The sequence below is a fragment of the Chenopodium album genome, chromosome 9, assembly GCF_948465745.1.
Source record: "Chenopodium album chromosome 9, dcCheAlbu1.1, whole genome shotgun sequence".
Taxonomy (NCBI): domain Eukaryota; kingdom Viridiplantae; phylum Streptophyta; class Magnoliopsida; order Caryophyllales; family Amaranthaceae; genus Chenopodium; species Chenopodium album.
This window is the reverse complement of record NC_137842.1, coordinates 17,341,304-17,485,482: the sequence shown is the minus strand read 5'-3', so window position 1 is coordinate 17,485,482 and position 144,179 is coordinate 17,341,304. Positions and strand designations below refer to the sequence as shown.

The 144,179-nt window shown below is 35.8% G+C and overlaps 5 protein-coding genes and 2 long non-coding RNA genes across 9 annotated transcripts; 5 read left to right on the top strand and 2 right to left on the bottom strand.

The window, feature by feature from the left end:
* Positions 1–75,313: 75,313 nt before the first annotated feature.
* Positions 75,314–82,646, top strand: LOC145558451 (glutamate receptor 3.4-like). Of its 2 annotated transcripts, XM_081619699.1 has the most exons (8): positions 75,314–75,509; positions 75,671–75,713; positions 76,197–76,585; positions 78,101–79,425; positions 79,786–80,063; positions 80,506–80,537; positions 81,195–81,604; positions 81,781–82,646. In XM_081619699.1, the coding sequence occupies exons 3-8, from the start codon at positions 76,261–76,263 to the stop codon at positions 82,237–82,239; spliced, it is 2,829 nt and encodes a 942-aa protein (XP_081475825.1). In that variant the 5' UTR covers positions 75,314–75,509; positions 75,671–75,713; positions 76,197–76,260; the 3' UTR covers positions 82,240–82,646. The 2 variants fall into 2 exon arrangements, with proteins under 2 accessions (XP_081475825.1, XP_081475824.1); XM_081619698.1 differs by lacking the exon at positions 75,314–75,509 and having other exon boundaries at positions 75,554–75,713.
* Positions 82,647–90,739: 8,093 nt separating this feature from the next.
* On the top strand, positions 90,740–92,938 carry LOC145559616 (uncharacterized). Its single transcript, XR_014092802.1, has 4 exons — positions 90,740–90,943; positions 91,307–91,389; positions 92,265–92,391; positions 92,877–92,938. It is a non-coding gene; the product is annotated as an uncharacterized LOC145559616 (long non-coding RNA).
* Positions 92,939–93,129: 191 nt separating this feature from the next.
* On the top strand, positions 93,130–96,488 carry LOC145559615 (uncharacterized). Its single transcript, XR_014092801.1, has 4 exons — positions 93,130–93,301; positions 94,387–94,585; positions 95,565–95,640; positions 96,107–96,488. It is a non-coding gene; the product is annotated as an uncharacterized LOC145559615 (long non-coding RNA).
* Positions 96,489–101,839: 5,351 nt separating this feature from the next.
* On the top strand, positions 101,840–106,394 carry LOC145559614 (uncharacterized). Its single transcript, XM_081621014.1, has 2 exons — positions 101,840–102,389; positions 106,026–106,394. Exons 1-2 carry the CDS (start codon positions 102,066–102,068, stop codon positions 106,200–106,202), a joined length of 501 nt encoding a protein of 166 aa, XP_081477140.1. The 5' UTR covers positions 101,840–102,065; the 3' UTR covers positions 106,203–106,394.
* A 7,597-nt stretch (positions 106,395–113,991) lies between these two features.
* Positions 113,992–116,560, bottom strand: LOC145559613 (vascular-related unknown protein 4-like). The gene is made up of 3 exons (XM_081621012.1): positions 116,032–116,560; positions 115,398–115,466; positions 113,992–114,419 (listed from the first exon to the last, which is right to left on the bottom strand). The coding sequence occupies exons 1-3, from the start codon at positions 116,392–116,394 to the stop codon at positions 114,276–114,278; spliced, it is 576 nt and encodes a 191-aa protein (XP_081477138.1). The 5' UTR covers positions 116,395–116,560; the 3' UTR covers positions 113,992–114,275.
* A 2,945-nt stretch (positions 116,561–119,505) lies between these two features.
* On the top strand, positions 119,506–120,453 carry LOC145557487 (uncharacterized). The gene has a single exon (XM_081618666.1). It carries the CDS (start codon positions 119,506–119,508, stop codon positions 120,451–120,453), a length of 948 nt encoding a protein of 315 aa, XP_081474792.1.
* A 751-nt stretch (positions 120,454–121,204) lies between these two features.
* Positions 121,205–131,592, bottom strand: LOC145558450 (exocyst complex component EXO84C-like). Of its 2 annotated transcripts, XR_014092475.1 has the most exons (8): positions 130,849–131,592; positions 129,583–129,677; positions 127,363–128,398; positions 124,662–125,186; positions 122,545–122,733; positions 121,974–122,110; positions 121,525–121,898; positions 121,205–121,433 (listed from the first exon to the last, which is right to left on the bottom strand). XR_014092475.1 is itself a non-coding variant. In XM_081619697.1 (7 exons), the coding sequence occupies exons 1-7, from the start codon at positions 130,942–130,944 to the stop codon at positions 121,640–121,642; spliced, it is 2,337 nt and encodes a 778-aa protein (XP_081475823.1). In that variant the 5' UTR covers positions 130,945–131,592; the 3' UTR covers positions 121,205–121,639. The 2 variants fall into 2 exon arrangements, 1 of the variants encoding a protein (XP_081475823.1); XM_081619697.1 differs by having other exon boundaries at positions 121,205–121,898.
* Between the last annotated feature and the right edge of the window lie 12,587 nt (positions 131,593–144,179).

Sequence of the window (144,179 nt, the reverse complement as noted above, 5' to 3'; positions counted from 1 at the left end):
AGTTTAGCATATGATTGTGCTTTAACCCACTTTGTGAAGTAATCAATTGCTACTAAGATGTATTCGTGACCTCCTGTCCCAGGAGGGGTAATTTTACCGATAATATCAATTCCCCATATAGAAAATTGCCATGGTGAAGTGTAGGTGTAAAGTAGAGACGGAGGAGCATGTTGTAAATTGGCATAAATTTGGCATTTAGGGCTTCTTTTTACATAATGATGACAATCCCTATTCATGGTACTCCAATAATACCCTTCTCGCATTATCTTTTGGACTAGCATTTTGCCATTAACATGGGTTCCACAAATGCCTTCGTGGACTATCCTCATAGCTTTCTGGGCATCCTTTTTTCCTACACATAAGAGAGCTCGACCCTTAGGTACCCTTTTATGTAACTCGTTGTCTATGAGTACGTATTGGGAAGCCAAGAGTCTTAATGCTCGTTTTGTTCTTTTGTCAGCATGAAGAGGATATTCTCCTTTGGTGATATACCACGGTTCTTCTTCTTCTTCTTCTTCTTCTTCTTCTTCTTCTTCTTCTTCTTCTTCTTCTATGGCCTGAATATAAGCCGATTTATGCCTTTTCTGATTTCCATAGGAATCCTAACCATTGAGGCTAGTCTTGACAAGGCATCAGCAAATTGGTTTTCCTCTCTAGGTAGATAGGTGTATTCTACCTTTTCCAGCTGGTTGGTGAGAGTTTCCAGATAAGTTTGGTAAGGGGCTAGACTTTCACTCCTTACTTTCCATATTTGGGAAATTTGGTTGGTGATCAACGAAGAGTCTCCGGACATTCGCAATTTCTTCACTCCCAATGCCAAAGCTGTTGCAAGGCCTACCATGTAACACCCCGTCTAAAATAGAAGGTGAGACGTTAGCGGAAATAACGTCGAGACGGTAATGTCACTCTAAAGGTTACCAAAAAAATAAAGGAAACAACTGAAAAGGTGATATAAAATTATTTAAGTGAAAGAAAACTCAATAAACATAGAAAGCTTCAAACGAGGCAGAACAACCTCAAATCCAATTGTCCCAAAAAAAAGATGGTCTAAAGATAACATAGGGAAGTTTATAAAATTGTTAAGAAACAAACTAAACACTCTGCTCTCATCCCAGACTCAACAGAAGCTACTCTTCACCTGCAAATAACATTAGGTTCCACAATCAGAGGGGAGTAACTAGCAGTTCTCCCTAAGGCAAGGAGATCACATAGCAAGAATCAAGACAAGGTAAGAACAAAGAAAAAGGAATATGAAAATAAAGTCACAAGACATGAACTAAAAGAAAATAAAGATATTAGAAAGAAACTATTCAATGGAAAATAGGGTTACTTAGAAAATTAAAACTTGAAACAGAAAAAAATAAGTGTTAAAGTTCATATAATACTTCAAACAAGCAAGACAGGTTAAACAGTGTAGTAGTAATATTTATATCATAGAAAAACAATTTGACTAAAGTAGGATCGAACGCTAGTGGAAGCCCGCAGTCCACTTCCTAAGGTTTGTCAGGCGAACCTCCAGTCATACACTAGAGTTAACCCCTAGCTTGAACCCCACTGTGATCATACACTAGAGTACGGTGGCGTCCAAAAGGGAAGAAGATAGAGCAAAAGAGTCGCCAACAAGTTTTAGGAACTTGTAAACCGTTCACAGGGTGAAGGTTACACCCCTTAACGATCCAAGAGATCGTCAACTCCATAAGGTCTAGAACCAAATAAGGGTTCGGGGATGAAGGTACAAATCCAACCTAAAAGAGATTGAACCTGCCCTAATAATAGGCCTTTACTTTATTCTGATCGTATTCATGTGCGCTTTCTGACTAACATGCAATCAATAGGATTAACCCTAAACCTGTTTATCTATGTTTTGGTTGAATATTAATGCACAAATAAATCTATTATTAGCGATCACTTGAAATATAATCATAATTAACCCTAAACAAGATTATTAATTATCTTATTAAGCATGATTACAAGTACAAATTCCCTTTAAACATGCATAAAAAGGTGTGATCAAGCAATAAAATTGAGTATCAAGCAACATAATTAATAATAATAAAATCAACCATTATAATAGTCATAATAATAATCATAAATAAAATAATCATCATCAAAATAATAATAATAATAAAATTCATAATCATCATAAATTATAACAATTATAATCATAATCATGTTCATGTTAATATTAAAGCGTAATAATAATAGCAAGATCCTAGGCATGATACTAACAAGATTAATAACAAACCCTAGCATGTCACTAAGCAATAAAAATCAAATCTTTAACCCTAACATGACACTAACAATCATAAATATTAGAAAGAACATAGAAAGCATCGTAACAATCATATTAAGCATATTTGATATTATAACCTTTTCCCTAAACATGATTTTAGGAATATCATAATAACAACATAAACATGATTTCTACATCATAATATCAATTAAAACCTTTAAAGCACTTACTTTGATGCCTCGTACCTCTTTCTAATAACAAAATACACACGTTAGTAACTTTAAGGAAAATAATAAACAAACAATTAAATTAAATAATTGAAATAGAGATTTGAGACCAACCCCTCAGAAATTAAACCTTTCACGTCTAGGGCAAAGGCAACTTCGAATATGGCTAGGTGTTTCTAGGTCTTGCGAATGCGGAATTTTGTATGTAAAAGCAAGGTTTAGAAAAGAGAAAGAAAGAAAGATGGTGAATGATTAAAGAAGAGAATGAGAGAATTAATTGAATGAAAACTGATTGTAGGTGAATATTAATTAAAACTGATTGTTGATGAATGAAAACGGAGTTTTTACGAAATTATTTATAGAGCAAATCAGCCAAAAAGATAAAATTAACAAAACAGAGTATTGACGCACTAAAAACAGAGTTGGCGCCAACCCTGGCTTACTAGCGTCTGGCACCAACACTAGCACCAGGGGCCAATGGCTGGCGCCGGACGCCAGGCCTAGCTCTAGGCGCCAATGCCTGGAGTCAGGCGCCAGGCCTGTTTTTGACGCGCTTTCTCAAATCAGATAAGTTTTGTCGTACAGTAGGATAAAATCGTATATTTTCCTTAAAAATGCTATTTGATTTTAATTAAAACTCTGAAAAGTCAACAAAAGTCAATTTATCAATGCTAATTGAATTAGGAATGAAAAGAACCTTCTAGAAGAATCTAGAAGACTAAAACCATTCCTAATTGCATTAGGAATGATAAATCATATTAGGCCCTCCCCTAGATCATTGGGCCGCACATAAGGCTCAAACCGGGCCCAGTTTGGTAAATTGGCCATAACTTCCTCAATATTCATCGGAATTGGGCTTATAATATATCGTTGGAAAGCTCTTGTCAAGCCCCATTTAACTACACTAATATTGGACCCATATCATGGACCAACAAAACTGGATTGGCTGTTTTCTTAAAATAAGTTTTCAAAAACAGAAAGAAAAGAAAAGAAATTAAAACTATCCGCTACACTAGACTTTCCACACTTTCACTTCATTCGATTATGATTCGACGTGAAAGGTACTCATCACTGGGTTTGGTTTTGGGGAGACACAAATGGGTGTCTACAGTGTCTAAGAATGGCCAAACTCCCGGTTCCGAATAGAAGCCAGATATGGACTTACACCTCTGAACCTCCCGGACGACAACATTTAACCCAGGTTATACTACTTGAATCCCGCGGCCAAGTAGTTGGCATGTTCTAACCATTGGAATCCCGCAGTCCAATGGCTCCTAACTAACAGTCAATATAAAAATCGATAAAATAATATAATTTTAAATAAAAAATTATCAATGATCAGCAGAGATGCCACATATGGTCTTATACTCACGAATTATCAAATCAAACACCGCAATATGCATACGTTAAATAGTGGGTTACCAACCCCATGAGAAGTCTTTTAATCAAAAATATGCACACTATACACATACATATACATGCTGTCCAATTTTTACAAATTTCAAATACATACTTCTAAAAAAATCAGAATAATTAGATTATTGCTCTAAAAATTTTCAAACTTGCACACATTGACCCTCACATTGACACAAGTATTATAAAGTATAATAAGAGACATAACAAGGTTTAATCATGATTATATACCCTAAACTAATCCCAACCAAAAGCTTACATAAAAGTTCAGACACCCCAATATTATCAAGCCAAAGTTCACGTACTTAGATTACTAGTCATTGTACCAATTAATAACTTGAAGATACATTACATAATATGATTACATGAACTCCTAGCATGATTTATAAAGTGATAATCAGAGTACTATACTCACACTATTTTATAAGAAGAGCATACAATAGTTCGCTCCACCTCACTCCACGAAACCGAAGATACAACCTCTCAGAACAACAATTATATTAGCTACAATTATCACCCAACAAAACTAGAAATTCAAGCAATTAATTTGGTCACCATTAACCATGAAAGTCAACTCCACACTAAACATATCCCAATGAAACTTGAAGGTCCAAAAAGCTCATGACACCAAAGAGAATTCCGCAGCAGCAAGTGAATAGAAAAACTTGGTAATTAACTAACATGATCATGAGTTATTACATAAGTTTTAATCCTTGATATTTCGACATACATATACAAAGGTGGGAATATAGCAGTCCCATTAAACACGCATGTCACACAAAAATCAATTGGAAAATAGTTCACAATTCATCTAATTAAAAATCAGTTTCTATAACGATCGTACTAGTTTTTGTCATACGACTTTCTCAATTGTTCTAGGCCTAAATCATGAATTCTAAAATAGGTGAAATCTAGTCTAAGGGATAGTACTAGTTACCTTGAAAGTAGAGTGCAAGAACGAGTACAAACGAGCCCAACGAACAAGGATCAAAGCTCCACAAAGCCCTCCAATGGAAACCCGTTAATTAGTAGATTTTTGTCAGATTTTTGTGTGTTAAGATATTAAAAACATATATATACAGTAGCAGCAAATTGAGAGAAGAAGGTTGAGAACGCGAGAGTAAATAGAGGGGAAAGAGAGGAGTTTAAGAGTTAGGCAATATTCAAGGGTTGGGAATTATAATCATCATTATGGCTGATTTAAGTGGGAGTTACTAGGATTAATGAGTAGGAAAAACCATTCACTCCCCCACTTACGAGACTTAATAGAATTGGTCAGCATATAGAGCATTAGCATCTGGTCGGTCCTGTTAAACTATTTCGCGCGCACAACTTAAAACTGCTATAGCGATTAATATTGAAAATAATATATAACTTTTACCATTTAAATACAAAAATAAGATTAAGACTAATTTAGAGAAATATATATATAAATTTTTTAAATTAAAGAAAACATTTTATCGAAAAATAATCAGCAAGGAGAATTACCCATGAAAAATATCAGCTAAAAAATATGGGGTGTTACATACCACACATGCTTTGTATTCGGCAGCGTTGTTGGTAACGTCGAAATCTAGCTTTATAGAGATTGGAACGTATTCTTCTTTAGGTGATACTAATAGTACTCCAACGCCACATCCCTTTTGGTTTGAGGCTCCATCAAAGTATAAAGTCCAGGTATCATCTTCTGTGACCATCAAGTCTTCGTCTGGAAATTCATTGTCATGTATTGGCGTCGAATCTTCTATTGGGAAATCCGCTAGGAAGTCCGAGACCACAGATCCTTTGATAGCCTTTTGAGGCATGAATCTTACATCAAACTGGGCTAAATTAACTATCCATCTTGATATGTGCACATTGAGTGTAGACTTTTCGAATAGATACTTAAGTTGATCCATTCGAGAAACTACAAAGACTGTGTGCACGAGCATGTAATTTCTTATTGAAAGGGTAAAGTCGTATCCCCTAATCAAAAGTAATTCCTAAAACCACTAACTAATAATAGATAGGGAAGAAGGGTCGAATCCACAGGGAAACTGGTCTTTCTATTCCTAATTAATTAAAGTAATCTAAATTATCAAGTAACCAATATGTAAATTTGGATATAAAACTAAACTCCGGAGATTAAGAATAAGGAGAAAACAATGAATAAAAGGTCTAGGGAATAGGTTCACCAATAAATAATATTCCAGGGTAAAACATAATAATCAATCATCAATGCATAAATTAATCAGATCATAAAGGGCTTTCGCTACGTATTACATTCACACAATTAATTTACCGGTATTAAATCTCATCTCTCGAATCTCGACTTAACCATTTATAAATTAACCTGCCTATTGAAACTAGACCTAAACATCAATTCTGATCTCTTGAATCTCGAATCAATATTGTCAAACTCATGCATAAAATATCTGCGCAAATATAGTCACAAAGCATTAAATCAATCAATAGGAAATTAATCTAGCATTGACAATTAACAACAATAAATTACCCCTTCATATTATTTATGGATCCCCATAAACCCTAGAAATAGAACTACTCACAAATAATTAAATCTAAACAAATCAAAGTAATAAAACAAGACATGATCAAAGGAATAAAACAAATAACTAAGATTAAGGGAAGCGAAATTGTTACCAAAGAAATCTGGAATTAAGAATAGAGTCAAGAACAAAGTATATGAGAATTTTAGATAGAGAAAATATTCTAAGTAGAGAGAGAAAATCTAAAAGAGAAGGTCCTCAAAATTACGTACAAAAATCATGCTTAAACATCCCTAAAACAAATCCTTATTGAAAACAAACAATCTCGACAATCAGGTCTTCCAAAAACACGCGCTCGATCGGGCCCGCTTTTTTTCCTTCGCCCTTCCTGATGCGCCGCGCCCGATCGAGCTTACGCTCACCCGATCGGGCGCGCCTTCTTGGTGCTGCTTCTTTGTGCGCGCCCGCCTGATCGAGCGCAAGCTTGCCCGATCGGGCTCGGCTTCTTCTTCAAGGCTTGGACTTCGATTGGGCTCGATTCTTCGGCCCAACACGGATTTCCTGTTCGGGTCTTAAATACTCGATCCATACGCCCTGGTATCACATACCGAGCCCTTAATCACCGGCTCTAACCGGTCCTGGGCTTCAAAAACGGTCGTGTCCTCCTAATGCTCGTAGTTGCTTCATGAAAAACCCGGAAAACGCTCCAAATGTGCAATTTCCTACAAAACTCAAGCAAAGCTACAAAAACACTAGAAAACACAAGTTAGTAATAAAAGTGGCTCTAAAGAGCCAAAAACACTACTAATTATGACCATGGGACGGGGGTTAAACATTATATAAAATAGACATATCAAACTCCCCCAAGACAAACCTTTGCTTATCCTTAAGCAAAGATCTCATCAATGAATAAATAAATATGCTTCACCCCAAAAAGTTAAAATCAAACACAAACAATTCAAGGTAAATCCAATAAACATGCTTCAAAGTCAACCAATCAAATCCATTCAATTACCCTTCCTCCCTAACAATTGTCAAATAGAGCAAACCACAAGAGCATACAGAATTCAAGACTAGTGCTCGCACACTCAACTCTCATTTATGTGGCGAGTAAAAGATGTACTAGATCGCTCTCCAACCAACCCCTTTATTGTGAACAATGCCCTCCCAACTCACACTCTCGTGCGTATAAAAAGATGTACGCTCAACCTACTAGTTGACTCGAAATATGTCAAATCATAACTTGCATTGATAAACAACACTTTCACATTCATACAACTCTTATGCACAAAGGTCGGAAGGTCTTTAAAGCTTGTAATGTAAGGCTAGGGTAAAGGGTAGGATAAATTTAGGAAAATGTGAGAGTAAAGCCATGCTTAAGGGAGCCATATCCTAATAAAACCCAAGGTAAAAACAAGTGATGACCAAAACATCTCCAATCACAACTTAACTCCACAAAAATTCACCAAACAACCATATACACAACACAATCCCAACACTTACATATTCACTCACAAAGTATGATAATATGAAATAGAGTGAATTAAAACAAACTTTGAACTACTTATCTTTTTTTTCTTTCTTTTGAATTTTTTTCTTTTTTTTTTCTTGAGCAACCTTCAAATCGAACATTTGAACATTTGAAACAACTTTTTTTTTCTTTGCTCTTTTTTTTCTTTTTACCTCATATTGGAAATTTTCAACTTTGAAACACAAAACATCAATATTTTCCAATCAAAATATCAAAGAACAACCACTCTTCTTTTATTCCCACATTGTGCAAATAATATGCACACCACAACTCCCTCACCTCACCAACTAATAGCTCCCCCAAGCTAAGCTTGGGACTAGTAACCAATGGGGCTCATATAGGATTGTAATGTAGCTAAATAAACAATAAAGAGGGAACAAGCAACAACATGGGTAACAAGAAGGGAACAAATGTATCTAATATCGTCTGAAGGCTACCTAAGAGAACAAATGCCTTCGTCCTCCTCAATGTGCATAATATTGAGCCATATAAGCATTACTAATAGTTGCAAACCAATACTCAAATTCCATGACATACTAGGAACTATCACACATTCCTAACCAAATCAACTAGTCAAGCACTATATTCACAAATAGTTGGCAAAATTGACTCATGTTAAGGTTTCAAGGCAATCAAATATCAAATCATGATCAACTAATCCACAATGCTTATCATCATATACTAAGAATCAAAACACATTTTCTCAAGTAAGGGGCACAGGGAAGCATGATTTATAATTCATTGGAAAGTATTTTTGTATTTTTTATTTTTCAATTTTTTTGTATTTTTAAATATAGGAAAGCAATAAAAAAACTACACTAGAAAGAAAATAAAAAAAAAACTACACTAGAAAGCAAATAAAACTATACTAGAAAGAAAATAAATAGAGAAAAGGAAGAGAATTACCAAAGACCAGACCACCCCCCCAAGCCAAATCAAGCAATGCCCTCATTGACTTGGGATTGTAGCTAGAGTAACTACTCCTCATCTTCATCCATCCTCGAATAGCCTCCCCCATGGCTAGTATCGGCTCCTCCATGGCTCGAACCACCACCTCCGTAGCCTGAACCACCTGCAAAATAGTTAGGGTCTACATTCCCCCAAGCCCACCAAAAGGAGCATCGATCCCATAACCGTGGACCGAAGAGTAGTCCACATAGGTACCAAAGGCACTTGGGTCCGAATATCCTCCTTGAGGATATTAAAACCAATCGGGAACAAGTGATTCAGGGGGAATAGCCCCCCGACGTTCATAGTCATCATACATGGGGTATAAACCCCTCCCAAGGTTTCTCTCCACATGCCCCACCCTCATATCTAGAGACCCTACTCTAGTATCTAGGTTTTGCACCATACTCTCCACTCTCCCTTGCCCCATCTCAATCCTATCAAGTTGGCTCCTAAAAGCCGAGAAGTCATAAGGGGCGTTTAGGTCGATGTTATAGTTCGTGGAAGAAGTGGGGATGTCATAAGTGTAGGGTTGGGGTGGTGACTAAGGGTGAAATTGAGGTTGTGGTGAAGGTGGTGCTTGGTGAGCCGCTTGAGCCTCACCTTGGTTACCTAAATCAAAGGTGTAAGAAGGTTGACCCTTCTAAAACTTAGTCAAAACGGAGTTAGGCAATGTAAAGGCATTGTCCCTTCTACCCGACTCCCTTTGGATTACCCACCAGGTTTCACCCCCTATGACGTTGATCTAGTTGAGGCTACCTAAGTAGGGTAAGTCCATAAGAGTTGGGCCTACTACCTTCCTAAAGTCGTTAGGAACAAAGTTAAGGTGCTTGACCGCTATGTGGGTGACTAAACCGCCAAAATAAATAGGGGCCCTAGACCTACCAGCCTCGGCCGCCTTGGCCGCCCGTTGGAAGTGTTGGGCTATCCTATGAGGTATGTTTAGTTTGTCACTCCTAGGGATCATGTAAGACCCTAACAACTCTAGTTCATCCCTCCTTACATTGGCGGGTTCATGTCTCCCAAAGATAGTGAGGCCAACGAACCGTTGCCAAAATTTTGGCACGGGATGTTGTATCCAAGTGCCCTTGGCATGTTGGAGGTTTATATTAGCAACCCCCGTGAGGGATTGATAGACAACTTCAATGTTGTCTTGGGTCGGTTCAATAGGTCTATCCGATTTCAACGCAAATAATTTACCAAATTCTTTCAAAGTCAATCTCACATCATTATTAAGCAAACGGAATTAAACATGAGTAATCAAAGCATTAGATTTTATCACATTAAAACTAGAAATAAATTCCAAAGTTAAATAGTCATAAGTATCATAATGCAATTGAAATAAACCACTTATTCCAATACCCTTAAATAATTTTTCTACCGGTTTATCAATTCCTAATCTAGAAAGCGTAGAATGATGAACAAAGTGTGTAGGAATTACCTGCCTCGAGATGAGGTTGAGCATCCTTTGTCGTTGTTCTTGTGAGGTTATCACCACCTCGCTCCATCCCGGAATTTGCAGCTCCGGGTCAACCAATGGTGGTTGTTGTTGCCTTGAGCTTTCACCCCTTACGGTCCTAGATCTTTTGGAGGCCATTTTTGTGAAATGGTGGAATTTGAATCTTTCTCTCTCTTAGGGTTTTGAAAAAAAATTGAGAGAAAGTGGTAGAAATTTAGTGTAGATCGAAGCAAAAGATGAGAGGATTAAGAATATGTTTAAATTTTTGAGTTTGGATGGAAGAATTAGAGAAGATCTTGAAAAGAAGTAGAGTTTGAAGGTATGAAAATGGGGGTTTTAGAGAGATAAAGTGATGAAGAAGAAGATGAAATAAGGAGAAAGTGTGAAAAGAAGAGGAAAGAAAGGAAGTAATAGGTCGGCCAAAAGTAGCGCGCCCGATCGGGCGAAAATAGCTTATTCCGAAATCTTAATTGCGCGCCCGATCAGGCAAGCTTCGCCCGATCGGGCGCGAATGCATTAGGAATTTTCGACCTTTGCTCGCCCGATCGGGCAAGCTTCGCCCGACATATCTTTTCTCCTTACTCGATTTCTCAAAAATTGCGCCCGATCGGGCGAAAATAGCTTGATTTCCAACCTCACTTGTGTGCCTGATCGGGCAAAAGTAAAGCTGAAATTCTCTTTACTTTCGCGCCCGATAGGGCGAGCCTCACCCGATCGAGCCCGTGCCCAAATCGGATCTCTTCTTTTTTTCAACTTCTTTTCTTAAGTCTCCGTACCTGTCAAATCTATACCTGTACAGAAACACTTGTAAAAGGTAAAATTGCACTCTCCTCTCCTCTCTAAAAAAAATAAAAAATAAAAAAAATAAAAGAAGAGAAAAACTAGTCTAGAAAGCAAGAAATACGGGTTGCCTCCCGCAAAGCGCTAGTTTATCTAGGTCCCGCACAACCTTCTTACCAAGTACAAGAACTAGGACCCTTGACCTAATGCTCGGTCGGGTGGTTTCTCACCCGGTAGAGCGATGTTTTGGGCTACGACGCGGCTTCCTGACATACCCTGTGGGACGCCAATTCACCTTATCTGGTGGATCCTCCTTTACTTGAACTGGGGGTTCTTTAGTGCTACGCACTAAAGATCCCTATTAGATCGAGGGTTGATTCAAATTGTCACTGCATTTAGCACTTGCAACTCGATCTGGCGGAACACTCACCATAGGACTAATTTCCACAACTTGCTTGATTGATTCAACCTTTTCATCCTCAAAGCCAAGGCCGACAGTGTAGAGGGCTCTTTCTATTGCATCAACTTCCTTCTACCATTTGTCTATCTCATCTGAAAAGGATGCAACACAAGATACAACCTCCCAGAGATCTTTTACAAGAGCTTGGGGCTTGTTAGAATAAATTTGAACCACATTAACACTAAAGCACTTCTCCTCTATCATGGGGCTTTTAGGGGTATTATTAAGATTAAAAATAATTTTATCGTCCCCTACTGATAGTGTTAATTTGCCACTTCTCACATCTATAATTGCTCCTGTAGTGTTAACGAATGGTCTACCCAAAATGATTGGAGTTTGCATGTCCTCAGCCGTATCAAGAACAACAAAATCAATAGGTATATAAAATTTACCTACTCTAACAGGAACATCCTCTAAAACACCTAAGGGGTATTTGAAAGAACGGTCGGCCATTTGTAGAGTAATACTTTTAATTTACCCATATTTAACTTGGAACACACAGATAATGGCATAACACTAACACTAGCACCCAAATCACACAATGCATTATCAATCATTAGATTGCCAATATGACAAGGGATAGAAAAACTACCCGGATATTTTAATTTAGGTGGAGATTTATTTTGAAGTACGACACTACACTCTGCAATGAAAGCTACTGTCTATACCTCACTAATAGACCTTTTTCTTGTCAATATTTCCTTCATGAATTTTGCATATGCAGGAATTTGTGTAATTAATTCAGTGAAGGGAATTGTTACCTGCAAATATTTTACCATCTCCAAAAACTTACCAAACTGCTTATCCAAATTTATTTTTAAGTGACGATTGGGGAATGGAAGTTTGATAACTGGCTTTGGAGCATTACTGCTCTTATCTGGAGCTGCTACCTTCCCTGGAGTCGTACCCTGCAATGTAAAATTATATATATTAGTACTATGCTTTATCCCTTCAGGGCTATTAGCTACATCGTTAGGTGTAACGAAATAAAGATTAGCATTATTTATTAAAACAGGTTCATCGTATCTGGGCATGGGGGGCCCTTCATAGTTTGAACCACTCCTTAGAGTAATTTCATAGGCTTGATCCGTAGGCCTGGTCAGCTGTGCTGGCAGAGTTCCCTGTTGACGGGCTTGTAGAGTAGCGGAAAGTTGCGCGATTTGATTATCTACAATTTTATTGTGTGCTAAGATTGAATCAATTTGGGCATCCCTACTCTCCTTGTGCTTCTGCATATTAACCAGCATCGCTCTAATTTCTACCAAAGCAGGGTCGGAAGATGATGAGGATTGTTGTGGTTGATTCTTCTGGCTAGCATTGGGGTGGTAATATTTCTGCTGTTGTTGTTGTGGCACCTGTTCTTGTGGTGGATTTTGGACATTGGTGCTCCGGTAGGAAAGGTAAGGATGACTCCGGTACCCAGGATTGTAGGTGTTGGAGTATGGGTTATTCTGCCTATAAGCTTGAAAGATATTAACTTGCTCCACGGAACTCCTGTAATCTTGCTCCCAATGAGCTAAAATTCCACAATTTTCACAGAAAGCCTCATTAGCATTATTATTAATTGCAGAAACATTAGCTATATTAGCAGTGCTAAGATTATCTAATTTCTGGCAGATAGAGCTTAATTGAGCTTGCAAAAAGGATACAGAGTTAACACTATGCTTCCCCTTCTTAGCAAAGCCTCTAGGATTCCCACATTGGGAATTATGTATCGCCATATCTTCGATAACTTGACCTGCATCATCAACATTAAGATTCATAAACCTCCCACTAGCTGCAAAATCTAATATTATTCTAGATGAATTTCCAATGCCATTGTAAAAGGCTTGGATTAACTGCCATTGTGCCAAATTATGGTGGGGGACATTCTCTTTGTAGGTCTTTTAACCTTTCCCAAGCCTCATATAAAGTTTCATCGGCTTCTTGGGCAAAGTTCTGAATTGCACTCCGTAGTACGACTGTTCTCTCTGAAAGATAATATTTGTTATAAAAATTCAAAACAAGAGTTTCCCAGTCAGTTATACCAAGTGCAGTTCTATTTAATCCATTAAACCATAATTTGGCTTTTCCAGTCAAAGAAAAAGGAAAGAGAATCTCCCTGATTTGGTCTTGTGTGACCCCAGCTTGCCTGATGGTATTACAGTACTGACAATAGTATGCAATATAAAGATTTGGGTCTTCACCCTTAGCTCCACTAAATTGCTTCCTTTCTATCATCGTTATAAATTGGGGTTTAATCTCAAACTGTACCCCATAAAGAGCTGGAGTGGGAGTAAGGTGTGGAAAATCTGTAAGCTTTGGTTGTGATTAATCACTAAGCTTCTTTGGAGCCGTCATCTCTGATTCTGGATCTGATGATACCTATGAATCACTAGAATCAGTTGGAGGATCTCGGTGATTATTATTATCACCAGAATCTGCCAGAATTTGCTTGTAAAGATTCTTCTGTCTATGGAAGCATCGTTCGATCTCAGGATTGAATGGGATGTAACCTGATCTGGAACACCTGGTCATAAACAAAGAAAACTAAAAGCAAATATGAGACTTACCTCAAAGAACTAACGTTCTCTGAGATAAAAAGAAATAACCTAGACTACAAAAATAATCAGAAATAAAAATAAAACTGTTTACCCGGCAACGGTGCCAAATTTTGACAGGGAAAAGTCGTATCCCCTAATCAAAAGTAATTCCTAAAACCAATAACTAATAATAGATAGGGAAGTAGGGTCAAATCCACAGGGAAACTGGTCTTTCTATTCCTAATTTATTAAAGTAATCTAAATTATCAAGTAACCAATATGTAAATTTGGATATAAAACTAAACTACGGAGATTAAGAATAAGGAGAAAACAATGAATAAAAGGTCTAGGGCATAGGTTCACCAATAAATAATATTCCAGGGTAAAACATAATAATCAATCATCAATGCATAAATTAATCAGATCATAAAGGGCTTTCGCTATGTATTACAATCACACAATTAATTTACCGGATTAAATCTCATCTCTCGAATCTCGACTTAACCATTTATAAAGTAACCTGCCTATTGAAACTAGACCTAAACATCAATTCTCATCTCTCGAATCTCGAATAAATATTGTAAAACTCATGCATAAAAGATCTGCGCCCGCTTTTTTTCCTTCGCCCTTCCTGATGCGCCGCGCCCGATTGAGCTTAAGCTCACCCGATCGGGCGCGCCTTCTTGGTGCTGCTTCTTTATGCGCGCCCGCCCGATTGGACGCAAGCTTGCCCGATCAGACTCGGCTTCTTCTTCGAGTCTTGGAATTCGATTGGGCTCGATTCTTCGGCCCAACCCGGATTTCCTCTTCGGGTCTTGAATACTCGATCCATATGCTCCGGTATCACATACCGAGCCCTTAATCACCGGCTCTAACTGGTCCTGGGCTTCAAAGATGGTCGTGTCCTCCTAGTGCTCGTAGTTGCTTCATGAAAAACCCGAAAAACGCTCTAAATGTGCAATTTCCTACAAAACTCAAGCAAAGCTACAAAAACACTAAAAATTAGTAATAAAAGTGGCTCTAAATAGCCAAAAACACTACTAATTATGACCATGGGACGGGGGTAAAACACTATATAAAATAGATATATCACTCAGCTTAGTTGTTTCCCACATCAATGCGAGGCACAATTTCTCAAGCGGTGTGTAGCGTACCTCATACTCGAGCATCTTTTTGCTTAGATAGTAGATTGCATTTTCTTTACCTTCTACTTCTTGTGCAAGCATAGCCCCCATTGTCTCTTTGGTGACTGTTAAGTACAACCTAAGAGGATTTGCGAGATAGGCTTTGATCTTTTCAAAGGCTTTTTGACACTTGTCATCCCATATTATTGGCAAATTCTTTTTGAGCTTCTTGAATATTGGTTCGCATATCGTTGTTAATTTCGATATGAACCTACTTATATATTGCAACCGGCCAATAAAACCTCGAATTTGTTTTTTGGGTGCTGGCATTGAAATGATCGCCTTGATCTTGGTTGGGTCTATCTCTATTCCTCTAGAGCTTATGACATATCCCAAGAGCTTGCCTGAGGTGACTCCAAAAGCACAAGATGGATTCAACCTCATATTGTATTTTCTTAGCCTTTCGAAAAAATTTCTTAAGGCTACTTGATGTCCTTGGCGATCTTTTGATTTCACAATTATATCGTCTACATATACTTCAACCTCTTTGTGCATCATATCATGGAATACGGCAGTTGCTGCTCGTTGGTAAGTAGCACCCGCGTTTTTCAACCCGAATGGCATTACCGTGTAACAGTAAGTACCCCATGATGCTATGAATGTTGTTTTCTCCATGTCTTCTTCTGCCATGAGAATCTGGTTGTACCCTGCGTATCCATCCATAAATGAGAGAAGCGCATGATTTGTTGTATTATCTACTAAAATATCGATGTGTGGTAAAGGGAAGTCGTCCTTTGGACTTGCCTTATTTAAATCTCGACAGTCGACACATATTCTTACCCTTCCATCCTTCTTTGGAACTGGGACCACATTTGCTACCCATTCGGGGTATTTGGATACCCTAAAACCTGCAGTTATTTGTTTCTGAACTTTCTCTTTTATTTTAAGAGCTACTTCAGGTTTCATTCGACGCAGATTTTGTTTTATAGGTTTCATTCCTGGAATAAGTGGTATAGTGTGTTGAGCTATTTCTCTATTAATTCCTGGCATATCTTCATATGACTAAGCAAATACATCGATAAATTTTTTGAGTAGATTAATTAAATCGGTTCTTATTTATTAAGCGTTAAATTGATTTTAACTTCTCTTTTAATGGTTGAATCATTTGAGATATCAACCGTTTCAGTATCCTTAATTATCGATGTTTTCTTTTCAAGTGTTTCCATTGCTTTATTAATTTCTTTGTCATTTTCATTGTTAGTTAAGCAATGCTCGTCATCTTGGGTTAATGAAAAACACAAGGAGTAAGAGGAAGAAGACATATTATTGAATTTTGAAATCATTACATCGAAAAGAGAAATGTCCTCAGGGACTTGATTGCTAACTATCCTAGGAGTAGAAATAGAAGAATTAGAAATAGGGGGGTGCTATAGCTAAAGACAAAACTCTACAGGAGAAGACTCTGACTCTGACTCAGACTCAGACGACTCTTCAAAGATTGGTCCTTGCCCTGTTGTTATAGAGATTTTTCTTCCACTCGGAGTAGTCACCTTGACCGTCTTGCGCCATCCTTGCACTAAACCCTCCGCTGGAGTGATGAACTTCGAAGGGTCAAAGTTCTCGCTTTGTATAACCGTTTGGATGAGCGAGGAATTATCCTCTACATATTTTGGCTCATCCTTTTCGCGCTCAAATAGTAGTCCCATGACATTAAACTCAGAGCATGGGGGTGCTTTCTCCTTGTGAATAGGAGTTGGGATCTTATCTAGAAAGTAGTAACCCAGAAAGATTTCGAACCCAAGTTGCCTTATGCCATTTATAACAAAAGGTTCGGGAAATTCATAGCATGGATAGTCCTCTCCTTCCCTTACAACTGTCCGTTGAGAGTAAGAGGGTATTGATCCATTGGGATTGCTTTCTTTTGGGTGCGAGCGTTCCTACGCTCCTTAGACCTTTCCTTGGATCTCTTAAGATCTTCCCGAGTCGATTCGAAACCAAGTCCGAAAGTATCTAACTTAGGGAGGCCAGGTAATTCCATTTGTTTTGCTATCTCCTTTTTCTTTCTTAAAGTCATTCAAGGAAAGTGTCCCTGTCTTTTGAGAATAGCATTTACCGTCATATAGGAGTGGGGGTCGTGACAAAGAGGGGTCGTTTCATCCTTCTCGATTAAGGAGACCTCTTCATTAAAGCCCCACAAGTCTTCATCATCTTCATCGTGCTCCACGTTGATAATCAGATTTTCAACAGATTTAATCCTCATAGGTGAAGCATCGATTGTGATGGGGATTCCTCCAACTATGGTTTTTACCTGTTGGTGAAGAGATGAAGGGATGGCCTTGAGGTCATGAAGTCAAGGGAGTCCTAATAATAGGTTGAATGAAGCCTTAATATCTACAACTTGGAAGGTAGTGGCATGTTCTATTGCTCCTGCCGTTACATTCATAGTGATTTTTCCAATAGCTTGGCGACAAGTATTGTCGTAGGCTCTTATTCCTTGTGTTAACAGGGTTAAGTCTTCATCCCTTATGCCTAACATCCTTGCAGTTATGAGTTGACAGACATTAATTGCCGATCCGTTGTCTACAAGAGTCATTGGGACGTTCATCCTCTTGCAGACTACTGTGAGGTTTAGAGCCTTGTAATGCTTGTCACCTTCTAGAGGTAAATCTTTGTCAGAAAAGGTGATCAAGTTAATAGGACTAGGGAGATCACTCGTAAGGAAGTTAGCCAACCCCTCAGGAGTGGTGTTGGAATCTATCCCTATCTTATCCAAGGCATTCATTACTGCCAACCTATGTTCTCGAGATGTAGCTAGAAGTTCCCATACGTTCATTTCGACCTTGGTCTTCTTGAATTGTTTGACAATGTCATTGTCTTCTACAATTGGTATGGGAACTTGTTGCACGACAGGTTTAGGTTGTGTAGAGATGGGAGGTTGCATTCTCCCAGATCTTGTGAGGACGTCTATGGGTGAATCTTCTTCATCCCAAAAATCTCTTATTGAATATGATATTGAAAGTGGAGGTTCTTCCATGTCCTTAAGGTAGACGTCTTCATCATTGTTGTCCCAAACCCCATTAATGCTTATATCTTGTTCTTATGGGATTTGAACTAGCTTCTTATCATCAATCATCTTCTGAATTAAATTTTTGAATTTAAAACAGTTTTCAATGGTATGTCCCCTGATTGATGGTATGGACTGTAGAATATATCTGTCCTCTTTAGTGATTCAAATGGTCTCGGTTCGAGAGGTTTGACCTTACCATTCTCCGAGAGCATTTTGAACATTTTAGCATAGGAATTCCCAATTGGAGTATAGAGTTTATTACTCTTCTTGGGTGTGTCGATTACATGGAGAGGGAATGATTTCTTCTCCATAGGTGGGGCTTTAGCCTGTTTGCTTTGAAGTTCCTTTCCTTGTTTCTTTGCTAATTCAATAGCTTCACGTAACAAGTCTATTCCCTCCCACATTGACCATATAAGAATCTGTACTTCTTCCTTGGTTGAAAGTTCTGGTTCAGAAGGAAAATCATCCATGGCATCGAAAAAGGTTTCCTCCTCTTCTTCGATGGCATGAATTTCTTCAATAGGTTTGATGACAGATGAGGGATCAACATGGTTTTCCTCATCAGATATAGCCAAGGAATCGGAGAGAGGTGCATTTTTTATGCTTGGCTTCTTGCTTACAGGGGGTAATGGTAGCTTATTGTTATCAGTCAAATCTTGGATAGCTTCCTTAAGCTTCCAACAATTCTCAGTGAGATGACCCCTACCTTGGTGATATTTGTAGTGTGCATTGGGGTTCCAGTTAGCTGGCCTCTTTTCAACTGGTGGGTCCCCAAATTGTCCAATAGGAGTTATAAGACCTTTTGTATTCAGTCGATCGAATGCGGTGTCATAACTCATACCAATAGAAGTAAAGTTCCTCCTAAATGGTGTCTTTTGTCCTTGGTTGTTCATAGCAAGGACTTCACTCAAATTAAAGATGCTAACATTATTTGAGTGGGTGGTTTTGGAAGAAGAAGGATTGTCGTTCTTCTTGCCTTTCCCGCCATTGTTGGAATTATTGTTAGCAGCTTTTTGTTTAGTAAGGTCGTCTTCAATGTTAATCCCAATATCAGAGACGGCCTTGAAGGTATGAAGGTTGTTTTGGTACTTAAGATGCTTGGAGTACTTTTCTTGGAGGTTCTTGATAAACAACCTCACATATTCCTTTTCACTTGGTACTTCAATCATCCTAGCAGAGGTTTCTCTCCATTTATTGGAGAAAGAAGTACAACCTTCATTCTCTTTTTGTTTAAGTATTTCAAATTCCCTATGATCAGTTTCAACTTGAATATTGCATTTATATCTATCAATGAAAGCGTTTACAATTGATTCCCAAGTAGAGGTTTTCTCTTTGTCAAGGGAAAAGAACCATTGTTTGCAAACGGTTTCAAAAGATAAGGAAAATAAAGAATGAAATACTTTTCTATCAATACCCTTAATATTCATTATTGTTTCAAAGCTCTTAAATGAAAGTAATGGTTATCAGTTGCCTTGAATTTTGGGATGTCGTTGGCATTGAACTTCTGCGGAAGAAGCTCCTTGTACACCGAGACCCCTTGTGAGCTAATGCCCTGGAACCTGTAATCATTAGATATCTTGCTCAAGCTTTCTTGCATGAGCTCCGTTTGTTGTTGCTTCACAGGGTCATTAATTTGGAGGGTTAGGGTTTTTAGTAACTTAGTAACACCAGTCATTTGCTTATTGAGCTCATTAACTTCTTCTTGACTCGCAATTATCTTCTTGGCTTTCCTTTTTTGACCGATTGGTTTGTCAAAAAGTTGTATTTGATCAAAAAGGTTGTCTCTGATCAAACGCCCTTCCTTTCTTGACCACGCGTTGTAAATTATACCATTTATTTATTTTAATGACTTGACTCAAATTGACTTTGACTTTATGGGTTTATAAAGAAAAAAGAAAAAAGCAAAAATAGGGTGTATAATTTTGGGAATCAAGTATAGGGGTTCAAACAAGTGGTTTAATTGGAGGATTAATATACGACTTACCCCCCTAAAAAAATGACGGAAAACACGCGCTTTGTTGGGGTTTAGCGAGTCCGACTCACCGCGGAAACAAACCCAAAACCAAGACCGCACTCAAAATAAATAAAACCATAAACATAAATAAACAAATCACAAGATTAAGACAAGATAATTACCTTTGGAGCGTGCTTCGCCCAAACATAAGGGGCTCTTACTTCGAAAGCCAGACTCGAAAATACGACGGCCTCAAACGATAGTCCACCCACAACTCGACCACCGAAAACGGTCCAATGCTTTGGAGTTAGCAAGGCCTGACCAAAACCCGAGTGATTAGTGAGTTCAAAGGTTTTCACAATGGTGATGCCTTTTTCAACTCTCACTCAAGCAATTTTCCCAATACCCCAACTTGGGTATTAATAGGAAAAATAAGAGAGTGAAAAGCTCTCCCATCAATATAGGAGAATTTGATTTTTCCATTTTATTTTGAAGCTAAAATAAAATTAATAATCAAACTAATAATAAATCAACAAGTGGCAAGCTCATGTGAGAGGTTAGGTGAGGACCATTTGGAGGAGGGGGGACCAAACTTGCTCCCCACTCTCTCCCTCACCTTGCGCCAGTTGGTAACTCCCACTTGGGCACCAAGGCACCCAAGTGGGCTTCCAATTTTGCTGCTATCCTTTCCTCGGCCCAGCCATCCCCGCAACATGAATGCGGGCTGCTGCTCGCATTCTCTCGGCCAGCACCCATAAACTTGCGTGCGGGCTGCTGCTGCCGAGAGCTGCTGCTAGCATGCCGCGCACCTAGTCCGGACTGCTAGGTGCAGCATGCTAGCACGCCACGCACCAAGTGCGGGCTGCAAGCTCGGCTATACCCCCTAGCACTCGGTCTTCCGATGCTAGGGGTATTTTGGTCTTTGTTGATTTATTATTATTTTCATGTCTCGTCTTTTACCATTTTTCGACTCGACTTCATACGTTCAGTTCCGACGCTCTAAGCTCGAATTCCCGACGTCTAAATATTAATTACTCGGTTCACTTATTAATTAATATATAATTAATTCGTCGCTTCGGTTCGTTAGTTGCTTGGGTGTGACCCGAACGGTTCAGTCAAGATTAAGCTGTAATATTAATTATGCATTAATATTACTGATCGGAAGCGGCCTCCACCCAGGCATTCCGATCACTTGACCTTACTAAATATATTAGCTTTCTAATAATTCTGAATCCACTAACGGAATAGTACACTTGTTCGAAGGATACCATTCCTTTCAATCTCCCACTTGTCCTTCCGGACAAGTGCGCATTTAGTGTACAGCCTTTTTCCTATGTCGCTTAATGTCTCTTCATGAACTATAAGGTAAGATTATTTCGTCATCCTTATTACGTCCAGAAGTGTTTCTCGATTCCGAGTCCGACTGTCAATAAACAGATGATTTCTAAAATCCATCCGAGCACGACCATGCATTTTTACAGTCTCGCTCTACGAGAGGCCTTGTATACAACAAAGAAATCTTCCCTATTTTAGTAGGGGGACATTCCCAGTCTTGTAATGTAGCTCCTCATATTGAGAGGACCTAGCCGCCCGAGAGTTGCTGTTATAATCCCCTATTACGGCCAACGTTTGACAACATCAAAGCATACTAGTACTCAAACAAGAGAACTCACAATACTCACGGTCGAGGAAATAGGTTCCGACAGCCATAATGAGAAGTATACTTATGACGATTTTTAATCTCTCAAAGTATTCTCATAGTTCGATCCATTATGGTTCTAAACCAACACCTGTGCAAATGATTTATGACATTCATGTCCTCGTAGCACAAGAAGCGGTGCTATAAATCAGACTACACGCTAATCTCAATTGGTCATTAATCGTCCATCGTTTAAATGACCTCGATTAGGGATAATTTTTTATTATAATATTCAACGTTCACTTAATAGGTGTTTCCTTACCAAGACTGGTCTTGATACCCTATTTTGAATATTCCAAGAATCGAATGGACTCATTATTTAATTCTAAACCACAATTAAATAGCAAACGGAGTGATAAAATTGCATGAAATTTTAAATTACTCCAAAACCTGAATGGTTCATCTTATGATAAATGGTTATTCTGAATGTTTTAAGAGTATAACTCTTTATAAAACATATATAGAAATCACACCCATATCTAATATGCTTGATTTCTTTCATGCAATTGTGAATGTTGTCGTTCACTTATTGCATAGGTTTAGTTATAACTACTTTGCTAATCATAGCATCTTCATTACTGATCACTTTCATAATAAGATGATAAAATTTGAGAGTGTCATGGATTATATGTGATTTAGATTGTATTGTCCAAGTGATGGCTCCCACTCATTTTCATGATTGAGACTTCAACTTGACAACCTACAATCATTAACGTTCAGCAACGAACTTTCCATAGAACATCTTCTTTATTACCGCCATTAAGGCAACAATGTTCTCAACATATATTTTAGTAGACTTCCTAATGATGCTTTTCTTGGGTTTCATTCCAAACGGCTCACAATGATTTGGGATACCCTAATCACTTGTGATTATGGAAATTTTCCTTAAATTCCTGCACATTACACATGGATCCACGTCCATGTTACCATTCTCAAGCCACGACTCATTTTAAGCTCGTGCTTATAAACGGCTTCCTTGTTAAGGATCTAATCCTTGTTAAGGCTTGTGCTTGCAACATCAATTCTCAAATTGTATTTGTTTCCACAAGTCAAGAACTCATCCTGTTACTTATCCAAGTACTTTGGATGTTCTTGGCCATAATCTTACGATCTATTACATAGATCAAGGTTGATTGGTACTACATACATACTTCACATGCTCTAAGAAAGTAAGTCGTGCGACGATTCCATATCACAGCGTACATGATGGATGAAATTGCAGAGTAATTCTCAATCTTATTCCATCAATTTGTCATTTTAGCTCATTCAGTTTCACTGAGTCTTTGCTAAACAGTTTGCTGTGTGATATGGTTGAAAGTCTCTATTAGAGTCATTCATGTTTAACTTAGTATTTAGCCTAGCTTATACTTAGTTCAAACATTTACTTATTTTTATACATACGGGTCGAACTTTAATTCATGTTTAACACGATAAACTCCTTTACACGTTCAAACATTTTATTAAGTCTATACAATAGAACTTAATACCCAATACGTACTAAGTATCATCTATTGCTTGGTCCATAGTCAAAAATACTTTCAAATCTAAGAATTTAGCATTTGATAGTTATTTCCCAACAGAGTTCACAAACTTTTCGTTGGACCTTTATATAATTTACTTTTGCTCCCACTAAACTTCTTATTCATAAGAATTTCTATGTTTCTCCATAAGTCAATCCTCTTATTAACTTCATGAGAAAACATGTTCCAATTCCTATATGCAATGCTTCCGTTAATCCCATGACGGATTCCTTAAGCTTGCTTTTAAATCTAGCATTTATTTATATTTTCAAAACCCTTAGACTATTTCCATAGTCACTTCCAAAATCCTATTTTAGGAAGGCAATTTTGGTATCTATTTTGCCATATTTCATATGAGCAATTTTGCTAAAACAATCACGAAAAGACTTTAGCATTCCGATTGGTGAATAGGTTTTTATTAAAATCAACTCCGCGAATTTAATTGTATCCTTTTCAACCAATCTAGCTATGTATGCATATACATTTCCGCATTTGTTAGTTTTCTCCTTGAAAAATTATTTGCAATCGATGGGTCTTTCACCCTTTATGCAAATTAATCAAGTTTCAAACATAATTTTCAAACATGGGGTCTATTTTGGATTTTCATGGCCTATAACCATTATTCGGAATTTGGATTTGTCGTAGCTATCTTACAACACATTATTCCTTTACTATCTAATAGTAAATAGTATGCTTGTAAGTCTTAAGTTTATTTCTAACTTAATAGAAATTTATAGGATTCAACCCAAGCCTTTGGTGAATTCTATACCTATACTGGGCAATTGCATCAACCACTGAGTTTCAAGGCGCTTTCAAAGCCCTTTTATTATGTTGATCTTACTCCAACATTTATGATGTTTTGTGAGTAATGAATTCTCTTTTAAGGCACTTGTAAAGTCCTTTTGAGTGTTCTCGATCAAGCATTCGCACAAAGTCTTTTTAAGGTCTTCTAAGATTCTCAGTTCTAGTTTGTTGCTAAGCTCGATGGTCATCGAGTTCATTTTCCTCCCACTTGTCGTTTTGGAAACGTGTTACTGTCTAGAAAGACACCACTTAGAGCAACAAACACTATGTTCTCAATTAGGTTCTGGAGGTCATGCCCATGGTCTCACTTGAATGCTTACAAATAAAGAGACATGTATATTGTCTTTGGGTAAAAGTTTGTTGTGATGAAACACACAATTAGTTCCCACTTGAGCTATCTTAGCCTTTAATGAGTCATTAAGCTCCCACTCAACCACCTAGCTCTTGCTAAGCTGGTGAGCTCCCACTGAGCCAATGAACTCCCACTATGGCTAAGAGTTTTAGACATATGCTTGAAAAGACATTTAGAAGATAATTTTATCCATAACTGAATATGGCGTCCTTTCTTAGCTTCGACATTTTGTTTAGTGTAACATTAGTCCTTCGTGCAAATCTTAAGAACTTTATAGGAAGGGATGTGATCCATCATTGTTCGAGTCATTTTTAAATGGCATCGAGGTCTCCGTGAAGACACACTATGTTCTTTGTGGAGTTATTTATGAAAATTTCAATTTCATAACTTTGTGATGGTCACGCTTGGCTCAAGCAAACATCGCTCGATCTAATCTAGACGTTTTGATATCTTGCCAAGTCATTTCTGTACTTCACTGAACTCTTGAACTATTCAAGGTCAAGTTTGTTCACATTTGATGAATATAGCCATATTCTTTCAAATTCTTTGTGAGATGTTGAAGTAAATGAATCCTCTTTAGCTTTCGAAGTCAATTGTCTATACCAAGAACAATAGCTCTTTACTTTGTCTGTTTCAACAAGTAAGACTTGCTTGTCTTAGAACGATTCCGAATCGATAAACTATCAAGAGCCTATCTAATAGAGCCTTGAGTACGTTCTTGTCGATGTGACATTGCTAAAGATGTTCGGAACGCAAATCATGCCCATGACTTTGAGCTTTTGCCAGTTTATCATATTAAGAAAATGTTTGTTTATGATCAAGCATTGTTGACTCATGGTTTAGACAACCATGCCATTCCAATAAAGTTGCAAATATTGCTCATCTCTTTGAATGTGAGTCTTTCCGTGTGTAAACGGATCAATTGCTGATTATGGAACACAATAACCATTTATTTGTTCCAGCCTTAGCTTAAAGGTCTTTAAACAAAGCATACGACCTTACAACTGATGTAGCACCACTTTCTTCATTCTTAACTTGTAAGTCGATAACTTAGCTTATCTTCAATAGTTTGAGGTCACTTTCAAAGTGGAACACTCAAGCAGTATCCGATAATTGTGAAGATAACGAATTGCTAAGTTAACTACAATAACATGAACTCATGGGTTGAATTGGAATATTATTCCTTTTCTTCGTTCCTCGTTTCCTATATTTCTTATCATACTTTATCTCATAATCTTTTAAGAACTATTTCTTTAAGAGTCTTTGACTTTTATGCTTTGTTAGGCATAATTAAGCATCTAATGCGCCATAAAACAAAGTTCTATCTTTTCCTTTAATTCACGCTTGAATTACTACATCAATGAGTCCTACTCATCTATGTATTAAGCGAAAAGATATGTTGGTTGTCAATATTTACAATTTGAGTTTGCAACTCAATACTTCATGTTTTATCAAAACTACCTAGTATTTTGAATACATGATGTCCAACCGTCCTTTCGGACTTTGTTATAAAAGTCATTTATGAGAATTGTATTTTGGAAATGCTTTACTTTTCTTTGAGAACCATTCTCAAATATTTCCTTTACCAATCATGGAAAACAATATAGTTTGATTTGGAATTCTACAAATATAAGTGCAAAGTATAACCATTTAACAAGTAAATAACATAATAAGTTTGAAAATTAAAAGGTATTCATGCAAATTTTCAATCTTATTAAACGTCTTATCCACGCATTAAATATGTCCCCATTTGGCGAGAATAAGTCGATTCCAAGATCCAAAGAAACAAAGAGTGGTTAAGCATGCTTTGGATTGTCTTAACACTCAATCTCCTAAGGTAAGCAACGCTTTGCTAATGGCTCCAAGCCACTCTTGGTTGAATAAATCGTCGCATCTAATGCTCTCTCAACAATTTATTCACTTTGCCACGACATGTTAGGACTCCAACACTCATTTCGTTGTGTACAATCAAAACCAACTTGCATACCCGGTATGCCTTACGTTCCTTGGAGAGGTAGTGATGCCTCGCTTTGGCGTAGCCCACCACTACCCTCATTCGATTGGTAAGTGTTATTTTGAAATGGCAAGTTTTACTCAATATTTAGGGACCTAAGGTTTCTATGTTGGTTGATTTAAGTGAACTTAATTAATCATCACAACATTCGAAATCCTAAACATGCATCTAACATATAATTCATATACATAAACATATATATATATCGAAAAAATAAATATAGATGCATTTGGAAACTAGCATGACCCCTTGAGATCTTCAAATCTTCAAAAGGTCTTCATTTGCAACTTCATGGCTTCGTCTTCCAAGACTTAACCAAAATAAATGCAACTACTAGTATCTACGATTAAAACTAATCTAAATATTAAGGTACAAAAATACTCAACGGTACGCAGACCGTATTTAGATTTACAAAAATACATCACGGATCGCAATCCGTATTTTCTATCCTAATCGGGCCCCACTAGTTGCCATTTCATAAAACTTGTGAGAGAATATACATTCATTCATCCATTCACTATTTGTGAATGGACCATGCATTTTAAAACGATAAAAAAGTAACAATTCATAAACACGCGAGAACTAATAACTAATCTAGGTAGTTAATCCAATTAACACACCTAATTAAAACTAGTCAAAGTTGTTTTAACCGGTTATGAAAATAAGCGCAATTAATATTTGAAGCTCCCACTAAATTCCGCATCCAACTCAATTAATTCAATTATTTAAGCCGGTAGAACCCAAAATTTGTCAAAAATAAATTTTTCCAATGCCGCTCAAAACCCGAGGCCTACCCTCCAAAATTTATTAAAATAATTAAAACCAAATTAGATTAATAAAATAATTAAAACCAAAATTTAAGCAAAAATTACGTAGTCCAAAATGTCTAAGTGCCTAGCACTAAGACATGGAGTGCTCACATCCCGCACAACCGTTTGATGCTCAATGAACGTGGGAGTGGGCCCGATGTCGCTAAGTGTTATACCGCTGTAGGCGTCGCTCAAAGTGCGCCTACGTTAAAAGCATGTGTGAATATGCTTGGCACTCATAGGAAGTGGGAATTGACATTATGATTAGGGACAACGATTAGGGACAAATAAAGTAGGGAGCCGCCAACAAGATTTTAAGGAACTTGTAAACCGTTCACGGATCATAAAAGGCAACCACAAATAAGGGACAACGATAAGCAACAACGATTAACCCGTGAAGGTTACACCCCATTCATAATTCATGAGATTACTAACTTCATATGGTTCAGAACCACGAAAGGAGGATCAGGGATGATGGTACGAAGTGAGTCATGGAGTCACATTCGCCCGTATTGGCCTCTACTCGATTCTTATAGTGAAAAGTGATTCCTGCGATCTCAAAGGCATACAAACAAAATATTCAATTCACTCCAAACTATTACTAAGCTAAATTTGTTTAATATTAATGCAACACATTATTCTAAAATATCGTGATCACTTGATTAAACAACAAGATTAAAAAGGATCCTAAACTGGTTGTCCAAATTATCTTATTAGGCGTAATTATCAATTACATATTCCCTTTAAACATGCAATATGGCGATCATAAAAATAATAGAATAAACATTAATATTGGAAGCAATTCAACAATAATATCATTATTCAAATCAAATAATAATAATAATAATAATAATAACCCTAATCATGATACTAGCAATATAAAAATAAGAGTAATTAAGTGAATTAATTACTCATTTTCCGCGTTTCCTTGAATTGCTACATTGGGAATAAACTGTTAATAACTTCAATAAAAATATAAATAAAATACAAAATTAAATTAAATAAAGGTAAATTTGATTTGGTCCCAATCCTCAGTTATGTGTACCTTTCACGCCTTGGTTTAAGGACGGAACCTCGGGTTAAGTATGGACTCCTTGGAGTCCTTAAGGGAAAAATGATGTAATTAGGAATATAGGTTTAAGGATTAAAATATGGGAGATAGACAGAGAATGATTTTTGGTGTAAAAGAGAGAAAGAGAGAAGGATTTGATCATGAAGCTTGTTGATTAGAAAAGAGGTGATATAACCTCTATTTATAGAGAAAAAAAGAAGGGTCGAAGAATTAAGATAAGATCCGAATTAAATCGGAATAAAACTCGATAGACTACAGTTTTTGTGGTTTTTGTTTTTATCATATCTTTTGATCCAGAAATCGGAATAAGATGAATAAGATATCATTGGAAAGCTCTTGAAGTCTAATTTCTAACCCAAATGGAATAAGATAAAATATTTTATATAATAAAAGATATGGCCGAAATAGTGAGACGGTGTCAGTTTTGGATAGAGTTTGACATTTTATTCATATCTTTTCCGTTATAGCTCGGAATTGATATTAAAATATATCATTGGAAATATAATTTCAAGGGCTATCCAACCATATAAAATTTGGATAAAACTATGAGGCACGAAAATAATATCTGTCTATCGTTGAACGTCTTTCAATTCGGATAGAAATAGGATTTTCAAAAAGAAAAGTTTTATTCAATTTCAAACTCTTTAATCTTATCTTTTCAAAAAGGATAATTAAGATCTTTTAGAAACTTATAGAAGCTTCTAACTAATCTTAATTGGTTTAGAAATGGGATCAAATCATTTGGACCCTCCACATGATCTTTGGGTCGTAGGTAAGGTGGGCTTAGGTTCGGTTTGGGCTCAATTTAATATTTTGGCCATAACTTATTCGTTATAACTTGGATTTGGGCTTATAATATATCGTTGGAAATCTCTTTTAAAGCCCCATCCAACTATTCAATCATTGGACCCGAATTATGGACCAAAATAAACAAGATTAAACGTTTTTATAAAAAGGACACGAAATGAATTATTTTGGGTTTAAAGACGCGAAAAGAGGAAAATAAGTTGTGGTTTGGGGAAATGGGCTAGAATTTGGGTTGGTTTAGGAAATGGAAATATGGATTTAAGCACTCCAAGATTAAATACTCAACCCGACCAATAATGGCGGTGAAAGGTTATTCATCATCGGGTTTGGTTTTGGGGAGACATTTTTAGGTGTCTACAGAAGCCCCCACTTTGACTGAGTTTGTAGAAACGTCAGTTTCAAAAACGATAGTCAAAGTAGTCGATAGGGACGGAGAATGATTTAAGAAGTTCTGCGATCCTAAATCACTCTGTATACGCTAATACCTGTAGAAAAATGTTAGTTCTACAGGTAAAAGAGTAAAGGGATATAATGCTTATCTGACACCAGTGTATCAGTGACAAATTAGTTTGGTAGTTTCCTATGCTTGAAGGAATCCACCGGATGACGTTTGTTGAAACGTTTTTCATGCCTGAGGAAAGCCGACTGACGAGTTTGGTAGTTTTCTAAGCCTGAAGAAACCTACCGGATGATACTTTCCATGCTTGAGGAAAGTCGACATATGAATTTGGTGTTTTTCTATGCTTGAAGAAACCCACCGATAATACATTCCATGCTTGAGGAAAGCCGACAAAGGAATTTGGCGGTTTTCTATGCTTGAAGAAATCCACCGGATAATACTTTCCATGCTTGAGGAAAGTCGACAGATGATGAGATTGCAAGTCTCTGTGTATCGAGAACCTTGCGTCATGAAATGATGGTGGTTCGATTGTCCCCGAACGTGGACTGTAGATGGTCCGCTTGTCCCCGGACGTGGGCTGTAGTTGGTTCGCTTGTCCCCGAACGTGGGCTGTAAATGGTTCGCTTGTCCCCGAACGTGGGCTGTAGATGGTCCGCTTGTCCCCGGACGTGGGCTGTAGATGGTCCGCTTGTCCCCGGACGTGGGCTGTAGATGGTCTTCTTGTCCCTGGACGAGGGTTGTAGATGGTCCGCTTGTCCCCGAACGTGGGCTGTAGATGAGACCTGCAAAAATAAATTTGCCATTGGACTCGTATATATTGTGATTAACTTGACCACTGACTTGACCAAGTTTGACTTGATGTGACATTACATGTGTATGACTTGTGAGTGTGTGTGTGTATATGTGTGTGTAGACACAAGCAAACGAAGATGCAAAAGTAAAAAATTTCCATCAATTTTTGTCAAGAGTGGAGGGTACCGACTTTCTCCCGAAAAAGAAAGATGTGAAAGCTGAACTTTTATTTTCGAACTTCCCTCGATGAGAAAATTTTGAAAAAGTTTTTTTAAAATTCCCCAAAAGAAAAGACGCGAAAAAAGTAAACAAGTTTTGAACTTCCTCGTTGAGCAAGACAAAATGAATCGCATGGATTGAATTGCTTTTCTTGAAAGTAATGTATGCATGATGCATGTCCTTAGGCTAGGAGGCTAAGGACAATTACATCATGTGACACGATGAATGAACTTAGATCATGGAGCTAAGCATTATTTATGGTGTAAAGAAACGATCTTGAACGTCACTTAGGTCTGGAAGCTAAGCACGTATACAAAAGAAGTGATTATTGCGTAATGAACGTTTCTTAGGTCAAGGAGCTAAGCATGATATGCTTTGTATGATTAAAAATCATTGATATATAAATGTTTCTCAGCACATTATGCGATGCATGAAACAATGAATATTGCTCAGGTCAGAAAGCTAAGCAAGTATACAATGTTTCTTCTAACGAATGTTGTCTTTAAATATGATGAAACATGCATGGTAGGGAAACAAGATTTCATGATAAAGGGTTCCTAAAGGGAAGGATTATATGGATATGGATGTGTGAGTGAAGTGTGTGAATGTGATACTAAGGCTGGCTGCAAGGGTTATGGCGATGGAAAGAGATGTGAGAAGAGTCAAAGATGATGACTCTTTAGGCTGGGTAGGATAAATGATGTGGGTTCAAGCCCCCCAAGTCTAGCTCTAAATGGGTAGGGGTAAGCATTGGATATTCTTTGACTCGATCATGCATGGATATGAATATGAATGTGGTCGCACCTCGATGTGAGGTTGCGCCTACGTATTCGTTAGAAATCAGGCCAACGTAGCTCTAGCCAAACTTTGCACAAGTGTGTGTACACCTCAAAGAGGTATTTCAAGGGTTTTAATGTGGTTAAGCTGATGGTTTAAAGAAGAAAGGGGTAAAAGGCTCAGGACCCGAGAGGATCCCTAAGACGTGTAATTGTGAATTGGACTTTGCAAGTTTTATTTTCAACATTTTTTTGTTTTGAATTTCTTTTTTCTTTTTTTTTTCTTTTTTTTCTATTCTTTTGAATCAATGTAGGCAATCTCAGATCATGCGGTCCATCACTCACTTAGCATTCATGTTTCTCAGGCACGGTACCAAGCACTCGATGAGAGACGCAATTTAAGACGTGTTCATATCAAAGACATTGGAACGCTTGCCTTTAGACATTGTTTTATTGTTGCTTTGCTGCTTTTTTTTTTTTACTTGTGTAGACACCCATTTGTGTCTCCCCAAAACCAAACCCGGTGATGAGTACCTTTCGCGTCGAATCATAATCGAATGAAGTGAAAGTGCGGAAAATCTAGTGTTGCGGAAAGTTTTAATTTCTTTTCTCTTCTCTCTGTTTTTGAAAACTTATTTTAAGAAAACAGTCAATCCAGTTTGGTTGGTCCATGATATGGGTCCAATAGTAGTGTAGTTGGATGGGGCTTGACAAGAGCTTTCCAACGATATATTATAGGCCCAATTCCGATGAATATTGAGGAAGTTATGGCCAATTTACTAAACTGGGCCCGGTTTGAGCCTTTTGTGCAGCCCAATGATCTTGGGGAGGGCCTAATATGATTTATCATTCCTAATGAAATTATGAATGGTTTTAGTCTTCTAGATTCTTCTAGAAGGTTCTTTTCATTCCTAATTCAATTAGCATTGATAAATTGACTTTTGTTGACTTTTCAGAGTTTTAATTAAAATCAAATAACATTTTTGAGAAAAATATACGATTTTATCCTCCAGTACGACAAACTTATCTGATTTTCGAAAACGCGTTAAAAACAGGCTTGGCGCCTGACTCTTGGCGCCAGCCATTGGCGCCTGACTCCTGGCACCAACCATTGGCGCCTGGCGCTAGTGTTGGTGCCTGGCGCTAGTTAGCCAGGGTTGGCGCCAGCTCTGTTTTACGTGCGCCAAGTGCTCTGTTTTGATATTTTATCTTTTTGTCTGATTTTCTCTATAAATAACGTATTAAAAACTCCGTTTTGATTCATCAACAATCAGTTTTAATTAATATTCACCTACAATCAGTTTTCATTGATTCTCTCATTCTCTTTAATCATTAATTCATTCATCTCTTTCTCTTTTCTAAACTAGCTTTTAAATACAAAATTCCGCATTCACAAGATCTAGAAACACCAAGCCATATTCGAAGTTGCCTTCGCCCTAGACGTGAAAGGTTTAATTTCTGAGGGTTTGGTCCCAAATCTTTCTTTCAATTATTTAATTTAATTGTTGTTTTGATTATTATTTTCCTTGAAGTTACTAACGTGTGTATTTTGTTATTAGAAAGAGGTACGAGGCATCAAAGTAAGTACTTTAATTGATTTATTGATATTATGATGTAGAAATCATGTTTAAATTGTTATTATGATATTCCTAGTATCATGTTTAGGGAAAAGGTTATAATATCAAATATGTTTAATATGATAGTTACGATGCTTCCTATTTTCTTCCTAATATTTATGATTGTTAGTATCATGTTAGGGTTAAAGATTTGATTTTTATTGCTTAGTGAAATGCTAGGGTTTGTTATTAATCTTGTTAGTATCATGCCTAGGATCTTGCTATTATTATTACGCTTTAATGTTAACATGAACATGATTATGATTATAATTATTATAATTTATGCTGATTATGAATATTATGATTATTATTATTTTGATGATGATTATTTTAATATGATTATAATTTTGTTATCGCTATAATAATTATTATTATGATTAATATGATTGTTATCATGATGGTTATTCTTAATTATATTTGTGATGATTATAATTATTATTTTGATTATTTATTACGTTGCTTGATATATATTATTTATTTATTTATTGCTTGATCACGCCTTTTTATGCATGTTTAAAGGAAATTTGTACTTGTAATCACGTTTATATAAGATAATTAATAATCTTGTTTAGGATTATTGTGATTATAATTTCAAGTGATCACCAATAATAGTTTATTTGTGCATTAAATTCAACCAACATAGATAAACAGGTTTAGGGTAAACCTATTGATTGCATGTTAATTAAAAAGTGCACATGAATACGATTATAATAAAGTAGAAGCCTATTATTAGGGCAGGTTCAATCTCTTTTAGGTTGGATTTGTACCTTCATCTCCGAACCCTTATTTGGTTTTGGACCTTATGGAGTTGACGATCTCTTGGATCGTTAAGGGGTGTAACCTTCATCCTATGAACGGTTTAGAAGTTCCTAAAACTTGTTGGCGACTCTTTTGCTCTATCTTCTTCCCTTTTGGACGCCACCGTACTTTAGTGTATGATCACAGTGGGGTTCAAGCTAGGGGTTTAATTCTTGAAATATTCCCTACAGTTTTTGGCGACTCTGCTGGGGAGGATTTCTATTTTAATTCCTTAATTTAATTAGGCAATGATTTAGAACAAGTGGATGAGACTCGAAACGTTCTAAGTATTTCATGTGCGTAATTTTGATTAACATTATTGTCATTTGCATAAAAAAGATCTCATTGGAAAGACCATCCGTAATGAGTTAAAAGCATAGGATTTTAAACGTAGGAAATTTGAGAAATATCTTTCACAACTAGGACCGAAATAACACCGCGCGAAACTGGAAAATTTTATCGAGCACAGAAAGCTGCTGAGGCATGTGGGAAGTAGCGCCAGGGGCCAGAGCATTGGCGCCAGCATTTTAACCGTAACGCCAGACGCCAGCATTGGCGCCAGGCGCTACAGCTAAAAGGTGGCGCCAGTCTCTGATTGCTGGCGCCAACCTCCCCCAATACCGAGCCAGAAATATGCGTTCTAATTTCGACCGGTTTTTCGTATTGTTTGCTCGATCCTACTTCCTGATTGAATTTTTTCTCACTTTTCCGAAACCCATATTTGTTCTACATATGGACATAACCCTCTGGGAATTCATGCTCCATCTACCCGATTGAACGCTCCGTGCAACAAAGGGTACATCCGAGATTGTTGAATTCACCAAACCATGGAAGCGAGTTTTTTCTAAAACTCGCGGTGTCCCATCCACTCGCGCCAACCCTTCACGGTTAGGCTTCTACGCGGTGCATCCGGACAATTATACATGGACCCTCTATTAACTAAACCATATCCTGAACTTTAGAGAACTAGAGCCATGGTTAGGTTGCGAACTCATTGCATCATATTGTGCCTACTTGACTAATTGTTCATTATTTGTTGTGCATATATTCTATCTTTTCTTAACCGTTTGTTTGACTTGTGTTAAGACTAAATAAACTGATTAATGACTAAAGGACTTTGTTTAATTAATTAATTAATTAATTTGAGCTAATAAATAAACATAAAATCGAGTCATAGTTCCTTTAAGTAAACCCGGATTTTTATTCCCGTATACTGCACAAACGTCAACTTGTTTTGGTCATAGCCGAAGTTCTAGGCAGAACTACGAGTCGTACAACCTATGGATCTGTAGCCCCGAGTTTTATCTTTAATTTGGCGTTGGTTTAATCCAAATCAGAGTCACAGATTAAAAGTTATGACTAAAATACCACAGTCTGTCGAGTTTAATGCATATACGTGAAGTCTTAACTTAGTCTTTGCTTGAGTCTGGTCATAGTCTAGCCACATGGTCATGACACGAGTCTTAACATGTCACCTACACTCACTAGTCTTAGCACGCACTTTGAGTACACATCGCCATGACCATGTCTTAGGTTCATGCATGAGTCGGTCTTTTTCGTCATCTGAGTTGGGGTACATCCTATTCCTAATTCTTCATATCCCTCCATCTATATCATTTTTCTTCACATTCCATTCCAATCTTTCTTCACTTCCTCCATCCATTGCATGTTGAATAAAGTTTGAGTCAAATAATTAACAATGAGTATCCCCAAATTCCTTTTCCACAGTACTTGGTCGAGGAGAGAAGGACGATTAATCAAGGACAACCTCTTTATTCAGGTCTCACTTTTTGATAAACCGATTCGTCAAAAGAGGAAGGCTAAAAGGATAATGGCAACTCAAGAAGAAGTCAATGAGCTTAGGAACCAACTGGTTACCGTGACTGAGACACTGAAGCTTCTCGCACTCAAGATCGAGACTAAGCAAGTTGTCTAGAGACTACAAGTTTCAAGAACTTACATCACAAGGGGTCTCGCTGGACAAGGAACTTCTTCCGCATAAGTTCAACGCCACTGACATCCCTAAATTCAAGGCAACATATAACCCTTACTTCCATCTAAGAGCTTTTGAAACTATAATGAACATTAAGGGTATCGATAAGAAGGTTTTCCCTTCTCTGTTCCCACTATCTCTCGAAACCGTTTGTCAACAATGGTTCTTTTCTCTCGAGAAAAAAAAAAACCTCTTCTTGAGAGTCGATAACAAACGCTTTCATAGATAGGTATAAGTGCAACATCCAAGACGAGACGGACCACAGACAACTTGAGATGTTAAAACAAAAAGAAAACGAAGGGTTCACTTCTTTCTTCAACAAATGGAGGGAAATTTCCGCTAATATGGTCAAGGCTCCTACCGAAAAAGAATCTGTGAGGATGTTTATCAAGAATCTCCAAGGGAAGTATTCAAAGCACTTAAAATACCAACATAACTTGAATACTTTCAAGGATGTCTATAATATAGGCATTGATATTGAAGATGACCTTCTGAAAGATAATAGTGCGAGAGGAAAGAAGAGCGACCATCCTTCTTCTTCCTCTCCCATTAATGAGGTACATGCTATGAACGCCTCTAAACCACGAATCCAAAGATTAAAAAGGGTGTTCACTCCACTTGATATGAGTTATGAAACAGCTTTCGAGAAGTTACACCACAAAGGACTAGTCATGCCCATAGGGCCTATCAAAGATCCGGTTCCAGAAGCCAGGCCACCTAAGTGGGACCCTAATAAGCACTGCAAATATCACAAAGGAAAGGGTCACGACACTGATGAGGAGTGTTGGAAACTCAAAGAAGCTATTCAGGATCTGATCGATAGCAATGAAACTTCCGAGATTCTAGCCATCGAAGATGACCAAGCACCCTTCGATCCATCACTTCTTATTACACCTGTAGGAGAGCCCATGATCGAGACAACTTATATAACCTCTCTCGATGAAGTGGCCATGATTGGGGAGGATGAAAGTCTTTTCTTAGATCACACCAAGGAAGACTCGTCAAGTCTAAAAGAGGACGTTCGAAAACTGCAATATGTCATTTCCATGCTCTCGAATGTGGTAGAAGGACTAGCAAATCGGGTAATGGTCATCGAACAAAATTCTCGCCAAGGGATTAATGAAGAACTCAATGCTCTTAAGCCACAGGAAAAACGGACCATTGAAGAATACACACCAATAGGAATGGCTTACAATGAAGCTTTTGACTATCTTCACGATCAAGGTCAAGACCCTCCACCTGAAAAACGTTTTCCCAATTGGGATCCGAATTCCTATTGTCGATACCATAAAGGTCACGGTCACACTACTGAAAAGTGTCTCGCCCTCAAGGATCGTGTTCAAGACTCCATTGATTCAAATCTCCTTCATGTTCCTCCGCGCGTCAAGAAGGCCAAGATTACTAACAATAGTAATAGTGGCTGTAAAGGAAAGAAGAACGACTATCCTTCTTCTTCCGAAAACACCTACTCTAGTAATAGTGTTGGTACTTTCAACCTTAGTGAGATCCTAGCCATGGGTAATCGAAAGCAACCGAAAAGGGAATTTACCCCTATTGGAATTAGCTACGATGATGCTTTCGATCGACTCTATGTCAAGGGAATCATTACTCCCATTGGACCTATTCAAGATCCTCCACTTAAGAAAAGATTGCCTAGTTGGAATCCTGACGAACACTGCAAGTACCATCAAGGTGTAGGGGTCATGCTACTGAGAGCTGTTGGAAGCTAAAGGAGGATATCCAACATTTGATTGATAATAACAAGCTTCCCATGCCTCCAGTTAACAAGAAGAGCGAGTGATGATAAAGGAAACAACGCAAGAAAAGAGGCGAGCTTCAACGACGAGATTTCGTGACCTTTTTTTTTTCTATTTTTTTATTTACCCTTTCCCCAATAAGTCTAGCATAGGCACCTTTTCTTTTCCCTTAGACTAATTTTGTAGATTCTTTCTTTTCCTTTAATAAAAATGAGCATTTATATTGTTGCATATGATCATTTCATTATATTGCATTAAAAATAAAAAAAATAAAAAAAAATCCATGTCAAACTAAGCACAACGTATACCAATGATTTGAGGCACCCCTTGTAGCCACATCATATCTCCTTTCACCTTTGTAATTCAATCCTTTCTTCATAAACCACTTTGAGCCTCGTCTAACGATAGACCTTTCTTTTTTCAACCTACATCTACCTAACCTTGGGATGGGATGGTGTGTAACTTATGCAATTCTAAAAAGCTTGAGTGATTTCAAAAGAAAGCAATAGCAAAAAAATAAAAATAATAAAAATAGATAAAAGTGTACAAAAGGGCAAGTGTTCTAATGTCTTTGATAAGAACATGTCTCAGATTGCGTCTCTTATCGAGTGCTCGGTACCGTGCCTGAGAAACATGAATGCCAAGTGAGTGATAGACCGCATGATCGGGATTGCCCACACTTATAAAAATAAAACAGATGCTAAAGCAAAAGATAAAAGTGAGCTAAAAAAAGAGTAGAACCTCAAGCATGAAAATACAAAGATTCAAAAGCGAGGTTGCACACCTTGGGGGCTTATCTAGGGTCTTGAGCCTTTATCCCCTTCTTCTATAACCTTTATCCTAACCACGTTACAACCCTTAAAAATACCTTTTTGAAGTATACACACACTTGTGCGAGGTTCGGCTAGAGCTACGTTCGGCCTGATTCCTAATGGATACGTAGGCAACCTCACATCGAGGTGCGGCCGTAATAAACATGCATTCATATTCACATTCACACACTACCATGATCATATCAAGGGATTTCCTATGCTCATCCCTATTCATGCAGAGCTAGACTTGGGGGCTTGATCCCTATATCATTAGCTTACCTAGCCTAAGAGTCACCACCATTTGACTCTTTTCAATATATTTTTCCACACACTTAGCTCTTGCGGCCTAACATTAGTGTCACTATCACACACATCACAGATACATGACCAAATATATTTCCCTTAGTTACCCTTTGTCATGGAATCTTAACACAACGTTGAAGCATGCCTTGTCACATCGCTCATCACTCATCAATCATAATTGCCATTGCATCACGAATGTGAAGTGCTTAGCCTCCGTGCCTAAGTTACCCAAATACTTTCATCATTGAGATAGCCTAGGATGAATTAATCCTTGCACCTTGAGAGATAGTATCAAACAACATTTGACTAAGCTCGTTCAACATGCACCTTCAAAACTTCGATTCTTTTTCGCGTCTTTCTTTTTCGGGAGAAAGTCGGTACCCTCCACAAAAATGACGGAAAATTTTTGCTTTTTGCATTTTTAAGTCACATTGAGTCAACACTATGCACACACGGGTCACGAGTCACACGTGTCATTTCACCTCGAGTAAGTCGATCACAGCGAGTCAAGTTTATACCTTGAGTTGTGTCAAGTCAATGAGTCAAGCAATGCTAAACCTTAGGTCAACCCTAAGATAATTAAAGAGATTTGCAAAGTTCTATAGTCAAAAATAAATACAGGTGCAGCAAAATAGGGAAGACCCTATCACAGCGTTCGGCGACAGAGTCAATTTTTGGCGCTAGAGATATCTCAGCAACGACAGAGCTCGAAGCCTCTCAGAAGGGTGATTTCGACCTCATACAGCAATTTCGGGTTCCTTGGTACGCCAGTTAGCCCCTATAAGCAATTTGACATGATTAAGTAGTCAGTTTGATTACAATCACAATAAGTGGTCGACCTGATGGAAGATCGACTCTCTTAGCTTAAAGCGCCTAATCACGGAGACACCGACATACTGGTTTTAGCGGAAACAAAGTTCAGGCGAGCTTTAGAGATCGACAAACGTTGGTCTTCGAAAATTTCTTCTTCAGAATATTATTGCAACAAATGTTCAAGTATCGAAGCTCTTTTGTTCAGAGACGCGTGAACATCTCCATCAAAGCTCTTTTGTTCAGAGACGCGTGAACATTTCCATCAAGCTCTCTTGCTCCAGAGGCGCGTGGGCGTATCATTCAAAAGCTCTTTTGTTCAGAGACGCGTGGACATATCATCAAAGATCTCCTATTTTCAAGCTCTTTCGCTCAGAGACGCGTGGGCATCCTATTATCAAGCTCTTTGTTCAGAGACGCGTGGACACATCATTTAGAAGTTCATATTCAAAAAAGAAGCTCTATTGTTCAGAGACGCGAGGACATATTCAAAAAAGAGAGAAGCTCTTTGTTCAGAGACGCGTGAACATATAAAAAATAAGCTCTTTGTTCAGAGACGAGTGAACATCGAAACAGCAAGGTGGCGTTCCCTAAATTGTGGAGATTTGTCACAAACAACTGAGGATTGTTTCAAGAGAAGCAATCTTCGATAGTATTCCCTTGGATGTGGAATATTATCAAAGAGGAAGAGGATCGTTTCAGGCGAAGCAATCTTCTAATTTGGAAGCAGTTACGGGCGTAGCGGTTTTCAAGCGGGATGACGTTCTCTAGCTTACAGGAGGTCATCAAAACAATCGGTTACTTTCAGAGACGTGTGCTCGACGGTGTAAGATACGCGTTTCTTAAATCTTTTATCTTGCAGGTATCGGCGTTACAAGAATGGTTTAGGATCGCAGAACGTTCTGAGTCATTCTCCGTCCCTATCGATACTTTGACTTTTGTTTTCGAAACTTGCGTTTCTCCAAACTCAGTCAAAGTGGGGGCTTCTGTAGACACCCATTTGTGTCTCCCCAAAACCAAACCTGGTGATGAGTACCTTTCGCGTCGAATCATAATCGAATGAAGTGAAAGTGCGGAAAATCTAGTGTTGCGGAAAGTTTTAATTTTTTTTCTCTTCTCTCTGTTTTTGTAAACTTATTTTAAGAAAACAGCCAATCAAGTTTGGTTGGTCCATGATATGGGTCCAATAGTAGTGTAGCTGGATGGGGCTTGACAAGAGCTTTCCAACGATATATTATAGGCCCAATTCCGATGAATATTGAGGAAGTTATGGCCAATTTACTAAACTGGGCCCGGTTTGAGCCTTTTGTGCAGCCCAATGATCTTGGGGAGGGCCTAATATGATTTATCATTCCTAATGCAATTATGAATGGTTTTAGTCTTCTAGATTCTTCTAGAAGGTTCTTTTCATTCCTAATTCAATTAGCATTGATAAATTGACTTTTGTTGACTTTTCAGAGTTTTAATTAAAATCAAATAACATTTTTGAGAAAAATATACGATTTTATCCTCCAGTACGACAAACTTATCTGATTTTCGAAAACGCGTTAAAAACAGGCTTGGCGCCTGACTCCTGGCGCCAGCCATTGGCGCCTGGCGCTAGTGTTGGTGCCTGGCGCTAGTTAGCCAGGGTTGGCGCCAGCTCTGTTTTACGTGCGCCAAGTGCTCTGTTTTGATATTTTATCTTTTTGTCTGATTTTCTCTATAAATAACGTATTAAAAACTCCGTTTTGATTCATCAACAATCAGTTTTAATTAATATTCACCTACAATCAGTTTTCATTGATTCTCTCATTCTCTTTAATCATTAATTCATTCATCTCTTTCTCTTTTCTAAACTAGCTTTTAAATACAAAATTCCGCATTCACAAGATCTAGAAACACCAAGCCATATTCGAAGTTGCCTTCGCCCTAGACGTGAAAGGTTTAATTTCTGAGGGTTTGGTCCCAAATCTTTCTTTCAATTATTTAATTTAATTGTTGTTTTGATTATTATTTTCCTTGAAGTTACTAACGTGTGTATTTTGTTATTAGAAAGAGGTACGAGGCATCAAAGTAAGTACTTTAATTGATTTATTGATATTATGATGTAGAAATCATGTTTAAATTGTTATTATGATATTCCTAGTATCATGTTTAGGGAAAAGGTTATAATATCAAATATGTTTAATATGATAGTTACGATGCTTCCTATTTTCTTCCTAATATTTATGATTGTTAGTATCATGTTAGGGTTAAAGATTTGATTTTTATTGCTTAGTGACATGCTAGGGTTTGTTATTAATCTTGTTAGTATCGTGCCTAAGATCTTGCTATTATTATTATGCTTTAATATTAACATGAACATGATTATGATTATAATTATTATAATTTATGATGATTATGAATATTATGATTATTATTATTTTGATGATGATTATTTTATTATGATTATAATTTTGTTATCGCTATAATAATTATTATTATGATTAATATGATTGTTATCATGATGGTTATTCTTAATTATATTTGTGATGATTATAATTATTATTTTGATTATTTATTACGTTGCTTGATATACATTATTTATTTATTTATTTATTGCTTGATCACGCCTTTTTATGCATGTTTAAAGGAAATTTGTACTTGTAATCACGTTTATATAAGATAATTAATAATCTTGTTTAGGGTTATTGTGATTATAATTTCAAGTGATCACCAATAATAGTTTATTTGTGCATTAAATTCAACCAACATAGATAAACAGGTTTAGGGTAAACCTATTAATTGCATGTTAATTAAAAAGCGCACATGAATACGATCAGAATAAAGTAGAGGCCTATTATTAGAGCAGGTTCAATCTCTTTTAGGTTGGATTTGTACCTTCATCCCTGAACCCTTATTTGGTTCTGGATCTTATGGAGTTGACGATCTCTTGGATCGTTAAGGGGTGTAACCTTCATCCTATGAACGGTTTAGAAGTTCCCTTTTGGACGCCACCGTACTTTAGTGTATGATCACAGTGTGGTTCAAGCTAGGGGTTTAATGCTTGAAATATTCCCTACAACTTGCATTTTGAATGTTATACAATTACACATCTTCCAATCCCAGGGTTAAGTGAATGTGGGTTGAAGAAATGAAGGCCAAACGTTAGAAGAAATGGAATGTGATTGAACGGTTAACAGGGAATGACAGGGTTGCAAAGGTGCCTCAAGTCATTGGTGTACCTTGGGTTTAGTTCGATAATTGATTTTTTTTTTTTTTTAGAATGAATAAATGAATGAAAAATTCTATGATTGAGATGTAAAGGAAATTTGCTCATTGATGGAACTTGGCATATAGACATAAGGATAAGGAGAACCTATGCTAGACTTTTTAGGGGGAAAGGTTTGAAACGAAAAAAGAAAAAAAAGCATGAAATCTTGTATGGAAACTTGTCTTGTGCTTCGTCTTCATGGCTACTTATGAATTACTTGTTACCGCCAAGAGGGACAAGAAGTTTGTTATTGCTGATGCTTTGCTTGATTGGAAGAAAAGAAGGAAGGAATGACGTTCCCCTTATTCTTCCAACTCTTAACTAGTGATTTTAAACTCAAGTACTGTGTAAGGATGAACTCACTTAATGCATTCACTCAATACTCAGATTGGAAAGGAAGAGTGTAAGAAACAATTTTGAAATCTGATGGGAAAAACTCCACTCATTCCTATTACGACAGAAAACGACGCATGCATGGTCCTAATATACGATCATAAACAATATAGTGCATTACTCGAAAAAAAAGTGTGTGCAATGACTCAACATCTGTGATTAGGTGAGTTTATTAAGACTCGTTGTATGATCACATGGCTAGACATGAGGACGTTGTGAAAAAAAAGGACCTAATGACCAAATAGCACGGAAGACTAAAAGACAAACTAACTTGATTAATTTTGTCCAATTTTAATGTTTATGCTATTTACTAGGTGAAAGAGGTCCATTGGAAATCGTTAGTCATAAATAAGATCAAAGACAAAGAACACATGTTAAGGTTAGCACAAAAATCGATCACAAGAAACTAGGAAGAGGACTAGAATTCTAGAAGAGTTAGTACTCAAGGGTATAAAAAAATAAATAAATAAAAACAAAAATCTATAATCCTATGTTATACGAGTTGACACGGATTAAAGGAATTGGCTAAGACTAGCTTGACACGAAATTTTTTTTTTTTTAAAAAAATAATAAAAAAGGTAACGCTAAAAAGACACCTAAACTGGACAGGTTGTAGTATATCGGTTATAAATTTTTATCTGTGATTCTGATTGAGACGAAACCAACGCTAAATGAAATATAAAACACGGGGCTACAGATCCATAGGTCGCACGACACGTAACTCTTTCTAGAACTCCTGCTATGACCAAAACAAGTTGACTCTTGTGCAGTATACGGGAATTAAAATCCGGGTGACTCAAAAATTAAAAAAAAAATCTATGGCTCAACTCTAATAATAAAAAAAAAAAAAAAAAAAAAAAGAGGGTTTGATAAGAGAAAAAAAAATTTAAAAAGGTCAATAAAAAAATGCACACATAAGCATATCGTCACGCATGATGCAATGAAGTTCGCAACCTAAAGTCAAGTTCTATGTTCGACTATGGTCAAGCTTTTGGGTGTCAAAGGGTACCATGGTTAAGAGTTTGGACGCGTTAGCAAGGCAGCCTCCCTTCATAGTGTATGCCAACGGGTGGCTCCGCGAGTTCGTGATGAAATCGAACTCAACTCCATGGTTTGCGTGGATTTAAAAACTCGGATGAACCCTTATTGCCATGAGCGTTTTCGGGTTGATAGAGCTTAAATCCCCCGGGCTAGCCACATACGTAGAACACGTACTATTGTGGAAAAATAGGTAACCTAAAATCATATGCATATGTGACAATGCCAATTAAATCGCAGGAATACAATTCAAGAATCTTTCAAGTCTCATCCACTCATCTCAATTAAATACCGATCACTCAAATCGATATATAACCAAGAATTCTCTCCGGTGGAGTCGCCAAATTGTAGGCGTCGCTCGAAGTGCGCCTACGTTAAAAGCATGTGTGAATATGCTTGGCACTCATAGAAAGTGGGAATTGACATTATGATTAGGGACAACGATTAGGGACAAATAAAGTAGGGAGCCGCCAACAAGATTTTAAGGAACTTGTAAACCGTTCACGGATCATAAAAGGCAACGACGAATAAGGGACAACGATAGGCAACAACGATTGACCCGTGAAGGTTACACCCCATTCATAATTCATGAGATTACTAACTCCATATGGTTAGGAACCACGAAAGGAGGATCAGGGATAATGGTACGAAGTGAGTCATGGAGTCACATTCGCCCGTATTGGCCTCTACTCCATTCTTATAGTGAAAAGTGATTCCTGCGATCTCAAAGGAATACAAACAAAATATTCAATTCGCTACAAACTATTATTAAGATAAATTGGTTTAATATTAATGCAACACATTATTCTAAAATATCGTGATCACTTGATTAAACAACAAGATTAAAAGGGATCCTAAACCGGTTGTCCAAATTATCTTATTAGGCGTGATTATCAATTACATATTCCCTTTAAACATGCAATATGGCGATCATAAAAATAATAGAATAAACATTAATATTGGAAGCAATTCAACAATAATATCATTATTCAAATCAAATAATAATAATAATAATAATAACCCTAATCATGATACTAGCAACATAAAAATAAGAGTAATTAAATGAATTAATTACTCACTTTCCGCGTTTCCTTGAATTGCTACATCATAAATAAACTGTTAGTAACTTCAATAAAAATATAAATAAAATAGAAAATTAAATAAAGGTAGATTTGATTTGGTCCAAACCCTCGGTTATGTGTACCTTTCACGCCTTGGTTTAAGGATGGAACCTCGGGTTAAGTATGGACTCCTTGGAGTGCTTAAGGGAAAAATGATGTAATTAGGAATATAGGTTTAAGGATTAAAATATGGGAGATAAACAGAGAATGATTTTTGGTGTAAAAGAGAGAAAGAGAGAAGGATTTGATCATGAAGCTTGTTGATTTGGAAAAGGGGTGATATGACCTCTATTTATAGAGAAAAAAAGAAGGGTCGAAGAATTAAGATAAGATCCGAATTAAATCGGAATAAAACTCGATAGACTACAGTTTTTGCGGTTTTTGTTTTTATCATATCTTTTGATCCAGAAATCGGAATAAGATGAATAAGATATCATTAGAAAGCTCTTGAAGTCTAATTTCTAACCCAATTGGAATAAGATAAAATATTTTATATAATAAAAGATATGGCCGAAATAGTGAGGCGGTGTCAGTTTTGGATAGAGTTTGACATTTTATTCATATCTTTTCCGTTATAGCTCGGAATTGATATTACAATATATCATTGGAAATATAATTTCAAGGGCTATCCAACCATATAAAATTTGGATAAAAACTATGAGGCACGAAAATAATATCTGTCTATCTTTGAACGTCTTTCAATTCGGATAGAAATAGGATTTTCAAAAAGAAAAGTTTTATTCAATTTCAAACTCTTTAATCTTATCTTTTCAAAAAGGATAATTAAGATCTTTTAGAAACTTCTAGAAGCTTCTAATTAATCCTAATTGGTTTAGGAATGGGATCAAATCATTTGGACCCTCCACATGATCATTGGATCGTAGGTAAGGTGGGCTTAGGTTCGGTTTGGGCTCAGTTTAATATTTTGGCCATAACTTATTCGTTATAACTCGGATTTGGGCTTATAATATATCGTTGGAAAGCTCTTTTAAAGCCCCATCCAACTATTCAATCATTGGACCCGGATTATGGACCAAAATAAATTGGATTAAACATTTTTATAAAAAGGACACGAAATGAATTATTTTGGGTTTAAAGGCACGAAAAGAGGCAAATAAGTTATGGTTTGGGGAAATGGGCTAGAAGTTGGGTTGGTTTATGAAATGGAAATATGGATTTAAGCACTCCAAGATTAAATACTCAACCCGACCAATAATGGCGGTGAAAGGTTGTTCATCATCGGGTTTGGTTTTGGGGAGATATTTTTACGTGTCTACAACCGCCTACATCAGCGAACTTTCACACGTCAATAACGTGGCCCTTGATGGCCATGTTATACGAACTCATTGCACTACATTGATTCGCAAGCAACGTCTACGTATATTCCCCTTTACTCGACGTATGCACCAAGCCCAAGCACACCATGCTCGTGCACCACGCACCACGCACCACAGCAGCCGATACACAACGAACCACAGCACGCACGCACGCACCATCAAGGCAGCGTGCTGCTGCTGTGATGCTGCTGCTATGCGACCGTGCGCACCTAGCCACGACTTGGCTGCACGCACCCTGAAGGCAGCCCCTTGGCAGCCACATGCGGGCTGCTATGCAGCCCGGCTAGCCAAGGGTGCTTTTGCCTTGATTTGCGTGCCATAACCACGGGACTTTTATCCCAAAATTTTCCGTGACATTATAATTAATTCTAAATTAATTTTAGAACTAATTTATTGAGCAAAATGAAAATTTTGAACAAGTCTAACTTAAAATAAAATTTTCAAAGTGCATCTAACCAAAATAATTCCCAAGCACCATTCTTTAATTAAATTGGTTTAACTTGGTGCAACAAAAATAAGAGGGCAATTACTCACTATTAATTTAATTAATTTAAATTAATCTTGAGTTTTTGACAAAATAAAAGGGAGTTGGAAAAATGAACATAAGTTCAATAAAGATTCCAACTTTAATACTTGTGAATCCTTGAAAAATTTATATCTTCCAATATGAAGATAAACAAATTCATATCACAAAGTTTCAAACTTTATGATTCCAATCAACTAAAAAATGATTAAATCAACAAAGTTTAACAAAAATTCATGGAATTTAGTAACATAAAGTTTCAATCACTTAACATAATTAAAGATTGAATCTTCAGTACTTGGAAGCCTCAAAGAACAACAATTTCACACTTAATGCAATTAGTTTGCAATTATGTGAAAAATAAAACCAAGCTTTCAAACAAAAATTACCACCAAGTAATCATGCCTAAAGAGGTTTAAAATTGCTTATAAAATATGTATTGAACCAATTACATAACCACCATAAATATGCAATTAATTTTCAAGGTTATAAAGACTTAAAAAATTTCGTCAAAATGAAAAATCCCTCGAAAAGTGCATTTCAGGTCGTTTTTTAGCTAAAAACCGAGCCCTAAAGGGTAAAAACATTTCCAGAACACCTTTTCCACGCAAAATTCACTATTTTTGGTTCGAAATCTGGGTTCGGGGCTGATGACAACTTTAATACGAGGTTAAAATATATAAAACGAACTACTAATCTAATTAGCAACTCAAAACCAGAAAAATTAAGCCATAAAAACACCTTGAAAAATATTATGATTTTAAAAATAAACGAGTGAGGCTCCGATACCGCTGTTGGGGTTTGGCGAGTCCGACTCACCGCGGAAACAAACCTAAAAACAAGACCGCACTCGCAATAAATAAAACCATAAACATAAATAAACTAATCACAATATTAAGACAAGATAATTACCTTTGGAGCGTGCTTCGCCCAAACGGAAGGGGCTCTTACTTCGAAAGCTAGCCTCGAAAATACAACGGCCTCCAACGATAAACCACCCACAACTCGACCACCGAAAACGGTCCAATGCCTTGGAGTTAGCAAGGCCCAACCAAAACCCGAGTGATTAGTGAGTTCAAAGGTTTTCACAATGATGATGCCTTTTTCAACTCTCACTCAAGCAATTTTCCCAATACCCCAACTTGGGTATTTATAGGAAAAATAAGAGAGTGAAAAGCTCTCCCATCAATGTGGGAGAATTTGATTTTTTCCATTTTATTTTAAAGCTAAAATAAAATTAATAATCAAACTAATAATAAATCAACAAGTGGCAAGCTCATGTGAGAGGTTAGGTGAGGACCATTTGGAGGAGGGGGGACCAAACTTGCTCCCCACTCTCTCCCTCACCTTGCGCCACTTGGTAACTCCCACTTGGGCACCAAGGCACCCTAGTGGGCTTCCAATTTTACTGCTACCCTTTCCTCGGCCCAGCCATCCCCGCAACACGAATGCGAGCTGCAGCTCGCATTCTCTCGACCGGCACCAATAAACTTGCGTGCTGGCTGCTGCTGCCGAGAGCTGCTGCTAGCATGCCGTGCACCTAGTGCGGGCTGCTAGATCGGCTATACCCCCTAGCACTCGGTGTTCCGATGCTGGGGGTATTTTGGTCTTTGTTGATTTATTATTATTTTCATGTCTCGTCTTTTACCAGTTTTTGACCCGACCTCCGACGTTCGGTTCCGACGCTTTAAGTTCGAATTCCCGACGTCTAAATATTAATTCCTCGGTTGACTTATTAATTAATTCATAATTAATTCGTTGCTTCGGTTCGTTAGTTGCTTGGGTGTGACCCGAAGGGTTCAGTCAAGATTAAGTTGTAATATTAATTATGCATTAATATTGTTGATCGGAAGCGGCCTTCACCCAGGCATTCCGATCACTTGACCTCACTGAATATATTAGCTTTCTAATAATTATGAACCCACTAACGGAATAGTACACTTGTTCGAAGGACACCATTCCTTTCATGCTTTATTTGTGAGTGCAAGTGACATGCTTTGACTCTTGTGTAAGACCATGGGACTTAGTGCCTAGACTCAATTAAGGACTAAACAAGGGTATTGTTATTAACAAAATAATCGAACTGATTAGCAAACTGTTTAATTAGACTCGTCGTGATGACTCGAGCAAAATCCTAAACTATCGTCAAAGCAACAGGACTGTCCCCGCACACTGCAGTGCAGCGCCAGATGACAGAGTTGTCGCTCGGCATTGCACAGCAGCTGTGGCACTGCATTCCAAATTTTTGCGCCATTATTGGAGCATTAATCTGGGACTACTTTCAATATTTTTTACTCAACGGGACAAGCCTAAAGTCGTACTAAGTCAATTCTGATTAAATTATTAGACTTTAATTACTCTAATTAATTAATTAATTAATCAGGAAAAGTCCTTTTAGTCATTAATTAGTTTATTTAAGGCTTAAACACAAGTCAAACAAACGGTTAAGAAAAACACATAGAGTATGCACAACAAATAATGCACAATTAGTCAAGTAGGTGTAGACACCTAAAAATGTCTCCCCAAAACCAAACCCGTTGATGAACACCTTTCACCGCCATTATTGGTCGAGTTGAGTATTTAATCTTTGGAGTGATTAAATCCATGTTCTATCCAATATATTTCATGAACCAATCCAATTTCTAGCTCATTTCCCTAAACCATAACCTATTTTCCACTTTTCGTGTCCACATCGCAAAACTGAGAAAAACTGATTTTATGGCTATACAATTTTGATCCAATAATAATTTTTTTGGATATTCCTTTAAATAAGATTTACAACCATATATCATAAGCCCAATTCCGAGCTATAACGAAAAAGATATGAGCAAAACACTAAACTCGGCCTAAAACCGACACCCTTCCACTAAAACGGCCATATCTTAAATTTTACATATTATTTTGACTTTATTTTAATTGGGTTGGAAAGTAGACTTGATAATATTTCCAATGATATATTATATGTCTTATTCCGAGTTACGGATCAAAAGTTATGATTATTTTTAAAACGGGTAAAAAACTGAAATTACCGCGCAACAGCAAAAATGCCGCGACGCGGCAAAATCTGACGTGTCACGGGACTTATTCCCGTGACACGGTGCCCATTTTTGTAATTTTGCTCAATTTTCTTTCGTGTCACGGGATTTTGCACCGTGTCATGGTGCAATTTCCCGTGTCACGGTGCCCATTCCGTGACACGGGGATATTCCGTGTAATTTCCGCGTACTTTTTACACCGTGACACGGCATGCTGCACTGTGCCACGGTGGACAATGCCGTGTCACGGCATTTCTTCCCGTGTCACGGTGCACATCCCGTGCCACGGGATTGCTCCGTGTTTTCTCCGCGTAATCCCTAAACGCGTTTTCACTTCCCGTAACCTAATTATTTCCCACGTCACTCAGTTTTTCCCCGTGTCACGGGATCTTCCCCCGTCTGACGGTGCCTGCCACCGTGTCACGGTGCTCTTTGCCGTGACACGGTATTACTTTTTTAGGGTTTTTATCATTTTAGGGTTCCGTGTGCTCCCTCAGCACATTTTCCCTATAAATAGGACCCCCCTTTCTGCAGTTCGGGGCACCAATAATCATCTCTCTCACCTTACACCAAAAATCATTCTCTTCTCCCTCTTTAACCTAATTTCTAGCCCCATTATTCTTCCATAATAATTCCCCTAAGCACTCCAAGGAATCTATACTTAACCCGAGGTTCCGTCCTTAAACCAAGGCGTGAAATGTATAAATAACTGAGGGTTTGGACCAAATCAACTCTACTTTTTATTTAATTTAATTTTCATTTGCTTTTATATTTTTATTGAAGTTACTAACAGTTTATTCATGATGTAGCAATTTAAAGGAACGCACGGAATGTGAGTAATTAATAAATTTAATTACTCTTATTTTATTTTAATATTGCTAGCATCATGATTAGGTTATTTTATATTTGATTTGACTTACAATATTATTGTTAAATTGCTTCCAATATTAATGTTTATTCTATTGTCATTATTGATCACCATATTGCATGTTAAAGGGAATATGTAATTGAAAATCACGCCTAATAAGATAATTTGGACAACCGATTTAGGTTCCTTTTTAATCTTGTTGTTTAATCAAGTGATCACAATATTTTAGAATTATGTGTTGCATTAATATTCAACCAATTTAGCTTAATAATACTTTGGAGAAAATTGAATATTTTGTTTGTATGCCTTTGAGATCGCAGGAATTACTTTTCACTATAAGAATCGAGTAGAGGCCAATACGGGCGAATGTGACTCCATGACTCACTTCGTACCATCATCCCCGATCCTCCTTTCGTGGTTCCAAACCATATGGAGTTAATAATCTCATGGATTATGAATGGGGTGTAACCTTCACGGGTCAATCATTGTTGCCTATCGTTGTCCCTTATTCGTGGTTGCCTTTTATGATCCGTGAACGGTTTACAAGTTCCTTAAAAACTTGTTGGCGGCTCCCTACTTTGCTTTGTCCCTAATCGTTGTCCCTAATCGTAATGTCAGTTCCCACTTCCTATGAGTGCCAAGCATATTCACCACATGCTTTTAACGTAGGCGCACTTCGAGCGACGCCTACAGTAAGCACAATATGATGCAATGAGTTTGCAACCTAACCATGGCTCTAGTTCTCTAAAGTTCGGGATATGGGTTAATCAAAGAGGGTTGGCGCGAGTGGATGGGACCCCGCGAGTTAAACTCGCTTCCATGGTTTGGTGAATTCAAAATTCTCGGATGTACCCTTTGTTGCTAAGAGCGTTCAATCAGGTAGATGGAGCATGAATTCCCAGAGGGTTATGTCCATATGTAGAACACATATGGGTTTCAAAAAAAAGAGAAAAACTCAATCAGGAAGTAGAATCGAGCCAACAGTGCTAGAACTGATCGAAATTAGAACTCATATTTCTGGCTCGGTATTGGAAGAACGCAGCGCCAGCCAATAGGGACTGTCGCCGCGATATAGCCCTGTCGCCTAACGACAGAGCCATATATTTGACGACAGGCTCTGTTTTCTGGGCGCCAGTTCCTACATGCCTTAGCAGCTTTCTGTGTTCGTAAAATTTTCCAGTTTTTTGCAGCATTATTTCGATACTTGTTGTGAAAGATATTCCTCAAATTTCCTACGTGTAAAAATCCTATGTTTTTGACTCATTACGGATGGTCTTTCCAATGAGATCCTTTTTTATGCATATGACAATAATGTTAATTAAAATTACGCACATGAAATACTTAGAACTTTTCGAGTCTCATCCACTCATTCTAAATCATTGCCGAAATAAATTTCAGGAATTAAGATAGAAATCCTCCCCATTGGAGTCGCCAAAAACTGTAGGGAATATTACAAGCATTGCCCCAAACTTGAACCCCATTGTGATCATACACTTAAGCATGGTGGCGTCCAAAGGGAAGGAAGCTAGAGCAAAAGAGTCGCCAACAAGTTTTAGGAACTTGTAAACCGTTCATAGGGTGAAGGTTACACCCCTTAACGATCTGGGAGATCGGTAACTCCAATAGGTCTGGAACCATGACTGGAAGTTCGGGGATGAAGGTACAAATCCAATCTAAAAGAGAAAGAACATGCCCTAATAATAGGCCTCTACTTTATTCTGCTCGTATTCATGTGCGCTTTCTGACTAACATACGATCAATCGATTAATCCTAAGCCTGTTTAATCTATGTTGGTTGAATATTAATGCACAAATAAAACTATTATTGGCGATCACTTGAATTATAATCAGATTAACCCTAAACAAGATTATTAATTATCTTATTAAGCGTGATTACAAGTACAAATTCCCTTTAAACATGCATAAAAGGTGTGATCAAGCAGTAACAATAAATATAATCAAGCAACATAATAATTATAATAACAATTATAATCATATTTAAAATAATCTTGTTCATGTTAAAGCATAATAGTAGCAAGATCCTAGGCATGATACTAACAAGATTAATAACAAACCCTAGCATGTCACTAAAGATCAAAGCTTTAGCCCTAACATGGTATTAACATGATATTAGGAAAGAAAATAGGAAGCATCATAGAAATAATAATTGATATAAGCAAATCACCCTAAATATCATACTAAGAAAAGAATCCTAACATGATACTAGGAAAACATCCTAAACATGATTTCTATATCATAATATCAATAAAGCAATTAAAGCACTTACTTGGATGCCTCGTACCTCTTTCTAATAACAAAATACACACGTTAGTAACTTCAAGGAAGATAATAAAATCGAAGAATTAAATTAAATAATTGAAAAAGAGATTTGGGACCAAACCCTCAGAAATATCAAACCTTTCACGTCTAGGGCGAAGGCAACTTCGAATTATGCTAGGTGTGTCTAGATCTTGTGAATGCGGAATTTTGTGTTTGAAAAGGCTAGTTTAGAAAAGAGAGAGAGAGAATCAAGAATTTCTAGATGAGAGTTGGTGATTAAAAACGGAGGTTTTAGGAGGCTATTTATAACGAAAATCAACCGGATTTGATAAAAAAGAATCAGAGTTTAAAAAAAGAATAAAGCACGACGCTGTCGCCACACAAGCCTCTGTCGCCGAGCGACAGACGTGTCGCCGTTGCGACAGACCTGTTGCCAGGCGACAACCTGTGGTGCGGCGCTGCAGACAGTTTTTTCACACGTTTAGATATTTTGATAAAATTTAAGCGTACGAAGGGTAAAACTGTAATTTCCTTTAAAACACTTCTTTTATTCTAAATCAAACTCTTAAAATTAACTTATCAATGCTAATCACATTAGGATTCAAAAGAATCTTGTAGAAGATTCTAGAAGACTATAATCAATCCTAATTGCATTAGGAATGATAAATCACAATAGGCCCTCCTCTAGATCATTGGGCCGCATATAAAGATCAAACCGGGCCCAATTTAGTAATTTGGCCATAACTTCCTCATTATTTATCGTAATTAGGCTTATAATATATCGTTGGAAAGCTCTTTTCAAGCCCTATCCAACTACACCATTATTGGACCCTTGCCATGGACCAAACTAAACTGGATTGGATATTTTCATAAAATAGGTTTTCAAAAACAGTGAGAAAGAAGAGAATTAAAACTAACCGCAGCACTAGACTTTCCACACTTTCACTTCATTCGATTATGATTCGACGTGAAAGGTATTCATCACCGGGTTTGGTTTTGGGGAGACACAAATGGGTGTCTAAACTACCACTCAACAAGTTCCCATACCAATCATAGAAGACAACGATGTTGTCAAACAACTAAAATAGACTAAGATCGAGATGAACGTATGGAAACTCTTAGTAACATCCCACGAGCATAGCTTACAGTAATGAATGCTTTAGCTAAAGTAGGAATAGACTTAGAAACCACTCCTAAGGGGTTGGCTAACTTTCTCACGAGTGATCTTCCTAGCACCATCAATCTAATCACCTTTACTGACAAAGATTTACCTTCTGAAGGTGGTAAACATAATAAATCCTTGAACCTCACAGTGGTGTGCAAACAAATGAATGTCCCAATCACCTTTGTAGATAATGGGTTGGCAATTAATGTTTCTCCACTTAGAACTGCGAGGATGCTAGGAATAAGGAATGAAGACTTGTCCCCATCAACAAAAGGCATAAGATCTTATGACAATACTCGTCGCCAAGCTCTTGGAACTATTACTATGAATGTTACAACAGGGCTTATTGAGCATGCTACTACTTTTCAAGTGGTAGACATCAAAGCCTCCTTCAATCTACTGTTGGGAATCCCTTTACTTCACAACCTTAAGGTCGTCCCCTCATCCCTTCATCAACATGTTAAGGAAATATTTGGAGGACTTCCTATCACGATTGACGCTTCTCCTATGAGGATCAAGGAAATTGATAAGCCTCTCATAAATGTGGAGCATGATGAGGATTTATGGGGCTTCAATGCTGAAGAGATTTCTTTCATCAAGAAAGATGAGAAGACCCTTCTTCACTACGACCTCCATTCGAATATGATAGTCAATGGCATTCTTAGAAAACAAGGACACTTTCTTAGAATGACTCTAGGAAAGAAAAAGGGAGTAGCAACACAAATGGGATTGCCTGGCCTTCCTAAATTAGATACTTTTGGACTTGGTTTCCAACCCATTCAAAATACTATAAGCAAGCCCGGGAAAAGTCCAATGCACGGAGGAATGCTCGTACCCAAAAGAAAGCAATCCCAATGGATCGTTACCCTCTCACTTTAAATGGAAAATTCATAAAAGAGGGAGAGAATTATCCATTATATGAATTTCCTGAACCCTTTGTCAAAGATAGGGTGAGACAACCAGGGTTTGAAATCTTTTTGGATTGCAACTTCATAGATGAGATCCCAACTCCTATTCACAAAGAGAAAGCACCCCCATGCTTTGACTTTAATGTCATGGGACTCCTCTTTGGCTACGAGAAGAATGAGCCTAAGAGTATCGACCATAACTCTGCCTTATCTAAACAGTCTTAAAAATGAAAACTTTGATCCCACAAAGCTCATTACTCCTGCAAAAGGATTAGTTCGAGGATGGCGAAAGACTGTGAAGGTGACTACGCCAAGTGGAAGAAAGATCTCTATAACAACAGGACAAGGACCAATGTTTGATAAGTCTGAATCCTCTGAGTCTGAGTCCGAGTCTGAATTCAAGTCTTTTTTAGTCAAGTCCTCTAAACCTTATATAGTTGCATCTCCTTCTGTCCCTTCTAGTTCAAAATCTACTCCTAGGATAGTTAGTAGTCATGTCCCAACGAACATTTCTTTATTTGATGTAATGGTTTCCGAGTTCAATAACATGTCTTCATTTGCTTACTCCTCGTGTCATTATATTAATCAAAATGACGAGCATTGCTTAACTAACAATGAAAATGACAAAAAAATAATTAAAGTAGTGGAAACGCTTGAAAATAAAACACCAGTAATTGAAGACACAAAAACGGTTGGTATCTCAAAAGATCCCACTATTAAAAGAGGTTAAAATTGGTTTAACTCTTAACAAAGAATAAATAACCGATTTAATTAATCTACTAAAGGAATTCATTGATGTGTTCGCTTGGTCATATGAAGATATGTCAGGAATAAATAGAGAAATAGCTCAACACACAATACCACTAATTCCAAGAATGAAACCTGTAAAACAAAAGTTAAGTCAAATGAAACCCAATGTAACTCTTAAGATAAAAGAAGAAGTTCAAAAACAAATAACTGCAATTATTATCAAGGTATTTAAATACCCTTAATGGGTTGTAAATGTGGTACCAATTCCTAAAAAGGATGGAAGGGTAAGAATGGGGTGTTGATTACAGATATCTAAATAAGGATAGTCTAAAGGACGGCTTCCCTTTACCACGCATCGACATTTTAGTAGATAACACAACAAATCACGTTCATGGATGGGTACACAGGGTACAACCAGATTCTCATGGATGAAGAAGACATAGAAAAGACTACATTCATAATACGTTGGGGTACTTATTGTTACACGGTGATGCCATTCAGGTTAAAAAACGCGGTGCCACTTACCAAAGAGCAACGACTGCCTTGCTCCACGACATGATGCACAAAGAAGTTGAAGTGTATAGGGACGATATGATTGTAAAATCAAAAGACCGTCCAAGACATCAGATAGCCTTAAGAAAATTCTTCGAAAGGCTAAGGAAATACAACATGAGGTTAAATCCAGCTAAGTGTGCTTTTGGAGTCACCTCGGGAAAACTCTTGGGCTATGTCAACAGCTCTAAAGGAATAGAGATAGATCCAACCAAGATCAAAGCAATCATGTCAATGCCATCGCACAAGACCAAGAAAGAGATTTGAGGATTTATTGGCCGATTGCAATACATAAGTAGGTTCATATCTAAGCTAACCACAATGTGTGAACCAATATTTAAGAAGCTCAAGAAGAATGTGCCAGTAATATGGGACGATGAGTGTCAAAAAGCCTTTGATAAAATCAAAGCCTATCTCGCTAATGCTCTTGTATTAGCACCAGCGCTTCCAGGAATCCCTCTTCGATTGTACTTAACAGTCATTACAGAAACAATGGGAGATATGCTTACACAAGAAATAGAAGGTAAAGAAGACGCCATCTACTACCTAGGCAAAAAGATGCTTGAGTATGAAGTGTGCTACACACCTCTTGAGAAATTATGCCTCGCGCATTAGTGTGGCCACAACCAAGTTAAGACACTACATGCTTGTCCATACAGTCTATGTAGTATCTCAAACGGACCCACTTAAGTATCTATTCGAGAAATCAACACTTAATGGGCGAATATCTAGATGGATAGTCAATTTAGCCCAATTCAATGTAAGGTTTACGCCTCAAAAGGCCATTAAAGGAACAATGGTCTCAGACTTCTTAGCGGACTTTCCAATAGAAGATTCAACACCAATACATGAGAATGATTTTCCTGACAAAGATTTGATGGTTACAGAAGATGATACTTGGACGTTATACTTCGACGGAGCTTCCAAGCAAAATGGATATGGTCTAGGAGTATTAATAGTATCACCGAAAGAAGAGCACGTCCCAATCTCAATAAAGTTAGATTTCGACGTTACCAACAACGCTGCTGAATATGAAGCATGCGTGGTAGGCCTCGAAACAGCTTTGGCATTGGGAGTAAAGAAACTTCGAATATTCAGAGATTCTTCCTTAATCATCAACCAAATTTCCAAAAGATGGAAAGTAAGGAGTGAAATCTTAGCTCCTTATCAAACATATCTGGAAACTCTTACCGATCAACTCGAAAAGGTAAAAGAAACATATCTACCAAGAAAAGAAAATCAATTTGCTAATGTCTTGGAAAGGCTAGCCTCAATGGTTAGAATTCCTAAATAAATTGAGCAAATGCCTTTAACAATAGAAAAAAAGCCACAAACCGACTTAAATATAAGCCATAGAAGATAACGAGGTAATTCAAGAAAAAGAAGAGGAGGAAGAACCTTGGTACACTGACATCCTCAACTATGTCACCAAAGGAGAATATTCACTCCACATTGACATGAGAGCAAAATGAGCACTAAGACTTTTGGCTTCCCAATATGTGCTCATAAATGACGAGCTACATAAAAGGGTACCTAAAGGTAGGAATCTCATATGTGTAGGCAAAAAGGAAGCTCAAAGGGCAATGAGAATAATCCACGAAGGAGTATATGGAAATCATATGAATGGAAAAATGCTAGCTCAAAAAGTAATGTGCCAAGGATATTATTGGACTACCATGAATAGAGATTGCCATTAATATGTAAAAAGATAACCTAAATTCCAAATATACGCTAACCTACAACACGTTCCTCCATCACTTCTCTATATTTATACATCACCATGGCCATTCTCAACATGGGGGATAGACATTATTGGAAAAATCACCCCTCCTGGGACAGAAGGCCATGAATACATTCTTGTAGCAATTGATTACTTCACAAAATAGGTTGAAGCAACATCATATGCAAAACTCACCGCAAAGAATGTAGCACTCTTTATTGAGAGAAACATTATATGTCGATATGGAGTCCCACATGAAATGATAAGTGACAATGGAACTCACTTCCAATCAGAATGTGAAGAATTGCTTCAAAAATATGGCATATTATTCAACACCATCATTCTTCCCCATATAGGCCTCAAACAAATGGTGCAGTAGAAGCAGCCAACAAAAACTTGAAAACTGTCATCGAGTAAATGACAAAAAACTACAAGGATTGGCCTAACAAATTCCATTTTGCTCTTTGGGGTTACCGCACGTCAATTCGTTCATACACGGGAAATACACCGTTTTCCTTAGTCTATGGAATGGATGTCGTACAACCTGTAGAACTAGAATACCTTCCTTACGCATCGCTTTGGAAAGTAAACTCGATGAAGTAGAATGGACTAGAGCGAGATATGAAGAGCTAATTCTACTTGATGAAAAATGACTATAAGCTCTACATCACACTCAATGCTATCAAACTCGCATGGCTAGACACTTTAATAAGAAAGTCCAGACAAGAAATAACAAAGTAGGATAATTGGTGTTAAAAGCATTGAGGAAAAATGTTCTAGACCCAGGAGGCAAATTTAGGCCTAATTGGTTTGGACCATACATCGTCAAAACTATCCTATCAAAAGGTGCTGCAAAACTAATTGACATGGATGGTAATGAGTTCTCAAACATGATGAATCTTGACCAATTGAAGAAATTCTACCCATGAAGACTTGAGTAGTATACTCAAAAGAGCTACGTTTGGCCTAATTCCTAAGGGAAAAATACGTAGGCAACCCTTTATGGGGCGCGGCCACTATAATTTTTACAAATCTCGCACTCCAGCATCAATCCACCAAAGCAGAAACAACGACGAACAAAAATTTGGACCAGAGCGCCACGACAAACTTTGTCGCGCAGCGATAGGTTCAAAATTCCAATACCAGTTTATTTTCGTCGATCTGGGCAAATTTCGGTGTATTTTGAGAATTTTCGACTTTCGAACTCGAACTATTCTCGATTTATTCAAGTCGTTTTCATTGCTTTAATAAAATATATTTTTATTTTAGAAGAGTTAATTTAATTTTAAAAGCTGAAAAATTGCATTAATAATTATTTAAAAATTACATTATTAATGGAATTAAAAAAAAGCTTAAAAATAAAATTAACTTGAAAACAAAATAAATGAAAGTAAAGCAATGCTCTAATCAGTCTTCTCTTTTCTAGCCCTCTTCCAATTTTTGTCTACGACCTCTTCATCATCTATCTCTTAAACCAATAGGGATCCCTTAGATGATTTGCATAAAATTTTTGTAGAGATAGTTTCCCCTTTAGCCATCACACTGTGCTTCTTTTCAACCCATACTTTCTTTTCCGTTGAGTCAACTTTCATACTCGATGGCTCTAACCGGCCCTGAGTGATATGTTCATTTTATATAGTATTTTACCCCCGTCCCTTGGTCATAATTAGTATTGTTTTTGGCTCTTTAGAACCACTTTTATTACTAATTGGTGTTTTCTAGTGTTTTCGTATATTTGGTTGACTTTTATAGGAATTTTCACTTTTTAAGCATTTTCTCGAGATTTTATGGAATATCTACGAACATTGGAGATGCACGGCCATCCTTCATAGACCAGGGCCGGTTAGAGCCATCGAACTGGTGATTAAGGGCTCGGTGTATGTGATATCGGGGCATTTGGACCAAGTATTCAAGATCCGAAGAGGATATTCGGATTGGCCCGAAGAATTGGAGCCCAATCGAAGTCCAAAGAGTGGCCCAAGAGTGTCGCCCGGCCAAAAGAGCTCCCGCCCGAAGGCGCGCCTGGCCGGGCGGGGGAAGCAAAGATGGCGCCCAAACTCGCGCCCACCTGGGCGCGAGAGACACACCTGATGAGTAAAAAAGGCGCGCCCGATCGGGCGGTGCCTCGCCCGATCGGGCGCGTGTCATTATTAGGCGGTATAATCGTCATTTAAGTTTGTTTTAGTTTAGGATTCTTGCTTAATATAAATACTTTTCCGTTAAGCGAGTTGAGGATCTTCTTTTACTCTTTCTTAATTCTTCTCTTAGATTTTCTCTCTCTACTTAGCTTTTAGATTAGTTTCACTCTAATACTTTGTTCTTAACTCTACTCTTAATTCCAAATTACTTTGGTAACAATTTCTTTTCTCTTAATCTCAGTTATTTATTTTAATTCTTTCATCATGTCTTATTTTATTGCTTTGATTAGTTTATATTTAATTATACGTGAGTAGTTTTATTTCTAGGGTTTGTGGGGATCCATAAATAATATGAAGGGGTAATTTATTGTTGTTGATTATCAATGCTAGATTAATTTCCTATTGATTGATTTAATGCTCTGTGACTAGATTAGGCCTGATCTTTTATGCATGAGTTTGACAATATTGATTCGAGATTCAAGAGATGAGAATTGATGTTTAGGTCTAGTTTCAATAGGCAGGTTAATTTATAAATGGTTAAGTCGAGATTCGAGAGATGAGATTTAATACCGGTAGATTAATTATGTGATTGTAATGCATAGCGAAAGCCCTTTATGATCTGATTAATTGATGCATTGATGTTTGATTATTATGCTTTACCCTGGAATATTATTTATTGGTGAACCTATGCCCTAGGTCTTTTATTCATTGATTTCCTCTATTCTTATTCTTCCCTACTTTTACTGCTATAGTTTAGTTATCCTTTGATTATAATATATTGGTTACTTTATAATTTAGATTGCTTGAATTAATTAGGAATAGAAAAACCAGTTTCCCTATGGATTCGACCCTACTTCCCCGTCTATTATTAATTAGTGGTTTTAGGAATTACTTTTGATTATGTGATACCACTAAGCCTGTCACTGAGTCAACTTGCTCCATAACAGATACCAAAATTGCTTGACCCTCTTGAATGTTTCCACTAGTGAGGAGGTATTGGCTAAACATGCAAAAGAGGAAAGCCCTCCTCTTGTAAACATGAAAAAGACTCAGATCGTTGTCTATCAAAATAAAAACGAGCAAATTCTTTCAAATTGATCATATTCCTATGCACTATATCCTTCAAGTCCCTATCCCTAAGATTGAGGAAACGCTCAAAATATTTATAATAATATTCGCTCACCTTAGGAATTACCGCAAGATCTAAAGAAGGAAAGCCAAGAATGGCACCAAATTCTTCCAGTAAAGGAAAAATTTCATCATAACCTAGTCTAAAGCAATGGGTATTATTTGAGTCCAAATATTCTAAGGCGGTATGAACAAAGTCCATATCAAGATCTACCCCCTTAATACCATATAAACCCCCCAAGTAAAAAAAAGTCAAGCTCTTTCCTCTCCTTGGAAGTCAAAGACCGACACCACTCACGAGAAAAATCACGAAAAGTCTTAGCCATGACTACTTGGTTAAAAACTAATAAGCTAAGTATTTTTAATCTGCGCGGATTATGCTAAAAATCAGCAGATTTGAGGGCTATTTATAAATAGGGATTGACGCAAACCAAATCCTGAACGGATTCGGCAAAATAACATTATCGTGCTACGATAAGGCTATTGTAACGCGATAGGCATATCGCGCTGCGATAACCTGCTCTCGCCTGTGGCAGCGTCACGCGTTATATATGTTGGTTGCGTTTCTTTCAACATTGACTCAGTTTTTACTTTGACTTTACGGTTTTTTATCCTTTCAAAGCCTTATCTAATTCTATTTTTGGCAACTTTCACTCAAATACATATCCCATATTGATTATTCTTAAGTTTAATTAACTAAGCTTATTTCTAGTCAAACTTCATTTTATTTTTCATTTTTTTCTATTGGGGGAGAAAGTCGGATACCCTCCATTAGTAATAAAATGACGAAAATTTTTACGCAAAAATTTGTCATAATTTTTTCACACTCACATGCACATAAAATAAAAATAATAAAATACAAAAAATTAGAATAGACATAATAACAAAAGTATGTATATACAATATGTCTAAACATAAGTGTCATAGCAAAGTCCTATACATGTCAAGTAAAAATGAACAAAGGTACATCTATGATCCCGGAAGATGAATCCCGAATGTGTTGTAAAATTGTAAAGTCCGGGGAGTCACCTCCTGCCTAGCATCAACCTCTCCATTCAGAGGAAAAGAAATAGTAGGGGTAGTCCAACCGGGCTCACCCTGCTAGGGGTCCTGATAAGGAGATTGCTGCGACGACGAGCTGACCTCATACATCCCACTAGCCGTGAAAGGAATCGGCACCGAAGCATCCTGACTAGGGGGTTGCCTAACCTCCTCCTCAGTAGGGGAACTAGAACCCTCTATGACGACCTTATGGTCTAACCCCTCTCGTCCGCCCTGATCCTCAGCCGAGGTGCGGCGACGTCTCGATCCAGAGCCAGACCTTTCTTTCCTACTCTTAGGTCTCATGTGAGTACGCGTCGGAGGGACATGCTGAAATAGAAAAGTAAGCCAAGTTAAATACAGAGAAAAGAGGAAACTAAAATAATCAAGTGTAAACAAAGAGACATACCTCTGCCACATCGCTGTCAGATGACACAACACATGGTGGCTCATCCTCACGAGCTGGTAACGAAAGGCGTCCATAGCCTTCGCCATCCTCGTCACCACCTCGCGAGAAAACTGCAAAAGTAAAAGAGGTTAAAAGCAACCGAAAAAATGCATATAGAAAAGACCCAGACGTAGCTTACCGAAGTCTGATGGTGGGGAATCGATCTCTCCACCAGACGCCACTCCTCGGGGGCTGGAGGTATCACACTAGTAGAAAAACGTACATTTGTGTCGCCTTATTTTCGTCACTCATACAAAAGAACGAAGCAAATGCTTTTTTTTTAGCATCCTTAAAAGTGATTTGCGTCGCACATTAACTAAGAAGTGACGCAAAAGTAAGATATATTTTAGCTTTCTATTGTTCATCTAACTTCTAAATATTTCACTTGTGAATCCGTAACAGAAATCATTCCCATTTGTGCTCAATTTATCTTGTTTGATTTCTTGTATCAAAGGTGATTCTTGGGATCAGTTTGTTTTTTTAAGGGGTTTTTTTTTCTTGTTAATATAAGAGATATTTAATAGTATTGAAATGAAAGAAGCACATCTTTGGCACACTTTCCAGTTTCCACAGAGAATAACATGAAGGTGTCTATTTGGCATGGTGTCTAAGTAAGTGGGTACAAAAAGCTTGACCTTGTTTAGAAATTGGCACTTGAAAAGGCCTATAATTCTATAACTATGTGTTTTCCTGTTTAGTAACTTTTTCACCCCTTGATGTTATCATTTGCTCGGCACAATTAGGTGTTTGTTCCATTCTTTCATGATTATAAGCAATGCGTTGCATTGGATGAGACTTTAGCTTAGGCTCTCTTGCTCTGCTTAACCCTCCATAATTACTAGAAAAAAAAAAGAATAAAAAAATTGTGGCATTTTTGTAGATTAAGTTGGACTCGAGTTTTGATCTGTTTTCTTTCTCCAAAGCCTGTTTGACATTGTTATTTCTTAACGTGTTGATTTCAGATCTGCAATAGAATTACTTTCTGAATAAAAAAACCATTCATATATGTTATTAAGTGGAATTGTACTTCTTGTGTTCTTGTTGTATGATAGTGAAGATGAAAAGTTAAGGTGTGGATATTCAAGTTTCCGGGGAAAGAGAGCTAGCATGGAAGATTTATTTTTATGTCAAAATGTCTAAAAGAACGGGAAGACTGTGTGCCTCTTCAAAATATTTGATGGTTATTAGCATTCTGTTTTTGTAGAATTTGAACTATATTATTGTCCATGTTTGTATGCATCTTGCAAATCTCTCTTACATATTAGCTTTTATTACCTTAAAATGTCTTTGACATTGAAGTTGTATTATTTGTGGCTTGTTAGTAATCTTAGTATAGAGCATATCTTTATTTAGGAAATGCTTAATTCAACCGCATTAGCTATAGCATGAAATTTGAGGTTGATTAATACAATCTAAGATAATATTCGAAACACCCTTCATTTTCTTATAGAGTTTTCACTTATGTGAAATTTTCTAAGGAGATGTATTAATCATTTTCTTATACAACCCCAACTCCTAAACAATACTATCTATACCATGAAATTTTAATTAGGAGACATTATTTATCATAATACAGCTACTCATGAAGGAAAAATAGTCATTGTTAGGTAACAAAGAGTATTGTGAAGGCTATGTCACTAAATAATTATCTTAAATTATAGCATGGTGATACATTAGATAGTTTCCTCGGTTTAGATAGTAGTTGTTGATGTGTACTCTAATCATTCATCTTTCCCATGACCATACTTTGAGCCCTATGGCCCCTTTTTTTTTTTTTTTATCTTCCTTTTTTTTTTCCAAGGTCAATAGTATAATTAGTGGAGTTTTGGTAGATTATATGAGTGATTTTATCGATATTTTATAGTGAGTCATTTTATGCGATATTTGGTGTCTAATGATAATTTCATATATTAAGAGAGACTAACATTGCCATTTTGTGTTGCGTCTTGCGTGCAGCAGGATATCCACAAGACCACAACCTTCTTAAGATCAAGAAACATTGAATATTAATTTATTCACAAATTTATCATAGCTTATGAAGGCTTGTGTGTATAAACACTACCCTTTTTCTTGTTCAAGAATCTGTGAATTTTTGGCGGTATGTGGTTGGTTAACACTTAATATCTTATCATAATCCTTTTGCATAAGATTCAAGTACTAATTTGTTCAGTTTTTTATTTGCAGTTTAAAGCTGTTATAGGTCCTTCTACTGTTTGAGTTATGAGAGCAGGATCCTTGAAGATTGGTGAAATCACTGGGACTATTGACAACATTGTTCAGTGCAAACTTTACAGGCCTGGATCAGTTGGCTTTGTTTCTAATCAGTACGTGGCTTAAAAAAGTTTTGTCCGGGAGGATCTTATTAAGGTATGAGTTGTCAAATTTTCATTTTTATTTGATAAATACAATTTTATGTTAGCTTCAATCTTGAATTAAAACTTTCCTCTTGTATATTTGTTGTGTTAATAGGATTTTTCAAGAACTACACCGTACATTGAGGAGGAGATAAATGAGATTCGAGATATTTGGGCAGAGTATTTTATATGTAATGTTGAACTTTAGATTTACACTTAGCAAATGTTGGACTCTTGTTTTGGATTATAGGCTTGACATGAATGAATTTGGTTAATTGGTGTTGAGATGATGAGTATTCTGTCAATGATATTGAGATGTAAACTTATTGGACAGGTTTTTAATATAATGTCGTCATTCCCAATTATATGGGTAGGCCAAAATACAAAGGAAACTCTGCCGAAATTTACATTTGCATTCATTAATATTGCATTTTAATTTCAATTATTGGCGTTAGCATATTACGTTATACCACTACCAAGGGACACAGGTACTACAAACATATACAAGCAATTTTTATAATTAAAAAAAATAAACACATCATTTGTGTCACTCATTAAACAAACAAGTGACGCAAATAACTCGCTTTTGTATTGTCTAGTAAGCCATTTGCGTCACTCCTCTATAAACAAGTGACGCAAATAAAAAAACAACAAGTTGCTCAGAACAGCTATTTGCGTCACTTGTTTATAAAGGAGTGACGCAAATAACTCTTATTTGTGTCACTTGTTTATAAAGGAGTGACGCAAATGAGCCTTTTTCTACTAGTGTCATCTCCTCTGTGGGTCCAAACGACCCTTGGTAGGTGATAGACATAGGTGAAGGTACAAACTCCGCAGCAGCCACCTCCTGCAGAAATAAACTCTAACGGTTAAGGTCGTCAACGGCTACCAAAAGATAAACAAATCAAATAAATAAAGCATACTAACTCCTCCTCCTCCTCCAAAACATAAGGCGGTGTAGCCAATCGCGACAAGAGCTTCCTAGCATAATACTAGGACGGATGGCTATGTCTTTGCCAACTATAACCAACCGCAGATCTCTCCATATGAGTCCGAAGAGCCTTTTGATCCATCATATGTGGTGGAGGACGTCGCGGAACTACGAAAAACTCTGTAAAGTGCTGAATCACAACTCTCTTACCCAAGTACACCATAGCGTCATATGTCCCTTGGAAATAACAACGATAGGCTGACTACGCAAGAGCTCGCGTTTGAATTCCCAACTCAGCCCATGGACGAAAAAGAGGCTCAGGCCCCTGTAAAAGAAATAGCCATGAGTCAGAATCCTAGGGAACAGAACAAAGCGAACAAAAATGACAGCAACAATGCATACCAAGAGAAGTGCCTCATGAACAAGTCAGGCAGTATTCAAGCTAGGATAACAGCCTTCCAACAAGCAGAAACTTGGAGCCCTCGTGGCGAAGGCCTGCCTGGCGACAAAGATGGGAGATAATCATAGAACCACACCTGTAACGACGGGGAAGGGTCAGCAAAAGCTAACATGTATCAAAAGAAAGCTTCTAAAAGCTGAATATACCTCTACGATCCTCCAGAAGCTAGAAAGTGTGACCTCCTCCTTACAGTCACGATGGCAACAGACGAGTCGTAATCCAAGTAGAAAGTCATCATAGGCCAAGCTGGCCCAATCAAAGGTCCCGACTTCTCGTAGGTCGCGAAGAGCAGGTAGATAATAGAGCAGCGCTCGGCTACCCTTGTCAGGAGAAAAGGACCCTAACAGTAGAGTTAAAACAAAAATGCTCACCCGCTGCTCAGGGGTGGTCACATCATCTCGAAAGGCCTTTGCAAGCAGAGACCAGCGAATGAACCGGCTGCTCATCTGCACTGATCGCAACTCAGCATGGGCCCGAACAGCGATAGGTTCCAGCAGTTCGTCCACTTCAAGTGACAAAAGGGTAATATCCTTACCCAAAGGAACTGCGATTGACTAGAACTCCAGTCCAGTTATCATCAAGAAGTCGAGGGGAGTGATAGTCATCTAACCTAGGGAAAATGGAACGTATTGGTGGTGTCCCAAAAGAACTGCACCAAACCACGTATGATAAAGCGGCTCGACTACAAGGAGTAGAGGGCTCGAGTGGCCTGCAGCAGAGGAGTCAGCCCGCATGACTCCCACAACGCACGGAGCTCCGCGTTGTTGATGAAATAGGTCTTGTACAAATGACTAATGGTGTCGTTGCTTGAACCGTGGCAACGAACCCGCTCGTCGGCCATACCGAGCCAAACGCGCTCCAAAATGTTAAACTTGGGCGCGAAATACAGGGTCTGCCCATCCCACTCGGGGAACTCCCCAAGGCTAGTGGAAGTCCCTTCGCTTGCGTTGACAGACTCGTCCTCCCGGTGAACCCCGCAAGAACGAGAGCCGGAACTTCGACGACGAGTCATGTTAATTATGTTCAAGAACATAAAAACAGTGAATTTATGGTTCTATAGTATCTAAAGTTCGCCTAGTCGCATGATACTATGTTCGTCAAAAAACATAGTACGTAGTACTAAAACAGAGCATTTTCTTGATTCCACAATAACAAGAAAATTTGAGCAATCAGATAATTTCTTGCAATATTATGGCAAATATTGTGACAAACTAAGCATTAAAAACAAGCAAAAACATGTATAAAAAGCCACATTATGCTCACGAACTCAAGGTGTTTATTAATGGCAACTTGCTTGTTTCTTCACCAAATTGAGCCAAACAAGTTTTAAAATACTCCTAAGGAAATATACAAACATAAACAAGTGTTTTTAGGCAAGAAATTCGACAAACAAAGCAAAACAAGAAAAATTGATTTCAAAATTTTCAAAAATCAGCGAATAAAAACACACAAAATTTGCACAAAATAGTGTGAGTTTGAGGAAAACTTGCATAGATCAACAAACTAGAGATTACAAGCTTCAATTTGCAAAACACTCGAGCGAATTTTTTTGAGAAACGAAGGAGAACGAGCCAAGAGAAGTTTTCGAGCAAAAACGGAAGAAAATGAGGTGCTGCGGCGAAATGGAGAAGAAAAGGGTTTAAATCCGGAAAACATGATTCCATCCCGACGCGATAAGGTTATCGCGCTGCGATAACGCTACCGCAACGCGATAAGCCTGGCGCGTCGCGATGGCACGTGCTGGCAAGCGATGGCCTCCTTTCCTCAGTGACGCAACTCCTTAGGCCCCATATTGGTTTATGTGGGCCTTATTCAGAATTGGGTTCCTTTGTACGCTAGTTAGCCCCTATAAGCAAGTTGACATGATTAGGTTTTCAGCTCAATTACAATCGCTTTAAGCGATCGGCCTATAATTGTCGTCTCACTTAACTTAAGCACCTAACATTGGATCATCGCAAGCACCAAGATATTGGTTCATCACAAGCACCAAGATATTGGTTCATAGCAGAATATGGCAAAGCAACAACACAACAAACATTCAAGCAAATTAAAGCATACTCAAAGCATTAGCAAACTGAGGATTGTTATAAGCGGAATGATCTTTGACGACGTTCCCTAAGATGTGGAGGGTTTTCACAAATAGCTGAGGATCGTTACAAGAAAAAATGATCTTCGACAATGTTCCATAAGATGTGGAAAGTTGACACAAACAACTGAAGATGACTACAAGCAGAGTCACCTTCGACAATGTTCGCTAGTTGTGGAGAATTGTCAAGAAAATGGGAGATGGCTACAAGCAGAGTTATCTCCGACTATGTTCCCAAGCTTGTGGAAGATGGTCTCAAAACAGCAGAAGATCGCTACAAGTGGAGCAATCTTTGATGGTATTCCCTACCTTGCAGAATATTGTCATAGCAGAAATGAAGGCAGCTAAAAGCAGAGCGGTCTTTGGTGATATCCCCTAACTTGAGGAGGGTCGTCACAAATGCTGCAACAAACAAATTGGTTACTCCAGAGAAGTGTGCTCGATAGTGCAAGATACGCATTTCTAACTCTTTTATCTGTTTAACTAACGCTAGTTTGTAGGTATCGGCGTTACAAGAATGATTTAGGATCGCAGAACATTCTGAATCATTCTCCGTCCCTATCGCTACTTTGACTTTTGTTTTCGAAACTTACATTTCTCCAAACTCATCAGTCAAAGTGGAGGCTTCTGTAGACACCTGATTGTGTCTCCTCAAAAACAAAACCTAGTGATGAATACCTTTCATGTCATTTGATTATCGAACGAGGTGAAATGTGAAAGAGTCTCGTGATGCACCCGTGTTTAAAAAAAATACTTCTTTCTGTTTTCAAAAATATTTCTTTTCGTACCTTATTTATGAAAAATGTCTAGTCTAGTTTAGTTTGGTCCATGATATGGGTCTGATAATAGTGTAGTTGGATAGGGCTTGAAAAGAGCTTTTCGACGATGTATTATTATAAGACCAATTCCGGTGAATAATGAGGAAGCTATGGCCAAAATACTAGATTGGGCCCAAAATGATTTTATATGGCCCAATTATCAAGTAGAGGGCTCATTAATTATCATTCCTAAAGTTATTAGGATTGATTTTAATTTTTCAGAATAATCTAGAGGGTTATTTTAAATTCTATAGAGTTAGGATTAATAATTATATTTTTATATTGTTTTGAAAAGATGAAGAATTCAATTTGAAATGAAACTAGTGTTTTAAGAGATAAAGTTGATTTTAATTAAGATAATCATGGAGTCTAATTACCTAATTATACTCATACAGAATTTTTATCCTGATCTCGCCATCGCGCTACGGAGAGCCTATCGCGTCACAATAGGCATGTCGCATTGCGATATGGTATGTCACATCGCAATAGCCATATCGCATCGCGATAACTCTATCACGTCGCGATAGGGGTTGTTTTACTTCGAGTCAAATTCTGACTCTTTTCTAAATGTTTCGGGTGTTTTCTCTATAAATAGGGGTGTTATTCCCCGTTATCAATCATCAAAAATCATCTAATTCTATTCTCTCTCTCAAAGCTAGAAGCTTGTTCTTTTCCCTCTTTCTAAGCCTTCCCTTTTGAAAACAATACCGCATTCACGAGTCTTAGACGCACCTAACCAAGCTCGAAGTTGCCATCGCCCAAGACGTGAAAGGTTGATAATTACTGAGGGTTTGGTCACAAATCCCTAATTCAATTATTTAAATTAGTCGCTTGTTTAATATTTTTATTGAAGTTACTAACGTGTGTATTGTTTTGATAGAAAGAGGTACGAGGCAAAAAAAAGTGAGTAATTTTATTGCTATATTTCTTTAGAAAGCATGCTTAGATTATTTTAATTCCTAGTATCATGTTAGGATGCTTTCCGGTATCAAGATTAGGTTGCTTCCAATTTTCTTCTATCATGTTAGTATCATGTTAGGGCTAAAGATTTGATTTTTAATGTTTAGTGACATACTAGGATTTGGTATATATTAATCATGTTAGTATTAGGGATGTACAGAGTGCGGTTTAGACCGCACCAAACCGCAAACCAAACCGCAATTTTGCAGTTTGGTGCGATTTGCGGTTTGAAAATTGTGGTGTGGTTTGCGGTTTGGTGCGGTTCCGAAAATTATTGATACCAAACCGCTCCGCAAACCGCACTCTAATGCAGTTTGCGATTTTTATATCATATTTTCATTAAAACTATATAAAAGAATTAAAATATATGAGCTAATTTTTTACTATTAGTTAATTAAAGTTAATAAAAAGAGTTTAATGTTTAATTATCAACTAATAATTATAATATAAAATAAAAGTTTTGTTTTAAAAAGAATAATTACAATTTTAATAAAATACAGCTAAACCGCAAACCGCACCGGACCAAACCGTATCTTACAGTGCGGTTTGGTGCGTTTTTTTAAAAGTGTGGTTTGGTGCGGTTTGAAAAAATTACAAGCCGCACTTTTGCGATTTGGTGCGGTTTATGATCCAAACCGCACCGCGAACACCCCTAGTTAGTATCATGCCTAGGATCATGCTATTATTATTATGCTTTGATGAGATTGAGGATATTATTATGATGATGATGATTTGTTGTTTTAATATATTGTTGTTTCTTGATATCATTGTTATTGCTTGATCACGACCTCTCTTGCAAGATTAAAGGTTTTTTGTACTTGAAATCATGCTTAATAAGATAATTAATAATTTTATTTTAGGCTAATGTGATTTTAATTTAAGTGGTCACCAATAATTGAATTGTTTGTGCATTAATATTTAACCAACATAGATTAAACAGGTTTAGGATTAATATATTAATTGTATGTTAGTCAGAGAGCGCACATGAATATGAGAAAAATAAAGTAGATGCCTATTTTTAGGGTAGGTTCAATCTCTTTTAGATAGGATTTGTACCTTCATCCTGATATGTCTATTTTATATAGTAATTTACCCCCGTCCCTTGGTCATAATTAGTAGTGTTTTTGGCTCTTTCGAGCCACTTTGATTACTAATTTGTGTTTTCTGGTGTTTTCGTAGTCTTTGTTGAGTTTTGTAGGAAATTGCGCCCTTGGAGCATTTTCTCGGGTTTTTCGTGAAGTGACTACGGGAATTAGAAGTGCACGACCATCTTTGAAGCCCAAGGCCGGTTAGAGTCATCGAGCCGGTGATTAAGGGCTCGGTAATTGGGATCCTGAGGCATTTGGACCGAGTATTCAAGACCTAAAGAGGAAATCCGGATTGGGCCGAGAAATCAAGCTCAATCGAAGTCCGAGCCTCAAAGTGAAGCAAGGGCCTGATCGGGCAAGGAGTGGCCCGATCGGGCGCGGCGTTGCTTGGTGCCGTGCGTGGCTTATAGCGCGCCCGATCGTGCGAGCGTCTAGCACGATCGGGCGATGCTGCTGAGAAGGAACGCGAAGAAAAAGGCGGGCCCGATCGGGCGCGTGTTTTTATGGAGCCTGATTAGTTTAGTTTTAATTTTTGTTTTAGGAAACGTTTAAGTACGAGATTTGTACGGAATTTTGATTACCTTCTTTCTTAGACTTTCTCTCTCTACTTAGAATATTTCTCTCTCTTAAATTCTCTCTCAACTTTTGTTCTTAATTATTTCCATTAATCCAGATTTCTTCTTGGTAACAATTTCTTCTCTTTTAATTTCAGCTATTTTACTTACTTCTTTGATTATGCTTTTATTTATTTATTTGATTAGTTTAGTTATGATGATGCGTGAGTAGTTTTATTTCTAGGGTTTATGGGGATCTAATAAATAATATGAAGGGGTAATTTTGTGACTGTCAATTATCAATGCTTGGTTGATTTCCTATTGATTGTTTTAATGCTATGCAATTAGGTTTGGCCAGATTTAATTGTACGAGTTTAGAAATATTAATTCGAGATTCGACAGATGAGAATTGATGTTTAGGCTTAGTTTCAATAGGCGGATTAATTTATAAATGGTTAAGTCGAGATTCGACAGATGAGATTTAATACCGATAAATTAACTCTGTGATTATAATACGTAGCGAAAGCCCTTTATAACCTGATTAACCAATGCTTGATGATTGCTTATTATGATTTGCCCTGGAATATTGTTTATTAGTGAACCTATGCCCTAGGCCTTTTAATATTTGATTTTCCCCCTACTTTATTTCTTTCGACCTTGTTCTCTGTAGTTTAGATTTTATTCACAAAAATATTGGTTACTTAGATAATTTAGACTATAATAATTAATTAGGAATAGAAAGACTTGTTTCCCTGTGGAGTTCGACCCTACTTCCCTATCTACTTTAGTTAGAGGACTTAGGTAATTATTTTTTATTAGGGGATACGACTTTACCCTGTCACATCCCCGAATATCCAGTCATGGTTCAGGACATCTATGGAGTTAACGATCTCATGGATCGTGAAGGGTATAACCTTCACCCTGTGAACGGTTTACAAGTTCCTAAAACTTGTTGACGATTCTTTTGCTCTAGCTTCCTTCCCTTTGGACGTCACCATACCTAAGTGTATGAACACAATGGGGCTCAAGTGTGGGATGCTTGAAATATTCCCTACATGCGTGTATTTATACCTTTGTTTTGGGTGGTAGACCTGATAGTTTTAATACATACTATTTGGTTTATGTGGCTATATAATGGCTTTGTAGAAGTATAAGAAAGCCACAAAAATCTTTTATGACAATTATTTTAACACTCAAAAGTTTGACAATGCTATTTTAAAATTATTATTAAATAATTTTTAATTGATTTGCATCGCTTCATACCAAGCTATTGTTAGTTTAGAACTCGTAATTGATTTGCATGATTCAATAATACTTAACGTATTTTCCTGCTAACAAATTTTTTGTGAGCTTTGGTCATACGGAGTTATAATATGTGAAATGTTCGTTGTAGTAAAAAACTTGATGATGTAAGTTCAATGGTCTACGACCATCTAATATTTATATCTATATCTATATATAATACTAAAGCAATAACCACTTAGTTATCTTTTTCCTCTTAAATTCTCTCCATAATTAATACCATTTATTTCTATCATCGATTTCCCTCGATTTTAGGTTTTTTAAGTTATTTATACCTCTTGGTAACATCTGCTCAAAGATCACTATTTAATATTAATGTCATTTAAATTTCATAACATTGTTTTGTGCATGCCATCAAATAATGTACAATTCAAAAGCTAATAAGGGTCTGTTCATATTTACTGAACCGAGCTGAACTGAATTGAACTGAACTGATTGGAGCTGAACTGAACTGAAAAATTAAAATGCATAAAAATATATGAAAATGTTTATGAAAATTAATGATAATATACATAGTGGATTGTGAAAAATATAAAAGTGTTTTAAAAATAACTTTGTATTTTAAATTATTATATTTTAAATTATTAAATTTTTGTGTATTATATTTTATATATATATATATATATATATATATATATATATATATATATATATATATATATATATATATAAAGTATTCTTCAATATTTTATTGTAGTCAATCGTTGCTTGTTGTACTCTACACAATTTTGTTCGTTTACATGAACTAGGGATTCCATTCACGCACCAAGTTGAAGTCATGGGACCAACAGAAGATCATACTATGTACGATGATAACAGAAAAGCAGATATGGATATTGTACGAAACCAAATAACTGATCAGATATGAGAGTCAATTCAGAGGAATGTCGAGGTAATGGAGCAACTTAATGAAGAAGAAGACGAAGAACTAACCGATTATGAAAGCTAGTAACTGTTGTGTAGTACTCTCATTTTGTCAATAAGTTCAACTATAAAAAAAACATGTGACCATTTTGAACGACGAATATAATTTAAAATAATAATAATAATAATAATTATTATTATTATTTTTATTATTATTATTATTATTATTATTATTATTATATTATTATTATTATTATTATTATTATTATTGTTATTATTATTATTATTATTATTATTATTATTATTATTATTATTATTGTTGTTGTTATTATTATTATTATTGTTATTATTATTATTATTGTCGTTGTTGTAATATGCTAAAACATCTAAAACAAAAAAAAAATTAACAAATGAGTTGAACTGAAGTGAAAATAAGTAAATATGAACAGGCCCTAAACCTTAACAATAGTTGTAAATTAAAGAACAAGATTATAAATAAGAAGAGCAATCACGAAAGAGTAAAAATAAACCGTCTCTTTACTTTTTTTAATACTCCTCAAAATCCCTTACTTTCTTATCTCTCCTCAAACTTATACCTCACAACCTATTATTTTAATAAATTCAACTATATATATATTATATATATATATATATAACATGTTACATACCGACAGCGAAAAAATGTTTACAGTAAGGGAATTTTATTACAGTAGCAAAATTATTATGAAGAAAATCCACTTACTAGATTTGAACATCAAGAATGAATCATTCTTTTCTGAGTTCACAAGACTATTGCTTACAAACTTTACAGTCCACAAACTCTTTTGGTCCCAAAAACAATGTTCTATCCAATTTTGTAAGTTATTTCCACAATTTTATCAATTATAACTTAATTATTAATGAATGTGATTTTTTGGATTTTTATGCTTGCTTCCTTCCTTACTTATTCGCATATTTTTCTTCTTTTCCATATGTCTTGGACTCATTATCTGCTGATTTTTAATGTTGGGCATCCAGGCATTTCTTGCTCATTCATCTGCTCATAATTTGAGGGTTTTAGGTAATCTTTCTATCATAATTAACAATCATTTTTTTTGGGTATTTTTTTATTCTAATTTTTGTTGGGTTTTTCTATGAAGTTGACTGTACTTCTTATTTTATGCTAATAATACACAGTTTAGATTACATTAGTTTATTAAGTACATGATTTCCCGGGTGATTAACATCTTAAACAGGACAAAAGTTTGCCATTTTAAAATATTAATTATAACAAGTAGTCATGTAGTTTAGTGATTAGTGTGTTGGGAATCAAAAATTTGTTTATTAGCTAACTAGAAATTTCAGGCAATTTTTTAAGTTTATACTATTGATTTTTGTAGTTTTAAATTATATATTTGAGGGTTCTGAGTAGTTAGGTGATGAGGTTTGATTTTATATTCCATGATGTTTAATTACATGGGAATTTTTTTTGGGATTTTTTTTCATAGATTCATGTGTTGTATTTTTTGGGTCTTTACATTGAAGGTTGATTTCTTGTACACAGGCATGGTATGTTTGATTGATTAGTCATTCAGTCGAAAATCCAAAGAAAGCCGGTGTTTTTAATCATGGGTGTCCACCTTAGTAGAAGGCTTGGACATGTACCTTGGATGAGAGATATATTAGTGATAATCCTTTGTATGGTGGAAGTGGAACCCAGTTTGGGAAAAGGTGTGGCCGATAATTCTAGTGTAACATCTTCTATTTCGAGGCCAAAATCTGTGAACATTGGTGCTCTTTTCACTTTCAATTCGGTTATTGGAAGAGCAGTGAAGCCAGCAATGTCTGCAGCAGTTGATGATATCAATTCCAATTCCAGCATTTTACAGGGAACAACAATAAACCTTATATATAGTGATACTAATTGCAGTGGTTTCGTGGGAACTATGGAAGGTAATTTTTGTCACTGGAGCCTTTTCTTTTTGTTTCACTGTTCGATTATTTATGTGATTGTTTGTGTTTGTGTGCGTAAGTATTATACATTTTTTTTTTTTTAATTTATAGAAGATCAATTCTTGAGTTGTGACATAAATTGGAGCTTTTAAGGGGTAATGCTTTATACATATTCACCTAAGCCTCATCACTTAGGAATTCATACTAGTAAGTAGTTGTTTTCGAGTTTGGCTAGAAGCTTATAAAAGAAATCAAGTGGCGGGAAAAGCTCATTGAGGTGGCTTGTGCACTTTAGTAGATAAAAAGACTAATATTTTCCACCATGAAAGCTTTTTTTTTTTTAAAATAAACAAAAAGAAATGTCCGTACACTCTTTAGACTTTCCATTTTACGCTGTTCAGTATCCCAACCAAAACCAATTAATGTAAAGTATGTAGATTGGGAGTTAAATGGGAGACATACAAGCAAATTTTTTCCCCCTAAATTATTACTCTCAATCTCCAACGAAAATAGGACCGCTTGCCAATCCTTTTTTGAATTGCTATAGTTGACAGTCTTGATTTGAAAATCTTCTAAGTTCTGCTTGGTTTTTCAAACAACGGTTTTAAACTGTGTTTATTTTTACTGGCATCTATATAAATCATATATAGATTACATATATATAGTTTTTGATATAGTTCATGAAAATGCAGTGGTAGTATGAAATTTAACAAGAGCTAGTGCTTTATGTATTCTTGCATCTATCTTCACGTATCTTATATAACTTTTTAATGCTTGTATTTTTGAGTCTTTGATTTTTTTTTGTAAGACTATTGACAGTTTTAGATGGCTTATATTTTATCTGTGAATTGGATAATAGTTTGCCTTGTGGCTTTTGGTAACGTATTGATAGAGTATAAAACATATTCCTGTGCTCCAACCATAAGCATAAGCTTTTGGTTAGGTTGGTCCATTAACACGTATATCTAATTTTGTTCTTACTAGGGAAATGGAACTCTATTTTTATATCAGAAACATGATATATCTAAGATGTTCATCTCTACAAAACAAAATGTTGATTAGAAGTAGTAATTTTCCACTCTATTTGAAAATCTCTGTCTATCTTAAGCTGTTACATTTGTGCAGCAGAATTTGTCTAAATGTTCAATTTGATATGGGGATATTCAATTTGATATGGGGAAAAGATGACATATTTGTCAATACAGCCAGTTTAATCATCAAATATTGATAATAAAAGAGAACCTCTTGTTAAAGGACAGAAAGATGGTTTATACTCTTGAAAAAAAAAGAAATAGTATTGTGCTTGTAATCTGTAAAAGTACATATGGATGATATTTTCATGTTTGTAGGTAATATGTTGAGCTTAGTATGTTAGGGTTGAAGTATTAAGAATGCCAATTACATGAAAATTATTGACTGAAATATATATGCAGTATCTGCTCTTTACTTCAAAACTTATTCTTTCACCCTGGTAGAATGACTGAAAACATTGACATTGTTTTACTTATCATGTAGCTATACAGCTAATGGAGAAAGATGTGGCTATTGCAATTGGTCCTCAATCTTCTGGTATTGCTCATGTCATTTCCAATGTTGTTAATGAGCTACATGTGCCTTTACTGTCTCTTGCAACAGATCCTACTCTCTCTTCACTACAGTACCCATATTTTCTTCGTGCAATACAGAGTGATTATTTTCAGATGTATGCTATCGCTGACCTGATTGTGTATTATGGATGGACGGAGGTAATTGCTATATTTGTGGATGATGATTATGGCAGAAATGGGATTTCTGCATTGGGCGATGCTCTTGCCAAAAAGCGTGCCAAGATTTCATACAAGGCTGCCTTCCCTCCAGATGCTTCAAAAAATGCTATTAACGATTTGTTAGTTGAAGTCAATTTGATGGAATCTCGAATTATTATTGTGCATGTAAATCCTGATTCTGGTCTGACTGTATTTTCTGTTGCAAAGTCTCTTGGGATGATAAGCGATGGCTATGTTTGGATTGCTACGGATTGGCTTTCTTCAGTTCTTGACTCAAAACCTGTAGATCCTAGTACTATGGATCTACTACAAGGAGTGTTGGCTCTCCGCCATCATACTGCAGAGTCTGACCAGAAACATGCTTTTATGTCAAGATGGAAGAGTTTGAAAAATGCAGGAAATTCGAGCATTAATTCTTATGCCTTTTATGCTTATGATTCTGTTTGGTTAGCTGCCTATGCGCTTGATTCGTTTCTCCACCAGGGTGGTAACTTATCATTCTCCAGTGACCTCACGATTAATGGAAGTTCACTCAACTTATCAAATCTTCGAATTTTCCAAGGAGGCCAGCAATTGCTACAAAGACTGATGGGAATGAAATTCACGGGATTGTCAGGAGTTATTCAATTTGATTCAGAAAGAAACCTAATTCACCCTGCAGTGGACATACTGAATATTATTGGAACTGGATCTAATAAGATTGGGTATTGGTCTAATTATTCTGGCCTTTCAGTTGTTACTCCAGAAACCTTGTATCTGAAGCCTCCTAACAAATCCTCTAGTAGCCAACATCTTAGTAGTGTTATATGGCCAGGTCAAGTCACCAAAATTCCCCGAGGATGGGTATTTCCTAATAATGGTAAACCTCTGCAGATTGTGGTACCCAATCGTGTTGGTTATAAAGCATTTGTCTCTTTAGACAAGGATCCTCCTGGAGTTCAGGGATATTGTATTGATGTCTTTGAGGCAGCTCTAAAACTGCTTCCTTATCCTGTTCCGCACAACTATGTGCTCTATGGTGATGGTAAAAGAAATCCAAATTTCGACAATCTTGTCAATGATGTTGCTAATAATGTAAGTATTGCAAATTTTTCCAGAGACTATTTCTCAGTTTATCTTACACTCGCAGTACTATTGCATATTTCCTGCATTGCTTGATGTGCATTATTTTTTTTATTAAATCAACTCCATCGGAGAATTAAAGCTTCACGTTTCGTTTTGCTAAACAGGCCTTTTCCTTAACATCATCATTACCCCTTTTTCGCACCTCTATATGCAAACATATGTATCTGTTGATTTATTTGAGAACTTCTTCATAATTTTCTATAGGTGCAGGAGCCATTTTTTATGTGCTTGGTTTTTTTTTTTTTTTTTTTTTTTTTTTTTTATACATCTTTAACTTTATTTTTATATAAATTTTTGTCCCTTCATCAGAAATTTGATGCAGCTGTCGGTGATATAACTATTATCACAAATAGAACAAGGATAGTGGACTTCACACAGCCATATATAGAATCAGGACTAGTTGTAATTGCTCCTGTAAGAAAAGTCAAGTCAAGTGCCTGGGCTTTTCTCAAACCCTTTACTGTGGAGATGTGGATCGTTACCGGGTCTTTCTTTTTACTTGTGGGAGCTGCTGTTTGGATTCTGGAGCATCGAATCAATAGTGAATTCCGTGGTCCACCAAGTCAGCAACTTATTACAATAATCTGGTTAGTTGTTCTTTTTCTTGAAGCTTCTTGGTTTTGATAGCAGTTTTGTAGCTATTTTAGACTGGTGATGTTACTCAACTGCTATATCTGTTGCCTGGCATCTGCTCATATATAGGTTTTAATTATTAATCAATTCTTCTGTATTATATGAGAGGAGGAAGGAAGTGGTTACTTATTGTCTTTTGTTACCAGATGGAGTAGTATACTAGTTTGCGGTTGGCACTATGAGTTGAGTTCTCTTGGGACTAATGATTGCAGAAAACTATGAATGGTGTGAAGTAGAAGTATCAATTTCCTATCTTCCCTCAGATATGAAATGATTATCTGATACATAGTTATTTTACGTTTGTGCAATTGAACACTCATAGGCGCCTTATCGAATATTAATCAACAATTGTGTATTTCTTGTAATGACTTTCTGACACAGGCTGTAATTTTGCAGGTTCAGCTTTTCAACAATGTTTTTCTCACACCGTAAGAAGATTTCTCATTCTTATTTTACTAGTTTAGTCCAGTAAACTGCATAGTCTTATAATTTATTTTTTTTGGAAGAACATAGTCTTATAATTCATACAAGTGTATTTAGATACAGCTTAAATTACTAGTAGTTTGAGAATGATTAGTTAGTGAGTGAAACTTAATTGGAGGATATGATCACAGTTGGAGTATACACATATATACATATATAAACTCATAAGTGCTAGTTGATTGTAGGGGATCTACTTTGTTCTTCATTTCTAAATCCTCCCTAACTGATCGATTATCTGTTTCATTACTGCTTTGCTATATATGGATTGGAAAAGCTTTTGTTTTCCTCTTCAATGTCTAATACCAACATTGTTTATCAGTAGTGTATATTGTTCTTGACTTCCTTTAGAAATGTTACCGATATAATATTTTCCTGTAACTTAGGGCTTGTTCTCTTCAGCTTATTTTCAGTTTAGTTCTTATTTTCCTTCTCTCATAAAATATTCAATTCAGTTCAATTCAGCTCCAATAAGTTCAGTTTAGTAAATCAGAACAGGCCCTTAGTATATCCATAATTCTGGTTACTAATCTTGTAAAAAAAAAAAAACATTCTGGTTACTAATGCAGTTAAATTTGCTGTCGTCGCTTTGCTGCAATTGACAGGAGAAAACACCCTCAGCTCCTTGGGACGATTTGTGCTTCTTATATGGCTCTTTGTGGTTTTGATTATCAATTCTAGCTATACAGCTAGTTTGACTTCTATCCTCACAGTGCAGCAACTATCATCAAGGATTGAAGGAATTGACAGCTTAAAAGCAAGTAATGATCCTATAGGGATTCAGGATGGCTCATTTGCTCGTGATTATCTTATTAGAGAGCTAAATATAGCTGAGTCTCGGCTTATAAGCCTCAAGAATCAAGAAGCATATGCTGATGCCCTTGCTCGCGGGCCTAAAAATGGCGGAGTAGCTGCCATTGTCGACGAGCTTCCTTATATTGAAGTCTTCCTGTCCTTCAGTAACTGCAATGTTCAGATAGTAGGACAAGAATTCACAAAAAGCGGCTGGGGATTTGTAAGAAGCTGACTTGCTCTTGAATGTTCATGACATCATATTAGTATAAAAACTAGAACAGTTAACCTTAGGCCTCCGAGGTTCTAAACTATAAAGAATTTTGGAAGATTAATTGTGCAACTTTTCTGCGATGGATGGCACAATATGAGCTTATCTGTTTATATTTGTTTTCTCAGGCCTTTCAGCGGGACTCTCCTCTTGCAGTTGACATGTCCACAGCTATACTTCAACTCTCTGAGAATGGTGAACTCCAAAGAATCCACGACAAATGGTTGACACACAGTACTTGCACAAGTCAATCAAATCAAGCTGATGATAGTCGGCTCTCCCTGAGTAGTTTTTGGGGGCTTTTCTTGATTTGCGGTGTTGCGTGCTTTGTGGCACTTGGTATTTTCTTTTGCAGAGTGTGTTATCAATACAGCAGGTATGCTCCTGAAATAGTTAGTCAAGATGAGATAGAGCCAGCTGAACCAGTCAGGACTAGAGGTCTGAGCTCGGCCAGTTTTAAGGACTTGATTGGTTTTATTGATAGAAAAGAGGCTGAGATCAAGGAACTTTTTAAAAGGAAGAACAGTAATGAGGGAAACCAGTCACACCGGAGCTGTAGTTTAGATAGGGAATCTTCTTCACCTTAAGCAGTCGTTTCCTAGGTTCAGTTGTACATTGCTGCAGCATTTTACTAGCTTCGGATGGACTGTACTGCTGCCATCTTACATTAACTTCTGATGTAACAGAACAGGTGACATTCCTATGTATGGGATCATCTAAAGTCCTTCAGTCAAAAGAGAAATGGGAGAGGTGTAGAATGATTACTTGTATATGCTTAGAAACAATTTCTGACATACACGTGGATGTACTTACACATACTCCATAACCAAAAATGCAATTGTTTATAACTGAATTCACAACATAACCTTACATAAAGGAAGTGATTCTTGGGGAGAAGATACTTTTAACAGAACTTTTATTATGAGTTAAATGTATTTTGATATGCGTTGAGGATTACTTGTTCAATAACAATGAAAAAGACTAGATTTAAGTTCGTGTGATGCACCTTTATTTATTTATTTATTTATTTATTATTATTATTTTTTTTTGAATGTATATTATTCACATTGATCTAATGTTCATGTTATCTTGCTATTTCATTGTTAAATTTGGATGATATAGCAAAGGCAATATATTTTGTAATTTATGTTCCGCGTGCAAAAGGGGTTACCAATCTTACAATGCAATGTATATACAATACCTGTAAATGTAAAATAATTGTTTGAAGCACTTGGGATAAACAAGGATTAATTTATAAATTATAAACTTCTCATTTTCTTGGAACAAATCCATACATGCTCTTGGTCAAAAGTATAAAGTGTTATAAGAGATAATTATGTAAATGAATATTAGCTAAGATCACAACTTTACATAACTTATCTTTTACCAACTAACAACTCCTAAACATATCAAATTGTTAGATTATGGAAATAATCTTTTGTAATTATCTTTGCATATATTTTGTGTATATTTTTCCTAGTTTAGCGTAGCTTAACCTAGACGCCTAATCTTGTATATATACTAATCTTTGTTGAATGAGAAGCCTACGGCAAATATTCACATATTCTCTCATGATATCACGAGTCTAGGTTTCTTTCCTGATAAACCCAAATTCTCTCTTCTTCCGCTCTATTCTTTCTTCCTCCATGGCCGAATCAAGCAAGATTCACCCTGCAACTCTTGTGAACAACATCAAGTCTTGTATCCCCATCACTCTAGATTATGAGGGCAAGCAATTTAACACTTGGTCGACTCTTTTCCAACTTCATTGCCGTACGAATTTGGTGATCGAGCACATCATTCCACCTCCGGTGGATCCTTCGGCCAAGAAAACCGAACCCACCCCTGCTGAACAGGCTTTTACTCAACGGCTTGACGACATCGTTCGACAATGGATTTATAATACCATCTCCCCGGACCTTATGAATTCGATTATTGATAATGATGACTCGGCGTTGGATGCGTGGAAACGGTTGGAGGAATTCTTTCTTAATAACAAGTCTGCTAGAGCTTTGCAACTTGATGCTCAATTTACGAATACTCGGCTGGAGCAATTTGATGGCGTCAAGGCATATTGCACTCATCTCAAGTCTCTCGCGGATAGTTTAAAAAATGTTGGGGATCAAGTCTCCGATAATCGTATGGCACTTCAGCTTTTAAAGGGTTTAATAGAGGAGTATAAGCCCTTTCGAACATCAGTCCGCCATATGAACCCTATGCCTTCCTTTGATACTCTCCGTTCCATGCTCGAGCTTGAAGAGCAAGGTAATGCTACCGACATCACCCACGACACCCACGAAGAGGCGCTTCTTTCCCATGCCAATTCCGCGGGTCAGCAGGGTCAAGGAGAATCCTCACAACATTCTTCTCGGGGGCAGCCTCGTCAAGGTGGCCGGAAAAACAAGGGGAAGGGAGGTAAAGGGAAAGGGGGTGGCGCACCAGCCGCCGCCAGCCGGAGCAACCACCAGCAGCCGCCGCAAAACCAGCAGCAGCGCTGGTCGGGCCAACCCCAGCAGCAGCAGGGCACGCCACAGCAAGCTCCGTGGCTGCTTCCCCCTCCCTGGCCTTATTGGAACCAAGGGTCTTGGGCCGTGCCTCCATGCCCCTACCCATCTCAAGGACCAGCCCAGCAGCAGTGGTCCGCAAGGCAGCCTCAACCCGGGGTTCTTGGGCCTCGTCCTCAACAAGCCTACTATGTGACCAATCCTCCTTCTTCTATGGGTTATGCACCAACCAATATTGAGCAAGCGATGCACACATTGTCTATTCCCGATCCGAACTACTACATGGACACGGGTGCTACGTCTCACATGACAAATTCCCAAGGTAAATTGTCTTCGTATGTTCAATTAAATAATAACATTCATAATTCTATTATTGTTGGTGATGGTAGCAAAATTCCAATTAAAGGTTATGGTCACGAATCTCTTAATCAAAACACACTCCAACTCAAAAATGTCCTTCATGTCCCAAAGCTTATCAAAAATCTTATTTCTGTTCGAAAATTCACTACTGACAATAGTGTTTCCATTGAGTTTGATCCCTTTGGGTTTTCTGTGAAGGATTTGCAGACGGGGAGCAAAATAGTGAGATGTGATAGCAGTGGCGATCTTTACCCTTTCTTCTCAGATCGTCAAGTTCTTTCTTATTCCTCTCCATCGGCTTTTGCAGTTCTCTCTCCGAGTGTGTGGCATTCCCGTTTAGATCATCCGGGAAAAGCAATTTTAGGTTCTTTGCGTAGTAGTAAATTGATCAAATGTAATAAGGCTAATATTGATGTTTGTCACTCTTGTCCTTTGGGAAAATTAATAAAATTGCATTTTTATGACTCTCAATCTCATACTACTATGCCCTTTGATATTATTCATAGTGACTTATGGACTTCTCCCGTTTCTAGTTCTCTTGGGCACAAATATTATGTTCTATTTCTTGATGATTACACAAATTTCTTGTGGACCTTTCCAATTGCATCTAAGTCTCAAGTTTTTAACTTGTTTCTTCGCATTCGAACCTATATTCGTACTCAATTTGAACGGGAAGTAAAGGCTTTCCAATGTGATAATGGCACCGAGTTTAAAAATGATCCTTTTATCAAATTTGGTCACCAACATGGGATGGTTTTTCGAATGTCTTGTCCATACTCTTCTCCTCAAAATGGCAAATCCGAACGTAAAATTAAGACAATTAATAATATCATTCACACTCTTCTTTGTCATGCTTCTATGCCTCCCTCTTTTTGGCATCACGCTTTAGAAATGGCTACCTATTTACACAACATCTTGCCAACTAAAATTCTTGGTCATAAGTCTCCTACTCAAATTTTGTATCACAAAAACCCCGACTATTCTCATCTTAGGGTGTTCGGTTGTCTTTGTTACCCTCTCTTCTCTTCTACTCAAATTAACAAACTTCAACCGCGCTCTACTCCTTGTGTCTTTCTTGGTTATCCAAGTAATCATAGAGGTTATAAGTGTTATGATATTTCGAGTCGGAAAATAATAATTGCAAGACATGTTTGGTTTGATGAATCGGTTTTTCCATTTTCTAATATTCATACTCCTAAACCTCATACCTATGATTTCTTAGGAGATGATTTAAGCCCTCATCCGTTGCTTCACCATTTTCACAATGCTAGCTTCGACCCTTCCTCTTCTAGCACGCACCACGCAAATCGGTCCGCCCCTACGAGCGCCCAGCAGCGTGTGGCTTCGCCGCACTCTGCTATCCCCGCCGGGTCACCAGCGGGCGCCACCGTCGAGGTCGACCGAGCTGCTGGTGCCAGCTCTCTCTCTTCCCAGCATAGTCCGCAGCCTAGCCGCGGATATATCTCCCCAGCCGCGGGGTGCCTGCGAAACTCACTGCCAAGCAGCGCACACCCGCAGCTCTCCAATCCCGCGCCCGCGGCTACTGCCCAGCAGCCACTGCCAGGCCGCGGGATTTCCCCTGCGCCCGCAGCCCCTGCTCCACACCACGAGCAGCTCTCTCACTCCTCTCCTCCCTCCTCACCTTCTCAATCCCATCCCATGGTTACTCGGAGTAAACGTGGCATTGTCAAGCCTAATCCCAAATACCGAGATCAATCCCATCACACCTCTACCTCCATATCACCCATTCCAAAGAACCCGGTTCATTCCCTTCGTGACCATAATTGGAAAATTGCTATGCAGGAAGAATATGATGCTCTTATTGATAACGAAACTTGGAGATTGGTTCCGCGGCCACCGAATGTGAACATCATTCGGTCATTGTGGATTTTTCGACATAAGACCAAGTCTGATGGGTCTTTTGAACGACATAAGGCTCGTCTTGTTGGTGATGGTAAGACTCAAAGGGAAGGAATTGATTGTGATGAGACTTTTAGCCCGGTTGTTAAACCGGCAACTATTCGAGTGGAACTTAGCATTGCTCTAGCTAAGTCTTGGCAAATTCATCAACTGGATGTGAAAAATGCTTTCTTACATGGTCATTTGAATGAAACAGTTTACATGTATCAACCTATGGGGTTCAAAGATCCTGATAAACTTGATCATGTCTATTTATTGGATAAGTCACTTTATGGTCTAAAACAGGCACCCCGAGCGTGGTACAAACGTTTTGCAGATTTTGTGGCTACTATTGGTTTTGCTAACAGCAAATCTGATACCTCATTGTTCATCTATCGCCATGGTAATGATACTGCTTATCTCCTTCTGTATGTTGATGATATTGTGCTTACTGCTTCATCGGAATCTCTCCGACGACATATTATTTCTAAGCTCAGCTCTGAATTTGCAATGAAAGATTTGGGTCCTCTGAGTTATTTTTTGGGTATTGCTGTTACTAGAGGTAAAGATGGTTTATTTTTATCTCAAAAGAAGTATGCACAGGAAATTTTGGAAAAAGCAGGAATGGCGAATTGCAAGCCTTCGTCTACTCCTGTTGACACCAAAGGCAAATTGAGCACTAAGGAGGGTGCTTTGTATGCCGATCCTACTTCTTACAGGCGCCTCTGTGGGGCGTTGCAGTACTTGACTTTTACTCGACCAGATATCTCTTATGCAGTTCAGCAAGTATGCTTATTTATGCACTCACCCCGTGTTAAGCACATGGATGCGTTGAAACGCATTCTGCGATATATTACAGGTACGACAGATTTTGGTTTACACCTACATAAATCTCCTGTGTCGTCTCTTGTGTCTTACACGGATGCAGATTGGGGCGGGTGTCCGGACACTCGTCGTTCTACATCAGGGTATTGTGTGTACCTTGGTGATAATCTGATTTCTTGGTCTTCGAAACGCCAACCCACTTTGTCTAAATCCAGTTGTGAAGCAGAGTACAGAGGGGTTGCAAATGTGGTTTCTGAATCCTGCTGGATTCGGAATTTGTTGCTAGAGCTATTTCTTCCTATTCAGAAAGCAACATTGGTTTATTGTGACAATGTAAGTGCGATTTATCTCTCTAGTAATCCGGTACAACATCAGCGCACTAAACACATTGAAATGGACATTCACTTTGTTCGTGAGAAGGTTCAACGCGGCGAAGTTCGTGTCCTACATGTTCCTTCCCGTTACCAGATTGCAGACATTTTCACCAAAGGTCTACCTAAGGTTTTATTTGATGATTTTCGGGACAGTCTCATCGTTCGTAGTCCTACCGTTTCGACTGCGGGGGTGTGTTAGATTATGGAAATAATCTTTTGTAATTATCTTTGCATATATTTTGTGTATATCTTTCCTAGTTTAGCGTAGCTTAACCTAGACGCCTAATCTTGTATATATACTAATCTTTGTTGAATGAGAAGCCTACGGCAAATATTCACATATTCTCTCACAAATCAAATATTCAACATATCTTCTTCATATCATAACACCCCCACAAGTTGGAGCATGGTGGGAATCTAGAATGCTCAACTTGGAGCATGCTCTGATACCATGGGAATGCTCTTGACCAAAATATATAATGTGTTACCAGAGATAATCATGTAAAGAACATTAGCTAATATCACAACTTAACATAACTATATAGTGTAGGCAATATATTATTTTTGGGTGAAGAGACAAGGGTTACGATGCATTGTATAAATAAGTAATGACGTGTAAAAATAAAAAATATTTTTCAATTTACCTTGAATCAACAAAGATTCATTTATATTTGATTTACTTCTCATCTTTTTGGTGTATTACCATTAAAAGTTGTATTTTTTTTTTCCTTGTAGGATTGAGAACCGAAAAATAAATTTTGTATAGAAAGGTGATTACTTCTTACACTTTAAACATTAGGTAGATGTAAAGATAAATAAATTTTGTATACAAAAATGATTATATTTACAGGCATATCATACATAAACTATATCTGTGTCAGAATGGTGATTTCCTAACGATGTAAACATTAGTTGTTAAAGTAAAAAATAAAAGGTGACTATTTTACGAGAAAATTCAAGTTTCTCAACATGAGTAACAAAACTTGTTTCTCAACAGGGTACTGTAGACACCAAATTTTGATCCTACTTTTGTAATTGTCACTATTAATTATCTTTTATTATTATAGTTATTGTTTTTTGCGAATAATTATTATTATTTTGCTAAATATTTTTATAAACTTAATGACGTTTGTTTTATTATTTGAAACGAAGAAAACAAGTAATAATAATGATTTTTATTTATAATTTCCAAAATACATGTTACAATTTGTACTTCTAAACTACTAAATTACAAAATATTGAAGTACAACTAACACTACATGTATTTTTACCCTGCTCTACCGAAGTAATTTTCGGGCTTTACTTGTGGATTAACAAGTAAATTAATACGGCCATTAGGAGGACTACTAGCCCCACAATGTACATGAAGTACACCCTTTATCATCTTTCATGTCTTCCTCAAAGGTAAAGACAGGCTGATCTTCCTGGTTTTCTTGAAACATGGTGGCCGAGTTTAATGGTGGTTTTTTTTGTTTGGTTTTTTCGAGTAAGGAGGAAGATGGAAGAAGATAAGAATTAAGTGGTGAGTGGAGATTTTGGATAAAGGGTAATTTCTTTTTATAGTAAAAAGTGAGTATTTTAGACTGTATTTTTATACGTATATGTATAATAATCGTATAGTATAAAGTACAATATTTTTTGTCTCACCGGGGGAATATATCATTTTCTTTATAAACAAGCGTTGTTTACTCCTTTAGAATATAATAAGTATATTCGTATGTTCACTTACTAGAGTAAGTTTTATTCTTTTTATTTTATCTAGTGATTTTTGCAATTTGTGCACTACTCTATTATATAACCAGTTTACCTAAGCAATAAAGTCCACTACTCTAAAGACTCATGTCCAACCAGTATAGGGAAATGACAAAAATCCCCACACCTAAATGGGTACTATATGTTGTAGCATTAAAGGGACCTCATTTTATGTACGCTTGTTATAATGTCTTTGTCTTTTTGTCCCGCACTTAATAGTTGATCCGATAAATATAAGTTCGGACCAAACCCATCGATATTTATCCAAGGATAATTGAGTATTGTATGGAAGAGAGTAAACGGGAAATACTTGTGAATACAACGCGTAGAAATGAAGTATGTATGAATAGTAAAGACAGCTGAAAATTCGGATCGTGTATTGAGTTTCTGTTAATGATGTTGCATGATTTTCTTCACTTTTGTTATCTTACTTCTGTTCGTTTTCCACAATTTAATGGGTTCTAACATTTCTTTCACCAAAACTAAATAAGTTATGAGCTTCTGACATTCACATTTTGATAAATGAGTTATGAGCTTCTGACATTCATATTTTGATAAATGAGTTATGAGCTTCTGACATTCACTTTTTGTTTTGTTTTCTTTTCATTTTTTTTTCTTTTTCTTTTTTTTTTTGTTTTATTCTTTATCTTTTTTTTTTTTTTTCTCAATCTAGTGTGTGTATTCTTTCGTCAGTTTTGATAAGCAATTGTCAATAGTGAAATAACGTCACCTTTTTCCCCCCTTGGTTAATATTGTATCCAGTAAATTTCAATTTGGACCAATTGCATCAATATTTATCTGACGCTAATTGGGACAACTGGATTTCATACGTGTCATATATTGCATTTCAATATTCAAAATACTATTTGACACTATTCAAAACACTATTTGATACTATTCCAAATAGTAATTTCCGTTACATTGATTTGCTTCGCCGACGTGAATTTGGTCTTCTGTTTTATTTCTTTTCCTGTTGCTTTGATCTAGTTTTGTATATTTTATCTTTTTTTTTACGACTATGATAAGTATAAATTTGTGTTTTAGTAGAGTAAGGCAAGGTAAGAGTTCACCTTTTTTTTTAAGGTCATTCGGTCAAGGGAATATTTTTTTACTCTTGACCACCTTAAATTTATGTCGTATGACTTAATATTGTATGATATATTTTCACGTTGACCATGTCAATCTTATGATTTTATATGATTTACTTTACTTTATATCCATAACCATTATAAAAATGCAAAAGTTGCTACTATTCCTTATGAATAGTATTTTTTGGTGTTATTACATAGCTGCCCTTAATTTTAAGGAACTGCCAAAATTGCCCTTTCTTAGCCAATTGCATTATGTATCACAGCTGTAATTGCCCTTGCTTCTCACCGACTTCCCTCTCTGTTTTCATCTCAGAAGGAACAAAAATTCTTGGTCTTAGGGTCAGAGCATTTCTTAGGTGAAACAAGGAGAGAGAAACCTAGCTAGAGAGAGAAAACTTCAGCAACTCAAGACCACCGATGATGGTGCTTCGAATTCTTCGAGTTTGAGGTTGTGGAAGACACTTTTCGGATCGTCATATTCATCAGGTTCGATCTCGTTTCTCTTTCTCGATTTATAGTTTCAAATTTTTGGGCTTTACTTGTTCGATTGTCGTGGTTTTTTTTGCATGTCTGTTCCTATTGATTTCGATATGTTTTCGAATTTTTTGGGTTGAATCTTTGTGGGTGTAATTGAGCGAAATCGTTTCATTTTTAATGGGGTTGAATCCTTTTTTGTGCTATGTTTTTTTGTGTAATTCTTCGTAATTCATAATCTGAATTTCGATTGAAATGTTTTTTTGGGTGATTCTTCTTAATTAATAATCTGAATTTCGATTGATAAATAGAAGGTAATTCTTCTTAATTAATTTTCTGAATTTCGATTGAAAAATCGAACTATTCTTGATGAAGGAGTGGTGATTTCACCCTTAAAAAGGAAAAAAGAGGAGAAAACTGCTGCTGAAGATACTTTGAATGCTTACAAAGCTGCTCAGGTTTGTGTGTTTTCTTTAATTTTTTTTTTTTTGTTTTTGTATTTTTTTGGTTTTTGTTTTTGTTTTTGTTTTTTTTTTTTTTTGGTTTTTAGGGTTTAGATGTTCTATTTTGCGGAGATCTGTCTAAATTAAAGATTTTTGAGGTGTGATGAGCAAGATACAATGTTCATGGTTGCGGGTTCTCCGAGTAGGTTAGGCATAAGCTTCTGGAAGGCAATATATTCTGTATCATATTATAAGTAGAAAATTGGTGTCTAAGCGTAATCTTTATCATTCATTAGTGTGATTTAATCAAAAGTCTTCTAAAAAGGAAGTGATGTGTTTTAGATAGCAAAGTTAGCTTTAGTATTATAGAGTAAAATTATTAAATTAGTAATCGGATCAAGCTATGCCTCAGGTTGTTGCGTGTAGTTTGTGCCTAAGATTAGTTGCATACAGTTGGAGTCTAATATTATATTATAAGTATCATTTAGAATTTATGTTTTTCAGGCATAATTGACATGGGTATTGCCTAATTTTTAGAGTGATTTATTTGATGAATCGAGAACTGGATTCTTCGTTTTCACTTTTTAAGAATTTCCTTAAATTCTAAACTATACACTGAGCTAATAAATTGATGTATTCTGTTGAATAAAAAACAATATGGTACCTTAGCACGAAAATATTGGTTGGGATATGAAAATACCTGTTGTTTTATTTCTGTCTTCTCACGTTAGTACCCTTTTTTTTTAATTTTTTTTTTTTTAAAAATGGTGTAAATAGTACTATGTTGTAGGTCTTGTAGCACAGTGACTTAGTGACGTATTACTATGTCCGGATTTTTTTTATGAAGATTTGTTCCACTCCCCTTATCTGTTTTTTCCCCTTGATCACAGGGCCTTGGTCATAAGGGCATCCAGTGCCTTTTAGGACTTAAGCAAACTGTTGGGACAATTTTCAGATGCACTTCCACCTCCAAGATCAACCCTCCTCTCATCTTTTGCATTGCCGCATAAATCAAATGTATGGATAGTTAATTATGGTTTTCCTCTTATGTTCATCCATTTTACATGTACTGTATTATTTAGGTTTCAACTTGTAGTGATAATGATGTTAATCATAAGAGCAGAGCTAAAGGTCCTTGATGTTGTATATAGGTTTTATACATATATGAAAAGGATTTTTATTTCTTCAATAGCATTATTTCTCCCTCTTAAGAGAAAGACTATATCTGATACATCGAAGTATCTGACAGGTTATATGGTCGAAATAGTTTGGCTATCCAACAGTTACTGTCTGATAAGCCAGAAACTTTGAATATGTTAACAAAAGGATTAAAGGACCTCCTGAATTTTGATCACACTATGATATTCGTATGCGTTTTTGTGGTTTGATGTGTCCATCGACTATAAATTTGTAAATCTTAAATCTGCCTGTATATTTTGATCATTGCTGCATTTAATCGATTTCTTGGTTGACTCGAGATTAAAAGTTGCACCTTGACTCAGGGCATTGACTAAGCATGTCAATAGATGCAGCAGTAATTATTGGGGCAAAGTGGTAGGAAATGGTGAGTACAATTTGCATGTGACTTTGTCTAAATTTTGATTACATAAATCTTATATAGAAGTTTGGTTCAGAATTATGGTTTGAATGTTGGATCTTCCGGTTCATCCTTATGTCTAACCTGTATACTTTTGTGAACCTGAAAAATGTTCACTTTCTGAACCTGCCTCAAACAAGCAGTCCATAATTATGAATTCTTCTTTTACTGTCACATTTCAATAAGAACCAGCTTGCCAATGAGGTCATAACACGTATCATAGGTCATTCTCAATGGTTGAATGTGCATATTGTCCAACCACATGGTGCTGTTTTTGAAATACGAAATTCTCAAGGTTATGGTGCCCGGTGGTCTGCAGATGGTACCAAGGTAATACTTTCATAGTTTCATTCATTTGCTTGTATACAATTATTAAGAATATGGAGCTGGATTGTGGGATGAGCCAAATTATGGCTTATGCATTCCACAATTAAGTCAATCCACTTGTCATCACATAAACCTCATTCGACTAAAACTTCTTGGAAATTCTTGCAGGATGTATGTTAGACTATTAAAGGTGGCACCGACTTTAAAATTGCCAGACAAAATTCAGTATTCTGCCTCTATTGACTTTACATTTTCCTGCTTGGTCTCATGAGAAAAGTCTACACCACAACCCGACAGTGGCAATTGCCACATTCCACAACCTACCTGTGGACTGTGTGGAGTACACTGATTTGGCAATGCAAAGCCATAAAAGTTGTCATTATACCAATATTATATCCCTTTCTCTGTAAACCTTCATTGAAAGAATGGCAATCTGATTTTTGCTGCAAAAATCCTAATTTAATTTTGACATTTCATCACAAAACACATTTTTTTGTTCATCGATCTCTAATCAGCTTTGAATGCTTAATGATTGCACTTAAGGAATTATGAGTTATGTATTGAGGAATTATGGGTTAATTATGCTGAAATTTTGTTAATGGCATTTGGCAGAGTTGAATTTAATTTTAGTATGGAAGCAATTGATTAACACTTACATTTATTTTGTGGGTATTACTTTTTTTTTTTTTTTTTTTTTTTTTTTTTTTTTTTTTGTGTGTGTGTGTGTATTTCTCAGTGTTTGGTTTCTAGCTATGCTTAGGAATTATTTTTATTTCAAAAGTATAGTTGTTCTAATTGCATGCTATCATAATAATTTTACAAACATATACATGTTTAATTTTTCGAGGCTTATTATATATGATTTCTATTTAAAGTTGATGCAATTGAGTTAGTCTTAGTATTGAACCTTAATTTTATGAGCTTGGAGAATTTCTGCTCTGTTTAGCTTATGTGCAAGTATCATGATGATTGTTGTCACGTGTTGATTCTTACACTTTCAAAGTACTAGATCATAAGACTCATATGCTCTATGACTTATATGATCTATGCCTTAAAGGCTTGAATCTTCCGAAATTTTCTTATGGCAGGGGATAAAAGGAAGGATGTGGCTCCGAACTGTGCTGCTTCTTCAGGGAAAACTCCTCTTATCCTTGCTGTAATAATCCTTCTTGACTCGCAACTATACTTGTTATGATGTGTGTTATTTGGTTCTGCAGGAACACAAAGTATTCTTTAGAACTGCAGCTCATGATTACCCTTCTGCATCAGGTTGGATCCCCCCTAAAGGTATTATCATGTTGAATGTGGATGCTAATAATTTGGTCTCTGGATCACATGTTGGGTTGGGGGTGGTTACAAAAAACAAGCTTGCAATTAGGTAGTGTTGCTTGCTTCAGTTAAGAGGTGTGGTGGTTTTTTTTGGGTTGAATTTGAGTGATGTATCGTTTTTTTGGGTTGATTTTTTATATTGTTAGTAGCATTATTGTCTGATTTGTAATAGAATTGTTGATCTACAGGTGCAATTCTATCTCCCCTTTCTCTTTCTTGTTCTTATTGGTTCAATTTTCATCTAACCTTTAATATGAATAACTTACTTGTTATTTTTTCCCTATCTTTCCATTTTCTCCCAAGATTTTCTCTTTTTAATTTGCTTATAAGCATATTGTGTTTGCTGCCAAAATTTATGTTGTCAAGTTAGATATTGCTGTTGTGAGTGACTATAGAGGGTAGCTGTTGTTTCACGTTGTTGCTGCTGTTATTCTGGTGCTGCCTGTTACTGCTGTTCTGTTCGTCCAAAAATATCGACCTAAAGTTGTTTTTAGCTCATAGTCCCTTCGTCAATGTTTTAGATCTTGAAAAGTTATTCAATCTAGGCTCAAGAATTTCTCGATTTGGAGTTGTGTGCTAGGAGTTATGCCTTTTGGAATTTACCGCGGTCTGCTACCCTGGTTCTATTGCAGCGGGCTGTTATTGCTCATTTGATGTCTATGTGGTGTTGTTGTGTTGAGTTGGTTGGGGTGCTAACTCTTATTTATTTTGTCTTCCCTTCTTCCATTTATTTACACATTAGTTATAAAGTTAAAATGTGGCCAAGTTTGATTAATGACTATTTGGATAATGACTAATTGATAATTTGCCAAAGTGATGAGGATTAATGTATATGTAAAAAATAGAGATTTGATTTCTCAGCATTCTAAATCTAGGGCCTTATTTATTTTTTTGATTAAGATCGTTAAATGTATAAGTGATTATTTTCTTAATGAAGGTTGCTAGACAATTTGCTCTGACAAGCAAAGGAGTCAAGAACCCTCGCGTTACCATCTTGGAGCTGTTGCTCTTCGGTAAATTTTCATTTAAAAAAAGATGACTCTAATATTTTTTTATTAAAAGATTGTATGATTTCAAAATTGAACTAATTGTTTTGAATTATCTTCAATGATTAAACCTTTATAACACACTCTTGATCCAAAATGGACACCATGTATTACTTTATTATAAATTATAAGCAGAGTGCTCAACGATCCGTATAATTTCATATGTAGTTTATGTAATTTTGAACTTGAAATCCTGTATATACTATTACTACACTTTATGCTTTTGATTAGGGATCAATAAATGTCTGTTAACAGACAAAACAATGAGGTATTCTTGTAAAAACAAGAAAACTATCTCAGTATTGATCTAAGCTTGTAACATACTATTCCGTATTAACTTTGTGGTAGAAGTTATATGATGACACTACAAGTGTGATATCAAGAATTCCTTTTCAACTAATATATTTGGTTTTGGTTAATTGGAGTCTTTCAGGTTAATACTCTAAGGTAGCAACTGCAGCTCATTGCATCAAGCATATAGCGATGACAATTATGACTTCAAATGCAACAGGTTGCTTTTCTTTATCTTGTCGTTCAGGCAAAACAAAATGTGTGCTTCAAAAGAGTTCACTGATATGTAGTACGGAGTAGTAATATTGAGCTTCATAGCTTTTTGGCTTGTTCTTTTACACATTTTGAGATTCATTTTTTATGTTCGAGAATTTTCTAGGCCCAAAATTCTATATTCTTTGTAAATTATCTACTGATCGTGTGCTCTATATAGCTTGGTTTGATTCTTCTTTTGGATACATGTATAATCTATGAATATAATCAATTTGTTTTGTTCTGGATAATTTGGAGTGGAAGTTGTTGCATGTTAAATTGTTAATTGGTTGTACATTATGCTCTGTTTTTTTTTTTCAATAGTTGTACATTAAACTGTTGAAGGTGAAAAAAAGAGAGATGAGCCAGGAGGAGGGAGAGAGAGAGTCTTGGAGAAAAAGAGAGAGATAAGGGTCAGAAGAGAAAGAAATAGAGCAAATAAGAGAATGAGGGGCAGGGAGAGAGAGATAGAGTGATAAAGAGGGGGACGAGTCAGGAAAAAGAGAAGGGTCGGGAGAGAATAAGAAAGAGAGGGAGGCTTACTAAACCATTTGAGCTATACTAGAAAAGTGGATAGGTTAGAGAAAAAAGGAACAAGAATGTGAAAGAAAGCAAGGATGAATAGAAAAGAGAAATGAGATAGAGTGATAAAGAGAGAGATGAGTTGGGAAAGTGAGAAGGGTCGGTAGAGAATAAGAGAGAGAGACTTACTAAACAATTCCAACTATACAAGAGAGTGTATAGAACAAGAAGGTGAAAGAAAGCAAGGATGAATAGAAAAGGGAAATGAGATAAGACAAGGAAGAAATATAAGAGACGGTATATATGAAGGAAGAAAAGATAGGAAGAACTTAAAATCAAGTTAGTGACTACCACACAAATAAGATCTCGTAAACATCAATTTATCTTGTTAATAACACCCCAAGTTATGAAACGCGATCACAACCACGAATATTACATATCATACCATCGGGGAGGCACGCGCGTAGTGTGTGCTCCAGCGACTATAATCTTAAATATAAAAAGTGTAAAGCTATTCCCTCCCAACATATAATTGTACATATAAAAATTTATAAATAAATGACCGGTACACAAATCATATTTCTCCGAACCACTTGAAAATTTTCTACTTCAAAAAGTCTAATAAACTAATATACAATTCTATCCTATATTTTACATTTAAAATAATATCTACAACAATAGTATAGTTTTTTTAAACAAAAATCATTAAATTATAACAAGTTCTAGATAACTTCACTTATAACAGTTGTTTTCCCATAGATATTTCCCAATAAAAACTTTATCACTACTCCTTGTAGTACTTAATTCATGTATCTTTGCTATTACAAAACCCGAACAACAACCACGAATATCACAAAAATGAAGACAACCACGAGTTCTACTTATCTTACCGTTAGGGGAGCACGCGCATCACGCGTGCTCCAACGACTAGTTTTTAATAAGGGTTATTATTTAAAATGCTTGTATTTATAAGGTTTTGTCGTATGTTTAGATGTTCTTGGGTAAATTTATATTTACTATCTAATAAGGGCAGAGGTTATTTTTCTTTTTACTTTTTTTACTTACTCTAAAATATTTTGTCCAACCCTATTAGTATTGTAATTTAATGTCTTTGTGTAATTTTCAGAGCTGACATCTCAGAGCTGATATTTATTTTATAAGTGTTGTTTTAGTACCTTGGTGAGTATAATAGTCAATAAATAAATTTAGGCACTCTACTATTGTATACCTTGTGAGTATTATTATTATTATTATTTTTTGAATTGTGACATGATGACTTGGTCATATATTTTATATTTTTTACCATGGCATTTTAGAACCTTTTTATTTAAATATTAGAGTTGATTTTATTACAGTTTTCTTTATTTTTATCAGTTTAAGTGTTGCAAAACAGATTAAGTAAGTTTGTTACATATAAAACGAAAGAGTTTAATATCAAGATTCTCATTATTACCAAAATCTGGATATCTACCAAAATAATCCTTGAATTTTAATTTATTTACTTTTTTATTTACAAATTAACCCCTTTATTTTTCTATAAATACCCCCCTAATTCTCAAGTTTTAAAACACAAAAAATTCCTACAAATTCTCTCTCTAAAATTCTCTCTAAAGAAATTCTCTCCTCTAATCTTTGCTTTAGCTAAAAATCTCTCTAATTTAGCTTTATTCCTAAATTATTAGCTTATTAAAAGCATCTTATAATTAGGTTGATATTGTTATTTTTATTTAAGTATTGTTATCATCTTTAATTCCTATAAAAAAAAACACAAAAATATTTCAAGTTCAAGCATTATTTTTCTTTATTATCCTTGTTAAAAAAATAATAGTTTAATTGCTTAAGTATTTCTAGTCTATATTAAAAACAAAAAAAAAGGGTTTGTTTCTCAAGATTTAGCTTTATTTTTCAAGTTTATTTCCTCTAATAAAAAATAAAAAAAAAAAGTTCTTTAACTCTATTTTTGCATTAATTTCCTTTAATATCTCAAAACTCCAAAAAATCACTTAGTCTCTTTTATTGCACTTTAATTAAGGAGAGATCATCTTTTCATCCTTGATAAGTAATAAGTGTTTTCCAAAAAATTGCTACATCTAGTTCGAGGTATTATCTTTATTCCTTTCTTAATTTCCTTAATTATTATTATTATGCTAACTAATGTGTTTGTTTTCATGTGATGTTACCAATAGGGGTAATGACGATATTAGGTGCTAAATTAGCCCTAAATCTTTCATTACTCCATATTAGAAAGCCAAGTCTATTGGTGAGGTGATAGGTTACAAAGAGGGGGGTTAATTGCATTTTGCATTGCATCTCTTTATAATGCATTTTAAATATGAAAGGTTAATACATTCATGTGACTGCCTAATATATATTTTAAAGAATGATTTATTTCTTAAAGTGAGCTTAAAGACCCAAGGAATTAAGAGTTTAAGCAAAGGTTGTTCAAGAGTAAAGAATTACTTACCACGACCCAAAGATGGCCTGTGAAACAACCCTTACGACCAAAATCCGTTCCATTTCTTTAGCTCAAGTGCTAGAAATTTTCAAGAGCTTTCCAACCATATCTTACAATAATTTTTTTGAATTTTTTAGTTCAAGCTATCAAATAGATGAAATATGCACATTTTTCTCTTAATTGCTTTTTTAAAAATTGTATTAATGGTGGTATGAAACTTATATTACACTATATTATATATATACTTCTTAACTTATGGAGTTTCAATTAAAATGTCTTTAATCTTATCTTTAAAATGACATTAGAAATAAGAGTTTTAACCAGGCTTAATTCTAAGTGTTATTTTAAGAATCTTTTTATTTCATTTTAAGATGACTTCAGAAATAAATTTTTAACAAACATTACTTTCTTTTATAATTTCGTGAACCTTTTTATTTCAAACCCTTTTGTGACACAAGGATGAAACATAACCTTGCTTGTTTATTTCTAATAATTAATGATAGTTAATATAAGGTTATGGCCTCATTTCCAAACATGAGGTTAAGATTAATTATTTAGTTGTATAAGGTTGTAACAATTATCCATCTCCACAAAAATAAACTTATATCCCATCATAATTATCCGATGGATTAATTGACAATCGGATATGATTAAATAGTTTATTGTTCCCTTTTATTTGGAAGTAAGGCCTTGACAGGTGTCGTGTTTTACTTGGCCAATTCCATTGAGCCTAAACACATAACCCTTAAAACCTTACAAAAATTACCCTTGAGTGATTTTAAACCCAAAGTGAGATTATATAGTGAACCCTTACAGTTTCACTCAAAAAAAAAATACCTTGATCCACTAAAAAGTCGTCAATTGGGACGCATTTGTTGAATTGTCTTATTCAAAAGACATTTTTGGTAATTACTAATCGGGTTGACTTTCCTCAACTAAGGTGGTTCATTTTACTTTTATGAGTGAATCCGTCAAAGATCACTAAAATTCCACTTACAAAAATGACGTTTATGTCAACTACCCAAATTAAAAACCCAATGGAATTAGTTATTTAAAACATGGCATATGTCCAAACTACGAAGCTTTTGATCCGTGAGTGAATTCAAAATCTCACTATGATCGGTACGTAGTGCAACTTTGGTGCTCAAACCTACCTTATACTAATTTTTTTATTTTATGTGGTTTACATGTCTTAAAACTTGATTTTTAACAACACAATAGTAAGAGTCCGTTCCTTAGAACGGAAGGGAAGACGAGTTCCAGACGTTCGATTCTCTTAGCCTAAACCCCAAACCCTGTGCCTTATTTCATTTTATGGAGTTAGTAGTTGATTTGTTTTTTAAGATTTATTTCTTAAAATTGACTGTTTTTAAATCCGTCCTTATTTGAATAAAAATAAGGTGGCGACTCTAAGTTTTTAATTATAAGTCTTATCAGACACTTAAGTGGAACATTTTATAGACTAATTTTTGTACACTAAAAACCAAGTGCCACAGATACTTTAGTCATTTCTCAGACTTTTTATTGAGGAACTGATTGTAATTTACCATGAAGATGGATTGAAGATGGTTAACTAGTGTTAAATAACGTTAACGAAAATGAACAGCAGCTCTTGCAACAGCACTAATCGCCAAACGTTGAGGTTGGAGTTGTCGACAACGGACTTCAGCGAGGCGCATTTTGAGAAGGTTCGAGTCGGTGGAATCAGCGAGAAGATTCTAGTTGTTAAAATCAGCGTGGTGTTGTGGACCACCACAACCCGTAATGGTACCGGAATTCGCTTCGACTGTTCACGATTCCGTTTATATGGAGATTTCAGAAGTTGAAGGGTTGTTTCAATGGAGGAATATAACACCCCTACCCTATGGGGTTGATTATGCCCTTTATTTCTCATTTTGTTTATAGGGTTTTCATTTGAATGGCGGTGGGTGGAGATGAAAGCTGTCAAGAATAGTAGAAATGGTGGTGGGTGAAATAAATTTTAAAAAGATGGGTGAAATGGTGGAAATTGTATGTTCAGGAAGAAGATGGAATGGTAAAAATTGCTTACGGTGTCAAATGCAAAGTTAGCTTGTAAAATAATAATTAAAAAAAAAGTTGTATATATTTACATTATTGTCCATTTGAGTAACAAAAAATGTTACTCAAATTGCGTAACCGGGGCTTGTCCCTATTTTACCGTTTTCTATTTTTTTTTTTGAAATAATTTTAACATTTGCTATTTGTTACTCTAAATGCATGTATCATATTATTACACAGTGGCATAGGTGAGAATGAGGGATAACTCAAGTGGTTAGAGCTCTCCTCCCGGTTTCAAAAGATTTTGGGATCGATTCTCATCACCCGCCCTTGATGCTCTCTAAGCACCAAAAAACACATTGGCATAGGTTAGACTTTTAAAGATGGGGGATGGATGGGTACATGCATACAGGCAATACAGCATACTCTAACTCAATAACAATATAGGTTGAAAATTTTGTCATAACTATTTTGCATTGTATTTATTTCACAATCATCTTGATAAAAATAATGTCCAATCGAAATTGATAGCCGTATCGATTAAGAATTTAACCTATTTCTTACACACCCTCTTGGTCATAAATCTTGCATAATTTTCTCCACGTTACAAGCACTAACACAAACTTGGAACTTCAAACAACATGAACCCAACATTCTAAACCACTTTCAATATTGAATTCTCAACAAAAGAAACCCTCAAAAACATAAACAATTGCAACCACCATGTTCCTCTTAGATCTAAACAATTTAAGTCAATTTTCTATAAATACCCACAACACATTTTCACAATCACATCACTCTCAAAAACACCCACAATTTCCATTTCAGAAATCCAATTCCAAATCCCAGAAAAATGGGCTGTGTTATCAAACTCATTGATGCAATTTTATTACTGTTCTTCCTTTTAATGTCAGTTGTTATCCCATTGTTTGATGCCCAAAATTGTTTGCCAAAAGAATATTATCCTAAAGTTTTGGTAGATCTAAATTCATGGTATAGCAGTGAGTATGGTGATTATTTGGTGGCTGAGAAGCCACATTTCTTTGTGGGTCTAATTTGGATGGAAGTTCTTGTTCTTTGGCCATTGTCAATTATCAATCTTTTTGCTCTTATTTCTTCAAAATCGTGGTTTCGAACTACCTGCTTGATCTATGGATCCTCCGTTGCCACCTCCATGGTATATTTTTGCTCTTTTAATTTTTGTTATCTTGATAATTTGATATATTTTCAATCTTGGTGTTATACTGCATAATGCTGTTTTTTTAGATCATTTTTTGAATCGATTTTATATACTACGGGTGTATTGTATACTACGAGTTTAATTAATTGGACTCATATGGGAGTCAACCCTTTGTGAAGTTTGTCATTTATGTGATTTTGCCTGTGTTGTATAAAGTTTTTGCTATTTGGAGGTATTTGCTGTGGTATGCTTGTGGATTTGGGTGTTTGAATCGAGTGTCCTACATTGAGCCTATGTCAAATTTAGATTAAGATCTCAAAATAGGTAGAAATGAAAGAGAAATGTGTTCTTTCTTTTCACACTTTTAGAGTTTTATCCATAGACGTGTAGAGGTTTAGGACCTGTGTCTTTGGGTGGTGGTGGACTGGTGTGTGTTGGGTTGAACTATTGACAAAAAATGCTAAAACCCAAGGAAGGTAAAACAATAAAGGGAAAGCGAAAATTGGAGCTTGATCGTTGAAAGGATAGTGTAATGGTGTATTTTTAGCTTTCTTACCGCACTACCGCAGGATGGTAAGTAGTGTCATGGAATTATACTGATATATTACAAAAGACAAAAAGAAGGAAAATAAAGAAATTTAAGCTGTAGTTTTATTTTAAGAAGGGATTATAGAAAAATGAGAGGTTCTTTACTTATTTATGGAGGGTTAAAAAAAGGGGGGTTGCGGGCAATTCCTTGATTGGTGAATGTTCTCAATCAAGTATCATTTTTATAATTAAAGTAATATATAATCTACTTTTTCAGGAAAAAATAGAGTAAATTGTAATAGAGAATTTTATTTGAATATTCTCCTCATAGGTTTAGGATATATATTTATGTAATGATATATCCTAAATTTATGAGGTTAATATTAAAATTAATATTCTCTATTAGATGTATAATCAACAATCAATGACGTAATTTGTACATTTTTTAATTTGTTAATTACTAAAATGCCATTGGATTGATAAAATTTTCAATCAAGGTGATTGTTTGGTCAGATAAATTAAACAAAAGGATGGGTTGAAGGGTGATGTGTAGTGCATTAGAACTATTCAAGTATAATCTTGACTTTATATGGTATCATATACTAAGCTTAACAAAGAAATATAACTAAACTTAACGAAGAACTATAGAAGTTATTTAGGTGACCGCCTTAGGCCACTCAATTGAACGATCAACAAGATTTCCCACTCAATCTAAACAAGGGTAATACACACCTAATATTGAGTTTGGGATATACTCTTTTTTGATTGAAATTCTAAGTGCCCATTTGGTCGAATTGAAGTAATAATTAATAGAAACACGTATTTTTTTTTATGTAGGTTTTTACCTAGGAATTTTAAACCGTTGGTACCTTATGATCAACCTAAATGAATCTTCTTCCCTCCCCTACTAACTCCATCAGGAAGTTCCACCATTTTATATGAACTAAAACCTCATAGGAAGTACAACTATTTATGTATTTTGCCAACCAAAAATTTCACTCTTCCACTTTCTAGGAAGTTCTACTTCCCATGATTTTTGATGTCACCAAACTAGCAATATGAAGTTCCATCTGTATATGCTGGGATGGTTGACACAAAAAAAAAAAAAAGGGAAATAGAATTGTCTAGAAATTGGATAATTTTGTAGTAGTTTACTTGGCAATTAGAGTTTTACACAAGGGAAGAACATAGAAAGTAATATTTCCTAGAAAGTTGCTTCTCCTATGTAGTTTCATTCACTAGGAGGTACAAAATGTTATTTGGTTAAGCATGAGAAGTTTATTTCTCATGAGTCATGAGGCCATGAGAAATTCCATTGAAATAGGGGTTCTAAGTAAGTAACTTCATCCATTTTGTAGGATGGATAACTTTCCACTTATTTTGCTAATAAAAAACTTCTACCTTCCACATTCCAAGAACTTTCACTCCCCATGTAAATTGATATCCAACAAACAAGCATTAAGTGCTTATATGGTGACATAAAAACTCATTGGATGTAGGATCTTATGGGACGTGGAAGATGATGGAATTTTTTAGTTGGAAATAACACGCTTCCTAGGAAAATACATTACCTACAAAATGGAGTAAGTTGCTTACCTAGGTCTCTTTAGATAGGTAGAACTTTCAATGCTCAACCAAACATTTTGCATTTCCTAATATATCTATCTACATGGGAAAATTTCTTTGTATGTTATAAAATCACTTTTAAGTTAACATAAAGTACTACTTATTTGATGGGTACATAGCCATTTACTGCAACATAAAACCTCAAGTGTTGTGTAGAGTGTGTACCTTCACCTGCAGCTGTCATGATTGTTATTGGATAGATTGCTAGATCAACACCTTTTAGACCTGAGGCATTTGATTTTGATTAGTTTTTCACATGTGTTGGTATCAAGTTACACTTGTTCTGGTGGGTGATAAGGCGGCTTTTGAGTGGACAGGATTGCATTACCAAGTAGTTGTCCTGTTTCATTGTTAATTCTCTTGACTTTAAGTAATGTATTTCTGTTGCTACACTTTTAAGGCCCGTCTTGGTTACACTGTTTTCTGCTTGCTGCATGTACTTACTTTTATCTATATTATTTAACCCATATATTTTTATAGATTATAATAAAACCAAACATGTAACGTATTTCCATTGCTTAGGGGAAATATACCAGCTAACTAAGCAGGATTTGTTCTACCTAAACAAGTATCTACACCTTTGAGTTTCTTTTAAGACATTTGAAAAAGTAACATTACAAGTTGGTTAAGAGATGGTCAAATTTGACTTTTTCGTTGATCACCCACCACAATAACTCTTGATTCACACAAATGGTAGTACATACGTACCTTGATGTTGTTGATTGCCAAAATGGTGATATATGAAAGATCAAATTAGGTAATTTTTTAGCTTTAGGTTGTGTCGTATACGGCTGTTGATTGCAAACATTATTTTACAAGGCAATTGGTGTGAGATTTGTGATTTAATTTTAGGTAATTTCACTTTTTTTTTTCATCCCTTAAAATGTCAAAGAGCCCCCTATTAGAGTAGCCATTTAATATTGTGAAAATTCTTATTATTCATGTACTCATTTAAAAGTCTCATTTATGTTTAATGAATTTGTCTTACTTTTTAGTTGTTTAAACTATCAGGTCTTTTGATATAAAATATTTATAATCTGTTTTTCTCTCTTTTTCGCCTTTGTACAAATTTTATTCTGAATTTGAGTTGACCTAAACTTGAGTCTCAAAAATGAACCCCTTTTTTTTCTTCTAGTTTTGTTCTTATTTGTTTTTGTCTGTCTCTTTGATCTTGGTAGGGCCTCTAAATTTGAATTGTATTGAAATAATTCTTAAGGTTTTCAAGTTTAGAAGGTATAACTAGTATTATCTGGATTGCCAACCAGAATTGTGTAAAAGCGGGAAGGGTGGGGGAAGGCATAAAAATAACTGGGCTAACGTGGCGTCCGCTAAAGTAAATGTCATTGTAGTCGTAATTGAGTAGCCAGATAATTATCATTTGGCTATTGGACATGGCAATTTTCAATATCATTGTTATTCTGTTTATAATTGACTGTCAATGACAATTTCTGAATTTTGATCATAAATTGTACAATTCAGGCTGCAATCCTTTCTGAACTCTTGAGCTCAGGCAAAGCATCAGATAAGTTGAAAATGGTGTACTTCCCATTCATGGGCTTCGCTGTGTTGGCGATCCTACGTGGTTTACTTCCATCATCATGCAAGCCTGCAGCTGTCGGCAAAAATACTGTAGCAGGTAGGAAGAAGAGGGCTTGAAGTTACTAGCATTGCAACTACAATTTTGCCTTTCTGAGGTCCATTGGATATTTGGATGATATTCCTTCCATTCTTGTTCCTGTGCTACAATTAGAAAAGCTCCATTTTGAGCCTTGATCACAATTTAATGATCAGAATTTTGTATTATTACAATTATTTTGATGGCCATTGTTCTACAGATTTGACTGTTTATCACTTTCTCTTCTCTTCTTCCATATTCTAGAGTTTTGAATATCTTTTTGAACTTCATGATGCCGGTTTAGTATATACGTACAGGATAAGGTCTAGTTACATCATTGTTTTTCTGACCTGGTTCTGTAAGTGTTGGAATCACATCTTTTGATGTGAAGGACTGATGTAATGGCTAGTATGCTCACAGGATGTAAAGCAACTAGTCATTTGGCTCACATGAATTAGATTTCTGCATGAAGTGAAACTTTTTGAGGATCACTTATTTGTGGTGAACCAAAAAGACTTAAATAATGTAAACTTTTGTCAATTGAATGAGAATTAAGGAAAGAGACTGAGGCAAGCAATGCATGCAGTCAGTCTGCACAATGAATCTTTAAATCATAGCTCATGTTTAGGGCTAGAGGACATGGAGGATACAGAGCAACAAAGGCCATGTGGAAATGGTCTAAGAGTGTGCAAGACTGATAAGGACCAAGTGGTGAAGTGGGCAAGGTTGGGGTTGGGTATATCGTCCTTGCATCAAAATAGTGGCATGACCGTGCCATAGAATGTGTCGAACAAGATGCATAATACTTCATTACTTCTTCCATCCCATAACACTGCTCCGTTTGATATCTTATTAATGCAGTGTTTTGAATTAGATAGATCAATCTTAGTTGGACAAAAGCAGTACATGTACTTGGTTGTGGGGATGAGATGGTCAAAATAAGGAAGACCAAGCAGTGGCAACAATCGGAGTTGTAATGGAAACTGCACCGTGAGGCAGCATGAATTTACAGTTGTAAATGTGGGCGGAACCTATAAGAGATCATAAGCCATAAAGATACTATTATATGCTACTACCTCCGGTTTTTATTACTCGCAACAAAGGAATATTTTACATCTCACAATTAATACCCCTTTGTTGCGAGTATTAAGAATCGGAGGTGGTATATTAGACTATCTCCAATGGTGAAAATTAGAGTTTTTTTTTTAGGATAAAATATTTTTTACAAAAGATACTAATTGTTATGATAATATCTAAATATGGATGACTATTATCCCATATACAATCTAGAATATTCTAGAGTTGGGTATTTGATCTTATCCATTGATGGAACCCTAGGAAATGTACATTATATATATCCAGTACTACATGGAATATGAAATACAACGTAACAATCTTCCCTCATCTCTCTTTATTTTCTCTTCCATATTTAACACGTTATTAGCACCATTGCTAGTCAACTGAGTAGGATTACCAAACATTTTTCTAGAATCCCATATTATTATTATCATGTAAGTATGATCGTAGCCCGTAACAATTATAATTTAACATTTATCTAATTTTGCATGCTTATTTATTGGAATATCAACATATATAACGAATACAGAGCATGATAAATAATTTAAGGTTCCATTCTTATTTTTCTCCATGCTAACGTTCTCATCTTCTATTTCGTTCTTATTTATGCATGACTTGTATCAGGATTATTTATGCATAATTATAACGTTTAGTACATATTTTGGATACTATTTATATATACTTATCTTTTAATATTATTTTGTATAGTGAAAAATGTCGAACCTTGCCAAGCTCGAATTTGTGGCCCTTGATATTACCGGAAAGAATTATTTATCATGGGTGTTAGATGCTGAAATACACCTAGATGCTAAAGGGCTTGGTGAAACAATAAAAGAGGCTAATAAGGCAACACCTCAAGATAAGGCTAAAGCCATGATTTTTCTTCGCCATCACCTCCATGAAGGGCTCAAAAATGAATATTTAACTGTGAAAGACCCACAAATCCTTTGGAGTAATCTAAAGGAAAGGTATGACCACAAAAAAACAGTGATACTCCCTAGAGCTCGTTATGAATGGTTGAATTTGAGATTGCAAGATTTTAAATCTGTTAGTGAATATAACTCAGCTATGTTTAAAATAACTTCTCAATTGAAATTATGTGGAGAAAATATTACTGATGCAGAAATGCTTGAAAAGACATACTCCACTTTCCATGCTAATAATATTGTCCTGCAGACACAATATAGAGAAAAAGGTTTTAAAAAATATTCTGAATTAATATCTTGTCTTCTTGTGGCTGAGCAAAATAACGAACTATTAATGAAAAATCATGAATCACGTCCTACTGGCTCTACTCCATTCCCTGAAGCGAATGTGACAACCCATAACGGGAAAGAAATTAAAAACAGAGACCATTCCAGCAGTAGTGGTAGAGGTAGAGGTCGTGGTCGTGGCCAATGGCGCGGCCGGGGTCGTGGACGTGGATATGGTAGAGGTCGTGGAGGTCATTTCACAAACTCACATTCCCACCAGAAGTGGGAACGTAGGGATGAAAAAGAGAAAAGTGATAACAATATATGTTACCGTTGTGGAGGAAAAGGTCATTGGTCTCGGGTTTGTAGAATTCCAAAGCATTTTATTGAACTTTACCAAGAATCATTGAAGAAAGGAAAGAAAGTTGAGGCAAACCTTGTTCTTGAAGATGGTGAAGGTGATTTTGATTTTGGCAATGCCAATCAATTTGATGTTGGTGATTTCCTTACTTCCCCGGAAGGGAATAATTTTGATTTTGGCAGTACAACTCATTTAGAAGTTGCCGATTTCTTCACTGCCCCAGAAGGGAATAATTAAAATTATATTGTTTTATGTTAGTTTTAAGTATTAGACTTATGTTTGCTTATTCTAGTGATTTATTTAAGTTTATTTCTTTCGTTGTAATAAGGATTTTTGCTTTATAAATTTATGAACTATTTGAGTGTTTTTATTGATTTATTTGTTTTATCATCTTTATTTTTATGCTTAATATTTTGACATGTATTTTATTTCATGAAGAACATGGATATTACTCAAGTTCAATTTGCTATGAATGGTGAAGAATTATGTCTTGCTGACAGTGCAACTACACATACAATACTTAAAAATAAAAAATATTTCTCTCATTTGATGATGAAAAGGATTAATGTAAGTACCATATCGGGTAGTACAAATATCATTGAGGGCTCCGGAAGAGCCACTATAAAGTTGCCTTGGGGAACTGAAATTAAAATAATTGATGCTTTATACTCCCCATTGTCTCAAAGAAATTTATTAAGTTTTAAGGATATTCGCAACAATGGTTATCATATTGAGACAATCAATGAAGAAAATAACGAATTCCTTCAAATCACAAATATAACTCAAGGCTCAAAACATGTTTTGGAGAAACTACCTACATTCTCTAGTGGTTTGTACTACACAAAAATCAATGCTATTGAAGCTCATGCTATAGTAAACCAGAAGTTTACTGATGATTTTGTTGTTTGGCATGACCGGTTAGGCCATCCCGGTTCAATAATGATGCGAAAAATAATTACGAATTCATGTGGACATTCTTTGAAGAGCCAGCAGATTCTTCATAATAATTTTTCATGTGCTGCTTGCTCGGAAGGCAAGTTGATTATTCGCCCATCACCAGCTAAAATTAATTTTGAATCAATTAGTTTTTTGGAACGTATACAAGGAGATATTTGTGGGCCCATACATCCCCCATGTGGACCATTTAGATATTTTATTGTTTTAATTGATGCATCAACTAGATGGTCACATGTGTCTTTGTTATCAACTCGTAACCTGGCGTTTGCGAGATTACTTGCCCAATTGATTAAGTTACGGGCACATTTTCCAGATACTCCCATTAAGACTATTCGACTTGACAATGCTGGTGAATTTACATCTCAAGCTTTTAATGATTATTGCATGTCCATTGGGATAAATGTTGAACATCCTGTAGCACATGTTCATACACAAAACGGTCTAGCAGAGTCATTAATAAAACGTATTCAGTTAATTGCTAGACCATTGCTTATGAAATCCAATCTCCCAATTTCTGCTTGGGGACATGCTATATTACATGCAACAGCACTAATTCGCATTAGGCCAACAAGTTATCACAAGTTCTCCCCATTACAATTGGTTTATGGCCAGGAACCAAATATTTCCCATCTAAGAATTTTTGGATGTGCGGTTTATGTTCCAATAGCTCCACCACAACGCACTAAGATGGGTCCTAAAAGGAGGTTGGGGATATATGTTGGGTTTGAATCCCCCTCAATAATTAAATATCTTGAGCCTACAACAGGGGATTTATTTACGGCTCGTTTTGCAGATTGTCATTTTAACGAGTCACTTTTCCCAACATTAGGGGGAGAAAAGAGAGAGCTGGAAAATGAAATTAAATGGAATGAATCATCATTATCCTATCTTGATCCTCGAACTAAACAATGTGAACTGGAAGTTCAAAAGATAATTCATTTACAAAGTTTAGCGAATCAATTGCCAGACTCGTTTGCTGACCCAAAAAGAGTGACCAAGTCACATATTCCAGCTGTTAATGCTCCATTTAAAATAGATGTCCCGGAAGGACAAAATAAAATTGCTAATGAGTCTAAACCACGCTAGAAACGTGGAAGACCAATAGGTTCCAAAGATAAGAATTCTCGGAAAAGAAAAGGAGCATTGATTGATGATGGTCAAATTGAAGAAACAATTTCCGAAGGATCTCCAGAAGAGACTTTAGACATGATACAAGAAGAAATTCAGGTACCTGATAATGAAGAAATTTCAATAAATTATATCATGTCTGGAATTACATGGAACCGAAATCAAATCGACGTCGATGATGTTTTTGCATGCAATGTAGCATTAGATGTTATGGATAATAATGAGGATAATGAACCAAAATCCATTGAAGAATGTAGACAAAGAAATGATTGGCCAAAATGGAAAGAAGCAATTGAAGCAGAATTAAAATCTCTTGGAAAAAGAGAAGTATTTGGACCAGTAGTCCGTACACCTGAAGGTGTAAAGCCAGTGGGATATAAATGGGTCTTTGTGCGAAAGAGAAATGAAAAAGGTGAAGTTGTAAGATATAAGGCACGCTTAGTTGCACAAGGATTCTCACAAAGACCTGGTATTGATTATGAGGAGACATATTCTCCTGTGGTGGATGCAACTACTTTTAGATTTTTTATTAGTCTGGCAATAAGAGAAGGACTTGACTTACGTTTGATGGATGTTGTCACAGCTTATTTATATGGCCCACTGGATAATGACATTTACATGAAGCTCCCAGAAGGATTCAAGCTGCCGGAAGCAGCAAAATCTAGTTCTCGAGAACATTTCTGTATTAAATTAAACAAATCTCATTATGGATTGAAACAATCTGGGCGTATGTGGTATAACCGTCTAAGTGAGTATTTGTTGAAAGAAGGTTATAAGAATGATCCTATCATCCCATGTATTTTTATAAAGAAATTTGGATCAGGATTTGTTATAATTGCAGTGTATGTTGATGATTTAAATATCATTGGAACTCCTGAAGAGATTTCAGTGACTGTCAATTATTTAAAGAAAGAGTTTGAAATGAAAGATCTAGGAAAGACAAAATTCTGCTTGGGGTTACAAATAGAGCACCTAGATAATGGAATCCTTGTGCATCAATCAACATACATAGAAAAGGTTCTTAAAAGATTTTCTTTGGATACAGCACATCCATTGAGAAGCCCTATGGTTGTAAGATCAATTGAAGTAGAGAAAGATCCATTCCGACCTCGGGAAAATGATGAAGAAATTCTTGGTCCTGAAGTACCGTATCTTAGTGCAATTGGAGCACTAATGTACCTTGCAAGTCATACACGACCTGATATATCATTTTCAGTTAATTTATTAGCAAGGTTTAGTTCATGTCCAACCCGAAGGCATTGGAATGGGATTAAACATTTACTTCGTTACCTTCAAGGTACGAAGGATATGGGTTTATTTTTCCCAAAGTTGTCCAAAGAAAATTTGATTGGTTTTGCAGATGCAGGTTATTTATCTGGTCCTCATAATGGTCGGTCACAAACTGGATATGTGTTCACATATGGTGGTACTGCCATTTCTTGGCGTTCCAGGAAACAAACCATTGCAGCTACTTCTTCCAATCATTATGAGATTTTATCAATTCACGAGACTAGTCGTGAATGTGTATGGTTAAGGTCGGTAGTTCAACATATAAAAGAAGTTTGTGGTTTATCATCTGGGAAAGAGGCACCAACAACTTTATATGAGGATAACGCTGCTTGTATTGCTCAACTTAAGGAAGGATACATCAAAGGCGACAGAACAAAGCACATTTTACCCAAATTTTTCTTCACTCATGATCTTCAGAATAATGGAGATATAAATGTATTGCAGATTCGTTCAAGTGAGAATTTAGCAGACTTATTTACTAAGGCTCTTCCGACAGCAACATTCAAAAAGTTAGCTTACGGCATTGGATTGCGTCGTCTTAAAGATCTCAAGTGATGTAGTCATGAGGGGGAGTTAATGCGCGCTGCACTCTTTTTTCCTTAACCATGGTTTTTTCCCACTGGGTTTTCCTGGTAAGGTTTTTAACGAGGCAGCATATTATGCGCATTATAGTGTATTATTTTGTACGGGTTTTGTAGTAAATGTTAGTTATTGTTTTATTCAATATATAGTCATCCAAGGGGGAGTGTTAAGATAATATCTAAATATGGATGACTATTATCCCATGTACAATCTAGAATATTCTAGAGTTGGGTATTTGATCTTATCCATTGATGGAACCCTAGGAAATGTACATTATATATATCCAGTACTACATGGAATATGAAATACAACGTAACAATCTTCCCTCATCTCTCTTTATTTTCTCTTCCATATTTAACACTAATAAGTTTACTAAACTTTTTTTTTTTTTTTTTTTGGAATAATATTTGTATCTAAACTTAAATACTCTAAAAGAAAGTTGCTAATTTTAAATACTCAACTTTGAGTATCAATTGACAAAAAAAAAAAGGGGGGGGGGGGATCTTATCAATTTTATATTGGTTTATTTATTTACATAGTATTTAACTTTTAATTTAATGTTTTGGTAAAAACTTAAAATTGTTTATTTAATAGGATGTAGTGGGCTAACTGGAAAATGACATTAGTATACATAACAGAGTTTTACCGTTGAGCTCCTCCATTTTTGTTTTTGTTTTTTGTTTTTTGTTTTTTTTTTTAAATGCATCACTTAGATTTTTGCACTATTCACATATCATGGTTGACTTGATTTTTTCACCTCTATAAAATAAATAAATGTCATTATATAATCATTAGATTTGTCATAATGTACAATTTCATAATATAATTTTATTATAATTTTTACCAATTAATAATTAAATATATTAATGGTCAAAGTTGCGTCTCCGTAAATGTACTGGTCAAAATGATGCAAATAAAAGAAAACAGAGGGAGTATATTACATCAGTTGTTAACTTGAGAAGTAGGTTTTTATTATTATTATTATTATTATTATTATTATTATTATTATTATTATTATTTTTTTTTTTTTTTTTTTTTTTTTTTTTTTTAAATAGCAAATTGAGAAGTATGTTGAGTATTATTATTAGGTGAGAAAAACTACTCATTTTATATTTTAAAACTTAGAATTGAGTCCCTCTATTAAAAATGATCTTACATACCGAGTATTGTACAAACAATGATTAAATTACAAATTCTCCTTGAAAAAAATTAAATAACAAGAAACAAGAAACAATAATCCAAAAAACCACATATATTAGCTATACATGAATGCAAATTATTTACAAATTCACCGACTATTGATTGTCACAACAACAATACCAATAGTCCACCACCACATACAACGGTAGATGATTTTTAAACAAAGAGTGAGGCATTCTGTTACACTAAATTATTGTATAATAACAATGCTATAGTAATTACATATTATGCATTTCGCAAATACAAAATATAGAACTATAAGAAATTCTTGGTTATATTTGCATTTTAGGGAGGACAGAGAAAAGTGATATATTAAACAGAACATATCAACCAAGATAGTTGACAACCATAGATACTGGAACTACGCATAATCCTTTTTGCTTCAAATCAATGCAATCTACATCCTTGAAATCATGCTCTCTATTTATATTATTGTATTCCATATGCTCATCAATTGAGATTTCATTGCCCTGCATTATGATTATAAAATTATCATTAAAGTCAAATGTGTTAGGTATATGTTGACCTTTCAGTTAATTGAAGAATATATGAATAATTTAAAGGAGATTTAAGACATAAAATCTTTGGAAGATGCTAATTGCTAGCCTATACTTAATTTAGTTCCTAAAGGATAGGTCTTGAACTAAAGACGTTATTACAAGATTTTTGGTTTGGACATAGAGAAAGATGTAAAGACAATGATGTAAATGAGAGTCAATTTAAAGGTATCACTTCTAAAACTTTAATTAATTAAGTTAGTTGACAATCACTTCCACAAGAGAGGATGGCTATGAATATTTAATAGCATAATTTACACGCTAGTGTCTAGTGAGTGCGAGGATAAGTTTTGGGGTGAACGAGTGACATATTTAAGAGTATGTCTATTGATCATGCCAATATATACTAAGCATGTTTAATATTTTTACGCTTTCAAAAACAGAAAGGAATTTTTTTTTCCCTACTAGTGCATGTTCCGTACCTTATACTTCTAATGAAATTATTGTACATAACATCCTAAACGACTCCAAATCATGTTAAACAATTTCATACATGAGTGACTTTCATGTGATATTTGGCAACCAAACTCAACAGATGTGTATACTATCTAGTAAAATTATTGTATACAGCATGCTTAATAATTTCAATTCATAATAATTAAATATTTCATATATGAGTGATTTTCATGCGATATATGGTGACCAAACTTGATGGGTATGAGTAGAATATAATCATATAAAATCATTGTATATAACATGTTTAATGACACCTATTCATATAAATCAATTTTATACACGAGTCACTTTCATGTGATGTATCATGAAAAACTTGATGGATATGAATATATAGGTTGAGTGTAACATTAAATTTAAATCATACCATTATATTCTGTAAGAAGAGTAATGATTCAAATAAGTATTATATAGGGGAAGAGGGATACGTAGTTTTACCATGGGACTTCCATTGTCGTTGTCCATTTTTCTGGAATTAATATCCATCCTCTTGAAAAAAGAAGTAATCTGTTCAAAGAAAAAGCAACTAAGTACTAAAGAAACAGAAAACAAATTAAATGCATCTTTTGAGACTTGATATGAACCTAAGGCAAAATTCATATTATAGAAAAATATTTGTTTTATAAGTAGATAAGTGTCACATGAGACGTCTAAAAATTTAATAGGTACACCCGTGACTAGTACATATATATAAATCAAGGAATAATAATCATTCAAATATTATACTTTTTACATCCTAATATGAATTTCATACTTCCCTTGTTCGTTTTTTATTGTATCATTTAGAGTTTTACATTATGCTAAACATATACAATCAACATACATATGAACTAATCTTGTATTAAAAATTATAAAATTTGTATTTTCAAAAATATATTGAGGCAAGTTTAATAAATTGTAAGATAATTATATTTTGTCATAAATATAAATCACAAAAAAGGTGCATGATCCCATATAACAAAAGGACATAAGAAGAGTAGAATTACTTTATAAAATCAACAAAATAAATTTTTTGATAAAAAAAGTTGGTCTAAACATGTGAATATTGGCAAAATTATAAACAAAAACTAACCTTGGGACTATTAACAGGGGAAGAAGCAGTATCTTCTAAGGAATCATCAAAAGGAATTTTCTTCTTGAAATTTAATTTCTTAGGCATTTTTTGTAAAACACCAAATGAATTACAACCTCCTGCAGGATTGATACTGAATTTGTGTTTCCATTCGGGTCCGGAACCGGCATCAGACACCATAGAATAGCTCATATAACTAGAACTACTACTGCTGTTTTCATGAACACATCCTTCCTTATCGTAGGCCTCGAAATCTTCGATATACTGCGTCCACCCGCTCTCCTCCGGTACACTATCGTCTTCGAGGATTGGTTCCGGCGTTGTAATGACTTTGTAATGGGAGGAAGAAACAGAGTTTTCCATGCTCAACTTGATCAAAAATAAGCAGCAGTCAAGGACTTAACTACTTGTATATGTAACAGTAGTAGACTTTTTTTTGCCGGCCTTTAAAAAAGTACAAAAAAATAACTAAATTACTGTTATTAAAGAATAAAATTCAGGGGAAAAGGTCATCAAATTCGTAGAATCTTTGTTGCAAAGAACAAAAGTAGTTAAAGAACCAATAATTTGAAGCTAATTTTAGAGACTAAAAATAAAGGATATGTCATGTATTTGGTAAGAAAGTTTAAAGGTATGCCTCCAAATAGTTGACCATTTCGTATTGTCGTTGAGAAGTATCTTTCACAAAATTTCAATTTGCATAATATTTAGACTTTTTGGCTTACTTTTAAACCGAAAGAATCTTTCATATAATGACACAAAGAAAAAGTATATTAAAGCTAGTTTAATTAATATGTATATATTGGCTAATCTTTTGATTTCTGTATAATTGTAATTGTCCATCCATTTTTGTTTAATTGTTATAAGTTGAGAGTCATAGAATTATAAGAGGTTGAGTTGAATTAAATGTAATGAGATAACAGAGGTAGTAAAAAGATTAATACATAACTAACATTAATGTACAAGAGATATTCCCAGTGTTTCATATTAGTCCCTCCGTGTTTTTTTTAAGTGTTACACTTCCTATTTCCGGCCGTGTTTTTTTTAAGTGTTACACTTCCTTTTTTTTTGACAAAAAGCTATATTAAAATATTATATCTCTCCCCTCTCATGGTCTCCACCCAAACTCACTACTACTTTTTTATTATATATTTCCTCTCACATTCATTACTTTTCAATAAACTATTAACCCCAATATCTTTCTTTTACAATTTTTTAATACTCCAACTACCCCACTTACCTCTTATTTTATTTAAGTCAATTAAATTGCCTAAAACTATGTGTCGGTCAAACTGTAACACTTAAAAAAACACGGAAGGAGTAATTGTAACATTAGTGTTCATAAAGTTAAAGAAAATTTATAGACTGGGGTCCAATAAAGGATTTTTTTATTATATTTATAATACTCGTATAAAGTGTTGTTGGTAAGAGAGAGAAATAATAAAATATTTGTGAAAGTGTGGTTAGTGGGAGAAAAAAAATTATAAAATAATGATCGGACCTTCCCAAAAGTTATAGTATTGCAATTATAATGAAACGGCCAAATATAAAAAGTGTTGCATTTAATATGAAATGGAGGGAGTAGTAAAAAGAAACCGATATATGCGTTGAAGAAACACATAATGATGTAAGATTGGAGAAAAAAAAGGGAATGTGTGCGTTGATGCTGCACAGGATTATGCGAGAGATAGATAATAATATAATATAGTGCAATATATCTATCACATAATCCCGTTCAACACCAGCGCACAATGCACATTGAAATGGAAATCCATTTTGTTTGAGAAAAGGTGGCATTGGGAAATGTATGATTATTACATGCACAATCCTACTAGATAGCATTCCATGTATTTTCACAAAATGCCTACCTCATCAACTATTCTTGAACTTAGATACACTCTCAGTGTTCGACCTTCTCCCACTAACTGCAAGGGTGTGATAGAGAATATATGTAAATGTTATTCGCGTTGTAAGTATTAAGATATATTTTGTGAATATTGAATATTTAAATTTTGAGATTTTCTAATAAACATGATTATGACTCAAACTTGTAACCCTATATATATCCATTAACACAACTTATGGAGTAGGGATTTTTGTTTTTTTAAGGCTTGAAAAGAAATGTAGATTAGAAAGAAGTGGAGGGAGTAATATGGTGAATATTTTCTTTCTTTCTGTTTACATAGTTTTCCAATCAATAAAGACACTTCAAACAAATTAAGTTTGTTCCCTAATGCTGTGTTTGCAAGGACATGCTTCGGATCCGGTTGACCATAGTCTATGTTGTGACGGAGCATGGCTTTGTCAGGATAATCGTGCAGGCTCTGGCTGGATTTTTCGACAGGTTGATTCGGATGTTGTTCTAGCTAGAGGTGCTCGGGCTAGTAGAGCAGTCTCTGCTCTTCAGGCAGAATTGCAAGCCTGTTTTTGGGCCCTTTCGGATGGCTGTCCGTCGGGGTTTTCTTCACCTTCTCATTTATACGGATTGCGCTCAAATTGTCTCCTTGTTTCAGCATCGTTGTTCTTCGGATATTTCTTGCCTCTGGTTGATTCAAGAGATTAAGGAGATTCTCCCTCGTTTCACTATTTGCAGAATTCGTAAAGTGCCTCGTCATTGGGTGACTCCGGCGCATTGGTTGGCCGTTCAAGCTCGTGATCATTGCTTTCTCTTATGGTTTTTAGTTAGGTTTGCTTTTGATTTGTTAGTGATCTTTGTAAAAAAAAAAAAAGTTTGTTCCCTAAGAAAAAAAAATAATCAAGAAGATTCTTAGCCCCCAATTTTTTTAGGCATACAAATGTACATATCTAAAAATAGTGATTATGGTACTGCAAGCCTACACAAAAATGTAATTTATAGTAAAAATAAATTTGAGCCTACAATATATATTTTTTTCTGTTATCTTAATTTATCCTTTCCGTCTCTCTAATGGCTGCAATTAAGTTCATTTGACACCACAATCCAAAATTTCATTCATTCTCATATTTAATCACTCTCTTTTCTTTCTAATATTTTTTAGGCAAAATCAACTTTTCAGTCGATATTTTTAACCATTATCTCCACCTTACTTGTTGCTCCCAATTTCCATCATCAAAAGATAGCGTACATTGATTAATACATTCATTGATTATTCAAAGATCAAATTCATCTTTCTGTATAAACATTCCTATATTCTTTGTTTTCCTTCTCAAATTTTGAGATTGAGTGAAAATTACATATATGCATGTACGTGCGTTGGATAAGAAATTCCTTAGAACATTTGGGCATGAAAAGAATTTTGTTGGTGCAACAACTTCACCTTCTCAAGTAAAGTCATCTAACCATATATGATTTATTGCATGAAATTCTTGGCAGAGATTACCATTATATTGTTGTTCGATCACATAGTTGATAGCTACGTATATCTTCATTTAATCCCTCAGTCGGGTACACATAGAGTTAGGTGTAATATCCATGTTACATTTTCCTAGAACGTAATGACTACAAATATAAGATCTCGATCAATGAAGGGACCACCAGAGAGAGTAACGGAGGAGCCTATAACCCTTAAGAGTTCCCTATGCACGGTAACAAGTGTTTTTCTAACAAATATTGCGGGATATTGGAGAAATGTTAGTGTATTGTGGTGTAAAAACCTAATGAACATTTCTTTTAGCATCATTATAGATGGATGTGAAGGTGAAATGGAAAGGCAAACAACATGCAAGGTAGAGTTAAAACCTTGGCATTTTTGGAGCAAGAAAGGGTACAAATCTTTTGAGATGGATCACAATAAGGTACCGGAGGAATCCAGCCACCAACTCGACTTGTATTGGGATCTACGATCTGCCAAGTTTGCCGGTAGCAGCCCCGAGCCATGCTCAGACTACTACGTAGCACTTGTATCCGATGAAGAGGTTGTGCTATTACTAGGGGATTTCAAGAAAAAGGCTTATAAGCGCACAAAGAAAAGGCCAGCCCTAGTAGACGCAATCCAATCCTTAAAGAAGGAGACAGTGTATGCTAAGAAGAGTTTCGCGACAAGGGCACGTTTCACTGAAAGCAAATGGGAGCACGACATAGTGGTAGAGAGTTCAACAACGGGAACTAAAGACCCGGAGATGTGGATTAGTATCGATGGAATCGTTCTCATTCATATCAAGAACTTGCAATGGAAGTTCCGAGGGAACGAAACAGTGGTGGTTAACAAGACGCCGATTCAGGTGTTGTGGGACGTTCACGCATGGCTATTTTGTAATCCAGGAACAGGGTATGGATTGTTCATATTCAAGCCGGGAGTATCCGAAATGGACACAGATAAGGAGGGAAGCAATAGAAGTGGAGCTAGTGACAATAGTTGTGGTAGTATGTTTTACTCAACACAAAGTGCTCAAACCAAAATAGTTGATTTTTGCCTGTTATTACAAGCTTGGAAAACCGACTAAAATTGAATCTTACAATTCTAATCATTCATATTATCACTAGAATTTTCTTTGTTATGTAAATACAATTTATTTCAATGTTTATTATTATGGTTTACATAATTAGATCCCTACATTTCTACTTTTATAATTAACTAGTGCAAGGGTCGGTTTAGAGGTGTCCATTCAGGTAATTAGGTTGGATTTAATTGGGTTTAGTTGAATTGGGTCTATTTCTAGTTTAAGTCATATTAAACCATTGTGTCCATACAAGTCAAGATTTGAACCTTGTTACTTCTTGTTTGAGTTGGTATTATCGGGTCGAGTTAGATTTTGACACCTTTTGGTCGGTTTTACTCATTGTAACATTTACAGCAACAATAATGTGCAGGAACAATGCTATTATCACTATCATTGATTAAGCACATTCGAAAAGAAAAGGAAAAAAAAAAACACAACCTTTACTCATTAACATCATCATGTATTATCCCTATCATCTGTCATTATTGGCATTATCATTTTTGTCTGAGTGTCTCAAGCGAAACCAAAGTCATTATCGAGAAAGGTATTTTGAGTAGACCTATCAAACAGGTTGGATTGGGTTCGTGTCAAATTCAAACAGGGTGATTTCGAGTTTGGGTCCAGCAATGGTTGTCCTAATCTACCCCAAAGCCTTAGTTTTGGGGTTGCGATTTAAGCAACAGGGCAGGCTATCAGGCCATGAAAACAGACAAGTAACCTGGTTCCAAGTCTCTGATCTGGAAAAATTACAAGCTAAGGTGTAAAACAAATCTGCATTGAAGATTATTTATGATAACGCGCTTGTTGGTAATGTAAAATTGTTCAGTTGTGTCAGGTGTAAAGATCAAACCTCTGATTTTCGGTTCCATTTGACAGTGGTTGTAGGTGCAATGAATAAGCATTCCTCCAAGAATAAACCTGTTTCCCCTGGTTGAAACCATTCCTCTTTACTCGCAGAACATAAGTACACTTGCCAAATATACCTGATTTTAAATAACTTAGTACTCTCTGAGAAGATTACCGACTAATATTGACAACATGTTCTAACCTACTGAAAAACCCAAAAGGCATTACCCTATCTGGGCCTTATATGACCTCGGCTTCTTCCTCTAGACCTAAATCAGGCTTTCAAAAGCTACCAAAACCACCTTCATTCTCTACCAAGTATAAGTACAATTTCCAGCTGGTTTCAGGCCTCGTGATCAATAATATGTGAGGGGCTATCCAAATCTCCCGTTTCTGCAGAGGCAAAAGAATGGAAGGAATCTACAGTTGAAGTACAGGAAATAGAGTCCTCAGAATCTGACACGATATGTTGTTGATGTAGAAAGTCATGTTCTTCTTGTTCTTCGTCTGGTTCTGATGCTTCTGACCCAGAGGCTCCAAGCAAAAGTTTATTAATGGCAGCCTTGGCAGCCTCAGAGAACCACTCATCCTCTGGAAGTGTGCTGAAAATAAAAAACGAATCATAAGAAAACAGCCATATATATTAATTAAAAACCCATCAGAAGTAAATGGGATACCTCTGCGGATCAATGCCTCTTGCAGAAAAGGTTTTGACTGCACGAGCAATGATTCCAGATGCTAGCTGTAGCACATGTCTTGATGAATAGCCAGCAAAGCGTGCAATTTCAACAGTGAAATGCATATCAAGAGTCAACTGCCATGATGAACGATCAAGAAACATTGTTCATTTGTTAGAGACAATTGTCAAAGGGAGGAAAGAATAACATTCACTCAAGTCATACACCACCTCAATTTTGATTTTGCACACCAAGCAGAATCAGATGAGAAGAAAAGGCATGCACTAATCTTCCAAAACACTCTTTGTTAATATGTCTGGGATCAGTCTTCAAATGAGGTAGGTTTACAATATGGTAAGTTAATAATGGACAGCAAATCTTAGGCAACTCACACACTAACTTATAGTGAGATTAACATGTTACTTGAATAATAACAAGTCACTCCTAGAGTTTATTAAACAGTGTTACTTGGTATCACAATGAGTTATTACAAGATGGTTGATTTTAACCAAAAAATTGACGCCTTTTTCCTTGAATAAAGAAATACAAAAAACCATACATAATTAATTACCTGCTGCAAGCCAAATGGCTTTAATGGAACTGATTCATCCTCAAATACACCCCAAAATTCCTGTTCATCAGACAACCACATGACTATTGTTTCTGTCAGCCTTGCCAGTAGAACTTTCTGAAGCTTCTCTTTTCCAAGCAATACATCCCCAGCAACAGTAGCTAATTGTTGTAGCCTTGCAAATAAAGCCTGTAAAAATTTCAGGTCAGCTTCTTTTACAAATGAGATCTTGAGTAATACAATTTAGTCAGGCCACTGCTTATCTGTGAATGCCACGGTACACCGATACTGCAAGGAAACAGCTAGCAGTTGGAGTTTCTGTGTTTCAAAAATAATCACGGGATCCCTATAATGTATTAAATCTCTAATATATTTTCAAAGGTTTAAAAGTTCTAGAAAAAAAATAGTTTTGAATGCCAACTAAAGCACACTATTGACATAAGCATGTTAAATTGCTCTAGTTTAATAATCCTCAGTGATTTGGATCTATAATCACTAAAAGATGACTTCGTCACTATTGTCTCATTTAGAAAACCGAATCAATGGCACTATTTTCCAAGAAAGGCCAAATACGTAGTACATAGTCCTGAGCTCTTAAAAGCATACTCATCTTTTTCTAGCATCATGCTTGACCACAGAGCGGCATAAGATTTGCTGTCTATTAACAAGCCTAGCGCTGCTTATTATCTCTTACAAAATATTTGGCTACAGTAGAGCATTAACTGAAGGCTTATTATAAAAACTAGCCTCAGAAAGGCTTATGAAACTATTATTATCTGTCCTTTTTCATTTTACATGATGCTTGCTTTGGGTTTTATAGGATCTTTCTCAGCAGGACTGTGACTTGCCTTTCTCTAAGTCTAAGATATTTATGGGACGTTTGGTTGTGAAGCTCCATAAAAGGAGAGGAGAACTCTGTTGTTTTATTCTGTGAGCCATAGGCATTAGGTCTTCCTTGTTCATTCTCTACCTTCATTCCTCCTAAACTGGATCACCCCATATCAATTACTCTTGAATTCCCCCCTCCAGGATTCCACTTGGATATCCTATCTGAAATTGAGTCATCTGAGTATCTGACATTAATACCATCAACACAGTAGGTCAGAAATAGAACCACTTTTTTACCCCTAAGTAGTGATTTCTAACTCACCAGACACACAACAATAAAATTGAACAGTGGAAAAAAAAAAAGGTTGGCCAAGATCTAATCTAGCATAGATTGGCCAAAAAAGGTAGGCTGGAATCCTAACACCTAAAATAATCTCATCTATGGACAAGTCTCTCTCCTCAAAAGTACAGTTCTGGAAAAAAATTGTGGTCGGATTTGTTAGTTGGTATCATGACCCGACTACCAACAGTCCAATACAAGGCCTTGTGGATAAAACCCGATAAAGCTGGCAGTGGATATGGAAAAAATTAGAACAGCATTTGTTAGTCAAGAAGGGGTAGGCTTAGGCCATCTCGCTTGCTGCCCTACTTATTGTCATCTCTGGGATCTTGATTCCTGATTATACTTTACGTCAAACTTAGTGAAATTTTAACTAAAAATATCTCTTTTTGCTGTTAGGGCCTGTTCACATTTACTGAACTGAGCTGAACTGAACTGATTAGAGCTGAACTGAACTGAACTTGATTGGAGCTGAACTGAACTGAGCTGAAATGAATATTTTATGAGAGAGGGAAATTAAGAGCTGAACTGAACTGAACTGAACTGATTGGAGCTGAACTGAACTGATTAGAGCTGAACTAAACTGAACTTGATTGGAGCTGAACTGAACTGAACTGAGCTGAAATGAATATTTTATGAGAAAGGGAAATTAAGAGCTGAACTGAACTGAACTGATTGGAGCTGAACTGAACTGATTGGAGCTGAACTGAACTGAACTGAACTGAAATTAAGTAAATGTGAATGGGCCCTTAATGTAATACTATTCTCAAGTATACTGAACAGAAATCTCATCAAGGTCCAAAATGAGACGTGACTACTAGCACACAAACAGAGTGAATAGCATTATTAAACATAAAGTTTAAAATAAGTAACCAGAACGACGTAGAAATTAGAAAGACAAAGTAGCTAACTGTTTAACATAAAGCTAGAGCACCTAGAAGAGAATTACCTGGAATGGAAGTGAAGGAAGCGGAACTGATTCCCATTGTAAGTTCTCCCCTTCTTCATCAACATATATTCTGGCATCAAGTCGTGAATTACCCTCTCTAGAATATATGAAGTTCAAAACATATTGCCGGCAAAAATGATCCCTGAGCTTGTCTAGGGAATGCTGAAGTTGACGTCTCCAATCCTTGAACTCAACAGCATTACCTCCTATAGACGAGATGCTCTCATGGGATCCAATGCTTGGATCATGAGTCTCCATATTAATATTCCAAATTCTTGAAACTGCCATTGGTAGTAGCTCATCTGCAACACTGTTAGCAACCCCCAAAAGCGCAAGCTGTTGTGAATCTGTCTCAGCTTTGAAGGGAAGAGTCTCCTTCAGCTCTGTAATGCCATCATCCTCTGAAGGACTAGGTAAAGCTTTAGTTAGAAGGTCCACATAATTATCAAATAGTTGCACAGTTCTACTTAAAAGATTTCCCCCAAACTGTAGAATGGCCAAGGGTGTCAGCTGGTCAACAATATCCTGCAGTTCCATAAAAAAGACATTAAGAACCCAGTAGGCAGAAGATATTTGAGCAACTTATATTAGATCATCTCATCTTAAAAAGGCTGGTGCTTTACCATATGGTGGAATGAAAAGGAAAAGGTGTAAATGAATCAAGTTCTCCAGATTAATCAACATAGATGTTGTGTCAAAAAAAAAAAAAAAAAAAAAAAAAAAAACATTGATGTTTTTTTTTTTTTCCTCAAAGAAAATAAATGCTAACCTTCCCTCCCAAAAAAAAAAACAGAAAAAACAGAAGAGTACAGAGTAACTCATTTTCTAAGATATGTCCCAGTTGAGCAACTTTTGAAAGCCCCAGCTGCCCTAGCCCATAACGGCATTGAATAAGTGATTTTGCTCAAACCAAAAAAAATTCTACTAAAGCATTGCGCCACAAGTATCAAAAATATTTTCTATTAAAGCATTGCGCCACAAGTACCCACAACAGCTACTTCTCCTTACCCTACCAAACCCCCTGAAACTAACCTGCATCTAATCCAAAACCTCTGAAGGACAAGATTCCTCATGCAATGCAAACAGCTCCTTCTAAGGTTACTTGCCAGTTGCCACTTCACACTGTAGAAATATATGTGAACAAGACTCACTATGCTCACACAGATATCAGGTGAAATAAAGTATTCCAGCCTACACTTTTGGAGCATGTGATTAATACTTTTTCCACCAAAAGCCAATCTCCACACAAAAACCCTTGCCTTTAAAATAAAGTCTGAATACTGAGGGGGTCAATCCAAGACACTAAGAAAAGATTGACAAAAAAGTTACAATGAATCCTCAGTCAACACCCTAGCATTACTGCAGCTACTTGAAGATCAAGAATCTGAACTAAAGAAGAAAGCTCTCAATCTCCTCCAAAAAATTAAACAGCAAGCATTATCACACTATAAACCAAACATTGTGGATTCTAGATAGGAGGGAAAAAAACAATCTCCTCTCCAAACATCTTCCCAATAACGAATGTGACAACCATTTCAACAACAAGAACAAAGAAGAAAGTATTTTGCAGCATTTTAGGAATGCAGGAGCACTCTAGATTTCCAACAAGAAAAAATAAAGGAAAAAAATCTAAACTATGTACAATATACATATCAATCTTAACACCTATTTCAAATCAGACTTCAGAGTTTTATTCTCCAGTCTAATTAACATCACTTCAGAATTTTTTCATATTGCCGGTTCCAATCTTCCTTTCTCACTTAATCCTAATCAGAGTATCAGAATATAAGTCTCCCGTCAAATTATCATAGCATTAGAATGTCTTGATATTGCTGATTCCATTTATTTTCCTATATAGACTAGTTTTATATCCTCATAACAGCCTCATGAATTTGAGACGCTACTGTGAAAGGCTTAGCAGGATCATTACATAACATATTAACATCCAAAATTACAGTACTCCTATCATCATTATTATTTGCATTTTACCTTGTAATACAAAATTAAACATGATATGCGACATCTAAACAGTATTATAATTAAACACAATTATACAAAGGCCACAACAATAAAATACCCTCAATTTATCCAGTTTTTACTCAGCATGACAAAAGAATGTCAGAAATTACATGTAATTGCAACATTACTGATTGAAATGCATGGTCATTCAACATTTCTTCACTTCTAGAAACACAAGAGAAAAATCTTGTAGCTTGGGACAGTAAGAAATTTCTCCCTCTAGAAAAAAATGAGACTTTAAATTTTCATCATATCATTATCAACAACAACAAAGCCTTAGTCCCAAAATGATCTGGGGTTGGCAAACATGAATCGTCATAAGGAACCATACGATACAGAAAAAGGGACATAACAAGATAATCAGTTGAAATTTTCTGAAAAAAAGGTGTTCAAAGTGAGAATCAGAAAGAGCATCCAATTAAAAATTAGGGGATTTATAAAGTAAACTTTAAATTTTCATCAAACAAGAAAATTCTACTTAGGAAATGTACGATCAAACTTGATTGTTTTCACGCAAAACAACCTCTTAGATGTAGCCAGTTTGCAAGTCTCTTCATATTCTTAAATTTCCCAATTTTCTTAATGGCTATTTTACCTAATATGTTAACTTTAAACAGCATGGTTCACGGAATGCATCAATATTAGAGATTTTCTTCAGCAAAATTTCAGAAAACAAACTCACTTTGATAATAAAGATAAACTTCACTCCATTACTTATAAGAGCATTATCTGGTGAAGGTGCAAAAACTGACAAAGGAGATAAAAACCGAGGAGACAACAAAGGACTGTCATCATTATCTGAAATGTCTAGAAATACTCGTCTTGCTCTTCTAAAGTTCATCTCCAAAACTTCTTCCATATAAGGCCGCATTAGTACCATAAGCAACTTAGAGAGCTTGATTCCCTGTAATTCCAGGATTATACAATTGCTGAGACTAGCCTGCACACAAACACTAGCTGCACGCAGTGCAGTAACTGTCTCAGATGAAGGCCCATGCTCCTTAACAAACCGCACAAAAAATTCAATTTCCTCCTCTGCCCATTGAACTACTCTATTTGTGTATATAGGATCATCGCCAAATGTAGAATGTGATTCCTTCGCAGCTAATGAGATAAAAGAAAATATAATTTTTGACAATGTAGCTGGGTATGTTTCTGGATAAAGGGAACATGATGGAACAGAAGCTTCAACTCTGTTTCTGAGGCGAGAAGCGTATCTTTTGAGCAGTATCTGATGTGCTAGGGGTCCTTTTCCAAGTTTTAGCAAACCACATAAAGCCTGCTTCAGCTCAACGTCGCCAAGTGAAGGCTGACTGCTGATTCCTACAAACTGATCCTCAAGAGTAGCCTTTCTTTTCAAGAAAGCAGATTTATAAAAGGATACGTTTGATGAAATATCTCCAGCACTTCTCAGGTCTGGTGAGCTTTTTTCCTCCATTTCTAAAGCTTCCAAGGCATCCTGCAGTTTGTGCTCAGCTAAGAGGAAATCAATCTTTTCCAAAAATATTCTTTTTGCATCATAGGTGTCTTTACACAACACATCATCTTGCTCACAATTCTGCAATTCAGGTACGTTTTCTTGCTCACCAGCTTTGATGCACTCATCTAATTCACGAAATACGCCACTCTCCAGATCCTGTACCAAAATTCCTTGGGCAGAAATGTGCTTTCTCAGATCAGTCAATTCATGTTCCATTTCAACAACTTCTTCCGATAATCTGTGACATGATAGATTAACATATTAAAGCATGATCTTTAGGCATCCAATTTTAATGGTACAAGTGTACAACGCGCCATCGAATGACATCTCTAAGAAAAATATGAAATCCAATAAATTATGAGCTGGAAGGCAAATTTAACTTCCTCGATTTCAACTTTGATAGCAGTCTCATTATCTTTATATATTTTAATTCACCCAAAGCTTTTCACTTCAAAGGCTTGTAAAACAAATTCAAATTACTCACTAACACATTTTCAATGTTGATGAGCCAGCTTTGGTCCACAAACATGTTTCTTCTGAAGTTAGGATGGGATTTTCAAAAGATGAACTTTCTTTCTCCAGACCTGAACTAGGTTTCAGGAGTTACAGTTTTCCCACTAAATAACATACATAAACGGATATTCATAATAGAAAAAAGCAGTCCGTATCGTATCTAAGACCTTGATCACAAGACTAGTAGCCTAAGATTGCATTTGAGTTACTAATGGAAAGTAGTGTCTCACTTCCACAAGGCATGTGCCTTCATCTCTTGCATGATGCATCCAGTGCAAATTATGAGACCTTATTGCCAGTTTTGCCACAATACACTTCATGTCTCCTTCAGAGCATTGTATGTCATACACTAAACCTGATCAGGAGCTAATTAACAATTTAGTTAGACCTTACTCACTTAACATGCCAAAAGTAAGTTGCCTCTATGCAAAGACATTTAATCCAAGATTAAAAATTGTTTAATCAATCACATTGGCATCACTAAACCTACCATATTGTTAGCACAACTTTTACAGTTATATTAGCTTCAACCTAGAATCTCTATACATGAGAGACAATTTAATGCAAGTAACATGGGAACATGTTTTGAGAGAAAGGGAGGTCATTAAACTTGCTGAAAAATACAACTAAATATGTAGGCAATTTCTTTTCAACACAGTTCTATTTTTGAATATCTAGCCTATCATTTACAGAAACAGAGATTTCTTACAATTTTATATGGGACAAGTGTTAGAACCTAAAACAATTCAGCTGCCCAAGCCCTCAACATGTATTCTAACCACCAACCGATAAAAAAATGCATGAAGGTCTGTGCTGTCAAATATGAAATTTTATATTTAAAGAGAACTTTGAATCAACAAGTGAATACTGGCTACAATAAAGAAAAATCAAAAGGTGGTTCTATGATACCTCAGGAAAGCCAAGTACTTTGCCCTTGTATTTCCACATAAATTCTCCACTGAATCCTTCAGATCCAACAGCTCACAGCACAATCTTCTGATTCCCTTAAGTAATTCATGTGCAACACGTGTGAGAGTAAGAAAGCAGCAAGATACATAAAAGGCCGAGAGGAACATAATAAAACCACAAAAGCTCAGTGACAGATAATAACAATTAGCGAAAAATGGATAAACCAGATACCCATAGCTCTAAAAAGAAAACAATGCATATAATATAATGACGAATATGAGACTTAAATTATTCCTTAGCATCATTTTCTAAGATAGGTCAATATCAACACTGCAGAGCTTTAGAGGAACTTGAAATTTCCTTCACTGAACAACAATCATCTTTCAATTGAGCTCATACACAAACTTTGGTTCTCTGTTTTCTTATCCTCCATATGGAATTTTTATTTATTTATTTGGGGGGGGGGGGGGGGGTGGTCATCTAAAAACAGTCCCAACTCCCAAGTATAATCATGTTGCTAATGCTCGGTCTTTTCAGGTCTGTAATGCACAGGAACATAACAGTCATCTTATCAATCCTGCTGAATTCAGCTCCACAACTTTAAACATAGCTATGATAAGTCGATAACCAAAGGTAAATTCATGCAATCATGCCCAAACAGTCTCACCACCCGGCCATGTACGAGCCATTTTTAGCCTATATATAGAAAATTTTGAGTTCCAAACAAACACAATGTCACTTTTTTAACTAATATAATATATAATTAAACTCTTTTCTATTCAATTTTAATTTCATTTTTTAAGGCAAGTTTGATTTAACTTACCATATTTGAACTTATTTTGTTTAAACAAAATGTTCTATACTAAATTATCTTATTTTTGTGTGAAATTGTCTTAAAATAACATATTTCATTTGAACTAATTCTCTAAAATATACATAATAAGTTGAACAAAACCGAACCTTGAGCCTAAACATGAGACTCATTTTTCCTTTTCTACTCATTCATAGCTAAATCAACAACTAGAGAATAACAAGTAAAATTATACAAGCTTAATCGAAAATATATCAAATAAAACAGCAAAATAAGAAAAATCCAAAACCCGGATCAAATCTCGAACATCATTTACCCTCGTCGCTCACTAAATATACGGTACACTCGGGTGTATAATAATGCCACTAAATAAAAAAAATAAAAAAATAAAAAAAAAACCAAGAAGATGATTAAAAAGCAAAACCCTAAAATGTAAGAAAAGAAAGAGAGAATACCTTTTCAGTGTTAGATTGAAAGAGAGAGTTGATCTTAGATTGTGGGATTATGCCTTCATGGTATGAAAAATCTTCATCTTCGTCACTGCTCTCCATTGCAGAAAACCAACTTTTGAATCGAAACTTCTGGATTAATTTGCGATGAATTATGACAAAATTTTCAACTCAAGTATAAAAGCTCACTTCGGGTTACCTAAGAAAAACCAGTGACCAGAAACTGTGTTTTTTTTTTTTTTTTTTTTTTTCAGAAGCAGAAATTGTGTGTTTGAATTCTTTGAAAGCTGAATAATGAGAAAATACTCGTTAATATGCGATATTAACGAGCAGTGTTAATATGGGGTTATCAAGGTCATATCCATTGTTTCAGTAAGGGTATAGTCCGTCTTCTCTTCACTAATGACGTGTCCGTGAAAAGAAATTCCCGTTTTGCAAAATCCCCGTTCTATATGTTGCTGATAGTATTGGGACTTTGAGGCGGAGTTGGTGACGAGAAACAGTAGTCCACCCAAAATCCCAAATTGGTTCCTTCTGGAGTTGAATTCGAAATCAACTAGCACTGTCATGTCGAATTCATGTGCGGTTCGACTGCGGTGGTGAATTGAAGTTCTATCACGGGGTTAAGATTGGTTCAATTGAAGGTTACGGGTTGAACTGTTGAAGTTGGGAAGTTCAGCTAACTGCAATACTGGTATGTGGTCTGATCTTTAGTATGAGGTTAGAAACATCAAACTATGAGCTTAGAAGTGTCATAAATATTTTTACAATTCTAATTTCGACAGCGGTGGTCAATTGTAGTTGGTAGCTAATTTAAGATTTACACATTCAATTCAAAAGAGTTTTAATTTAGGATTTACTGGGAATATACCACCATCATTATTATGAACTACAAATCAAAATCCTCTCATTTTGAGTCATAAACACCAAATTAATTACCCCAACAATATGGAATGAGGCTCCAACCTTGAATTTTGTCTCACCGACACCCACTCCCTCACATTTGCTGGAGATTGAAGAACTAGAGCTCAAGACAAAAATAACGGGTTTTGGCAAATGATGAGGATGGCAAAATGAAAGTCAAAAGGGGATCCAAAAATAAGGTTAACCATTGACTAACGTCAGAGTTAAGTGCCAACACACCACCAATGAGAGAAATTATTAAAATAATACAGCGAAGCTCTTATATTTGCGATTTTGCCACTATATTAACATTCAATGTCAATATCACATATTAACCAGGCAAAGCTCCTGAATAATTGCTCATATTAGTACGGAAAAGTCTTGTTTATTTGGCCTTATTTTTTTTGGGAAATTCCCATTGGTACACCTGTGGTATTGACTTTTCCCATTGATACACTCCAAAATTTTTGTCTTCCCATCGGTACAACCATAGTTTGGTCTTTTTCCCAACCGTGACTAACACCGTTAAAAAGTATTTCTTTAAGTTAAAATAATTAAGGAAAAGATTATAATACCCCTTTTAAACATCTAATGTCTCGATTTGCGTGTCAAATTGTTCGGTTTAAAGTTTTGGGAGTCCTAGTCGTTAAGGATCCAAATTAACCTCGAAATAGCAAAAAAAATAACGCAAATGTCTCATATGCGTGTCAAAAAATGTCTCGATTTGCGTGCTATTACTTTTTTGTGATAATAATTGTTCGGTTAAGGTTTTAGGAGTCATTTTGACCCTTTATGGATCTAAATCGAACTCGAAATTGTTAAAAAAATAACAAGAATATCTCATTTTGCACGTCATGATATTTCTTTTTTGTTTTGTCATGAGACGCAAAACGAGACATTTTCGTTAATTTTTTGACAATTTCGAGTTCGATTTAGATCCTTAGAGGATCAAAATGACCCCCAAAACATTAACCGAACAATTACTATCACAAAAAAATAATAGCACGCAAACCGAGACATTTTTTAACACGCACATGAGACATTTGCGTTATTTTTTTTTTTGCTAATTTCGAGGTTTGGATCCTTAAGGACTAACATGACTTCCAAAACTTTAACCGAACAATTTTTGATACGCAACTCGAGACATTAGATATTTAAAAGAGGTATTATAGTCTTTTTCTTAACTATTTTAACTTAATGAAATACTTTTTAACGGTGTTAATCACGGTTGGGAAAAGTCAAAACCACGGGTGTACCAATGGGAATTTCCCTTTTTTTTACAAGGATCTTGCTATCGAGTGCCGGGCGTTAGATAAGCAATATTACTACCTCTGATCCAAATTACTCGCAACTATTTCCTTTTTGGGCCGGTCCACATTACTTGCAACTTTTCCATTTCTTTTCCTTTTTAGTAAATTATTGGGTGGTAATTGACCAACGTACCCTTTACTTTTTTTTTAAACAACCTTATTAAATTACAAATCTGATTTCATTATATTAAACCCCAAGCTTAATTAATTAAACCCTCATCCCCTTTAATTTTCTCTCTCCTCCTCCAACTCCGTTTTCATGGTGGCTTTGTGGTGTTAAGAGCGACGAGGTTCGTCGGTAATAATGAAGAGAATGAGTTTTCTATCTCCTCTCCTTCCTCGTGGTTTAAGATCGGCGGGGATAGGCGACACTGTGGTTTAAGATCGGTGGCCTCGTGGGTTTCAAATCGGTTGGTTGGGGTTGGTGGTTTCGGTGTTGGTTGTTTTGGTGTGCTGGATTGGTGGTTTCAGAGTCGGTGGGTTCGGGGGTCGTGGGTTTATAGGGTCGGTGGGTTTCTGGGGGTCGGTGGTTTGGTGGTCGTGGCTGGTGGGTAGGTTGTTTGGTGGTTTGGTGGTCGTTAGGTTTCTGGGGGTCGTTGGGTTTCTGGGGTTGGTGGTTTGATGGTCATGGCTAGGTTAGTCGTGGCTGGGATTGGTGGTGGTGGGTTTCTTTTTTAAAATTGGGTTGAATTTTTTTTTATTATTTATTTTTATTACTTGATTAATACTTAAATGTATACCCTTATCTTTCAATAAGCATGCTTAGGAAATTTTGCCTCGGCCTCGGCCAAACCCCCCCCCCCCCCCCAAAGTTGCAACTAAATTGGACCGGAGGTAGTATATTTGTTGAAATTTTATCAAGTTAGTAATGCATGATAAAATTACACGTCGTTCGGTGAAATTAATGTTAGTTTTATTCTAATATTCCACTTTTAATTCTCTTATATAATGCCCCGGGAGCGCTCGTTAGCTTTTGCCTTTTTTCTAAACTAATTTAGTTTTACTAATTTTTTAGTCACTCCGTCACACAATACAAAGCTTATATTGTATGGGCTTTTTTAATTAAGGTCAAATGCGGTCCCTAAATTAACGTATTTGTAGCATAGAAACTATAGACCCTTACCAGGTACAGGCCCTCGTCCAATACCTTAATAAAAAAATAATATTTGCAAATTAAAAAAAGATAAAATAAAATGGGGTGGGGTAAAATGAAAATGCGTTGGGTAAAAAAGGAGGAAAGAGAAGTTACTTTCCCCCTTTACTAGCTGCTCTTCCCGCAAAAAAACAATCAGCGCCAATGTAGCTCAAGGTTCATAGAGGGGAATTTGGCTTGATTTTCCACATTAAGAGGCGAATTTGGCTATAACTTCCACCTTAATATGGAAATCCACCTTAATCAAGTAAGAACCTTGTTGTATTTTGGTAATGATGTAAATTATTGGAAAGTTAGGGTTGGTTAGTTAATTAAGTAATCTGTTATGTTGTTATGGTGTTTTACAGGGACAATTGTAAATGAAAGTAGATGAAGGTTCTTGTGGAAATGGTGACGACCATCAATTTGAAGTGTTAGACTTGGATCCGGTTGAAGCGGATGTATGTATGAAGGAGATGTATTTATTAGTAATTGGATTTTTTTAATGGTTATTTATTTGACTAAGTATAAAATTTGTGTTTATTGTTGGATTTGATTTGATTTAGTAAAGATATGATTATTAAGAATAATTGGATATGTATACCTGGACTTAAGATTTGAGTACTAATTAAGTTTTTGTTTTTTGTTAAGATTTAGTATACCTGAAATTATATGCTTTTGTTCTCTTGATTTTTGTTAGATACTAGGGGGCTAGAGCGCGCTACGCGCGCTTTTAGTTTGTAAATCGTGTTTGTTTGTCTCGTTTAGAAATGAGGCAATGTTGAGAGTTTTATAAATTTGTTATCTATGTATGTTATGATTTATAGATAAAATGCAAAGTGTTTAGTTGTGGATTGTAATGTAAGGATGTATTTATTATTAGGAAAAAAAGCTAGTATAAGTATAGGTAATATTATACTTTTGATTTTATACATTTCTATTTTTTTTGGACATCATAAACTAAGTGATTTATATACATCATATGCCATATATGATGTGTTAGAATAGCATTGATGTAAAAGTTTTTCAACTTTTAAGGTCTATAAAGAAGCATTTTAATGTGTTGTTGATTGGAGATAAGAATGCTAAGCATTGAATTAGTTTGGATGGTTATTGTTGACTTTGAAATATTATTATTTTTGGTAGATGTTAAAGTTTGTATATGCATTGAAAAAGATTAATTAGTGTTGGAGTTACGGGTGAGTAATGTGCAATAATTTTTAATGATCTTTATTGTAATTTGACTTAAGTTTGAACTTTGTGTTGATGGTGTTCATTTGTGTATAAATATCGGCTAAGCAATTGTAGTTGTGTGCATGAAAAAAGTGAATTATTGATGTGTGATGGCTAGTGGAGGTGGTGGGCGTGGACGAAAGCCTTTTGTGCAAGGTTCTCGGGAAACAGTAGCTGAAACACATGCGTGGTTGAATGATATGACAATTGATTGGGAAGGGCTGTTTTTTAAATTTGTGTTTTCTAAAGCATATCATTCAGAGGGAATTATTGTATGGTTTTTAAAAAATATGTTTACATAGCGATTATTTATTATGGATTAATTTTTTTTGTTATGATGTTAATTTATGTTTGAATTGATGCAGAATGTTTCGTTGGACTTTGCTAGAGCACAATTTGGTTTGTTTCCAAAATCAACGAATGTTGTTGTGCAACTTTATGATACTCGATTTGATGCTCAGTTGAAAATCAAGAGGCGTGAGGAAAAGATTATTCAATGTTTCATCAAAAATGGAGTTGCTGCTGCGATCGACTATTATGAAATACAAATTGATGAAGGAGCGATTATTAGTTATTTCCATGAAAATACTATAGTATTTGATGTTACATTACAATTGAGTGCTGATTTTTAATGTATTGTGTTGGTAGAATAATAAGCTCTTATAGTGTGAATAACAATGCTATTATTAGCCTACTGTGTTATGAAATAACAATTGGAATAAGTTTAGTGTTATGAAAAGTAAGAATTGAATAAGCTATGTATAGAATTGACTTTGGTATTTTAATATATTATACATACATCTTGGTATTTTAATAATTAAAAATAATAAATCAATTGAAACATGTATTTCATAAATTAAGTGGATTATACATATCATACATTATATATGATGTGTTACAAAGTACTGATAGTTAAGTTATAGTTGAAGCAAATTAAATATTTTTTTTCAAAATAAATAATATTATTTTGTTGTTATCTAATAGGATTTTACATGTACGTTTAGAATAAATCGGTTACCTAAAATTGCAGGAACAAATTGTAATACACTTTAGTATAAGGGGTTTTTGGTATGTGGGAAGAAAAAAAAATTGTAGGCCAAATAATTTATTTATTTATTTTTTTTAAAAAAATGTAGGCTTATAACCGAAGTGTTTGCTCGAATAGGTACGTTGTATAAAACAGTGCAACTCTTCTTCTTCTTTTGCATGGTATGATAGACAACCGAAAAGACATGTTTGTGATAACTGATGTTTTGCTTTGTAAGAAAAGAGAGAAAATAATCATCATTTATCACACATATCCCCAAATTCACTCTGCATTCTTGGAAAGTTGAAAAGTCTTCCTCTCAATTCTTCCCGTTTCATTTACTGCATCTGCACGCTTAATTGAAAAATCTAAGTAACACCATGTCTGGATTTGATGATAGTGATACCATCTTTGATGATTGGTACTGTAGACACCCATTTGTGTCTCCCCAAAACCAAACCCAGTGATGAGTACCTTTCACGTCGAATCATAATCGAATGAAACGAAAGTGTGGAAAGTCTAGTGTTACGGAAAGTTTTTAATTTCTTTTCTCTTCTCTCTATTTTTGAAAACTTATTTTAAGAAAACAGCCAATCCAGTTTGGTTGGTCCATGATATGGGTCCAATAATAGTGTAGTTGGATGGGGCTTGCAAAGACCTTTCCAACGATATATTATAAGCCCAATTCCGATGAATATTGAGGAAGTTATGGCTAATTTACCAAACTGGGCCCGGTTTGAGCTTTATATGCGGCCCAATGATCTCGGGGAGGGCCTAATATGATTCATCATTCCTAATGCAATTAGGAATGGTTTTAGTCTTCTAGATTCTTCTAGAAGGTTCTTTTCATTCCTAATTCAATTAGCATTGATAATTTGACTTTTGTTGACTTTTCAGAGTTTCAATCAAAATCAAATAGCATTTTTGAGGAAATTATATGATTTTATCCTCCAGTACGGTAAACTTATCGGATTTTCGAAAACGCGTCAAAATAAGACTTGGCGCCTAACCCCAGGCCTGGCGCTAGCCATTGGCGCCTGGCGCTGGTGTTGGTGCCTGGCGCCAGTTAGCCAGGGTTGGCGCCAGCTCTGTTTTTTGTGCGTCAGACTCTGTTTTGTTTAATTTATCTTTTTGGCTGATTTTCTTTATAAATATCGTATTAAAAATTCCGTTTTATTGATTCATTCACCAATGGTTTTCATTCATCATACCTATTCTCTCTAATCATTCATCACCAATTCTCCTCATTCGCAAGTTTTCATTCGCAATCATTAATTCATTAGCGTTCTCTTAATCTTTTTTTAAATTCTTTTTCAAACTTTGTTTTTTCATACAAAATTCCGCTTTCACAAGATCTAGATACACCTAGCCATATTCGAAGTTGCCTTCGCCCTAGACGTGAAAGGTTTTAATTTCTGAGGGTTTGGTCACAAATCTCTATTTCAATTATTTAATTTAATTGTTTGATTATTATTTTCCTTGAAGTTACTAACGTGTGTATTTTGTTATAAGAAAGAGGTACGAGGCATCAAAGTAAGTGCTTTAATTGATTTATTGATGTTATGATGTAGAATCATGTTTACATTGTTCTTATGATATTCCTAGTATCATGTCTAGGGTAACTTTAATATTAAATATGATTGCTATGATGCTTTCTATGTTCTTCCTAATATTTATGATTGTTAGTATCATGTTAGGGTTAAAGATTTGATTTTTATTGCTTAGTGACATGCTAGGGTTTGTTATTAATCTTGTTAGTATCATGCCTAGGATCTTGCTATTATTATTATGCTTTAATATTAACATGAACACGATTATGATTATAATTGTTATAATTTATTATTATTATTATTATTATGATTATTATTGTGATATGATTATTAATTATTATTCATGATTATGATTATTTATCATGTTGCTTGATATATTTTATTGTTATTGCTTGATCACACCTTTATTGCATGTTTAAAGGGAATTTGGTACTTGTAATCATGCTTAATAAGATAATTAATAATCTTGTTAGGGTTAATATGATTATAATTCAAGTGATCTCCAATAATAGTTTTATTTGTGCATTATATTCAACCAACATAGATAAACAGGTTTAGGGTTAAACCTATTGATTGCATGTTAATTAGAAAGCGCATACTAGGCAAAAATATGAATTGGCCACCGATTCAAAACCCCCCAATGCCACCGGTTTTGAACCGGTGGTCATTTGGGGGGTGGCAATACTCCGAAGCAAAGGCCACCGGTTCAAAACCGGTGGCAAAAATAAGTATTGCCACCGGTTAACCGGTGGCAATAACCCTTCCAGCTTTATTTTTTTTTTTTGGTATTATATATAAAGGCCACCGGTTAACCGGTGGCAATGTGCATGTAAATATATATATATATTTTTTTTTGGTTTTGTTTTTTCCACTTGAAATATACTCCAACGATTCAATGTAATTATGTAAGAAACACAACATCGAAAAAAAAACATCGAAATCAACCGAAATATAATCCAAAATATAATTATCATTAAATTGTTATTGTACAATACCAAAATCAAAAAAAATTACAACATAAAAATAAATTAATAAATAAATAAAATTACATTAGAAACAAAAAAAATAAAATTAAGTTCTAAAACAATATTCCAAAATCAACATCTTGATCTTTTTTTGACACAAACATCTTGATTCTTCGTGGAGTCATAATCTAATACCTGTATCAATTAAAACACCAAAATTAATAAAACTCAAGAACTAAAAAAAAAAATGCATTATCTACCCAGAAAACTCAAATTAATAATTAAAAAAAAAAAAATTTAACCCAGAAATCCCCGAAAAAAAAAAAAACAGAAAACTCAAAAAAAAACCTAAAAAAAAAACGCATGCAATTTCACCAGAATACTCGTACAATTTCGAAAATCAGAACACCAAGATTAAAATTAATAAATAAAAACTCACAAAAAACACGAAAAAAAATAAAAAATAAAAAATATTAAAAAAAATCCAGAACACTCATGCAATTTCGAATTAAACATAAACCCAGAAACCCTTGAATAATCAAATTAAACCCAGAAACATAGACCCATCAACACTCATCAATTAAACCCAGAAAATTCCAAAATCAATTAAACATAGCAATTACAAAATCAATTAAACCCAGAAACCGTAACCTCGAAATATCAAACCCAAAAACTGCGAAAAAGAGCGAAAATTGGTGTTGATGATGTAGATCTGTCGGTGTTGTTGATGTTGGTGTTGCTGGTGTGGTGGTGGCGTGGTGGTGATTTCGTGGGTAATGGATTTTTTTCGGGTGAAGTTGGGTGATTTCGGTGGTTGATGGTGGCTGTGTAGTGCGGATTTGATGGAGGACAAAGGAGGAGAACGGAGGAGAGAGGACGAAGGGCGACGAGAGAGAGAGATAGAGAGAAGGAGATAGAGAGGAGGAGGAGAGCAGGAGGAGAGGCGATATAGGAGAGAGAAGATTGGTTAGGGTATATAAAGGAAGGGAAAAGAGAATGGTGGGCTTTTTTTTTATTATTTGATTATTGCCACCGGTTCAAAACCGGTGGCCTTTATCATTTATGCCACCGGTTCGGCTTGAACCGGTGGCAATGTACATATGCCTAATCCCGCCCATTTTTTAAGCCACCGGTTTTCAAAAACCGGTGGCCATTGAGCGGTGTCTTTTTCAATTTTTCTACTAGTGCGCGGCACATGAATACGATCAGAATAAAGTAGAGGCCTATTATTAGGGCAGGTTCAATCTCTTTTAGGTTGGATTTGTACCTTCATCCCAGAACCCTTATTTGGTTCATGACCTTATGGAGTTGACGATCTCTTGGATCGTTAAGGGGTGTAACCTTCACCTCGTGAATGGTTTACAAGTTCCTAAAAAACTTGTTGGCGACTCTTTTGCTCTATCTTCTTCCCTTTTGGACGCCACCGTACTTTAGTGTATGATCACAGTGGGGTTCAAGCTAGTGGGATTAAAGCTTGAAATTATTCCCTACAGTTTTTGGCGACTCCACTGGGGAGGATTTCTATTTTAATTTCTGAATTTGTTTCGGCAATGATTTAGAATGAGTGGATGAGACTCGAAAAGTTCTAAGTATTTCATGTGCGTAATTTTGATTGACATTATTGTCATATTGTAGACACCCATTTGTGTCTCCCCAAAACCAAACCCAGTGATGAGTACCTTTCACGTCGAATCATAATCGAATGAAGCGAAAGTGTGGAAAGTCTAGTGTTGCGGATAGTTTTATTTTCTTTTCTCTTCTCTCTGTTTTTGAAAACTTATTTTAAGAAAACAGTCAATCCAGTTTGGTTGGTCCATGATATGGGTCCAATAGTAGTGTAATTGGATGGGGCTTGCAAAGACATTTCCAACGATATATTATAAGCTCAATTCCGATGAATATTGAGGAAGTTATGGCCAATTTACTAAACTGGGCCCGGTTTGAGCCTTATACGCGGCCCAATGATCTAGGGGAGAGCCTAATATAGATTTATCATTCCTAAAGCAATTAGGAATGGTTTTAGTCTTCTAGATTCTTCTAGAAGGTTCTTTTCATTCCTAATTCAATTAACATTGATAAATTGACTTTTGTTGACTTTTCAGAGTTTTATTTAAAATCAAATAGCATTTTTGAGGAAATTTTATTATTTTATCCTCCAGTACGGTAAACTTATTGGATTTTCGAAAACGCGTTGGAATCAGGCTTGACGCCTAACCCCAGGCCTTGGCGCCTGGAACCAGGCCTGGCGCCTGGCGCTAGTGCTGGTGCCTGGCGCCAGCCCTGTTTTCTGAGCGTCAGACTCTGTTTTGTTTAATTTATCTTTTTGGCTGATTTTCTCTATAAATATCGTATTAAAAACTCCGTTTTGATTCACCAATTTACACCAATTCTCCTCATTCGCAAGTTTTCATCTACAATCATTAATTCTTTAGAATTCTCTAAATCATTCATCTTCTTTCTCTTTTTCAAACTTTGCTTTTTCATACAAAATTCCGCATTCGCAAGATCTAGAAACACCTAGCCATATTCGAAGTTGCCTTCGCCCTAGACGTGAAAGGTTTTAATTTCTGAGGGTTTGGTCCCAAATCTCTATTTCAATTATTTAATTTAATTATTTGATTATTATTTTCCTTGTAGTTACTAACGTGTGTATTTTGTTATTAGAAAGAGGTACGAGGCATCAAAGTAAGTGCTTTAATTGATTTATTGATGTTATGATGTAGAATCATGTTTACATTGTTCTTATGATATTCCTAGTATCATGTCTAGGGTAATTTTAATATTAAATATGATTCCTGCGATGCTTCTTATGTTCTTCCTAATATTTATGATTGTTAGTATCATGTTAGGGCTAAAGATTTGATTTTTATTGCTTAGTGACATGCTAGGGTTTGTTATTAATCTTGTTAGTATCATGCCTAGGATCTTGCTATGCTTTAATATTAACATGAACATGATTATTATTATAATTGTTATAATTTATGATGATTATGAATATTATTATTTTGATGATGATTATTATTCATGATTATTATTGTGATATTTATTATTGTTGCTTGATATATATTTATTATTTATTGCTTGATCACACCTTTTATGCATGTTAAAGGGAATTGGTACTTGTAATCACGCTTAATAAGATATTAATAATCTTGTTAGGGTTAATATGATTATAAATTCAAGTGATCGCCAATAATAGATTTATTTGTGCATTAATATTCAACCAAAATAGATAAACAGGTTTAGGGTTAATCCTATTGATTGTATGTTAGTCAGAAAGCGCACATGAATACGATCAGAATAAAGTAGAGGCCTATTATTAGGGCAAGTTCAATCTCTTTTAGGTTGGATTTGTACCTTCATTCCCGAACCCTTATTTGGTTCATGACCTTATGGAGTTGACGATCTCTTGGATCGTTAAGGGGTGTAACCTTCACCTCGTGAACGATTTACAAGTTCTTAAAACTTGTTGGCGACTCTTTTGCTCTATCTTCTTCCCTTTTGGACGCCACCGTACTTTAGTGTATGATCATAGTGGGGTTCAAGCTAGTGGGATTTAAAGGCTTGAAATTATTCCCTACACATATGCATAAAAAAGATCTCATTGGAAAGACCATCTGTAATGAGTTAAAAACATAGGATTTTACACGTAGGAAATTTGAGAAACGTCTTTCACAACTAGGATTTAAATAACACCGCGCGAAACTGGAAAATTTTATCGAGCACAGAAAGCTGCTGAGGCATGTGGGAAGTAGCGTCAGGGGCCAGAGCTTGGCGCCAGTGTTTTAGTTGTAGCGCCAGACGCCAGTATTGGCGCCAGGCGCTACATGTAAAATCTGGCGCCAGTCTCTGATTGCTGGCGCCAGTTTCCCCCAATACCGAGCCAGAAATATGCGTTCTAATTTCGACTGGTTTTTCGTATTGTTTGCTCGATCCTACTTCCTGATTGAATTTCTTCTCACTTTTCTGAAACCCATATGTGTTCTACATATGGACATAACCCTCTGGGAATTCATGCTCCATCTACCCGATTGAACGCTCCGTGAAACAAAGGGTACATCCGAGATGTTGAATTCACCAAACCATGGAAGCGAGTTTTCTCTAAAACTCGCGGTGTCCCATCCACTCGCGCCAACCCTTCACGGTTAGGCTTCCGCGCGGTGCATCCGGACAATTAACCATGGACCCTCTTTGACTAAACCATATCTCGAACTTTAGAGAACTAGAGCCATGGTTAGGTTGCGAACGCATTGCATCATATTGTGCCTACTTGACTAATTGTGCATTATTTGTTGTGCATATATATTCTATGTTTCTCTTAACCGTTTGTTGACTTGTGTTGAGACTGAATAAATGAATGACTTAAAGAACTTTGCCTAATTAATTAATTAATTATTTAATTTGAGTCAATAAAGTCTAATATTTTAATCGGAATTGACCTAGTACGACTTTAGGCATACCCCAGTTGACTAATAACACCGAAAACAGTCCTAGACCGAAGCTCCAATATTGGCGCCAAGGTCTGAGCTGTAGCGCCATACTATGGAGTGTAGCGCCTGACGACAGCTATGTTGTCTGGCGCCAAGCTCCACAGTGTGACGCCAGTCCTGTCGCTTGGCCGACAGTTCGGATTATTGGTCGAGTCATCACCTAGGGTCTAATTAATCAGTTTTCTGTTTAATTCGGCTAAAATCTTGCTGTCAATAGTGTTTATTTGAGTCCATGATCGAGTTTAGGCACTAAGTCCCATGGTCTTATACAAGAGTCCAAGCATGTCACTTACACTCAACGCACACACCAATACACATACTTTGACCATGATTAAGAGAGTCTTGTGTGCGCGTTTTTCCGTCATTTTTTTTAGGGGGGTAAGTCGGATATTAATCCTCCAATATAAAAATAATAATACTTAGTTCCCTAAAAATATGTACATTATTTTTGCCAAAAATACGCACCCTTTTCTTTTTTCTTTTTTCCCTTAAAATAAACCATAAAGTCAAGTTGATTCGAGTCAAGTAATTAAAACGCAAAATGGTTTAATTTACAGCGCGTGGTCAAGAAAGGAAGGACGACTAATCAAAGATAACCTCTTCGTACAAGTCCAACTTTTCGACAAACCTATAGCTCGCAAGAGGAAAGCTAAGACTATAATGGCAACTCAAGAAGAAGTCAATGATCTTAAGAACCAACTGGCTACTATGACTGAGACACTGAAGC

Excerpts from the sequence above, each read along its gene's own strand:
- LOC145559614 (XM_081621014.1), top strand. The coding sequence starts at position 102,066 with ATGGGCTGTGTTATCAAACTCATTGATGCAATTTTATTACTGTTCTTC. Across the intron at positions 102,390-106,025 it reads CCTCCGTTGCCACCTCCATG|GCTGCAATCCTTTCTGAACT; the intron begins GTATATTTTTGC and ends TGTACAATTCAG.
- LOC145558451 (XM_081619699.1), top strand. The coding sequence starts at position 76,261 with ATGGGTGTCCACCTTAGTAGAAGGCTTGGACATGTACCTTGGATGAGA. Across the intron at positions 76,586-78,100 it reads TTTCGTGGGAACTATGGAAG|CTATACAGCTAATGGAGAAA; the intron begins GTAATTTTTGTC and ends CTTATCATGTAG. Across the intron at positions 79,426-79,785 it reads TCAATGATGTTGCTAATAAT|AAATTTGATGCAGCTGTCGG; the intron begins GTAAGTATTGCA and ends TCCCTTCATCAG.
- LOC145559613 (XM_081621012.1), bottom strand. The coding sequence starts at position 116,394 with ATGGAAAACTCTGTTTCTTCCTCCCATTACAAAGTCATTACAACGCCG. Across the intron at positions 115,467-116,031 it reads CCCCTGTTAATAGTCCCAAG|ATTACTTCTTTTTTCAAGAG; the intron begins GTTAGTTTTTGT and ends TTCTTTGAACAG. Across the intron at positions 114,420-115,397 it reads ACGACAATGGAAGTCCCATG|GGCAATGAAATCTCAATTGA; the intron begins GTAAAACTACGT and ends ATCATAATGCAG.
- LOC145557487 (XM_081618666.1), top strand. The coding sequence starts at position 119,506 with ATGACTACAAATATAAGATCTCGATCAATGAAGGGACCACCAGAGAGA.
- LOC145558450 (XM_081619697.1), bottom strand. The coding sequence starts at position 130,944 with ATGGAGAGCAGTGACGAAGATGAAGATTTTTCATACCATGAAGGCATA. Across the intron at positions 129,678-130,848 it reads TTCAATCTAACACTGAAAAG|GGAATCAGAAGATTGTGCTG; the intron begins GTATTCTCTCTT and ends GAATTACTTAAG. Across the intron at positions 121,899-121,973 it reads AGAGGCATTGATCCGCAGAG|CACACTTCCAGAGGATGAGT; the intron begins GTATCCCATTTA and ends TTTTATTTTCAG.